Below are 143,706 nucleotides of genomic sequence, written 5' to 3' on the forward strand. Positions count from 1 at the left end.
TCAAGGTCACCGGTTCTCAGCCCCAGCTGCTTATTAGAATCACCAGGAGAGTTTTATAAACCACACACAGTGCCGGCCCCACCCTCAGAGTTCCTGAGGCCACTGGGCTGGGGTGGGGCCCAGGCATTGATATTTTTAAGACATTTCCCAGGGGATTCTACTGGCAGCTTTAGGTACTTTAACTCCCCAACCTCAGGGGGGCTGAGTAAAGGGGCTGACCCTGTGCACCGAGGCACAGGAGCTCCCTAGGGCCCCTCTAGGGGAGTGTGTCCTCTCCCCCACTTGCCCACAGAAGACCGAGCTCCTCAGCGTGACCCAGGTGCTCCTCTGTAATCAGCCTGACCACCGCTTCCCCTGCCTTGCTCTCCAGGCAATCAAAACTCTCCGTGGGTTTCCATGTCCTCCGCTGTCTCCCACGCCTGCCTCTGCACACGCCACTCACTGTCCTGGAGGAGCCCACCCCCAGCCCTCCTCACTGGGTCACTTGAGACCCCTCTGTACTGAAATCATGTCTACTGCTGCCCTTCTACCCAGCACATTCGGTGAGGCCCAGGGCCAGGGGTAGTCTGTCCCCTGGGGCCCAGCACCGCGGTCAGCCCCTCATAAATCTTGTTGGGTGAATGAAAAAATGACCAGAAAGGGGGCAGGCTTTGACGGCCAATGGACTCCAGGTCCAGTCCTGCCGTCATTTTCTAGCTATGTGATCTTGTACAAGTGACTTAACCTCTCAGCCTCATTTATAAAGAGGGGTAAATAATTATCTTGTTAAGGATCCTGGAAGAATGAACCAAAAGAGATAGCTTCAAGAAAATGCCCAGCACAGTGGCTGACATGAGTAGACACTCCAGTCCTGGTGGCATTTCTACAATGTAATCCGGTTTCCATCCATCAGGACCAAGATTCCCTGGTGGGTGCTAAGTGTGGACACAGTAGAACTTTGACTTATATTCAGCTCTGATGCACAGAGAGCAGGATGTTAAATGATACTGAAGTTGATATGTAGTGATCACCGACATGAGGCACACGATTGTGGTAAAATGTATAGAAGGCAGGGCTGCACAATGACACCATTTTAGGCACATTAGTCTTTACTAAAGGAGCCCCTTAAGTTCTCACAAGAGCCCAGAGCATCAAGGTACAAGGCTACCCCATCAGGGACAGAGCCAGGACTCTAAGTCTAGGGGCATCCACAGTTCTCCTGTACAACTGGGCCCAGTCTCCACTGCCCACTGCGCCCTACCCCTCCAGACTCGTCACTCAAGAGCGGCACAGCCTGTGGCAGGGGCCAGCTGTTGGGAACGAAGTTTCCACTGCTTGAAAGTAGGTGTGCTCTCACTGATCCTTAAGAAATTAGGTTGTAACTGAGTGTCGCCTGTGCTCAGCACTGCACTGGGAGCTGTGGAGTTTTCTAATAGAGATGCACCTGCCAGACAGCATTTTGAGGGTGTTCTCAGCACTTGGCCTGCACAGCAAAGGTCCAGACCCCATCAAGATCCTCCAGCATTCACCCACCATTCAGCCAGCTCACCTCCTGCCAGATGCTGGTGGGTGTGTGGAATCCCCTTCTGCATTAGTGCCACTGTTGGGGACCTGAAGGAAAGCAGCACTTACTGTGGGCCTACTGTGTGCAAAAACCTTTCAATTATGTTCTCTTACTTAGTCTTCTCAACAATCCTGAAAGGTGGGTGTTACTGCCCATTCCATTGTCCAGATTTGGAAACAGGCTTGGAGAGCTAGGTAGCTTTGTTCTGCCCCATTTTTGGCTTGGAGCTGGCCCCCAGCCTGCCCTCCCAGGACAGATGGTGTATGGTAGGGATGAAGGTGGGGGCAGGCACTGGACTCTTGAAAGTCCAGACTTCCCTCATCAGCACGTGGCCTTTGGAGACAACCATGGCAGTAGCAGATCCATTTATTCACTTACACATTCATCCATCCAAATACATTTTTTTGTTTGTTTTGGAGATAGAGTCTCACCACTCTGTCACTCTGGCTAGAGTGCAGTGGTGTCAATATAGCACACTGCAACCTTAAACTCCTCCAATTAAGTGATCTTCCTGCCTCAACCTCCCAAGTAGCTGGGACTATAGGTGCATGCCACCATGCCTGGCTAATTTTTTTTCTATTTTTTGTAGAGACGGGGTCTCGCTCTTCCTCAGGCTGGTCTTGAACTCCTAACCTCCAGCAATCCTCCTGCCTCGGTCTCCCAGAGTACTAGGATTATAGGCATGAGCCACCAAACCCAGCCTCCAAATATATCATTTTATTGTGGTAAAATACACCTAACATATAATTCACCATCTTAACCATCTTAAAGTATACAATTCAGTGGCATTTAGTATGTTTACAACATTGTACAATTATACTAGTTCCAGAATATCTTTTTTTTTTTTTTTTACAGATGTAACCATCCATTTCTTTTTTTTTTTAATTTTTTTATTTCAGCATATATGGGGGTACAAAAATTTAAGTTACGTATATTGCCCTTGCCCCTCCCCCACCCCAAATCAGAGCTTCAAGCATGTCCATCCCCTAGATGGTGCAGATTGCACTCATTATGTATGTATACACCCATCCCCTCCCCCCCACAACTGCCTGACACCCGATTAATGTTGCTACTATATGTGCTCTTAGGTGATGATCAGTGAAACCAATTCGATGATGAGTACATGTGGTGCTTGTTTGTCCATTCTTGGGATACTTCACTTAATAGAATGGGTTCCAGCTCTATCCAGGAAAATATAAGAGGTGCTATATCACCATTGTTTCTTATAGCTGAGTAGTACTCCATGGTATACATATACCACATTTTATTAATCCACTCATGGATTGATGGGCACTTGGGTTATTTCCACATCTTTGCAATTGTGAATTGTACTGCTATAAACATTCGAGTGCAGATGTCTTTTTTATAGAATGTCTTTTGTTCTTTTGGGTAGATGCCCAATAATGGGATTGCTGGATCGAATGGTAGGTCTACTTGTATCTGTTTAAGGTGTCTCCATATTGCTTTCCACAGAGGTTGCACTAGTTTGCAGTCCCACCAGCAGTGTATGAGTGTTCCTGTCTCTCTGCATCCACGCCAACATTTATTGTTTTGGGACTTTTTGATAAAGGCCATTCTCACTGGAGATAAGTGATATCTCATTGTGGTTTTGATTTGCATTTCCCTGATGATTAGAGATGTTGAGCATTTTTTCATATGTTTGTTGGCCATTCTTCTGTCTTCTTTTGAAAAGTTTCTATTCATGTCCTTTGTCCACTTTTTGATAGGGTTGTTTGATTTTTTCTTGCTGATTTTCCTGAGTTCTAAATAGATTCTAGTTATCAGCCCTTTGTCGGATGTATAGCATGTGAAAATTTTTTCCCATTCTGTAGGCTGTTTGCTCTCGTGACAGTTTCTTTGGCTGTGCAGAAGCTGTTTAATTTAATCAGGTCTCTTTTATTTATTTTTGTTGTTACTGTGATTGCCTTTGGGGTCTTCTTCATAAATTCTTTGCTTAGTCCAATGTCTATAAGAGTTTTCCCCACATTTTCTTCTAGAATTCTAATAATTTCACACCTTAGGTTTAAGTCTGTTATCTACCGTGATTTGATTTTTGTGAGAGGTGAAAGGTGTGGGTCCTGTTTCAGTCTTCTACATGTGGCTATCCAGTTTTCCCAGCACCATTTATAGTTCCAGAATATCTTAATCCCCAAAGGAAACTTTGTATGTGGGAAGAAGTCATTCCCCATCTCCCTCTCCTCTCAGGCCCTGGCAACCACTAATTCACTTTCTGTCTCTACGCAGCTCCTATTCTGGATATTTAGTGCAAATGGAATTATACAATGTGTAGCCTTCTGGGTCTGGCTTCTTTTGCTTAGCACAGTCCATGTCATGGTATGGATTAATGCCTCATTCCTTTATGTCTGAATAATATTTCATTGCATGGATGTACCCCATTTTGTCCATTCATCAGTTGATGGACATTTTGGGTTGTTTCCACCTTTTGGCTATTGTGAATAATGCAGCTACCAACTGTGTTGTACAAGTTCTTTTTTTTTTTTTTTTTTTTTGAACACCTGTCTTCATTTCTCTAGGGTCTATATCTAGGAGTGGAATTGCTGGGTCACATGGTAACTCTACATTTAACATTTTGAGTAACTGCCACACTGTTTTCCAAAGCAGCTGCACCATTTTATATTCTCACCTGCAATGGGGATTCCAATTTCTCCACATCCTTGCCAACATGTTACTTTTTGTTTTTGTTTTTCTTTCTTTCTTTCTTTCTTTCTTTCTTTCTTTCTTTCTTTCTTTCTTTCTTTCTTTCTTTCTTTCTTTCTTTCTTTCTTTCTTTCTTTCTTTCTTTCTTTCTTTCTTTCTTTCTTTTTTCTTTCTTTCTATTTATTTATTTTTTTGGAGACAGAGTCTCACTCTGTTGCCTGGGCTAGAGTGCCGTGGCATCAGCCTAGCTCACAGCAACCTCAAACTCCTGGGCTCAAGTGATCCTCCTGCCTCAGCCTCCCGAGTAGCTGGGACTACAGGCATGCGCCACCATGCCCGGCTAATTTTTTCTATATATATTTTCAGTTGTCCATATAATTTCTTCCTATTTTAGTAGAGATGGAGTCTCACTCTTGATCAGGCTGGTCTCAAACTCCTGAGCTCAAACGATTCACCTGGCTCCCAAAGGGCTAGGATTACAGGTGTGAGCCACCGCACCTGGCCATTTTTTTTTTTTTTAAAGATACAGAGCCTCCCTGTGTTGCACTGGAGTGCAGTGGCTATTCACAGGTGTGATCATAGCTCACTGCAGCCTCAAATTCCTGGGCTCAAGCCATCCTCCTGCCTCAGGCTCCCAAGTAGCTGGGACTACAGGTATATGTCACTATGTCCAGCTACTTTCTGCATGTGTGTGTAGTTTTTTTAATAGCCATCTTAGTAGGTGTGAAGTGGTATCATTGTGGTTGTTTGATACATATTTTTGACCTCCTACTTTGTGCCAGGCACCATGTTGGGCACTGGGAAAACTACAGAGAGAAAAGTAACAAAGCTCTGCTCCTGGGGAAGTTCCATTGTTGGAGGTGGGGGAGTGGGGAGGGGGGGGGGTTGGGGTTGGGGGTGTCGGGGGAGAATGGCACAGGAGAGTGGCATTAGGAAGCCAGGCAGCAGGGACGTTAATACCACTCGGTTGCACCTGGGGAAGCAGAAGAAAGAGCTCTTTGGGCTCTTCTCCTGGCAGGGTGGAAGAAAGGTTGAAAACTCAAAGGCTGTATGTATGGGGCATGGCCAGAAGGGTGAGTGTGTGTGTGCACCGTGTGTGTGGGGGGGGTGGGGGCGGAGCTACCAGCCCTGCCTCAAGGGGTGGATGGATGTTCGTTAACACTGGCTTCATGGAACTGCAGACTAGTACAACCTCTGTGGAAAGCAATATGGAGATACCTCAAAGAGCTACAAGTAGAACCACCATTTGATCCACCAATCCCATTACTGGGCATCTACCCAAAGGAAAAAAAGACATTCTGTAGGCCGGGCACGGTGGCTCACGCCTGTAATCCTAGCCCTCTGGGAGGCTGAGGCAGGTGGATTGCTCGAGGTCAGGAGTTCGAGACCAGCCTGAGCGAGACCTCATCTCTACTAAAAATAGAAATAAAAATTATCTGGACAACTAAAAATATATATAGAAAAAGTTAGCCGGGCATGGTGGCGCATGCCTGTAGTCCCAGCTACTCGGGAGGCTGAGGCAGTGGGATCACTTGAGCCCAGGAGTTTGAGGTTGCTGTGAGCTAGGCTGATGCCACGGCACTCACTCTAGCCCGGGCAACAAAGTGAGACTCTGTCTCAAAAAAAAAAAAAAAAAAAGACATTCTGTAAAAAAGACATCTGCCCTAGAATGTTTATAGCAGCACAACTCATAATTGCAAAGATGTGGAAACAACCCAAGTGCTCATCAATATGTGAGTGGATTAATAAAATGTGGTGTATGTATACAATGGAGTATTACTTAGCCACAAAAAACAATGGTGATATAGCACCTCTTGTATTTTCCTGGATAGACCTGGAGCCCATTCTATAAGTGAAGTATCACAAGAATGGAAAAACAAGCACCACATGTACTCACCATCAAATTGGTATTAACTGATCAACACCTCAGGGCACATATAGCAGTAACATTCACTGGGTGTCAGGCAGGTGAGGGGGGGAGGAGGGGATGGGTATACTCACACCTAATGGGTATGGTGTGCACCGTCTGGGGGATGGACTCGCTTGAAGCTCTGACTCGGGTGGGGCAAAGGCAATATATGTAACCTAAACATTTGTACCCCTGTAATACACTGAAATAAAAAAATAATAAATTCACAGAGAAAAAAGAAATTGATTTAAAATAAATAAATATTTCAAAAATAAATAAATAAATAAATAAAAATTAAAAACCAAAACCAAAAACAAACAAACAAAATACTGGCTTCATACTGCCGAGTGGTGCTCTGGATGGAAATAAGATTTTTAAATGAAATCTCACAATTTTTCAACAATGGCACGGACATTTTAAAAACACTGGGGACAATTTGGGCGAGCTGGCCACTAGCTTGTGATTCTGGCTGGGATGGTGTTTCTCAGAGGCAGAGTCTTACCCACAGGGTCAGAATTTCTAGGGGTGGGGCTGGGAATCTGCCTTCCTAACAAGCTTCCTCCCCCACCTCCCAGGTGTTCTGATGCACTCTGGAGTTTGAGAACCACCAAACCAGAGTTGTAAGGACAATGGCTTCCTGCCTAGTGGAGGGCTGAGCGCAGGATCATGTTTCCTGTATGTGCCTGAGCACCTCGTGGCCTGGCCCCGGTTTCTCTGGTGCTGTCCAGAGCACATACCTCTGTGTACAAGGAATGGGGGAGGAACGATGAACACCCCACCCCACCCCCAGCCTGAATGTGGCTCTCCAAAGCCCCACTCGGTTAGATGCCCACCCCGGTGACTTTTGCCCCAGTGGGCAGTGGGATTGCAAACCCTAATGCCTTTGCTTCCTGGTCACCTTTCTCTGGATGGAAACCCTTTGTGGGGGAAACGGTCCAAATAGAGATGTCAAGTTCTATAAGAAGGCTGCCAGGGGTCTAAGGACAGCTTGAGTGTTGACAGATGGGTGCTAAGCAGTATGTAGATCTCTTGCTTAATTGTCACAGCTGCAGTTAAAACTAGCAGTTCTCTGGCACAGGTGTTGGTTCTGAAAATCCACAGGCTCCTCATTAACCCCTGTGAGCCCCCAGCCTCCGTAGTTTATCCTGAAGCTGCCGCAGACACTTCATCTGGTTCACTTGGTAGCTCAGAATGCTCCATGGGATTAGCACTCCAACCCAGTATTTACAGAGTCCCGTAGTTCAAGGACTGAGGACGGGGTCCTTCCCCTGTGCGTCCTCTGCCAGCTCTCGTAGTGGTGATGGGTATAGAAGGAGCAAATATGCACGTTGGCAGAAGAGAGCCAGATGGAGGAAAATGGAAATGTGGGGTTCATCTTCACGGGAATACTCATCAGAACCATCCATCCCATTCACCCACCAGCCCCCAAACTCTCACTGAACGTGTTGCAGCTAAGGAAAACACTTTGGTTAATTTCCCCAATAGGAAATAACAAGGAACAAATTAATAAACTAAGTTTCTATGTACACTTCTGTGCCTAAAGGGTCTATTTAAGTAAAGTCTTCTGCCTAAATTACTCTGAGCAAATATTTCTAGTTGTTAAGAACCATAATCAACATAAAATACAACTGCCGTAAAGCTTATATAGTTGTCTTAATACCTGTAATAAAATACCAACTTTAGTAGAGATTATGGGCAATAATAACAAGAGCTAATGTTTATGGAGCACTTACTGGGGACCAGGCATAGTACTAAATGCTTTACTCAGATTATAATCTTTACAACACTATAAGATTTAATCCTCAAAACCTCTCAACCAGGGAAGTGATATCACCATTTTACAGATGGGGAGACGATCTTAGAGAAAGTGAAGGTGCTAGATGTTTTAGATGTTTTATATCATTCAATTCTTAGGCTGGCCCTATGAGAGTGCCCCTCCCAGCAGCCTCATGGAAAGGTATTGTCACCTTTTCATGGATGAGGAAACTGAAGGGGGTCGTGGCTAAATATACCCACAGTTCCACGGCCATTAAGTAGAGGAGATGGGATTTGAACCCTGGGAGAAGTGGCTCCAGAACCCACCCCTTGACCTTTAAGTTATAGCAGGCATGTTTACCCCCAAAGAGACACAGCATAGACAGACAGATACGTGCAAGTATGCTCATTGTGTCAGCACTTCGAAATGGGAAAAAGGTTGACGACAACCTGAATGTCCAGCAATAGCGGAAGGTCACACACGTTAGGAAACACGTACTCCAGGTGGTACGTGCAAATGTTAGAAGGAGCAAGGTGGATCTTCTCTGTGTTGATGTGGGAAGATAGACATGACATAAAGTGAAAAGGGCAAGTTGCTAAATAATACGCACAGCAGAATAGCATTTAAACTGTTATGTTCCTGTGAACACATGGGGCAAAAAATAAAAAAATAAATAAATAAACTGTTATAGCAGAATTGACCGAGAATAAACCGAGCGGCACAAGGAAAGCGCAGAGGACCATGCTTTATTACGCCGGTGGGCTCAGAGGGGACATGCCACCAAATTCTGAGTGCCAGATTCCGGATTTCTTTCTCTTTTATCTTATCACAGCAGGAAGTTGCTGCAAGCGGTTTACAGAAGAAGCAAGATCGGCAGCGGTTTAGCCCACTATGTCTTTCCCCCATGGGCACACAGGGTGGCTGTGCTATAGCAACTGCTTGACATATAGGGGTTAGCAACAAATCCACCGGCGCGAGGGAGCAGTACTTGATCCCGGATGGCAGTCGGAAGCAGGTTTTCCCTACTGTGCATTGGCATGGGGGGGGTGTCTGCCTTGGTAGATAAGCCTAAGAGGGTTAGAGTGATCGCCAAAGGTAGAAGGAACATCCTGTTGTGGCCCAATACAATACAGTAGAAGTCACTTTCCCACCGCTGTCCAGTCTTTAGGAGTTGTTGTGTAGAGTGCGATTCCCGGCAGTAAGGTTAAAAGTCCAGTGGCGATGTCTAGAGCCAGCTGGTTCATTGATCTAATGCACTCCTTGGTGTCTCGGCCTCGGCGGGTCTCGGACGCAGGTGGAGCTTCAGTGGACTTTCTCGGTCCTGCTGCACCGTCCAGGAATCCAGGCGGCTATCAGGTACAGCCTTTTCCACTCTCGAGTGATGGATCCAAGATGTGATACCTATAACTTTAATAGCAGTAGGGGTGACTAAAACAACAGTATAAAGGCCTGTCCAAGTAGGTTCTAAGGGAGTCTTTTCCAGTCCTTAATCCAGACTGAGTCTGCAGGCTGGCGGGGATGGACCTGGAGTCCTGAGGTTATGGGAGTTCTTTCTAAGACAGTGCGGCTGATTTGTTTTAAGGTTTTAGACAGGAGGGTAAGTTGTGTATGTAGACTTATTTCCCCTAGCTGTCTGATGTCTGCTTTGATAGTTTTAATTATGGGTAGGGATCTTCCAAATAGAATTTCAAAGTGTGAGTACCCTGTTGGCCCTGGGGTACATCTGACTCTGAGGAGTGCAAAACTAAGTAAATCTATCCAGGGTAGTTGTGTTTCCTGACACAACTTTGCTAGTGGTTTTGAGGGTTCAGTTCATGCGTTCTACTTTCCCTGAACTTTGTGGTCAATAAGCAGTATGGAGTTTCCATTTGATTCCTAACATTTTAGTCAGAGATTGTACAATTTCTGCCATGAAGCTGGGCCTATTGTCACTGCCGAATGAGAGTGGTAGTTCATACCAAGGAATGATTTCTTTTAGGAGGATTTTCACTACCTCCCTGGCTTTTTCAGTCCATGTGGGGATGGCCTCGACCCAACCCGAGAAAGTGCACACCATAACCAGCAGGTAGTTGTATCCCCTGCATGGTTTTACTTCAGTAAAGTCAATTTCTACGTCTTTGAAGGGGGAGGTTCCCGTGTATTGGATGCCTGGGGAGGGCCTGGGTCGTGTTGTCACGTTATTCTTGGCACAGACCCAGCAGCGAGTGCAGACGGTTACAGCAAGGGATGGGAGTCTGGCAATGTAGTAATACTTGTTGAGCAAATTGGTGAGGGCTGTTTTCCCATGTGGGACAAAATGTGATATTGGGAAGTAACAGGATATGCTAGTTTCCCAGGAATGAAAACTCAGTTGTCTGAACTCACCATCCCAGTTCATCCTTTATAGCACCTTCTTGTTCTGCCCACCGGTCTGCTTCCAGTGCATAATTTGGGTTTTCTGGCCACTCTGGTGCTAGCAGGATTTGACTTATGTCTTGGGGGTCACCTTTAGGGGGCTCTTGATTAGGTGCAATTTTAGCTGCCTGGTCCAAACAGTTACCGGTGACCACTGGGTCTGTCCCCTTCTGATGTCCCCGGCAGTGAATGACCGCAACCTCTTTTGGTTCCCATACACTTCCAGTAATTGGAAGATTTCTTCTGTTTTTGATTTCTTTGCCTCCTGTAGTGAGTAGTCCCCTTTCCTTGTAGAGTGCTCCATGGACATGTATGGTGGCAAAGGCATATTTTGAGTCAGTATAAATGTTTGTTCTTTTATCTTTTGTGTGTTTTAGAGCTTGGATCAGGGCCCATAGCTCTGCCCTTTGTGCAGACCATCCAGTTGGCATGGGCCTGCCATGACCACTCTTTCATGTGTAGTAACTATATAGCCTGCTCTCCATTTTCCATCCCTGACATAGCGGCTGCCGTCCATGAAAAGCTCCAGTTCTGGGGCCGGCAGGGGGTTATCTTTGAGGTCTGGCCTGCTGGCATAAACTTCCTCCTTTACCTCCATGCAGTCGTGGTCTGGGAGTCCTGGATGGATGGGCAGGAGGGTAGCCAGGTTGAAAGTCCACACGGCTTCAAGGGTTATCTGTGGATTCTCACATAACAGTCCCTGATATTGGGCCAGTCGGCTGCTGGAGAGCCACTGGTGCCCTGTGTTATTGAGAAGGGTTCTAACAGTGTGTGGGATTTGCACGGGCATCCACTGCCCCAGGGTAAGCTTGTCAGCTTCTTTAACTAAGGTCACTGTGGCTGCCAGTGCTCGGAGGCATGAAGGCCATCCCGATGCCACTGAGTCTAATTGCTTGGACAGATATGCCACAGGTCTTTGCCACGGGCCCACAGTTTGAGTCACGACCCCTGCCACCACATGTTCTTTCTCACACACAAATAGATTGAAGTCCTTAGTGGGATCTGGCAGTCCTAGTGCTGGAGCCTTTTGTAGGAAGGTTTTTATATCTTCAAAGGCGTCTTCTTGTTTTTTGGTCCATTTGAATTTTCCAGTCTTGGGTCCATGTAGAATTTCATAGAGTGGTTTTGCTAGTAATGAGAATCCTGGGATCAGATACGACAGAATCCTGCCTCTCCCAGAAATTCTCGGAGTTGTTTCCGATTTTTGGGTCTTGGGATGGCACAGATTGTGTGCCATGTCCTAATGCTCTCCGTCCCTGAGAGATGTGGAAGCCTAGGTACTTAACTTTTTCTCTGCAAATTTGGGCTTTTTTCCAGGAGACCTTATATCCCCTTTCGGCGAGTAGCTGGAGTAGGGCCCGAGTGGCTTGATGGCAACTTCCCTCGGTCCGGCTTGCCAGGAGAGGATCATCTACATATTGCAGGAGAGTGCAGTTGAACTTTTCCCTTGGATATGAGGCTAGGTCCGCTGCTAGTGTCTCTCTGAGTAGGCTTGGTGAGTTTTGAAGCCCTGTGGCAATCGCGTCCAGGTTAGCTGTCTCTTTCTCCCAGGGCCAGGGTCCTCCCACTCAAAGACAAAAAGGGGCTGACTTACTGGTGCCACACGTAAACAGAAGAAAGCATCCTTTAGGTCCAGGCAAGTGAACCACACAGCATCTGGTAGAATGAGTCCCAAAAGGGTGTAAGGGTTGGACACTATAGGATGGAGGATTACTGGGGCTTCATTAATCACCCGTAAGTCCTAGACAGGCCGGTAGCTCCCATCAGGCCTTTTCACCAGGAGCAGAGGAGTATTCCACGGAGATTGGTATTCCACTATGATGCCTTCCAGTTGGAGCCTGTTTATGTGTTTCTGGATTTCTTCCCTGGCTTCCTTTGGGATAGGATATCGTCATTTTCTCGTGGGTTGGGCTTCTGGCTTTATTTCCACTATTACAGGTGGCCAAAGGTGTGCCAAGCCCGGAGGCTTGTCTTCTGCCCAGACCGTTGGGAAGTCCCATCTGAAATCAGGAGGATTGTCTTCCTTTCTGGCTTCGCTATATAACTGCCATTCTGTCTCTCTTGGGACTGCTATGATGAGGGATCCCAGGGCCTGGAGCAAGAGGTTGGCTGAACCCTCCGAGTGGAAGGTGATCTGGGCTCCTAATTTGTGTAAGAGGTCTTGCCCTAGTAGAGGGATCGGACAGTTCAGGAGATATAAAAATTCATGTATCACTTTATGTCCCCCCATCTGGCAAATCTGGGCTTGACAGAAGCATCGGGCAACTCGGTCCCTGGTGGCCCCTACTATAGTTGTTTCCCATCTGGTGAGTGGGGCTTTTGGGGTTGTCACCACCAAGTGTTCTGCTCCAGTGTCCACCATGAAGGTCACTGGTTAGCCCCCCACATTCATGACGACCATAGGTTCCCAGGGGCCAAGGTTGAAGGAATCTGGTCGGCCCTATTCTGCGCTGACGCCGGCAAGTCCGATGAGGTCTTGAGTTTCTGGTTCCAGCTGGAAGCCTCAGGGAGGGTTATGTCTTGACGAGGGCTGGTCTTCTGGTGGGGGCATTCATTTTATCAGTGTCCGGTTTCCTTGCAATAAGCGCACTGGTCTGGTCTCAGCATCCCTCTCCTTCGAGGTCCTCTTTCTGTGTGTTGGCCAGGTTTCTGGAGGGCTGTGGGATTTCCAAGTGCTGCTGCTAGGAGTGAGACCTTTTGTCTCATGTTTTTTGTCACTTTCTCTTTGGGCAACCCAATCCCCATTCCTGTAGACCTTCTGGGCCACCTCCATCAGTTGAGTGATGTTCATTCCAGTGAAACCCTCCAATTTCTCTAATTTATATTGTATGTCCGGGTAGGCCTGTGCCACAAAAGCTGCATTTGCCATTCGCTGGTTTTCTGGTGCCTCAGGGTCAAAAGGAGTGTAGACCCTGTATGCTTCACAGAGGCGCTCGTAGAAGTCGCTAGGTGTCTTGTCTGCCTTCTGTGTAACCTGAACAACCTTATTCATGTTAGTGGGCTTCTTAGCCCCTTCCCGGACATGGTGTAGGAGGGCTTCTCGATACATGGCCAGTGAGTCTGGACCTCCCGGGGCATTGAAGTCCCATGTTGATCCAATGTCAGGCACAGCATGCTGGGCCCACCATTCCACATCAAGGACTTCTGCTGGTGCGTGGTCTTGAATCCATCTCGGGCACTCGAGGTGATTCAGCGTCGTTCTTCCGTGTTGAAGAGTGTCAGAAGTAGCTGGCGGCAGTCCTCCCAAGTTGATTGATGGGTCTGGAAGCTGCTCTCCAGGAGATCTATCATGGCCTGTGGCTTTTTGAAGTAGGAGAGAGTATGTTGTTTCCAATTCAGAAGGTCTGTGGTAGAGAAAGGTTGATAGTAGAGGACGGGCTGCCTGGGCTGGATGGTTCCATCATCTGCAACGCAACACGGGGCTGGCCTTGGACCTCACAAACTGGTAATTGGAGGGCTAGGGTTGGATTCTGGGCAGAACAGAGATGGTGTGCCACTGGGGTCCCTTCTATGGGTGGCTTCAGCAACGGAGGCAGTGAGACGGATGGCGGTGGGGTGTCCAGTGCCATAAGCGGTGGTGGCCTTGGGGTTGGGTCAGTGGGATTATATGGTGGAGGCAGAATTAAGTCATCTTCTGGGGATCCCTGGTAGACAGTTTTGGCATCTGAGTTCTTGGGACTTGATCTGCTCTAGTTCCTCCAGACCACTGGGTGAAGAGAACCTTACTCTGACCCTTTCCTGCACAGAACTGAACCCAGGGGGGCAGGATCTGGGCTATTTCCAGCCAGGAATCAATATATGGGAACTGGTCTGGGTGTCCTGGAGTATTCATAACTGCTCTCCAAACTGCCCGGACAGTCGGGACATCAAGTGTGCCAGTATCGGGCCACCAGACTCCAAAGGAGGGCCATTCGACCTCACAGAGTGCAAGAAGGTGATTAGGAGTCATCTTAACTCCATAGTCACCCAAGAACCCTTTCTTAAAATTCTTCAACATGCACCTCTGGACCGTGGGCTTGAACTCTGTCCCTTCCATGATGAATTCGTGAATGGCGTTGCACAAGGTGGGGGAGGTCTTTCAGTTGTCTGCCGAGCTGCTCCCCTCTTGGGGATTTAGGCACATCTTGGCTAAGGTGCACCTCGCTTTTGGGGAGTGAGTCACTGGTATGCCACAGGACTCTGCCACAGATATGCCTCGGTGAGGACCCAATCAAGTTCCATAGCCCAGGGGCTGTGGAACCCTATACATTCATGCAAGCAGTCATGCAAAAGAGGTTACAGCATTCCCTCCCGGGGAACCTCTACCTGAAGGAGGTGATCAAGCTCCTCTTCCATCTGTAGGACAGGCCTGACTGGGATGGGTCCTGGGACCTTACCATGTCCGAAGTCTTCTGGCTGATTGTCTGCACCCTCACATTCATCTGGGCGAGTTCAGGGCCCGGCAGTCAGTGGGGCCCCAGTGAGCAGGGAGCAGGGGATTTTCTGCAACAGGTGGATGGCCCTGGCTCCACCAAGGTTGCTAAGGCGGTTACATGGGGGATTGTCCATAGGGAGGGGTTTTGTCTAGTGGAATTTTCCATTTCTCTATCAAAACTATGGGGGCACATTATATTGTATTGCTCAGGGGCACATAAGGAGAGTTTCATAAAAGGGATATTTATAGAGTTGTGGGCAGGATATAGGGAAACCACTGGGCAGAGTGCAGTACCCTGGGGTGCCTAATACTGGAGGCACCATTATCACCTGCTGGAACCCACAGAGGGCCTATGCAGTGGGGCCTTCTCACAGGAGCTGAGACCTGCATAGAGGAACACAATCACCACCCTGAGACAGCCAGGGAGGGAGCGGGGAAATCAATACCCTCACCTCCCTCTCCTCCCTTCAGCTCATCTCCACCTGGGGCCCCATTTGTCAAACCCACTTGGAAGCCAGAAAGCAAAGGGGCCCATTGCTGCAGGTCAGCCTCCCCGAGCGCAGGGCAGGGTGGGGAAGTGCAGAGAGTGGACCTGGAGGGCCGGTGGAAAGTGTCCAGCATTTTCGTACTTAAAGATTTATTTATAAGTGCTTAGAAAAGGGATCTGAGAGGACGAACACCAAACTGTTAAGAGAGGTTTCCCCTGGGGAGCAGGATAAGAGAGGAACTTTCACTTTTTACTTTATGTTCTATATTTTCTGGATCATAGCAAAATAAAGGCATAGCTTGGGGTGAAACTATATCAGCCCGCGTGGACCTTTGAAATTGCCCCTATTAGTCTAGGGCTGTGGAAGTGATGGCCTGTGACTTCCAAGACTAGACCATAAAAGGTAACGTGGCTCCTGCTTGTCTCTCGGATCTTGTGCCTTCAGAGGCCTGAGCCAACACGGAAGTCTGGGTACCCTGAGGCCACCACGCTGGGGAGACCACGTGGAAGGGCCACATAGCAATGTTGAGAAACATTGCCCAGCAGTTCCCAGCCCGGGCAGCACACAAGTGGGCGTGGAGGCCTTCCAGATGACCTGGCCTTAGCCACTGTGGCGCTGCAGTCCCACGGAAGACCCTGCTGTGGTCTGAATGCTCCCCACAAAATTCCTGTTGAAACTTAATCCCCAACGTGGCAGTGTTGAGAGGTGGGGCCTTTAAAAGGTAATTGGATCGTGAAGGCTCTGCCCTCATGAATGGACTAATCCATCACGGATTAATGGATTCATGGATTAATGGATTAGTGGGTTATCATGGGAGTGGAACTGGTGGTTTTATAAGAAGAGGAAGAGAGACCTGAGCTGGCACGTGAGCACGCTCAGCCCCCCATTGCGTGATGCTCTGCACTGCCTCGGGACTCTGCAGAGAGTTCCCAGCAGCAAGTTCTCCCCAGATGGAGCCCCTTCAACTTGGACTTCTCCATAACTGTAAAAAAATTCTTTCTCTTATAAATGACCCAGTTTCAGGTATTATGTTGTAAGCAACAGAAAATAGACTAAGTAACAGACACCCAGCTAGAATCGACTAGTCAAGCAGCCCCCAGATCCTGACTCTCAGAAACGGTGAGAGATAAGAAATGGTAGCTGTAGTTTCCAGCTAAGCTTTGGGGTGATCTGTTGTCACGAATAAGTCCAGCACCAACTGGGAGGAAGCACGCAGGCTCATTTCCAGCAGGCATCCTGAGGTCCCGCTGAGACTGTCATTTGGAAAGAAAGAGCAGAGCGGCAACCCCCTTTGGCTCTTTTCCCTTGCTGGGAATCAGGGTCATCTTCTCCCCCATACTCACAAGTGCTCTCCCAGCCTGTCACAAGGACCCCTTTCGAGCCAGGGTCCATTTGTGACTTCCTGCCCTTCCCTGCTCACCTCATTCCCTTTCAGAGCAACCCCTCCACGTCCCGTTTTCTCCCCTCTGCCCCCACCCAGAGGACCCTGGCCCACAGTGTTGGGGGGGCCTGGACGTGGAGACCTTTCTCACTCCCCCAGCTGCACCGTGCATGTTAGGCACTGTGTGTCCAGAAAGGTCTCCCGACCCGCTTCCTCTTGGAACTGACACCTCCCACCAAGGCTCTGAATGGGAACTACCGTCTCCTTGTGGCTTTCTTCCTCTTTCCTTCTGGAGACTGGCCAGGAGCGAGCCCTGACCCAACAGGCCAGTCGGAGTCCCCTTCTGGAAAATTTGAACTTGGGAGAAGACAGAGAGGGTGGTGTGTTTTTTCTATGAGAGCTGAAAGTTGCTTTGGAGCTGTCGGAGCCAGGTTTCCCTTTTTGTGTAGAGGAAATCAGTCTGCAGTTGATGAGAATAAATCTAGCCTATAGCAAAATAGGACTAAAGACCGAAAAGGAGGCTCAGAGGTATACGCATTCCTGACACCTGTCTTCCGAGGCCCACCTGCGTCAGCCTTCCTACGACTTGTTACACAAGCCCCACACATCCCTCTCTTTGCCTGTTTGATCTCGAGGCAGGAGGCCGTCTGAGTCAGGAGGAGACGCATTGCTGGATGTTAATCCTCGTTTCCAAGTTGTGTAACCTTGGGCATGTTACTCAATGACTTCATCTGTAAAATGGGGTAATAATTCCTTCCTCATAGGTTGTGGAGTGCAGAAAGCAGTTAATGTATAGAGGGCTCAGATTGGGGGTGATGTGTAGGAAATACCGTCTGAGTACCTAGTCGTACTTTTACTTGAGTTGGATTTTCTGTTACTTCAACTAGAAGAGTCTCTATCAAGACAAAACCTTCCCTGATTGCCTCTGGGTTAAAATGTTCCTAAGCACCCGTATGTCCCAGGAACTGGAAATTACAAGCTACTCGGGTATGCTGGGGAGTGTCAATCAGACCCCATGCCCAGGTCTGGCATATGCCATCCATTGCGGGACTGTCCTGTTCCCACTCGGGGAAGGGTGCAGCCGGCATGGCTCGTGTCCCTGCCCTTTGGCTTACTCAAGCTGTTTATATACTTCTGCCCTCTGATTTGGAAATCAGACCCCCTCCTTCCTGGGTGTTGGCCCTGCCCAGGTCTCTATGCCCACAGGAAACCAGATGTGAGGCTGGTTTATGACGGAGGGAGCAGAGAATACTATCTCTCAGGGTGTTTATTCCACTTTCTTTCTAGCTCTGTCAGCTTATCTGGTCACTTGGCCTCTATTAAATGTCTGCACTCACCAACGGCCAGGTCACTGAATTAGAGGAAGGAAAGAACTTCTGGGATGAGAAAGAATGAAAGGAAATACAATTCCTTGGGGATCTGCAGGGAAGCTACTGTGTGTGTGTATCACGTGGAAAGAACAGGAACTGGCAGAGGCATGGACAGAGGGCTCCCCCCAGCACAACCCCTTTCCACTCCCATCCCGTCTCTGCTGCCCCTTCTAACGCCCAGGAGGGGCTTGGGGCTTGCTGGGAGGGAAGGAGAGTGAAGGCAAGGGGAGCGAGCAAAGATATGGGCGAGTGTGGAGGCTGCAGCGGCAACCCCAGGAGAAGGGCCAGACAATGGCACTGAGGTCCAAAAGGTAGCCTGGGAGCCCCAGGCCGGTTCCCAGCGTGGCTCTGATTGGAAGGAGCAGGATGGGTCTGAGCCTCCCACGTTCACAGTGGAGATGGTGTGGTGGCTCCCTGGGGAGCCAGCCTGGGAGCTGTGGAGCCCAAGAGCCCTCAGCAGAAGGCGCTGTGCAGGCAGCCTGCTGCTCCCAGAATACAGAGAGGCTCAGGACTCCAGGCACGACAGCCCTTGGCCCGAGAGTGTCAAAATCAATCTTTCCAAACCCCGCCGGCCAGTGGGAGAGAGTGACTCACGGTCTGCTTTGCCATTTCAGCAAGGCCCAGGGACAGTGGGGCAGTCTACAGGGTTCTGAACACTCGGGGCCAGGGCAGGGCTTGGTGTTTTCTTAGGAGATCCCCAAATTTGGCTTGTAGTGAAGGCCACTTAGCTTCTCTTGTCTTCGAATATTTGTGTTGAGCTAGTTGGTCTCCAAGGTCCCTTTCTTCTTCATGTGTTCATTCGTCATGGATCATGACTCATTATCATTCATTTGTTCATTCCTTCATTCAGTATCTCTTAAGCTCCTCTGTGCAAGGCACTGTGCTAGACAGAAAGTGGCCATTCCTAAGAACTTAACATATATCACAGATCGTCATGTTTAACTCTCAGTACAGTTCTAAGGCAGGTGCTCGGTTCTGCTCTGACAGCCTGCTCAACAGCCCTATGAGGGAGAGGCAGAACTATTAAATACTCATTTCTTCAAGAAGATTTTTGGTGTGCCCACTATGTGCCAGGCACTGTTCTAGGTTCCAGGCACAGGAGTAAGTTCCTGCTCTTGTGGCACTTGCTTATTGAGAGACAAGTGGACAGGAACAAGTACATAAATAGTGTATTTCAGGTAGTGTTAGGTGCTATGCAGAGGTAACATATGGAGGTGCTGGGGTGGGAGGGACCATGCTGATGACAACCACATCTCCTGGGCCTCTGACCCCCCCTCCTGGCATGCTGAGAAGCAGTGTAGAAAGCTGGGCCTCTGCTGAGTGGAGCTTTCAGACTTGTCAAAGTGTGGACTGGGCTAGGAGATGTGAGAACCCATTTGTCCCGCTCTGCCAAGGTGGTGACAAGTTATTATTTATCACAATAAATTCCCAAAGCACCAAGCTCTTGGCTGGTTCCAGAGGCTGGCAGGCCTCATAAGGGGGTTGCGATACAAAAAGCATGTATTAACCGTCAGTTTGAGCTCATCACCCTCTCTGAATACATCTGGGTAGCTTTGTTTTAAAAACATGTTTTATTTTTGAAAAGGCAAGAGATGCACTCAATACTAGATTTAAAAGCTATAAAATGGTAGATGTTGCCAAGTAAATCTCCCTGCTGCCCCTGGCCCCAGGGCCCCAGGCCTGCCTCCTCCCCAAGCCACCCCCCTGTCTGGGTTCCCGTAACCTGGAGGGACCTGCATGACTTCCATGTTGGTCCATGGGCTTCCTACACACTTGCATGCGGATTGATACATTGCCCATTTTCCAACCCTTGATGTTCTCCTTCTACCAAAAAATATGCCTTCTACCTGGAGAGAAGGCCCAGGGGAGGACTCCAGGAAGGGCAGAATAGAAGCAGGTCCTTTCCAACAGGAGCAGAATCCTGGCATGGCTAGGAGTGGGGGTCTGCAGTCAGCAGACCTGGACACAAATTCTGGCTCTCCTTCCTTCTGGCAGAATGACTTGGGCAAGCAAAGGAACCTCCCCAAGCCCAGTATGCCACTCTATAGACTGGGGCTGATCACTGCTCCCTGGAGACGCTGTGAGGACTGCATGAGCTAATGCAGGGAGGCCCCAGGCCCTGCACCTGGCGCAGGGCTGAGCTGCAAAGAGTGGAATGGTGCTGTAATTATCGTTGAGTGGGTGGCAGGCGTCCTTGAGACCTCACTTGTATGCAGATGCACATGTGCTCAGGTCATCCGGTACTCTTGATAGGGTGTTGAGTGTCACAGAAGGGTCACCTGCAACCTGTGAGTGTGTGTTTTGGGGCAGTGTTGGGAGCTGGAGGCCAGCTCTGCTGGTTTCTCTTAGGTGGGTCCCACATTCTAATCCTAGTCCTGCCCCCCACTCACTGTCTGATTTTTTTTTTTTTGAGACAGAGTCTCACTCTGTCACCCTGGCTAGAGTACACTGGCATCATCATAGCTCACTGCAACCTCAAACTTCTAGGCTCAAGTGATCCTCCTGCCTCAGCCTCCCGAGTAGCTGGCACTACAGGCATGTGCCACTACACCTGGCTAATTTTTCTATTTTTAGTAGAGACAGGGTCTCACTCCTGCTCAGGCTGGTCTTGAACTCCTGAGCTCAAGCAATCCTCCCTCCTCGGCCTCCCAGAGTGCTAGGATTACAGGTGTGAGCCACCATGCCTGGCCCACTGTCTGATTTTGAGCATGTCTTTTAGCATCTCTGGGCCTCAGTTTCCTCATCTATTAGACCACAGGGTTGGTCTTGATCACCTTTAGGTGCCCACTGCCCTCACATGCCCAGAGGGTAAGCTCTCCCTCAGGAAGGGGAGCTGGGTGTGTGCCCTCACAGCTCTGGCCTTCAGGGAAGGAAATTGAGTCAGAAGGAGCCTTGGGCTACCCTTGCTCACTGGTGTAGGAATGAGAGGCGCTAATTCTGCCTCTGCCACCCCCATTCTCAACGTTCCCTTCCCCTTCCCTGACTTAATTCCTGGGACAGGTCTGCATTCTGTAGGCCCTTGCCCAGCCTGGGGAAGGTTCCGGGGGCTGAAGCAAGGCCAGGTTCGAAAGGAAGTCGAGTCGGGGGCGTAGGGATTGTCCCGGCACAGGCTCATGAGGGATAGGAACAAACATGCCCAGATCACACTTCTGGGAGGGGGCTGGGACAAAAGCCACTGTGGAGAATCACTGATTGCACCTGTCACTTGCAGCATGGCTTCGGGCTGCTGTTGTCAAGAAAAGAAAGGGTTGCTAAGAAAATAAGCCCTCTGCACCTGCAGCCGCGTGACGCTGGCCCCAGCTGTGTTCACAGGCAACGTGCAGACCTGAACTCATGTTTGACGGAGTTGGTATCCATCAAGGTGGCGAAGAGGAATCTTCCCGGCAGGCAGGCAAGAAAAGCTCAGCAATGCCTCCAGGCAAAGGAGCCCCTTGGTGAGCTGCCATCAGCTGGCAGGAGGGGAAGCCATGTGTGAAGGAGCTTTATTGTGACAGTTCCTGCAGTAAGAAAGTCGCTGCGGGTCGGGGAAGTGCTCTGCGGAAAGCAACGAACTTCATTGTTCTTGTGTATTTTCCACACACAAATGAGAGTCCTGAAAGCAAAGCCAGCATTGGGTGGTGTGTCCTACCTTCTGTGGTCCTCACACGTTCACACCTGTTTCCCCAGATAGACGGTGAGCCACTGAGGCCAGGGAGCCCGAGCCCTCCCTCCTGGCAGCTCCATCACCCCCTCCCCGAGCCCACGGCCTTACTCGTGGTCCTCGAGCCTTGTGGGCAAGACGCCTGTTGCACGTTCTCTCTTGCGGACAGTGGGATGAGAACAGGCCAGAGCAAGACCGTGTGGAAGGCTCCGGCTGTCCCGACACACAGCCTCCCCAGTGGCCCCACCGCACACGTAGGACACGCGCGCTGCGGAAGCTGCTGGGGGCTGACCGTGCGTCCTGGCCGGGACCATCTCAGCCCAGGCCGCCGGCCCTGGAGGGTGACGCTCTGAAGCCAGCTGTCCTGAGAGCTTTCTGTGGCCCGCTGTGATGTGGGGGTTCCCTGGGGGAGGGACGCAAAGCCCATCTTGATGTCTTTGGAGCTTTCACTTAGTTCTTCTTTTGCGGTGGCTGTCCCTCTGTCAGTTTTCTTCTGGAGAAACACAGCCCTCCTGGAAAGGCTCCTCAGAGCCGGCCCCGCCCAGCCCAGAGCCGGCACCCTTGGGAGACTGGCTGCTTTGCCCTCAGGGCTGCCTCCCTCTGTCCTTGGAGCTGAGGTGCCCCACCAGCCCACCAGCCACAGCGTGGGGAGGGCTTAGGACAGGCCGGCCTGGGCCTTCGCACAATGACCCCTGCTCCCTTCTCTCCGAGTGGCAGGCTCCTTGTGTCAGTAGGGCCCTTTCTACCCTCCAGGGGTAGGGTCTCTTTACCACCTAATGGGGTCTGAAGAATGCCTCCCCCCCCAGCCCCGCCTCCAGCGGAAATGTTCCCATCTGTATCTTTGGAACCTTACATGATAAAAAGGACTTTGCAGATGTAATTCAGTTAAGGATCTTGAGATGGGAAGATTTTCCTGGACTACCTGTGGGGCCAATGTCATCACAAAAAGTTATTATAAAAGGGAGGCAGGAGGTCAGAAAAGAGAGAAGTTGCTACGTTTCTGGCTTTGAAGAGAAGGAAGGGGCCAGGAGCCAGGGAGTGCAGGCAGCCCCGGGAAGCTGGGAAGGGCAAGGAAATAGATTCTCCCCTGGAGCCTCCAGAAGGAACACAGCCCTGTTGATTTCAGACTTCCTACCTCCTGAACTATAAAAGAGTATGTTTGTAGTGTTTAAAGCCACCAAATTTGTGGTCATTTACCACAGAGTCCTATTATCCATTCTGCTCCAGGTGCCATTTTGAACTCTTTACATATTTTAATTCGTTTAATTTTTTTCAACAACTCTGAAGGTAGGTTCTATAATCATCACCATCTTCATTTGGATGAGGAAACTGAGGCACAGAGAAATTATATTAATACGACTTACCCAACGTCACCAACTAGCAAGTGATGAAGCCAAGATCTGAATCTAGGCAGGTTAGTACCAAAGCCTATGAATTGAACGATTTACTCTGTGCGAGAAGCTAAGGATAAGTGGCTGCCTTTGGGGAGGGGAGCACTGTCATGTTGGAACTTTACTTTTACTGCATAACTTTTTGTATTGTTTGACTTTTTAGTGTGTATTTCTAAAGATAAAGGCATTTCCAAGCAGGAGAAAGCTTAATTGGCAGATTCATATTTATCCTTTTAAACCCAGCTCTCCCAGGAAGCCTTTCTTGACCCTCCTCACAGATCACTCTCTGGGTCTCATCTCTGTCAATACCAAGCACCTGGTATATAATTGGTTCCCAGGAAGTGTTTGTCAAACATTCCCCACAAGCCATGTCTGGACCTTCCAATCTTGTCTCACGTTGTCTGCCAGAAAATTCTTCCCAAAATGCCACTTTCTTGGTGTTATTCCCTTGCTCAAAAACCTTCATGGATCTTTATTTACTGTCCCTACCGGGTCTGAATTCTGAGTTTCGAGGCTGTCCTCTCCTTACCTTACTAATCTTGCTCACAGGCCTTCAACTTCTACCCAGCTGTCAGGACTCAGCCTTGAGGAAGCGACACTTTATTACTCCCAGCCTCAGCCAGACTCTCTCCTCTGCTCCTACCCACTGGGTCTCTCCCACTGCAACTGAGCACATCATCTGAGCTGCCTCTTACAAGGAGCCAGCAGGCAACGTGGCTCTTTTCTCCTGCCCCATTCTCCTCAGGACAGTACACTAAACTCACCCAGCCTCCACAAGTGTGACAACAAAGCTTTACGACAAAGATTGGCAATCATATGGGTACTCACCATTTACAGGTTGTCACTGCAGGTCAGCTTACAAATTTCCTCGCTTTGCCTAAAAGTCTTTACTTCTTGGCACCAACGTTTTTGGGGGACTTTCGGTCTCCCTGCTGTATCCCCTGGCAATGAATGGTCCTTTCTCCATTTCTAATCAAATGGCTCCCCTGTCCCTCTTGGCCTACCCTTCTTTCACCAAGCCCCATGCCACTCCACCCCACCTTCCTCAGGAAATTGCTTAGGCTGACCTCCGGGTCTGTGCATCTGACTGCTTGCTGGGGGACTCAGCAAACACTTCCAGCCAACAGGCCCCAAAGCGAACTCTCCAGCCCACGCCCCCCAACCTGCTTCTCTTCTGACTCACCTTGTCGTGGTAGAAGCATACCAACTGTCCCCACGCTGCCTGAGCGAGAAACCTGGCAGTTGTCCTGGGCACCTCACGCTCTCTAATTCCCCGTGACTCCCCAACAGGACTCATGCTGCTGTCTCTGCTCCCAAACTCTGGTACTGGAAATTTCCACCCGGGTACTCCTCTACTTAGGTGCCAGATATCCCAAACCATACTCATCATCACATGAAGCATCTTTTATCTTAAAACTGACTTAAAAGATCAACTTTCCTAACTGGCAGTGGCATGATTGCCAGGTTCACTTCTGAGGCAACCTGTCCTTTTTCTTTCCAGCCGCTGGGTCCCGTTGACTTGACTTTGGCAGGTTGTGCTGAAACCAGCTTAGGCTTGGCCATACTGGGCTCAGTCCCTAGCTCACTGTGCAACCTCAAGCAAGCTATTTAATCACTTTGAGATTCTGTCCTTATCTGTGAAATGGGGATAAAACACGTAACATTTTAGCCTATGAAAAAGTTGGCATTTGAAACCAAATGAGAAAAATGGACGGTTCACTAGATGGCATTGGGAAAACTAGATAACCATTTGAATAAATAAACTTGTATCCCTACCACACTCCAAACGCCAAATAAATCAAATGCAAATGGATCAAAATTTAAATGTAAAATATGAAACTATTTAAGTACTAGAAGAAATATTATCTTGAAACTGGTAAAGCCTTTCTGAGCATGAAATCATATGAAACCCAGTTCTAATAAAGGAAATGATTGATAAATATGATTATGTGAAGAGTTAAAACACCTAATAAGAAGGAAAACAAACAAACAAAAAAAAGGGTAAGAGAGAGAAATACACATACAGACTGGGGGTGGGCCAGAGAATGTGCAAAGGTGTAAATTTCTGTAATATGTGAAGGGCTCTTAGAATTCAACAATAAAAAAGACTACTTTGTAGAAAAATGGATAAATTTCATTTTGTGGACTATTTGCGAAAGAAAAAACGCAAATGTCTGAAAAACAGATGAAAAGATGATCAACCTCACTAATAATCAAAGGAATACAAGTTAAAAGAACAACGAAGTATCATAGTGACAAAGATTATAGAAGATTGTCGCTATCCAGTGTTGGTAAGAAAATAGTCACTTTATGCACTTTGTTGGGGACTGTAGATTGGTAGGTACATCCTTTCTGGAGAGGAATTAGCAGTATCTACTACACTGGAAATGTGTATACCTTTTGATCATTATTAGAAATATATCTTGATCCTTTTGTAGTTCATAAGCATGATGATTGGGTTTTCACACACATGCATGAGATGTGCCTCCCTCAATCCTCATTATGACATCGGCACATTACCTGTCTGACATGAAAAAAATATATACGTGTCTCTTGCATATGGCATATCCAATTACCTTTGTTCCAGGATGCTTACTGAAGCAAAATTTGTAATAGGAAAAATGAGAAATAATCTACATATTCCTCTACTGAGGAATACTGAAATAAGTTGGGGGAAATCCATTGGAATATATATGTAGCTAGTAAAAAAAAGATGCAATAAATGTATATACAGTCATGTGCTACATGATGACGTCCCAGTCAGTGAGGGAACGCATATGTGACAGTGATCCCATAAGATTATCATGGAGCTGAAAAATTCCTATCACCTAGTGACATCGTAGCTTCATAACATGACTGCGCTCCTGTCCAGCTCAGGCCCCTTTAAGTGGATCTGGGGGGTCCTGCGAGCTCCCTCCCAGGTGACGCAAACAGCCAATGAGAGTCCACCTGAGCTCCAGGATCAGTTCTGCTCATGTCCTGCTTGCCAGCAACTTGCCACTTCTTGCTCTTGGCTTTCCCGTTTCCTTAGTACCTCCGCTCCCTTGGCCTCACCTCCCAGACAGCCTCCTGCCACCAGCAGTTTGGGAGCTGCTGGCCGTGACTCCCAGCACATCTTCAGACACAGCCCCTGGTGTCTGCCCTCTGTGCCTGCATTAGCTCTGGGGCTCCCCACGCTCACCTGACTGGCCCGATCACCTGACTGTTCACACCTCCGTTTCACCGCCCACTACTGTGTGCTGTTCATCAAACACAGCTCCCCAGTTCTCCCCATGCCTGAGAATGAAGTCCAAACTGTTTCACAACACGCCTGAGGCTCATCTCCAGCAGATTCTTGCCACTTCTCCAGCCACTCCCTGTCGTGTGTGCTACCCTCCCGTCAAGCTGGGGGAAACTATCTAAAATTGTCAAGGACTTTCCCAGATTCATTCTTTACTCAAGCTTTTCTCCCTCCTGGAATCCCCTTCTTCCTCTATGAAATCTCATCTGTGTTTCCAGCCTTCATACATAAATGCATAATATGACCTGCACTTGTGTCTAAGTATTTACCTGTGTACTCATGTACTCACTTATGGGGACAAATATAAATATGGGCTAAGTATACTCACACCGTATTCTACTCATGTTTGTAACTGGTGTCTCCTTGCTTTATTTTGAGCTCTGGGAGGGCAAGAACTGTGCATTAGATAGGACCCTAAATTTAGACAACTGCAATTCAAACTCATTTAGGGACCTACTAGGGAAGGGTTTTGCATGAAGAGCTGAGTACCACAGTTGGCCCAGGCTGGGTCCAGTGCCACCCTGGACTGATCCTCTAGGACAGGATGTCACAGCAGCTTCCAAGGTGATCTTAGAGATACAGGTTGGAGTGGGGAAGGAGAGAGGAAAATTTCCCAGAAGAAGGAAGGGGTGGAGGGTGTGACTTCCAGGCAGATGAATCAATGCAGTAGGAGTCCACTATTCCAACACCTGCCCTGGGCTCTGGCCAGGCCCATTTCCTCCCTGCCAGAGTCTCAACCATGACTCAGCTCTGTCCTTAATCAGTCACCTAATTTCAAGCCCTCACCCTCCTCTCCTCTCCTGCGCAGGACGTCTGTTGTTTTGCCTGCCCAGAATCCCCTGCTGCTGCACCCTGTTCTAGGGAATGACCACTATCCTTTGGGGAACTAGTCTTATTCCACCAGAATTGCCAATCAAAGAACCCCTGTCCCCGGGGCTGGACCCCTGGCCCCAGATAAGCCAATCAGTTCTCTGCCTGAGAATTCCACTCCTGGGGGAAGATCCTCCAAGGGCCCTAGGGCCACCACATTGCTGGTTACCTTCTAGAGACCTCCTGAGCTCCTGAGTCATTCTTTCCATTGCGTGAGTTTCCATTGGGAGATGGTTCTCCATCTCCAACTAGATATGACCACTTTCTGCTCAGTAGCACTTTGTTCTGACCTTTAATATTTGTCCCTTTCTGATTTGTGTATAGCTATTTGTCAACTTATATCTCTATTCATTCAACCTTTATTCACCATTATTCACACACTGATTATATGTGCCCAGTAAATTCCTCTTTTGCTCTAGTTAGAATTGCATTTTGGTCTACAGCCATACCACCCTGAACACGCTTGATCTCTGCTGATCTCAGAAGCTAAGCAGGGTTGGGCCTGGTTAGTACTTGGATCAGAGAATTGTATTTTGTATATTGTGGCTTAGATCCAAACCCCCTCCCCATCTGATAAGCCTACGCCCCAACAGAGCTTGCAGGACCGCCCTCACACTCCAGCTGTGCGTGCCCACTCCTGGCAGTGCTGGGTTGCCCAGAGGCCGTGACTGGGCCGTGCACCGCTCACTGCTGTCCCTGAGTTTGTCTTGCCTCCCAGCTCCACTGTGAGCAGCATCAAGGACCAACTGTGCCACGGCACCCTCTTCCAGAGTTCAGATGCCAGCTCCAGCTAGGTTAGCTGAGGATGGAGACCTGAGGGCTGCAGTGTCCCCCTGCACTTTCCCGGGGTGTTGGGGCCTCAGGAACTGCTTCTAATAGCCTGGGAATCTGCCTCCTGGTTTTCCAACTCTGTTCTCTTTCTCGGGCCTCTTAACAACCTCATTTGGCCAAGACAGGTGAGTCAAAAGTCCCCGAGGACCTGTGGCAAGCAGCAATTATCCTCTGAGTCATGTGCTCAACCCCCCTCTCACCGAGGTCTTACCCTGCAGAGCCGAAGCTGGTTCCCAGCCACACCCCTTCCAACAGGACAGGACTCGCCTACCAAGGTCACAGGACGAGCTGGAGGTCAGAGAGCACTTCACCAGTCGGAAGGCCTTGAGATCACACTGCTCGGGCCCTGGCCCGGATGGCCCACTGACATTTGCTTGGGAGGGTTACTTCAAAACTGAGATAAATCCAGACGGGTCTCCAATTTAATCCTGATTTTAAAAAAAAATTGTTCCCACTAAAATCTGAACTTGCCAGATAGTGTTTCCTGATTTTTGACTCACAGGGCGCACAACACTTTTGCACAACAGTAATAATGATAATAACTAACACTTACATCAACAATTGCATTTCAGCACTTTCCTAAGTGCCTTGTGCTATGGAAGGGTGGCTCCTCCCCAGCTGTGCTACGCTGCCTGCTGCCTGCGCTGTCACTAGTTGTGGCTGCCTCCAGCAATGCCAGATCATCCAAACCCTAATTCAGGAATGAGTTAGGAAAAAGTGCTGGTCTTAAAGACAGAAGAGCTGGATTCTAGTTTTCCCTGGGCCAGTTCATTAGCTCTGTGACCCTGGGCAAATCGCTTAGCTTCTCAGAGCTTCGGTTCCTTCCACTGTAAAGTGGACTTAATGATCATCCTGCCGCACTCACCGGGGGGTGCAGGAGTGAGGATCGAATGAGATGATGTGTGAGTAAGCTGTGGCAATGCTAAGGGTTGTATCGAGGAAGCTTTGTAAGGATCAGCTCAAACTTTCTCTCGCGGGCCTCCCTGGCTAAGGGGGGGAGGAGACTGTCACACCGGAGTGGGGACAGCAGACTAAGGACGCCAGAGCAAGCCCAGTTAGGGTCCATTCCAAATGGTGGGCCTTTGTGTGTTGGCTGGAGGAAGCTGGAGTTTTGAAGTCATATCTGAATTCCCCTCATGGCTCTGTACCTTAGTAGTGACAACTCTTGCAGACAATTTGTCACTTGCAGAATGGGCATGAGCAGAAGTCCCCAACTTTTTTGCCACCAGGGACCGGTTTCATGGAAGACAATTTTTCCACAGACCAAGGTGGGGAGGGTGGGGGGATGGTTTCAGGATGATTCAAGTGCATTATATTTATTGTGCACTTTATTTCTATTATTATTACATTGTAATATATAATGAAATAATTACAGAACTCGCGGTAATGGCAGAATCAGTGTGAGCCCTGAGCTTGTTTCCTGCAACTAGACGGTCCCATCTGGGGGTGTTGGGAGACAGTGATTTATCATGGTCTCTGTGCAGTCAAACCTCTCTGCTAATGATAATCTGTATTTGCAGCCGCTCCCCAGCACTAGCATCACAGCCTCAGCTCCACCTCAGAGCATCAGGCATTAGATTCTCATAAGGAACGTGCAACCTAGACCCCTCGCATGCGCAGTTTACAGTGGGGTTTGTGCTATGAGAACCTAACGTTACTGCTAATCTGACAGGAGGTGGAACTCAGGTGGTGATGCGAGCGATGGGGAGTGGCTATAAATACCGGTGAAGCTTCACTGCCTCCCTTGCCACTCATCTCTGGCTGTGTGGCCTGATTCCTAACAGGCCATGGAGTGGTACCAGTCTGTGGCCTGGGGGACTGCAGGGCATGAGGATATCTACCTTGTGGGGCAGTGGGCAGCACACAGTAAGGGCCTGATGAATGTTTTCTCCTCTTTCCCCCTTAAGTGGGAGGTTGGGCCTGCAGTGGTCTTCAACTCGAGCAGCACATTAGAGTTTCCTGGGGGACTTAATAAATTCTGCTGCCTCGGCCCCTTCCCAGACCAATTAATGCAGAAGTTCTGAGGGTGGAGCTGGAGCTGCAGTTGTTTTCAAAGCTCCCTGGGTGATCCCTGAGAGCAGCCAGCGGGAGAACAGTGGCTGGAGCATAGAATGCACCAGCTGCCACAGCCACGGCGGGTCTGGCACGGCCTGGCTGGCCCCTACCTTGACTGTGCCTCTTCCACTCCCGCTTTCCTCACCGGGCTTCACTGTAAGGCAGCCTGCAGGAGAGCCGGCAGTGCAAGCGCAGACCCACATCGGATGGCACGAGCCCAGCTTTGCCTGCCCAGTGGGTGCTGCAGAAGCACAGCTCCCTCAGGACCAGGTGCCTGGCTTGGCATCCTCAGCTTTTCTTTCCTTTCCTTCTGTCTCACTAGCAGTGCAGTAGCTCTCCCCAGCGCCCGTCCCAAATCTTCTCTCTCATTCGTTGCACATTTATTGAGGAAGGGCCTACTGTGTGCCAGGCATCACGGTAGGCATTAGGAATTTGGGACGCAGATAAGACACCAGGATCCCCTCCGTTCAGGCACTCACGGGCACACCAGCAAGGGACACGAGTGGAGGCTGGGGGAGGGTGGGGCTCAACCGTGGGATTTAGACTCTCAGCCTCAGGTATATCCTCTGCAAAGTGGGGCTAATTGTACTCCTCTTCCAAGTTTGTTGTGAAAGTCAAAATAAATGATGGAAGTAAAGAGCCTGCACATAGTAGGTGCTCAGTTATCATAGGAAGGGACAGTGCTTGTGGTGGTCAGTGCCCGTGGTGACTGAGGCTCAAGCAACACTGAGGGGCTTCCCCCCTTCAACTCATCTCATGTCACTGCCACCCCATCTCCCTCTGTCTGGCCTCTTTCCCCTCCTCTTTCCCTTCTCCCCTCTTGGATTCTCCCCTCCCTTTCCTTTAACTGGATGGGAAAGGCCCACTGCCTAAATTCTGCTAACATTTGTATCAAGCAACTGACAAACATTTACTGAACAGCTGTTATGTCACTGCTCTCAATTTTAAAATCATGTGACCAGAATTTATTACCCTTAACTTAAGTTGCATGTGCACATGCATGTATGTGTGTCCCATTTATGCGTCCACAGATCAGCGACCGAGGATCCAGACTGAGTTCTTATTTTGCAGCATGCGGAGTGATGTGTGCTGGGGCTTCCCCTCTCTCAGTGCTGCTGCCCGGTGGGACATCAGTGGTTTTCTTTCCTGGGGGCTGGGCAGCTCCTGGGCTGGCTGAGTTGAAGACTCTCTGAACCTCTTGACTGCTGGGCCCCAGGGGTGGTGTTGGCCTGGGAGGGAAGGAGGGAGGGCTGGTCAGCGAGAAAGCAGAGGCGTGGGGGTCTGGAGCACTGACTCAGCTCACCGCCTCCCCTCCAGGCCTCTCCCTCTCTGATCCTGGAGTGAGGGGTTCGGACAGGCCTGGGGCTGGCTCCCATCTGAGGACCCACCAGAACATCTCTGACCACAAGGGAGCCCATCCTTGGGCTCAAGGCTGGGGCACGCCTCCCAGGGGCTCTGCTGGAGTAGAGACTGTTACTTGGGGTGTTCCCAACGTGGGCCTCACTCCACGTCCCTCCCACAGCCACTGTCCCTCCCCAGCCACCTGCCTTCGCTCCCTCCTGGGCTCCCTGACACCACCTGCACCTGAAAGGAAGGCCTCAGTGCTGCTGCATCCTCCCCGGGCCCAGGCCAGGCCCAGAGTCCCGCAGAAGAGGAAACGGGCAGCACCTGCACACCGGGAAACTGGGTTCCAGTACTGTCCAGACCAGACAGAGCTGGTGCCTGTTCAGAGACTCAAACCCAAGGGCTGGGCTGACAATTGCTCCGCATCAGATGCCCCCAAAGCTGGCCACTCACTCCTGAACTGCTGGCAGGACAGATAGAACTTTGCTCGGTTAACATGTAAACTGCTAACCCTTCCATAAAATACTTCCCTGCCTTACTTACTCCCTAAGTTAAATTGGAGGGCCACAAAAGCAAATACAGGAACCCTGGGAAAGGAAGACATGCCAGGCCTTGGGAGTTAGATTATCAGTGGGAGACTCCCAGACAAATTCGTCCCTAAATGGTAAAGCAGACCCGTTTCCAGAAACTTCTCAGCCCCCTTGTGCTGGCTGCATGGACAAGCACAAATAGGAAGCAGCCCAGCCCATAGTTCAGGCTCTTTTAACCTTTCGGCAAGGGGACTCTGAGTTCTTCAATTACAAAAAGTTACCTTTTCGATAAGAACATATGGAGTTTTATTTTGTTAATAGCTGAAGCCACAGCTCCTTTTTAAAAAAATACATTTTGAAAATAATCATCTTCAGGTAAAACCATAGAAGTGTGAGGGAATCTATAGGTCTGATTTTTAGGACACAGGACACAGATTTTTAGGACAACTCTGGGCAAAGCTGCCATACTCGTAGGGTGTCATAAAAAACATGCAAGGCTGAGCGTGGTGGCTCATGCCTGTAATCCCAGCACTTTGGGAGGCCGAGGCAGGAGGATTCCTTGAGGCCAAGAGTTTGAGACCATCTTGGGCAACAAAGCGAGACCCCATCTCTACAAAAAATAGCTGGACGTGGTGATGCACACCTATAGTCCTAGCTTCTCAGGAGGCTGAGGCAGGAGGATCACTTGAGCCCAGGAGTTTGAGGTTGCAGTGAGCTATGATGACACCACTGCACTCTAGCCCAGGCAACAGAGTGAAATTCTGTCTCCAAAGAAAGAAAGAAACAAAAAACATGCATATGGCTTCCTTGTGTTGGCAAGATTCCTAAGCTACCATATTGGGGGAACCAACACCCTCTTGATTGTTCCAGACTCCCAGAAGTCCAGCCCCCATCCCAGTTACTGTGTCTTCCATACCTGACTCCATATCTACCCCCTACCTGAAACTTCTCAGTGACTTTGGTCCAATCCTCTTTTCCTTCCTAACTTTCTTCCCAACTTTAATTATCACTTGCATACTTTTCTGTTTAGCCTAGATTCCTCCCACCTAGGCGGCAAGCTTTAGGAGGGCAGGCACTAGTTAGCTTGCTTACCATCAAACATCCAGTGCTTAGCTCAGAGCCTGGCAAACAGTGGGTGCTCAATGTATTTAGCTGCTGAAGGAGTGAACTGAATGGCTTCAGCTCTGCGTCCCGACTCTAGTTTTCTGTGGCTGTTCTGCTTCCCCGGGCACCCTGATTTCAGTTCCTCCTGACTTTGTTCCCCATCAGAGACAGGGTAAACGTCGGGAGAAGCCCAGAGAATGGGTAGGCAACTCTCCTACCTATGTCCTGCTATACTGATACCTCCCTGTGTCAAGGGGCTATTGTGCAGATTAAAAGGGATCACATCTGGTATATTAGTACTCGAAAGACATTAGGCCGGGCGCAGTGGCTCACGCCTGTAATCCTAGCACTCTGGGAGGCCGAGGCGGGTGGATCGCTCGAGGTCAGGGGTTCGAGACCAGCCTGAGCAAGAGCGAGACCCCGTCTCTACTAAAAATAGAAATAAATTATCTGGACAACTAAAAGTATATATAGAAAAAACTAGCCGGGCATGGTGGCGCATGCCTGTAGTCCCAGCTGCTCGGGAGGCTGAGGCAGGAGGATCGCTTAAGCCCAGGAGTTTGAGGTTGCTGTGAGCTAGGCTGACGCCACGGCACTCACTCTAGCCAGGGCAACAAAGCGAGACTTTGTCTCAAAAAAAAAAAAAAAAAAAGAAAGACATTAGAGCAATGTGTTTGTTTATTATTTCTGCACATCTCTCAGACCTTAGATCTCAGCCGCAGACTTGCTCACTGAGAGTACAGGATCCTCCAGGCCTTCCTCAGATACTAAGGAAGGGTGCAGAATCCAGGTGAAATCACAGACCCACTGGTGTCTGTCACATCTGCTCATTTCAGTATTAGGATCCAGGCGAGGCTACTGTGGCAGAACAACCTCCGTGTAGAGTGGCTTGGACAAAGTAGGAGTTTATTTGCCTGTAGGTCAGTGATCCAAAGCTTTTAGGGTGACTCTACCATTCTCCTTACACAAATCCCATCTCTAGGTCTTTAGTTCTTGTGATCTCCCAGCTGATAGGAAGTGGGGAAAGGGAAACAGGGCAGCAGTCACCCAGCCAAGAGAATAGAAATCACATCCTCTGGCCGGGCGCGGTGGCTCACGCCTGTAATCCTAGCTCTGGGAGGCCGAGGCGGGTGGATTGCTCGAGGTCAGGAGTTTGAGACCAGCCTGAGCAAGAGTGAGACCCCGTCTCTACTAAAAACAGAAAGAAATTATCTGGCCAACTAAAAAAATATATACAAAAAATTAGCCGGGCATGGTGGCTCATGCCAGTAGTCCCAGCTACTCGGGAGGCTGAGGCAGTAGGATCGCTTAAGCCCAGGAGTCTGAGGTTGCTGTGAGCCAGGCTGATGCCACGGCACTCACTCTAGCCCGGGCAACAGAGCGAGACTCTGTCTCAAAAAAAAAAAAAAAGAAAAAAGAAATCACATCCTCTTACATCTCACTGGCCATTGAGTCACATGACTATCTAGCTGCAAGGGAGGCTGGGAAACGTAGTATTTAGCTGGGAAACCATGTTCCTACCTAAAACTCTTATTATGAAAGAAGGAAGGGTGGATATTGAGGAATGATCAGTAGGTTCTGCCACCGCGAGTTTATACAACCTGGTGAGATCAGAGTCTGTGCTGCTGCAGCTGCTCACGATATCCTGGGTGGGGGACGGTGCTGAAGCCCCCCTGGCCTCTCGCACCCTGTTTATGCCACCAGCCTCTCAACAGGCCTAGTCCACGCTCCAGTGAAACCTGGAATTGCAACAGGGGAAAGAGAAAAAGCCAGTTTTCAAGTAGTAATCACACAGGCAGAGTGGATTATGGAAAATCTGCAGCCATTTGTGAGGAGCTGGTCCTTGGGTCCGTGCTGGTCTAGGAAGTAACTGTTACCAGTTTGCCCATGAGAAAAGCACAGAGATTAAGAGTGAGCATTTAGACACTGCTATAGCTATTTGATGGAATAATTTTCTATTAGTTGAATATAATAGTAAAAAAATGGAGCTTGTATTTTACATATCTTTTAAAATTTAATTTTTCTAGTAATTTATTTGTATTGTATTTTACACAAGTGCTGGTCCATGACAGATTAAAAAAAGCAACCAAAACTGTTTCTTCATCATGGATAGTTTGAGAAGTGCTGTCTAAGCCCCAGGAATTCTGTTAACTTTCACATCATTTCATTTGGCCCTGAGAGAGGTATTACTAATCCCATTTTGTGGAAGAGAAAATGGAGGCTCAGAGAGCTTCAGGGATGAGTCCCACAGCTAGAGATGGCACAGCTGGTCTGTGCAGTCCTTCCAGCTCAAGGCCAGAGCCCTCACAGAGCTCACGATGGGCCCAAGGGACTGGGTTTTGGGCTCTTTGGGACCCAGGCCGCCCGTGCAGTTGCAGCCAGACCCAGTGCTTTCTGGAACACACCCTGAGGGCAGGGAGGCAGTGCCAGCACAGAAATAGGTGCACGTGTGATGGTTCCCATAAAAGGCTGCCCGTCATGCACAAGTATAGCCCCTTAGAGAACAGGAGCTGCAGCTGAAGACAGTGAGCAGGCGCGCGTGGCTCTGGGAAGGGGACACAGAACGCCGCTTGGCCTCTGGTCTTGGCTTCTCCAGCAGAGCAGAGGGAAGCATAGCTCGAGACCACCAGGGGAGTAATGAGAAGTAGGCCGCAGTGCACACCTGCAGGCGGCCACAGCCCTTCTGCCATCCCTACGATTTTGCTCTGGCGATCTTACCCCAGCCTGGGAGGGTGTGAGGCTGGTGCGGCCCCCTTGCCCCCCTCCCCCAACGGAGGAGCTGTCTGAGACTGGCATGAAGCCAGAGGAAGTGGAGCTAAGAGCTGGAAAAAGGGATACTGGGCCCTGACGCTGTCATTTCAGATCCTAGATCCAGGGTGAGGTGAAGCAAGTAAATGAGTGATGTGAGATGTGGCCAGCGAAGTCTTTTTGTACTTAACCCAGTGGAGCTGGGCTTTTTGTCATTTACAACCAGAGTGTTCAGACTGATACCCAATTCCCCTCATGTCCCTAGTCCCTTTCCTAGTCTGGCAGTCTGTCCAGCCTTGACAAGTAAAGGGACGTGTGGCCAGTCTGATAGCCTGCTGGGATTTGGGATTCCAAATCCTCTTCAGGCCTCACTTCCAAGATCCCCCCAAGCACTTCCCAGGGGCTCTGGCGCTGGAGGTGCTGTGGGCTCCGTTCATCACAGGACACCCCTTATACCAACACGGAGCCCCTTACGGAGCAGTTTTGACCCGCCCACCTTATCCTCCTCACGCCCCCAAGAAGGCAAGTGTTGAAACTCCTGTACCACAGATGGGGAAACTGAGGCTGAGGGAATCCAAGGTCCTGGCCCAGCTCACAAGGCAGGACAGTGCTCCTCTGACCATGGCCCTGCAGTCTCTGTGATGTTCCAGCAGCTCCTGCTACGAGCAGCCCCCCCTTCCCCACCAGTTCACACCCCACACAAGCCAATCTCACCAAGGAACCGCCCTGCTGACAGTCTTTCAGTGGCTTGCTGTTGCCCTTAAGGTGTAGCCCAGATTCTTTAACATGGCTTATAATCCCCCTGCTTAGGACTTTTCAGCTTTTCATCATTCTGGAAGCTTCTTATTTACCCCAGGCTCTGTGTCCCGGGTGCATGGAACCACTTTTAGTTTCCCAGGTGTGTCTGGCTTTATCCAGCCTGCAGCTGGACATGAACATGTTCCTTCCACCTGGGCCCCCAGCACCTCCCCTTTCTCTCGAGCCTCCCAGACTGGATCCACTGCCCCTCGCCTGTGCTCCCTTAAGCCCCTTCCCCAGAGGGTCTCCTGAGCTCCAGACTCTCGTTTATACCTGCCCCCATGGACTGTCTCCACCTCCACCTGGAGGCCCCACAGGCACCTTAAACCCAAGTCCACATGGGATCATCACTCCCCTCCTGCCTGAGTCTGCTGTCTCCTGGGATCCCCATGAGGGACCCCACCATTGTCCAGCCAGCAGCCCGAGCCCAAAATCCAGGAGTGGTTCCTCTCTTCCTGCTCCCCTGGCCCCCTACCCGCTCAACCACCCAGTCTCCTACAATCCCTGTCGCCATCACCTCAGTTCCCTCCACCACTACCTGGCCCCAGAATTAGCAGCCTCCTGAGCCACCCTCCTGCTGGTGCAGTCTCGTCCTCCCACCCAGTCTTCACAATGCAGCTAGGTCTTGGCTCTACAGTATCAATCCAATCAGGTTTCTTCCTCTGTAAAACCCTTCAGCGGCTCCCCACTGACCTGCTCCTGCCTGCTCCGCCCGCTTGCTCTCTTACTGGCTTGTGCACTGAATTCCTTGTGGGTCTTTAAGGCCATGCCAAGCTCCCTCTAGCACCTTCCTCGTTCATTCTGTGTTTTCCCCCTAAGCACTTCCCGCGCGAGCCTCAGAAGCTCTGGGATTTAGCTCTCCACGCTGTCTCCTTCAGGAAGCCTCGTCTGGACACCCAGGGGTGGGCAGATGCCCCTGCACTCTCCACTCGCCGCGACTGTGGGGTCACGTGAATTGCGTGTTTCCTTGTCTGTCTCTTACTTTCAACAGGGAGCTCCTTAAGGTCTGGGGCTGGATCTTACTGGTGTGTTTCCAGCTTCTGGCTCAGGGTCTCATTCATAGAAGTGCCCCACAAATGCCTTGTCGAATGAATGAATGGGTGGATGGATGACTCGCCCTAACACCTGGGTTCCCAAACTGTGCGGCCACCTGAGAGTGCTGTGGAAAGAGGTTGGGGACCTCCACCCTAGCCCTTCACTGCTCCTCTTCGCAGTCCTGGGCTGGCCTCACCTGAGCACTGGGCTTTGCCTCAGAGGCAGCGGGACCCTGAGCAGGCAGAGCGCTTGGTCAGAGGGTGAGGGGCAGGCCCAGGCGGCGGGAAGGTGAGCACTTGGCAGCACGAAGCCGTGGCTGCAGGAGGGGCCCACAGGTAAAGAGCAGCCTGGGAGCGCTGGGTACAGGGAAACTGAGGTACTGGGGGGCCCAGCCAGACACCCTCAGGGACCACAAAGCAGGGGCTTCCTCTCTCCAACATGAGCACAAGGCAGAGCTTTGGCAGCAAGGAAGAAAGTGGGCGCAAGTCCAGCACAGGCTCCTCTGTGAAGCTGATGTGGTCCTTGTAGTTCTCTGTCCAGGAGCCAGATGGGTCCCCACGCCCCTGCCCTGGAGGTGAGAGCCTCTGTCACCGGCACTGCAGGCCAGCGCGTCAGGGAGCTGGGCAGCCCATTCCGGGCGCATCGGCATCTGCTCCTCCACCTTCCCCTGAGCCCATTTCTCAGGACTTGCTCTGTCACAGCACGTCCCCAACTCCTTCACTCAGGGCTCTGGGACAGCGATTATGGAGGCCATGAAGCACACACATTGGCGTCCCTCTATAATGTCGAGTCTATATAATCTCATTTCTTTAAGCCGGCAGCCAATGCTGCAGGAACAACGACCCTTCTTTACAGGTGAGGAAACGTGCTTGTCTGTACCACACGTCTGGGGGCTGACCTACCGTGTGTGCTCATTCCACTGCCCATTGCTGCCTTCTCCCGCTCCAGCCTTCCCAGAAATTAGGGACTCGACAAAATCTGGGGCTGTCCCTTTCCCTTCACTGGGCTCTTAGAACTCCACAACCCACCGTCTGTGGCTTTTGCCAGAACAGAGGTCCTGTCCAGCCTGTCCCGTGTCTGTCTAGCATTTGGGACCTCAACCTGCTTTCCTCTTCTTGTAGCCCCAGAGAGAAGGATGAGGAAGGACAGCCAGCCAGGCCTGGTCGAAGCCGGGGCTGAGGCCACTGGCTCTGGCTCTATCATCATCCTACGGCTCATCATAGCTGTGGTCCCTCCCCTACTACCGCAGAAGAGAGAATAGTTTCCCTGGAGATTCCAGGCTGTCCTTTTCTTCAAAGGCCACACGTTTACTCAGAGCAGCAGGACCTGTGCTGTCAGGACTTCCTAAGTGAGAGCCGGACCTCCTCTTTCCCAGGAAGGAAGGACGCACCTCATGCTTAGCTCCAGACCTTGTTTTCAAGAGGAGGTTTCAACTCTTATTAGCTTACTGGCTGTGTGACCTTGGGCAGGTGACTCAACCTCTCTGAGCCTTGGTTTGCATAGTCGTAAAGTAAATATGGTAGAACTTAATTTATGAGGCCATGTGAGGTTCAAAGAAGTCATGTATGGAAAACTGCTACATCCTGGCACTTAGTAGGTGCTCACTTAATGTCAGTTCTCATCGTTGTAATTGTTTCTGGCTTTGTTCCCCCTGCCCACCTCTGGATGTTTCCATGCTCCTGGCACAGGCCGAGTTGGCTCTCCCCTTGGCATCTCTCTCCTTTCCCTTTTTAAGGGCATATTTCTGCCGCTCCTGGCTGCACATTCAACTCCAGTTCAGACCCTCTTGGAGTCCTGAGAGGCTGCCAGCAATCACAGCCCCAACCAACCCGAGTCCTCCAGTAACATTCCTGTTAACTATAGTCAGGGATCTGCCCAGTCCGGGTGTGTCTAGTCCTGGGCCAGGGAGGGAGGGGTAGAGGGAGGGGAGCTGCAGCTGCTCCTTTGTCAGCCAGTCACAGCAAGGGTGAGGCCAGGGCACAGGCCTGTCCAGACCAAGAACAGGAACCAGGTGGATTTTGCCAGGCCCAGACGGGGTGGGGCGTGGGGGAGGCCCATGTCTGGGCATTAGGAGGAACATGGTGGAATGAAAAGGGGGGCGGGGGAACCTACTTCTGATTTCCCAGGCTGCTGAGTCTGGAGGCCTTCAGCTGGGTTTTGGATTGCTTTGGGGCAAGGCAGTCAGCTAACTCAGTAATGATCTATTAACAATTGCTTAGTCACCACCTGTCTCTCTATTTGGGTACCAGATAAGCTGCTATAACAAAAAGACCCCACAGACAATAGTGTAAAAAAAGGCAGGACTTTGATTCTCTCCTACATAACAGTCTGGCTGCTCCAGATTGAATGGCTTTGCCTCGTGCTGTCATTCAATAGTGCAGTTTTCATCCATCCTGTGGTTCTGCCATCCCCAAAGACGGATGATCTAAACAGGGCTGGCCACAATTCAGGGGCTCTCAGAGCCGGCATGGGGAAAAATTACATCCTGATTTCCACCAATGCCTACCTGAAAATCAGCATTTTCTTTCATGATGCCAGCAGGCCACAGACACAGGAGTCTTGGTAGTACCTGCTATCTCGTCTCGGAGAGAAATCACTGATATTTTCTTATCATATTTATTGTTGCACATATTGTGAAATATCATTTGTGCTCACCATTATCTTGAAAGCAGGGTGGTTATTAGATCCTTTGCTAGATTGTTCTTTAATGTATTAGTGAGGCAGCATATATTTTTATTATTAGATCATAATTCTTCAATATTTTGATATATCAAGATAGTTGTTTTCCTTTGTAATCTTATTATTTCATTTAATGAATTTAAGAACAGTATTCTGAGAGGGGTCCGCAGGCTTCACCAGGCAGCCAAGGGGCACCAGGCACAAAAAAGCCCAGAAGCCCCGCCCCTGTGTGGCTCCTTGGTTGAAGCAGGGCCGCTGCATGCCAACGTTCTAGAAAAGGAGAAGGTAATTGGCTGGCCGCAGTGGCTCACGCCTGTAATCCTAGCACTCTGGGAGGCCGAGGAGGGTGGATTGTTTGAGCTCAGGAGTTTGAGACCAGCCTGAGCAAGAGCGAGACCCCGTCTCTACTAAAAATAGAAATAAATTATCTGGCCAACTAAAATATATATATATAGAAAAAAATTAGCCGGGCATGGTGGCGCATGCCTGTAGTCCCAACTACTCGGGAGGCTGAGGCAGGAGGATTGCTTGAGCCCAGGAGTTTGAGGTTGCTGTGAGCTAGGCTGACGCCACGGCACTCACTCTAGCCTGGGCAACAAAGCGAGACTCTTGTCTCAAAAAAAAAAAAAAAGAAAGAAAAGGAGAAGGTAACGGTGCAGGGCAAAAAAATTCCTTTCGTGCAAGGGATGTGGAACTTGCGTACTTCACTTTTGTCACCTTCCACCGCCAGAATGTAGTCACATGGCTACACCCAGTTGCAAGGGAGGCTGGGAAATACAGTCTTTGCCTGGTCAAGAATGTGCTCAGCAAGACTCTATTGTTAGGGAAGAAAGGGGAGAGGGTTTGGGGGCCCAACGCAGTGTGCCACAATCTCTAACAATCTCACCTGCCCACCAGGACCGGGAGCCTGTGAGCCCACCCTCTTTTTACTGTCCCTCCTCCACCTTAGGGCTTCGCTTCTCACCCAGCTCTGGTTCTCCGACCCAGCCCTTGGCAGTCTTCTTGCACCCTTAGCTCCCTGTCCTCTCTCACTTTGTGTGAGGGCCCAGGCCTCGTCCCCTTTCCTGCTGCTACTCCAGGACGCTCCGTCTCAGGCCGCGCCTCCACTGGGCCCGGGCTCCAGCCGTCTCAGCTGCTCAGCCCGCTGCCCCAGTGAGGCTCTTGTTTCTCTCCTGCGTCATCGATGCCCCGTCTGTTCAATCACTCCCATCAATGCGCCCACATGCTGCCACTTCCTCGCTGTCAGGAACCTTCTCCTGCCCTCATTTCCCCAGGCAGCTCTTGTCCCTTTTCTTTGTGCCCTTTGGCAGCAAGACTCCAGCACAGCATTGTCCCCCCTCGCTGTCTCAAGTGCCTCTCCTGTCCTCTCCCAGGCCCACACCGGTCAGCTTCTACCCACACGGCTCCACGGAAACGTCCACCGACAAGCTCAGCAAAGCTCTTCTTGTTGTCCATCCAAGGGTCACTTGTCCCTTCTCACCTGACCCACCAGGAACAGTGGACCCAGGGGAGCACTGCCACTTCCTTGAGAAGCGGGCGTTCCCTGGCTGCCAGCACAGCACGCTCCCCTGGCTTCCCTCTCACCATGACAGTTGCTCCTTCTCAGTGTCATCTCCCTGACCGCTCAACACAGGCAAGCCCCAGACCTTGGGCCTCAAGCTTAGCACGTCCAAACTCACAATCCCGATCATGCTGGTCTCATCCTCTCCCCGCACTCCCATCGTTCTAGCACTCGGGCCAGGAGCCTCCAAGCTGTCACTACTCCATTCTTTCCCTCACGTCCCACGTCCCGCCATCTTTGTCTTCAAGGTCACCCAGGAATGGACCACTTCTCCCCCTCCACAGCCACCAGCCTTGTCTACACTGCACTCATCTTGCATCTGGATTCTTGAAATGGTCTCTAACAGGTCTCCCCGGGCCCACTCTGGCCTTCTGCAGCTTATTCCCAACTTGGCAGCTGGAGGGATCCTTTCACAGTGGAGGTCTGTCGGGCTACTGTGCGCACCAGCCTCCCGTGGCTCGGTCCCCACCATCTCTGAGTCAAGTCCAGTCCTCCCCAGTGGCCTGCAAAGCCTACATCGTCTGGCACCCGTCACTTGGCTGACCTCCCTCATCCCTCACAGCGTTCCTTCTTGCGGCTCCTCCTGCTCACCAGGCGGCCCTGTCCTGGCACTTGCAGTTCCTGCCGCCTTCTCTTCTGCAGATGGCCACGGGGCTCCTCCCTCACCTCGTTCAGAGCATTGCTCAAATTGCCACTCTGCGTGTGGCTCCCACACACCCCACTCCACCCAGAAGACCCGAGCCTCCTTTCCTGCTTCGTTTTTCTCCTTAGCACTTACCACCATCTGTCAGGCTACTACTATCTTATTTATTTTGTTATGGTTTATTTCTCCTCAGTAGTGTCCAGGCTCCTTAGGAGCAGGGGTATTTGCTGTTCTGTTCGCCTCTGGCTCCTGGTACTTGGAATGGTACTCAGCAAACATTTGTTCAGTGTATGAATTGACCATTCTCTTCTGCAGCCCCATTTAGGTCCTAGGGGAAGGTTTCCTTGTTCTTTTTTTTCTTTCCCCTCTGCACCCTGGAAACTTTCCCCCAAAACATCAGGCTGAGGCTGGGAACCCATGAGCAGGGGCTGGTGGAGACCAAGGGCACAGAATGGGGAAGGTGCAGTGTGCACATTCACCGCGTGCATCTGTCCAGTGCCTTCTATGGGCCACCCAGACACAAAGCTGAATCTCAGAGCCTCAGAGAAGCTGACACTATGGTAGGGACACATAGGCACACCAGCGGTTATGCTGTCATGCTTTCACAGTCCTGAATGGAGGCAGGAGCCTGGTGGTGACAGTCTCCACCCATCAGAGTCAGCAGGGAACACCCAAGTAGAGCAGAGGTCAAGAGCATGATGTGGGGCAAGCTACTTCTTGTCTCCGAGTCCCACGCTCTACATCTGTAAAGTGGGACAACACTAACCAGCTTCACTGGGCTGCGGTGGGGACAGCTTGAGACCAGGGATGGATTCACCGTGAAGACGACCAAGCATCGAGGCCCCTCGCTTGCTCAGGCTCCTTCTTAGCTATGCACTCACAAGGTCATTTTTGTTTTAAAACTATAGAAATAAAATCAGACAGGCTTGTATTCTTCTTTAAAAAGAAGGCCTCCTAAACTGTATACGTTTCAGGCCCCACAAGACCTGAATGTGCCCTGCACGGACATGTGTCAAGTGCTCGGTACAGATCCCGGCATGCAGCAATTACTTGAGAATGAGTGGCCTGCAAAACAGGCTTCACAGAGAAGGTGCCATCGCAGCTGGGTCTCTTTGGACAAGTAAGGTTTTCCAGGTTCCAGATAGGGCACCAGGAACACAAGCACCCCCCAGATTTTGCAGGGTGTCTCCATGCTTTACTCGAGGCTGAAGAGGATGTTTCTGGTAGTATAAGACCTACCATTTGTTGAGCATTTGTGATGACATGCTGCTCTAAATGCTTTCCCTGCACTGATGAACCAGACCTAAGTGTGTGCTCAGGGTCTCAGCTACACAGGGCATAGCTGGGATCTGCCTCCTGTGTGTGACTCTTGGCAGTCCCTTTTGGGGACAATGTCTCCCGCTTTCCCTCAGTGCCTGCTGGATGGATCATTCCCCTGTGGTCCCACATCCCCAGGGCCCTAATTCATTCTCATGCTCCAGCCCAGGGGGCTGGGGCTCCACAGCGGCCCATGTCCCTGGCACCCGCCCCACGGATTGCACGCAAGGAGGGAGCAGGCTCCGCCTGCACTGCCACCCCCGCTGGCAGCGCCTGCCACAGCCGGCTCGTGGAAGGCGGGCGAGGCAATTACCCGGAAAACGCAGGCGAAACACCCACAGAGCCACAGGGCGTTCTTTTTTAAAATAAAGGCTCGGATGTGACAGCGTGGTGGCAGGATTTTTCTCCAGTCTCATTTCCCAGCTCCCATAACAACCCAGCCCCAGAGAACCTGTCCCTGGGCAGCTCAGAGCATCAGTTTGCACCATCTGAAAAGGAGAGAGCTGCCCAGGAGCTGGGGTGAGCACTGTGTGCAAAGTGAAAGCAGCTGGCATCCCCCAGGCCTGTGGCTTCTCCCTCTTAAATCTGCACAACACTCAGATCTCTCTCTGCTCCTGGAAAAACTGGAGGTAACCGCCCAATCCCTGGGCACTTCCAAAGTCATAATTGTTCGAATAACTCAGACAATTGCCTTACACGCTTGCTTTGGGCATTTTCAGATGTTATGCACCTGGCTATATTTTGGGAAAAACATGTTTTCCCTCATTTCCTGCACCCTAACCCCACAGGGACACAGCTGAGTGGAGCCGAGAACAAAAAGAAATGGGAAATAGCCAGAAGTCCTTGCATTTGGACAGCATCCTGCAACCTAGAATGTGCTATTGACCCATAAAACCTATTTTGTAGGTGAGACCTTGGAGGGGTTGAAAGAGATTCATGACTTCTCAAGCCCACTGGACCGATGAGTGAGTGGCAGAGCTAAGACTGAAACTCAGGGATCCTGGCCCGGATCCAGCCCCCTCCTACAGAGCAGTGTGCATGGAGACAGTCCCGGAGGGAAAGCAGAGCCCGTGAGGTGGCACAGCCAGACAATTGCTAGGTTTAATGTGGGGATTTGCTGTGGATTGGGGTTATTGCATAGTCCATTTTTAGAATGGAGCCATAGGTTCTGTATGATCCAATCGACGACTGTAGGCCTGGCAGGGGGCAGGGTGTCCAGACCCCAGAAAGGGTCCCATCCAGAGGGATCCAGACCTGATGTCTCACGGCTGCAGCTGTGTTATGTTTGGCCCCCAAAGTACCCTTTAGAAAATGAATATTTTTGCTAACATTTAAAAATTAGGAGAATTTACGTAAGAATTGGTATTTCTGGCATTTCTTAAAAATGTGAAGATTGGGTAGTTCCAGGCTTGCTGTCCCTGGTGCTGCTGCCCCTAGAATGAGCATTTGCTCTGCAGGGCACTAGCCTGTGGCCATTCCCCATTGTCTGGCCTCTGTGATGTCACCTGTCTGGCGCCTGTAGGCATTGAGGCTCTCGCCTGTTGCCAAAGAATAGGAGTTCTTAACATTTTGAAGGTCTTGGATAAAATTCAGGGGGGTCCAAGAACTTGGATGGGTAAAAAAATGACATCTTTATTTTCACTGACCTCTACCTAAAACTGAGCATTTCTTCCATTATGAGTGTAGGCAGCAACCACGGTAGTAATACGATCTGTCACTGTCACCAGAAGAAATCCCAGACATTTTCATATCACATTCGAGGTTTGCAGACACGTCCACATGTTGTCTATGCTCATCACCATTCTGCGATCATGGCCCACTGCTGGAGCTTGTTCTTTATGCATTTGATAAGAAGCACGTGTATTAGAAATCTGGGTTTTAAAATATTTCTTGAGAACTGTTTTTCAGTATATTAATAATTGTTTCCTTTGGTAATCCTAGGTATTTTATTTTATGCCTTTATTCTGATGAATGGTTCATAGGCTTCAAGAGCCTGCCAAAGAGGTCCAAAAATTGGACTCATATCTTCAAAATATAGTTGTCAGAGCCCTTGGGAAGGGGAGGCAGTTCTAGAACCTTTTGGAGAAGGGAGGCAGGAGAGGAGCTGCACTCCCCCACCCAGCCCTCCCCATGGCGTGAGGCTGGGCGCCAGGCCCAGGGCATGGGGCCCTCTGAGGTCTCCTAGAGCCCAGAGAGCACTCAGCCCTTTGAAAAGGCGCCTCTGGCAGAGGCTGTGCTGTACTTCTGCCTTCAGTGGTCTGAGCTCCCAGCCTCCCTGGCCTGTCCCTCCTCTCCAAAGCAACCGGAGTGTGACCGTGGAGGGAGAAATCTTGGCTCCCAGGCCCTAGCCACGGTGCTGGTGGTGCTGGCGCAGTCCCCATCGCTCACTGACGGAGGCCCACGGAGCGCTGACTCATCACCGGACTCTCCTGCCCAGCCTGGTGCACGCCCACGGCATGCCCTCCTTCTTGCTTCTCCACTGCTTCCTTCCAGGCAGTTCCCAGGCGCCTGCAAACCCACGCGCGTCTCCCCATGTCCTCGCTGCCCCCCTCCCAGCAACCATCCTCTTCTTTCCCTGCCAAATCCGGAAATGTGTGGTCTCTTTGCGTTTCCTCCTGAATCCTTGAAGCACCCACTCAGCCTCTACCTCATCCTCTGCCTCCCTTGCAGTTTGCTGAAATCGCCCTGCTGAGGGTCACCAGAGCTGGCCTGCCCAGCAGGACAAGCGGCCCTGGGCCTCCTACCTCCTGCAGCCCCGAGGTGGCCGGAGGCCAGGAGGCCATCCTGGGCCGCCTCCCCCTGTAGATGCATGGACGGCCCCTCCCCTGGTTTCCATGACACTGCACTTTCCCAGGTTTCTGACAGCTCATTTCCTCCTTGCCAGCATGCCTTCTCCCAGCTTCTCACCGTGGGTGTGCCCAAGGCACTGCCCTTGGCTTTCCCTCCACTCCGTGTGTGCCCACCAGCTTCCCTGGGGGGCTCAGCCCCTGGTGGCCTCCTACCACCTCCCACCGCCCCTCTGTCTCTCTAGCCTGGGCCACCCACTGTCCCAGGCCCACATTGCCACGGTTTCCAGAGCCCCGCCCCGCCCCCAGCCTGAGCTCCTCCAGGTCTGTGAGGCAATCTAGAGTACGGCTGAGAGGAAAGGAATCTGCAAACTCACTGGCCCTGCTGCTGCGACCTGGGCAAGTTCATTGATTTGTTCATCCATTTATTTAGCAAATGTTAACTGAGCCCAGACTCTGTGCCAGACTCTGCCCTGCACTGAAAATACAAATGGAAATACAAAGTGGCTGCCCACACGTGGGAAGTTTAGTTAGAGGCATCCATCAACTAGCTATCCAAACAAATGTTAAATTGTGACTGTGAAAGCCAGGCGAGGGACAGGGACAAGATGCCCTGAGAACCCATCCCCAGACGGTCTTATCAGGGCGGTCAGGGACAGCTTCCTGGAGGACATGAACTTTGAGCTCAGATCCAAAGAATGAGCAGAGTCACAAGATGTGACTCGCTGAATCAGATCCCCGAAATGTGTCTGCACCCTGATCCCCAGAATCTGTGACTGTGCTACTGGGGTGACAAGAAGACGTGATTAAGTTGAGGATCTGGAGATGGGAGATTGTCCTGGGTTGTCTGGGGGAGCCCAGTGGAGTCACAGGGCCCTCACGAGGAGGAGGCGGGAGGTCGGAGTCAGAGGAGGAGGTGTGGAGAGGGCAGCTGAGGGCAGATGGTGTCATTGCTGGGAGGGGCCACAAACCAAGGACGCCTCTAGACTGGAACAGGCAAGGAAATGGATTCTGCCCTAGAGCCTCCCGAAGCAACGCCGCCATGCCAACCCATTTTGGACTTCTGACATGTTAGATAATAAATCTGTGTTGCTTTAAGCCACTAAGTTTATGGTCACTTGTTACAACAGCTATAGGGAACTAATGCACTAGGAGAAGAATGGAAAAGCATGTGCCAAGCCGGACTGAGAGATGTGTACCTGTGATCTAAAGGAAGATGGTACAGCTGGAGTGCAGGCACTCGAGTGTGTGAGTGAGTGTGTGTGAGTGTGTGTGTGTGTGTGTGTGTGTGTGTGTGTGTGTGTCGGGGCAGGAGTGATGAGGCTGGACAGATGGGGGGCAGGGCCCAGACCATGGGAATAACTTTATTTTTATGCCATGACCAATGGGAAACCATCAGCCAGTTTCAAGCAGCTATTCATTTATTTACACTATTAATCCCTCTAAGCTTCAGATGCCTCACTGGTAAAATGATGACTTCACAGGGTTATTGAGAAAATTGAATGAGATAACATAACGAGCATAGATTTTTTAATAGGTGCTCATTTAATGGTAAGTCCTATCATGATCCTGTGGTTTTCCAACTGGGCTCTACCGAATGCTGGGGGTTCTGTGAGGCTCCTCTGCAGCTGCGGAGGAGGGGAGGGAAGGGAGAGCAAGGGGTGCAGCTCTGCCCTAAGTCAGAGCAGCTGCACATGGATTTGTTAGCACATTGGACTTGGCATTTGCTTAAGATTGTGTTTGCATAAAAGGTTCCTCAACTATGATGGAGTTTGAAAACCACTTCTCTTGCCTGCCTCTGCTTCTTCCAGTAAAGAATCCCTGGCCTGGAGGCGCCACCATGACGCTGGAATGGGCTGGGGAGCCACCTGCACCTCCCTCCTTTGTGGCCCGGTGGCCTGGGTCTGGGGTCATGGGGGGGTTTCTTAGCATGGAGTCCACCTTCCTTCTTGTCACTCTGTGTGATTGACCTTATATTTTTCCTTGCACTTTCTCTGTTGCGTGTCAGTCTCCCTTACGGGATGCTAAGGTCTGTGGGGGCAGGAGTCGCATATGTTTTGTTATCCACTGTGTCCTCAGGGCTGCCCCTGTGTCTGGTAAACAGCAATAACAGGAAACACTTGGCAAACGCTCGCTCCGTCCCAGGCCCTGTTCCACATTCTTTACACACATTCACATATTTAATACTGAATCCTGACTCACAGCATCGGCTCTCAGGATGTGTTGAATTAAAGGCTTCACGTCACTTGTGCACCTGGGTGAGTTTCTTAACCTCTTTGAACCCCACCCCAGTATCCTCATCTGTGAGATGGGCACTAGCAACACCTCTGACGGTGAAGGTGAGGGTGAAGTGGTGTGGTGACATCCACAGTGTCCCCGTCCCAGGGCTGGCTGTAGCAGGCGTTCAGGAAGGGAGAGCCACCATTATTGCCTCATTGTGCTGGCGTCACTCCGGTTCCAGCGCCCTGTCTTGACAGGGTCACTGCAGACCCCTGGGGGCTGTGATGGATTCCTTCCCTCATCAGCCAAGTTGCTTCCTGCATAGTCTCTTTCTCCCACTCTCTCCTCCTCCCCTTTGCCCCTTGGGCCCAGACCAGCACATCTGCCCTTCAGCACTCTGGCTCCCTCCGTCCCGGTCAGCCCTGCAGGCTGCTGCCTGTGCTCCCGCCTGCAGCCCTCTCAGGGCCAGGAAGGCTCCTGCAGCCTATGGCATCGGTGCTCCTTGGGATCAGACTGCGGGATCTCAAGGACCGGTGTAAACCTGCACCTGCCCAACCACTCCCACGCTGCCACTGACACCCCCAGCAGGCCTCCCCGCCTCCTGCTCACAGCCGATCTCGGCTGAGATGCAGTTGCCTGCGTGGGCTTCTCTGACTACCAGTAGCCTGGTGACCTCTGTGAGCCTACAGTCCCCCCATATGCCTGCTTTGTTGTAATCACCTATTTACTTGTTATGTTGCCTGTTGGCTCCTTGGGGGCGTGGCCTGTGTCTCCACCACCAGGGGACCAAGCACCATGCCTGGCACACGGGAGGCATTTCATGAGCACGTGTTCAGTGGAGCTGAACTACTGCAGAGGCTCAGCTGGTCTTCCCAGCCTCTCCACTCTCCACGCCCCGCCTGCGCTTCCTGATAACAAAGCGGTGGCTGACATTTGTTGCATGCTCATTACGTGCCTGGCACTATGTTGAGTGTGTTACGTGTATTATCTGCGTTCACGCCTCATGATGCACACGCTGTGCCGTGTCAGCTCCTGGCGGGCTGCCTCCCCATGTCCCTGCACCAGCTGGACGTGCCCCAGCTTTGCCACAAACACACTTGCTAGTCCCACCTGCTCCTCTCACACACACACTATTTATGCTCAGATTTAGAAAAAAGACAAGAAGGAAATACTCCAAGAGACATTGATTCTGAGAGGTCTTAATTTTCTTTTTTATGCTCTGCGATCTTTTCCGAAATTTAAAAAATAAGCAATTATCACTTTTTCAGTTTAAAAAAAAGCTGATGATAACAATGTTGTTAAAATGCAAAATTGACAACACAAGCTGTAAAAACTAAGAGGAAGAAAGGATGAACTTGAGGTACCTAGGGCAAAGGAGAAAAGCTTCCAAAAAGAATAACACTATAATTTATGGTTCCTGAACAAATTAATCATAGATATAGCCAAACATATATCCTAGAACCAACACCATAGTAACTGGAAATCACAATTATTCAAAAGAGTAAAATTATTTCTATAAAATATGTCTATCACATTGATTATATAAGGGACTACAATGAACTTTTAAGTATATGTATCACACATTAAAACACACACACAGGCCAGGCGCGGTGGCTCACGCCTGTAATCCTAGCACTCTGGGAGGTTGAGGCAGGTGGATCGTTTGAGCTCAGGAGTTTGAAACCAGCCTGAGCAAGAGTGAGAGCCCGTCTCTACTGAAAAAAATAAAAAATAAATAAATAAATAAAAAATAAATAAATAAATTAGCTAGACAACTAAAAATATATATAAAAAAATTAGCTGGGCATGGTGCCACATGGCCTGTAGTCCCAGCTACTCGGGAGGCTGAGGCAGGAGGATTGCTCGAGCCCAGGAGTTTGAGGTTGCTGTGAGCTAGGCTGATGCCACGGCACTCTAGCCTGGGCAACAGAGTGAGACTCTGTCTCAAAACCCACACACAAACACACATAACTTTTACAACATACCATAGCATAGTTGATTGACTACAATAAACATTTAATTGACAAGTTTCATTCATCTTCCACTTTGGAAGTGGTGTCATGCTTGATCTATCACCTTCCTTTTCTCTGAGCAAGAGGGATGTTCAAAATCACTCACTGGAGCTCAGTGCCGAGCTAATTGAGGATGAAGGGTGCAATTTAGGTGTCTGGTCGTTGATGATAACAATGCTGTTTCTTTGACTGAAATTGTTTTAAATATCCGGAAGGGCTGACCTAGCATTCTTCTCCTTCCTCTGCGTCTGTGCATTGAAAGCTACAAGGCAGGGCTTGGGGTCAGGGTTAACACATGTTCCAGGAAGGCAGCCGCAGGCTGTGAAGACAGCCTTCCCCATCCTTCCCTCCCCGTGGACCACTGGGCCGCCGTAACTGACAGCTGTCAGAGCTCAGAAACACGCCGCGGCCGCAGCTGCTGCTGTTTAGCTCTTTCCATCTGGGCCGTGGCAGGAAAGGAGGGCGATGGCAGCTGAGGCGCAGGAGCCCATCAAGCCCCACCTGTGGAGGCACAGGATTAAAGTATGTCCGGGAAGGCAGGGACCTTTGCCATGCGCTGCTCCAACCTGTAACAGCCACCACCACCGCTGACGAGACAGAGCACGAGCTCTGTGCCTGGAACTATCAGAGATGGTTTATTTCATGTAATTGTCACAACTGTGCGAGGTAAGTAAAGTCACCCCTATGTCACACATGAGAAAGTGGAGGCTCGTGAGCCTAAGAACTCACCAAGTGCATTAGTAGTTTGCTATGCTGCCTTAATGAAGTGCCACAAACTAGGTGGCTTAGAGCATCAGGGATTTATTGTCTCACAGTTCTGGAGGCTGGAAGCCTGAGATCAGAGTGTTAGCAGGGTTGGTTTTGGGGGCCACAAGGGAGAACCTGTCCCACGCCTCTCTCCTGGCTTCCGGCAGCTTGCAGCCACCTGTAGCATTCCTTGGCTTGGAGAGGCATCACCCCATCCTCCCCCATTTCCTATGGCCTTCTCCCGGAATGTGTGTCTCCACGTGTAAATTTCCCCTTTTATAAGGACACTAGTCATATTGGTTTGGGCCCACTCAACCTTATTTTAACTTGGATGCCTCTATGAAGGCCCTATTTCCAAATCAGGTCATATTCACAGGCACTGGAGATTAGGACTTCAACAATTTCTTTTAGGGAGGGACACAATTTAACCCATAACATGAAGATCCTACCTCTGGTAAGTGATGGCACCAACATCCAAAACACAGACATTGTGACACCCAAGCCTAAGCTCTGAACCAAAGCCCTCCTACCTGGCCCTTCCTGGCCACCTGCCTCTCCCCTTCAGGACACATCTGCCATGTGGAGATCGGTGGCAGGGGAGGGTGGAGCCCACCTACCTCTCTGGAGGAGTGCCTATGTATAATCTCTTATTTTCTGTGCCTTCCTCCGGAGGGACATGCTAATAGCACAACTCAGCACAGATGTTGATGGACATTTGCTCTAGCAAAGGAATGTTCCCATGTCTACGGACCACTTTTGCAGGAACTTCACGTTCCCACGCCAGGGCACCACTGACCCAGACAACCGTCCCACCACCAGAGAAGAAAAAGGGTGCCGCTGTTTTTATGCTAATGAGCACGACACACCTAGTTTTCTTGGTTTTCACAGTGACATCCTATACCTGTCACTCTGTGTGTGGAGGGTGGAGACTGCAGATGCCACAGAGACGTGGGGCAGAGGTGCAGGAGGAAGGGGGGCAGGCAAAGTGCTCAGCTCTCACTACAACTCCAGGAGCTGCACCTTTATTCTTTGTTATTATTATTATTATTTTATTTAAAAAGCACTGTGGGTACTTCTCTAAATTAGTCAGACTTTGGTTCTCTACTAGGAGATGGCCAACTCTGATCTTGACTGTGTCTGCCCAGCTTCTGTAGCACTGGGATCCAGTCCATCCTCTCTCGGGGTCTTGACACCACAGCGGGTGAGGACGCCACTGCGTGAGGGTCTTGTGGTAGGTATGGCCGCGTGTGCCCAGTCCCCCCTTCAAGGAAGGATTTGCTGCCCCAGCTACGGGGAGCGCCTCACCTGCAGAGAGCACCTCGCCACACCTGGGGTCAGGCCACCTGCAGTGACTGACTGAGGCTAGCATAGAAAGGCCTGGGATTTCAACCTCTGTGCGACCATTCTGAGGAACCATTTCAGCTGAGGTTGGGGTCAGCTGAGGTTGTCCTTGAGCCTAAATCTTGACTTCTCCATCCACCCCTGCTTCCTTCCATCCCTTCCTCGGGTGTTGCTCCTGAGAGCACTCCCTCAAAAGCCTGCTGCACCCTGAACCCCATCTCACAGTCTGTTCTTGGGAACTCTCCCCGGAACTGGCCTCTCCAGAGACTCAAGTCAGCACTTGGTCCTAGAGCTGCAAAGAGGAGGCACTAAGAGCCCAGAGGCCACTTGTACCTGGAGTGTGGGCCCCAAACGCCGGCTTTCCCACGGCCTGGCTGAGAGGCTGTGCCTCAGAGGCCTGTCCACACTCCCTCTGCGCAGCGCCACCTGCAATCACCTGACCAGCGTCCTTCTCCCTCCTGCCCTGCCACAAATACCTACTGAACATCCTCTATGTGCCAGGTGTTGTTCTATGTGATACAACAGTGAAGTAAAACAGAAAAATCCCTGTCCTCATGCGCTTACATTCTAGCAGGGGAGCAGACAATAACCTAAGAGATAAGCAAAATAACGTCACTTGTTGGTAATAACTGTGGGGAGGAAAAAGCAGGGAGCAGGGAAGGCTTGGGAGCAGGATGGAGGAGAGAAAGTAAACAGGAAGATTTGTTGAAAAGGTGACATAGGAGCCAAACCTAAAGGAGGTTAGGGATCTAGTCATGAAGCTACCTGGGGAAGCACCCTCTAGGCAGCAGGAGCAGCAAGTGCAAAGGCCCTGGGGCACGCGCTTGCTGTGTGTGCTCAAGGAATAGCAAGGAGGTTGGTGCATCTGGAGCAGAGGGAGAGCAGTAAGAAGCCATACCAGGGATTCTGGGAAGGGGGATGATGGGGTTGCAGGTTGTGGAGGGGCTCCTAGGCCACTGCAGGGACTTTGGCTTGGACTGTGCTTGAGACGGGCCGCTGGAGGGCTCTGAGCACAGGAGAGACGAACACTTGAAAGGATTGCTGTGGCTGCCATGGGAGAATGCCCAGGAGGGGAGAGGCAGAGGAGACCCCTTAGGCAGCTGCAGTGAATCCAGTGGGAGCTGGTGGGGCTCAGCCGAGGGGCTGCGGGAGAAGGGGTCAGAGTCTGGGGGTATTTTGAAGGTAGAGCCAATGGCATCTGTTGTTGCTCCTCCCAGGGGAGCCAGCTGTGCTGCTGGCAGGATTGCGCACGTGGGTGCAGCCGGCAGCGTTTCTCAGTGTGACAAACCGCGTCACATGGACTTTGGAGGCAGACACACCTGGGTCTGGTCTACATGCACGCAAGTGGCTCATCTTGGGCGGGTTATGTCAGCTCCCCCAGTCTCCATGTCTTCACTTGTAAACTGGGCTAACAATCCTCGTATCATGGGATTACTGAGAAGATTAAATGAGCTCATGTAACAGAAGGGCTAGCACAAAGGTAATTAGATTATTTTAAATAACGCAGTTTGCGTTGAGTCCTGGATGCAGGGCAGAGGTCAGTGCGGCAGGGGCAGAATGACCAGGAACTCTCTGTGCAGGGGGGACTTGCCAGTGCCGGGGCAGCCGAGTCAGCCCAGAAGTGTGGGTGTAGGGACAGAACGAGAGTCCCCAGCACACACTTGCCTTCCCAAATGAGGACAGGGAATCCCAGAGCTCAGGAAGACCAGGGCGGGGCGGCCTGCAGAGGAAGGGTGGCCAGAGGGAACTCCTTAGATGGAGGTGGAGTGCGGAAAATGGGAACACCCCCAAATTCTGGAGAGGGCGAGGTCATCATGGCTGAAGCCAATCAAAACTCTCCCCTGGGCAGCAAAAAGGGTTTTACTAGGCCAGAAACCTTGGAGATTTCTAGCAGCTGCCAAGAAAGGAGGCGCGCCCTGGGCCGAGGCTGTGAGCCCTGGGAGGCTCCACCCTGGCTAGAAACAGAGACTGGGAGGGGTGTGGGGGGCAGCCCAGGAGCCAAGAGCGGAGGGGGCCTGTCTGAGCCGTCTGGGGGTGGTGATGGGGACGCTCCCGGAAAAGCCATCAGAGCCTTGGCAGAGGTGGCCAGCAGAGTTCTGTGTCCCAGGGCTTGGCGATTTTTTTTTTTGTAAGAGAGACAAAAAGCAGGATTAGCATTCCTTCAATCAGAGATGTCCTACTATTAATAATTTGTACAGATGATATTTCCCCCAATAAACCAGGACCTAGCCAGAAGTTTAAAATGGGGATCTGCACTTCCTTCCTAATTAGAGAGAACTTTGGTGCTGAACAAAGGTATGTTCAAATTCTGCCTGGTGCTGGGCAGGAGGCTTGACCTCTGAGTGTTGTAACTCACATGTGCGTGTGCGTGTGTGTGTGTGCGCGTGTGTGCGTGTGTGCGTGTGCATGTGTGCGTGTGTGTACATGTGTGCGTGCGTGTGTGTGTGTGCGTGTGTGTACATGTGTGCGTGCGCGTGTGTGTGTGCGTGTGTGTGCGTGTGTGTACATGTGTGCGTGTGTGTGTGTGCGTGTGTGTGCGTGTGTGTACATGTGTGCGTGTGTGTACATGTGTGCGTGCGTGTGTGTGTGTGTGCGTGTGTACGCGGGCGCGCGCTGGGGCATCTTCTCCCTCCCACCCCACCCCAGGTTGCTGTTGACAGCGGCTTAAAGGAGACATAATAGCTGTGAAGGTGGACACCATCGGGCACACGGGCAGTCCTTCCCCGTGTCAGGAGAGGCGTGGGGGCTGGTTTCCAGGGGTCAGAGGGGAGAGGTGCGGTCTGAAACAGCACCCCCAGTCCCAGGGTGGTGGCGTGGCCCTTATTCAATGTCCCCCATTTCAGACCCCCTACCCTTGTGGCACCACCATGTGTTTTCGCTTCTCCAAGGCCCCAAAGAAATGATGCAAAGCACTTGGGAGAGGAGGCAGCCTCTTCCCAAATCCCCTAAAGCCCACGTGGTCCAGAGGTGCTGACGTCAGCCAGAAGCAGCCTCGGCGGAGCTTTTCTGGTAACCTCTTCCTAGAAGTGCCCACCTCCTGGAAGGACAGCACCAGGACCTGTGCCAAGTCCAGCAGCTGCTCCTCGCCCACCTGCCTGGGGGGGTTTCCTGTGTGCCCACGCCAGGACTGCGGTGACCCAGGGGCCCATGGGGTTGGGGGCTGGCTGGCTCGCCACTCCCCTCCCTGGCCCCACCTTCTCCGAGAAGCCAACCCCCCTCCCCACCCCCTGTTCCTGAAGCCTGCGTCGTCTCCGTGCAGGAATGGAATGGAAAGGCAAGTGTGCCCCCCCTGCCCTGGACTCTTCCACCCCTTGTCCTGTCACGGCTTTGAAGCCCGTTTGAGCCTTGTTTCTAACTAATGCAGTAGAGGGCAGATGCTCCCACCCCTTCCCCTCTCAGAGTTTTTCAGGCCAACGTGTCATAGGATTTTAGAGCAGACACGGGAACCCTAAGCCAGGCTAGGGCCTTTAATGAGCAGTTTTTGGGGGCCAGGAACGGCGCTCAGTGCTTCAAGGCATTATTTAATCCTGACAGTGCCTGCGTAGGGGAGACACTGTGATTTAGCTCTGTTTTACAGATGTGACACAGACATAAGCAACGAGGCTTAAGTCCCGCAGCTACTAGGTGCAGAGCCTGTGCCGGAAGTCAGGTGTGGTGACTTCAAAACTGACCTCTTGGCCACTGTGTTACACTTCTCAAAGTACGTTTCATGGGTTATTCGTTCCTCAAGGTCTGTCAGGATTGAAAGAGATCTATGGTCACGCACACTTGGGAAGTACTCTATATTCAACCTTACCTCTTGGAAAGTCTTGTACCATATTGACAAATTAAAGGCTCTGAGAAGTCCTGCAGTGAGTAGATCTGTTTAACTCTCTCAATCCAATGTTTCTAAACCTATTTTCACTTGGGATCCCTGCCCCCCTGCCCTTTTAGTGATACACTGTTAATATCCCAGAGAATGTACTTTGGGAAATGTCACAAAGATCACATTATTGTCTTGTTCACATATTGCTTGCCACATATTAGGAGCTCAATAAACATTAGTTGCCTTAAACTAAGAACATTTCCCCCATTTTATGTCACCTTAGCCCATTCCCCAATATTCCTTTCCCTGTGGAGTTACTCAGCTCTGGAAGATAGCCCAAACCTGAAGTCAGCCCTAGGGTGGGTCTACTGGGCTGTGGGAAGAAAATTCCTGCCAGGCAGCTCCTGAGGACTCTCCTATTTCAGCCTCGCAGAGGTTTCTCTGCCAAGCATGAAAGTTCTGAGACAATTCATCTGGTTTTGGCAGCAGGAGCATGGGTGTGGAAGAGGGTATGAAAACTCCCCACCCGGTCACTCTCTCTCAGCCCTCCAAGGCCTCTCAGCAGGACAGTGGGGACCCCTCAGGCAGCCCCCACGTCTGCCAGTGTTCACACCTCCACTTTTACTTTTCTTGGAGTCCTGCCCTGGAATCCCCTCCACGTCCACCTCTGATTTTGTGCAGCCAGTCCATCAGTCCCTCCTACTCGACTTGCCCTTCATACTGGATTGGATCCAGAGCTCCTCGGCCCTGGCTACCTCTTAGGGTCATCACTGGGGACTGTGAGCACAGAGCAGAGCCAGGCCAGGTTTTGTTGTCGTGCAGTGGGGCTCAGTCCTCCTGCGCTGTCAAACGCAGCGGGGTCGAGACCACTGCTGCTCACTGACACCCTTCTCCCTGGCTCCCCACTTCTGCGGCTCCCGCTGCACAGCACCTACCCTGCTGCAGGCTCCAGCGTGTCTCTCTCCCCTCTCCCAGCTCTTGAGCACCGCCGGAGAGCTGCCCCTGCCGCACAGGACTGGCGCCGTTGTGAACGCAGTCTCCCATCTCAGCAGCACCTGCCAGCGCCCGCACTGTCCTTGGTCTCCACCACTCACTGTCCTGGGCCTTCGTCACTCTCCCCGTGCTCCCCTCCAAGCCCAGGCCTACTGTTCCGGAGGCCACTGGGATCACACGGTCTCCATCCAACTTTTGCTCCCAGCCAATTCTGCTACTGCCTGACCCTACTGCTTTCCCATTAATTTAATTTATTTATTCATTTTTTTTTTCTTTTTTGAGACAGAGTCTCATTCTGTTGTCCTGGCTAGAGTGCCGTGGCGTCAGCCTAGCTCACAGCAACCTCAAACTACTGGGCTCAAGCGATCCTTCTGCCTCAGCCTCCCAAGTAGCTGGGACTACAGGTGCTAGCCATCACACCCGGCTAATTTTTTCTATTTTTAGTTGCCCAGCTAATGTTTTTTCTACTTTTTAGTAGAGACGGGGTCTCGCTCTTGCTGAGGCTGGTCTCAAACTCCTGACCTCAAGCAATCTTCCCACCTCGGCCTCCCAGAGTGCTAGGATTACAGGTGTGAGCCACCATGCCCAGCCCCTGTTAATTTTAGAAGCAGGCCAAAATGCAGGTCAAAGTCCCCCAGCCTACAGAGTCAGGCTGTCAGAGTTCATTTTTAAAAAAAATTTTTTTGCTTGCCCCACCCCCCACCCATGAAGCTGACACTCAAGTTGCTAGAGTTCAAAGCCTGCTTCTATCACTTCCTGTGGCTGTGTGATCATAGGCAGATTTCTTCATCTCTCAGTGCCTCAGTTTCCTTATCACTGAAATGAAGTAAGACTTGCCTTTATCACAAGGAGTTGATGGAAGGATTGAGATAAGCCACGCAGAGGGTTTGGCACAGGCCTGGCACATAGCAAATGCTAACGATGGCTAGTTAGTGTTGCTGCCACTCTGCCCCTCCAAGCCTGGCTCCATCATTCTGAAACCTCTCCCTTGCTTTTGGCTCCTTCCTCTTAGTCGTTAAAGATGCACAAGTCCCTCCCAATCTGAGAACCTCTTCTTGATTCTTTGTTCCTGATTTCTCTTGTCCTTTCTCATGCACACTTCTCCAGAGCATTCTGTATTAGCTGGTTCCTTCCCTTCTCCCCCATCACTCTTTGGTCCACTGTGATCTGGCTCTGGCCTTACCGTACTTCTGCTACAGCCAGGGCCACCAAGGTCCTTGCTGAGATCAAGAAGTGAACGGTAGGCACGTCTCAGGCTCTGACCTTCTATTGCTGCATTTGGCTTCGTTGATCATTTCCTCCTTTTTACACAGTGGATGGCTTGGCATCAGTGCCTCTGATCATTTGCCTCGCTCTCCTTGTACTTCCCCACCCTTCCTTCTCTGTCTCCTTATCCTCTGCTGGCCCCAGAGTGCTGCTGTTACCCTGAGTTGTCCTCTACTGGCCTCACACTCCTTTCAAGTGATCTCAGCAACTCTCATGACTTCTACTTCCACTCAAGGACTGATACCTGTTATGGACTGAATTGTGTCCTCCCCGAATTCTTAAGTTGAAGGCCTAACCCCCAATGTGACTGTATCTAGAGACAGGGTCTTTACGGAGGTAATTACGGTAAAATGAAGTCATGGTTGGAGCTCTAATCCAGTAAGACTGGTATCCTTATAAGAAGAGGAAGAGACATCAGAGATTGGTTTCTTTCTCCATGTGAGCACAGAGAAAAAGCCACATGAGGATATAGAGAGAAGTTGGCTGTCTGCAAGCCAGGAAGAGAGGCCTTACCAGAAACCAACCCTGTTGGCACCTTGATCTTGGATTTCTAGTCTCTGGAACTGTGAGAAAATAAAATTCTGTTGTTTAAGACACTCAGTGTGTGGTATCTTGTTACAGCAGCCCAAGGTAACTAATACTATATTTACATATATCCATTAGCTTTTGCTGCATAATAAAACATGCCAAAATTTAGTGGCTAAAAATAACCACCATTTCTTTAGCTCATTTTTGTGCATATCAGTACTTTGGGCTGGGCTCAGCTGGTGGTTCTTCTGGTCTTGGCCAGGCTCTCTCATGTGTCAGTGGTCAGCTGCTAGGTGGTCTGCACACTAGTTGGTCATGATTACCTCAGCTGGGGTGGCTCAACTCTGCCCCAGGCAGGCTGGGGCTTGTATTTATGGCAGTAGAGCAGATCCCAAGAAAGCAAGCAGAGTGGAGGTTTAAAAACAAGAGCCTCAAACTAGAGGCAGAGATCTGGGCCTTTCCATTCACATCGGGCACTGTGGTAGTTGGCTCCTCAATATCAAGACACCATGGACAATGAACTAAGAATATATAATAATAATTAAATAAGTACACTCTGGCAAAGCACCTATTAAGCTAAGGTATATTTGATAGGACTTGATGGATATAGAATGAGGAAGAATGAGGGAAATAGGCCAATCCTCCTGGGTACCTGGTTTGATGAACTGAAGGCTGGAAATAATTTTCTGAGCACTTATTGCATGCTGGATAGTGTTCTAAGAACTTTGCACATACAGAACACTGAGGTGCTTGACAGGATGTCTCTGGAGCCAGACTTCCTGAATTTGAACCTTAATTCTGCTACTAAGGCAGAGAAAGTTACTCAGCCTCCCTGTGCGTCAGGTTGCTTATCTGTAAAAGAGGCATAATAACAGCACCTACCTTGGTGGGTTGTTGTGAGGAATACACGAAATATAACTCAAGACAGCCACATACCAGTGCTTGGCTCATAAAGTGCCCTATAAATATCTGCTAGTGTCATTATTGTCTCATTTAATCCTTACAACCAAACCATGAGGTAGGCACTTTTATCTCCACTTTACAGGTAAGGAAACTGAGGCTTGGAGGGGTTAATAATGACTCCGCTATGCATGGCTAGTATATGGATAAGCTGGGCCTGGGACCCCGGCAGTCAGAACCCACAGAACCCACTCTCTTAACCACCACTTCCTCCACATCTCCCATTTACCTTTCTCCAAGAGCAGAGCGCACATTTGGGGTTGAAGAGAATGCGTTTGGTTTTAGATGTAGATTTGGAGGGGCCTCTAGGGCATCCAGGTAGAGACTTCTGGTCAGGAGATGGATTTGTACATGGAGTAAAGCAATCTAGACACTGTCCATACAACACAGGTGGGGGGTCGTCCGCGGACAGAGGGAGATTGAAGCCAGGGATGGATGAGAGCACGTGGGGCGATGGTGCAGCCAGGAGCAGAGGCCCCAGGGCCCATTTAAGGAGTGGATGGAGGCAAAGGATCCACACAGTGTGAGCACAAGCAGCCGGAGAAGGGAAAGGGGGTTTTGCAGGGAGGGTGACCATACGTCTGAGCCTGGGATAGTCTTGGTTTATGACAGTGAGCCTGGCTTAAGCACCAATTGGTTCCCCTTTCACTTTAAACAGTGACCAGTCTGGATGATGAATTAATTATATAGTCACCATACTTAGGGGGTCAAGGAGGAGAAAGCCTCAGGGAGGAGGAAATATGGCATAAAATCCCATAGAAAGGACTAACAAGTATAGTAAGGGCAGAAACTGGTCCAATGGAATTAGATGTGGCAAATGGATGAGCTTGGAGAGAGAAGTTTCTGGGGGAAAAGGTGGAAAGCAGATTGGATCAAGCTGAAGTCTGAGTAAGAGATAAGTAGAGATAACAAACATGTACAGGTCTTTCCAGAAGCCTGCCCTGGAAGACACAGTGGGCAGCTACAGGGAGCAGGAAGGAAGGAAGCCCCTCCCGGCCTCCACTGGGTATGGAAGGGATTTGAGCATGTCCAGACCTGACAGGGAGGAAACCACTGGAGAGAGAAATCGACAGGCAATAAAGAGATTACCGATGAGTCAAACTCCCCAGGGCCAGGAAGAAATAAGGTTGGAGATTTAAGAAATGTTGGTAAAGATTGTCCTGAGAGGGTTGGTTTCGGGTCATGGAACTAAGAAAGGAGGTGGCATCATCTTGCAAAGAGATTCATGCAGGCTGCAGCAGAACTGGGTCAGCAATGCCTGGTCTTTCCTTGGGCACCCCAGGGTGAGACTCTTCACCCCAGAAAAATGCACATACCCATATATGCGTGGTTTCCACACACTTGTTAGGACAGTCACAACTCCCCGATGCCCACGGCACACTGGCAAAGCCCTGCTCCTTGGAGCACTTTTCTGGTACCTAAGTGTCCTCACCCCAAAATCTGTTCTTTCCAGCTCCCCAAGCTGATCAGTAATCTTACAGCAGCCATTAAAGCACCCCTTCTTCATTTGAAAAGATTTTGATAACATGTGACAACTTCCAGATTTGCAGATTACTTTTTACCAATTGCATTCAGAATCAGCTGCTTCCAGATACCGCAGCGGGAAAGGTTCCTTAATCCCGTTCACCAGTGTGGCTTCTCGAAGGCTCTTCCTCCCGACCCACAGCTCACGCCTGGAGTCTGGGCTCCCCAAGCGTGACCACATAAGGACAAGCTTCCAGCCACGCCCCTGATTCGGGCCTTATAGGCCTCTGGGCACCGAGCCTTCCCTTGTGGGCCTATTTTTAGGATGTTCCCTTCACCTCCCACCCATGGAGAGATTATCTGGTAAGAATTCTCTTCACTTCTTACACTTTGTCACTTAATGCATGTTAATGAGGTAGAACATGGTCTTCATTCATTTACTCAACACATGTTTGCTAAGCACCACAGCATTCCAGGTACAGGGCTAGATACCGGATGCGGAGGGCTGACGCCTGCTCCCTGCGCCACAGGTGTGCTTCAGAGACAAAATCCCCACCTGAGTGACCCTGGGGAGTTGACAGCATTTAGAAGCATTATTGTAGGAATCTCCACAGAATGCTGGATTAAGATGGTGAACAGTCTTTACTGCCATTAAATAGTTGTTTTATGTCTATAAAAATAGAGGCCCGTGTAAGAGCGGGAGACCAGGGGATGGGAGGTCTGATTACCATTCTACAGACGGGAACCAGAGACAGAGGCTAAAGCTGCCTCTAAACCCCAGGGGCGATGGGGGAGGCTCTGCCATCTACACGCAAGGATAAAGACCTGAGAGGAAATAGGGGGATACAGAGAGAGAAAAAACCTGGAGAAGAGTTGGTGCAGCAAGGGGGGAACAGGTGATGAAGCGATGTGGGTAGAGTAAGCACCAGCCAGAGATGGAGCTGAATCTTTAAATGAACGAAGACAATCAGAATGCCACTGACAAAATGAGAGAAAATTGGCCAGGAGCGATGGCTCATGCCTGTAATCCTAGCACTCTGGGAGGCCAAGGTGGGAGAATCACTTGAGGCCAGGAGTTCAAGACCAGCCTGGGCAGCATAGTGAGACCTTGTTTCTACAAAAAAAAAAAAAAAACAACAAGAAAAATTAACCAGGCATGGTGGTGTGTGCCTGCAGTCCCAGCTACTTGGGGAGCTTAAGTGGATGGATTGCTCGAGCCCAGGAGTTTAAGGTTGCAGGAGCTATAATGACGCCACGGCACTCTAGCCTGGGCAACAGGGTGAGACTCTGTCTCAAAAAACAAAAAAAAAAAAAACAGAGCATTCCTTGTGCATGGGTGCCGTGGCCAGAGGCAGTCACAAGATCCTTGCATGAAGGGTAGCCCCCCACTGCCCGGCCGTGATCCCATCCTGACCCCTTTCTCTCGTCATTCCCCACATGTTCAGCCCATGTTTTAATGAACCCTCTCCCTCACCCAGGACTCACAGCCCTGACTTCTCTCTGACCTGTATTCCCTCTGGTCATCTCCACCCCAGGCTCCCAGACACCTTAATGACAACATTTCATTCATCTATTAAAAAAATGTTCTTTCAGCTCCTGTTGTGTGCTGGGAACTGCTGTGCCAGGCCCAGAGGGGACAACCGACAGCAAGCAGAAGTGGCCCCTGCCCTGTCGGGAGGGAGATAGCTAAAATAAGCAGCAACTTTATCACAGTGAAGTGTGAGGACCTTTTCCACTCCAAGCCTTGGATGACAGCATCATCATTAACCAGCATTGAGCCAGCCAGAGTCCGGGGTCCCCTGCCCTCTCCTTCTCCTGCACGCCCATGTGCTCACGAGCTAAATGTGTCTTTTGGGTGTGTCCCCTCCTTTTCTTTCTCCACAACCTCTGCCTGGACTTCCAGGCTGCCGCCTCCAGTCTCCAGCTCCACACCTCCTTTGTATTTCTTCCAGAGCTTTTTTTAGAGACAGGTCTCACTCTGTCACCTGGGCTAGCATGCACTGGCAATCCTAGCTCACCGCAACCTCAAACTCCTGGGCTCAAGTGATCTTCCTGCCTCAGCCTCCTGAGTAGTCAGGACTACAGGTATGCAGCACCACGCCTGGATAATTTTTTTATTTCTATTTTTATAGAGACAGGGTCTCGCTATTGCCCAGGATGGTCTCAAACTCCTGGCCTCAAACGATCCTCCCGCCTTGGCCTCCCAAAGTGTTAGGATTACAGGCGTGAGCCACCACGCCTGAGCTTTCTTTCTAAAATGCAGCATGAGCATGGTATTCTCAAGATTGAGAACTTCGCCAAAAAAAGCTACAAGAGATACGAGGACAAATAGTAAAAAATTCCTCAGTGATAGAAGAATTTAATTCAGGACTCTTGGTCCATGAGAGAAGGAGTAGATGTGGACACATACCCACATATACACGAGCGAGAAGAATATGATAGAACTAGTAACATAAATAACAAGGTAGGACTAGTTTATGTATAGATATTCTTCTCTAAAGATAGATAATACAAGTGCCTGTGGAATATTCACCAAAATTGACCATATTTTAGACCATATAAAAAACCTTAATGGATTCCAAAAAGTAGGCAGAACACAATCTTCTCTAACTTCAATGGAATAAAACTAGAATTTAATAACCATCAGAAGAGTAAAAGTCACTACCACCTGGAAATGTTTTTGAAAAATTTATCCAAAACAACTTGAGTTAAAGAGTAAATACAAACCAAAACTGAAGATTATCTAGAAAATAATAATAGATGTCTGAAACATCAAGAATGACGACATAGAACCTTTCTCAAGGCTCCCTTTCCCTTACCACGGCTGAAAACGCCCTGTCTGGTTTGACCCGTCCAATGCCCTCTCTGCTTCTCTGGTCCCTGTGCTTCGTTCGCTCCAGCTACTGAATTTCTCAACAGCACTTGAAGCTGCTGCATTCCTTTACCTCTCCACACCTTTGCACATTTATTTCACTTGCCTGGAATGCCTGGCAAACTCTTGTTTATTCTTTAAGAAGCGTCTCGACTGTCCCCTCCTCAGGGGCACCTCACATGGGATTGTCCACTCCCTCAGCACCTTCCTCTGGAGCCTCTGGAGATGAGTGAGAAGAGACCCTGAGCCAGGAAGGCCTCAGCCATGTCCCCCAGCCCAGCGAACTCAACACTGCTGTCACGTACACCCAACTCCCCTGTCCCTTTCACCTTCCACCCTCCTGGCAGCTGGGAGCATTCCTATTGCCTGTTTTCCTCCAGGTCAGTTAATATTTCTGGATAAAACAAAAACAGGAAATTATGTTAATTCTGCACCCTAATAAATCCATCTACCCTTAGCAGAGCCCCCCAGGCTGTCTCATGATTATTCTCTTCTTGAGCTCCTCACATGGTGGTTCCCAGAATATGTCCCCCAAATTTCAGGTGTCCTTTGAGATGTGAATGGTTTGGTTTTTGACGTTTTGTTTTTGTTTTTGTTTTTTTTTGGTGTGTGTTTTCATTTTGTTTTGTTTTGGAGGAGAGTGGGGAAGGAAAGGATTCCCAAATAAATTTGGGAAATGCCAGGTTATAAACAGTTAAACTGGTCTTTTGTGGAATAGGTTATCAGAACTTTTCGCTCAGTGACAAATACCATGACACACCTAGTAGCCTGCACATCTCCTGCATGTACTTGAACATGGGATCCCTTTGTCGACCGTGCCCTATTACATCTTGAAGAATAGTTACTTACTTTGAAACACAGAGTGGGATTGCTACCCTGCCTTTCCTCTCCTACGGCAGTTGACTCCATCTCCTATTACGGAAGAAGTTGAAGCCGGGCAATACTCGCCGCCTGACCCAGCTTCCTCCCCAGCACAAATTCTCCCCGCTCTTTGTGTTTCTCCCTGTCTGTGTGGACTCTGGTGCTGCGAGTTTCCCTGCGCCATTCACGTCCTCATTCGTCTCTCTTTCCGCATCTCCCTCCTCTGCTTTCAGTTCTACTCGTCGTAGTTTGGATTCCCCTCGCAGCAGAGGCGGGAGGTGTAGGGAACATGGGTGCTGTGAAGGGGGCAGAGTGGGGAGGGAGCCATCCAGGGAAGGAAGAGTCACCAAGGACGGGCGCAGTCCTATGCCAGGCACCGCAGCGAGCAAGTGGAGCTGACCGCGGGGCAAACTGGAGACCATCAGCAGACACATTCCTCAGAGGTGTTCCAGGGAAGGGGCGAGGGAGCTCAGTGTTTGTCTGTATTAATCAGGGTTATCCAGACAAACGGACGAAGAGGAGATGAGAAAGAGAGAGAACTGCCACAGGAATTGGCTCACGTGATCATGGAGGCTGAGAAGTCCCACCGTCTGCCATTTGCAAGCTGGAGACCCAGAGTCGGTAATTCTGTCTGAGTTCAAAGGCCTGAGAACCAGGAGCACCGACGTCTGAAAGCAGGAGAAGACGGATGTCCCGGCTCCAGAAGAGAGAGCTCTTTCACCCTTCCTCTGCCTTTTGTTCTATTGGGGTGCTCAATGCATCGGATGATGCCTGCCCACATGGGTGAGGGCAGATCTTCTTTACCCAGTCTACCCATTCAAATGCTAATCAATTCCAGAAACGCCCTCACAGACACACCCAGAAATCATGCTTTACCAGCTACCTGGGCATCCCTCAGCCCAGTCAAGTTGACACATAAAATCAACCATCACATCCTGCCCATGCGTGTCAGGCGTTGGTCAAGGGCTGCAGAGGATTGGGGGGGGATGTTAATTCCCAGGCACTCTTGTCCTCCCTGTGCTGGCCAAAGGGGCTTCCAGCCCCTCCAACCAGTGGTTCTCAACTAGCGGTGATTTTGCTCTCCAGGGGACACTTGGCAATGTCTGGAGACAGTCTGGTTTGTCACAACTGGACGTGTGTACAGGGGGTGCTACTAGCATTTAGTGGGTAGAAGCCAGGGATGCTGCTAAGCATCTTACAATGCACAGGACAGACTTCACCCCCAACCCCCTCCCCAAAATTATCTGGTCCAAGATGTCAAGAAAGCCAAGGTTGAGAAACCCCACCTTTAACAGCAATGCAGGCACTGGTGGCTGGAGCATCTTCGAGGGTCTCAAGACTCTAGTCTAAAACCAACAACAAAATTCTCTCAACCTGGCTATACCCCTCAAGCTCCACTGCAGCTTCTCTCTCCTTCTACTCTCGCACAGCTGAAGCGCTGCCATCCCCCGCCTACACGTGTTTGGTACCCAGTCCCCCAGCCACGTAGCATCTGGCCTCCCTCATTGTGCCTCTGAACTGCCCCACCCTTGCCGAGATCACCCATGAAGTCATCACTGCTAAACTGAATAAATATTTCTCAGAACCTGTTTTGCCTCCGCTCTCTGCAGGCTTGGAAACTCGCATCCTTGGCTTTGGGACACTCCATGGCCCTGGTTCAGTGTCTACCGCTCTGGCTAAGTGAAGACCAGCCACTGCAGGCAGGTGCTGGGGAGTTGGCAAGGATTTGGAAACCGTGGAACCTGAGCCCACATAAATGCAGGGGATTAAGGCGGCCTCAGTGAGTCAGAAGCCAATTCAGACAACCAATTCTAGAAGACATGCCCTGAGGGCAAAGCCAGGAGGCATTCCAGAGGCAAACGGCAGCCTGGTGAAGCTCCCAGGAGCACACAACGCAACATGCTGTACCAGAGCTGAACCTGCCCTGAACAGCGAGTGTCTGGGACCAGGCCAACAGGAGTGTCACCGGACTGAGGGAGCAGGGTGGGTGCTGGTTCCAGAGTGGTTGTGATGTGCTAGACGCTGGCGATGCAGAGATTATCCTCGGGTGCAGCAATGTAATTATCTTATTTTGAGAAAAAAAGAAAAAAAAAGGAAAGATAAAATATTTTAGGAAAAAAAAAAAAGAGAGAGAGATTATCCTCAGGGAGTCATAGCCAAATAGAGAAAGCAGTGAAGAAGGCAAGCGATGCCACCAAATGGGGCAACAATAAAAAGAAGCAGTGTCAGGGTGGCAGAGAGGAGTCAAAGACAGACCCCAAGCTGAAAGGCGAGGAGGCCATCAGAAGAGAGGACACCAGGGGCAAAGGCTGAGACCTGAGTCAGAGCCAGTCCTGAGGCTTGAGCAGAGGGAGAGGTGCAGGGAGCGTGCGGGGCGGCTGGGAGCAGGCAGGCAGTTCACCCAGGCCTTCACGCCACGCCAAGGAGCCAGGATGATCCTGTGGAAACTTGTGAATGACTTTTAAGCCCAGGAGAGGTGTGATCAGATTTGACCTGAGACAGTTAAAAGACTGTGTAGCTTTTTCGGAACAGGCAAAGAAAACGAAGGCGCTCTTACAAGAGAAAGGCGAGGGGAGATGCGGGACACAGAGACACACCGAGGAGGAGGCCACGTGGAGATGGAGGTAGAGAGGCTGGAGTTCTGCTGCCACAAGCCAAGGAGGGCCTGGGGATGCCCCACTCTCCCCTAGAGCCTTCCCCAGGAGCGCAGCCCTGCTGATGTCTTGATTTCAGCCTTGTGACGATAAATGTCTGCTGTTTTAAGCCACCAGGTTTGTGGCGATTTGTGACGGCACCCGCAGGACTAACACAGACCACACCACGAAGAGTGCAAGGAGCCGCATGGAGGTGTCGCTCAGGCAGGTGTTGGTGAGGAGCTCCCCGGAAGCCCTTCGAGCTTACAGGTGGCCACCTAAACCAGTGTCATTCTTGAGGGGGAACAACGCCAGTCAGAAAACCCCTCTAAAAAAAAAGAAAGAAAACACCTCCAGAAGCTCTTTTTCAGAAACACAAAACAAAAAGCCTTCCAGATTCTTCTTTTAACAGATTTCACTCACTGATAGAACCAAACACCCACACTATCTAATCAATGAAATGCAATGTTCATATCAGGGAGTATGTGTATATGCGTTTTAACAGCTCCCAATAAATTATATTTTGTCAGATTATTTTCCTAAATCAGTAGTGATTTTGCCTCCTTGCACTCCCTCTGGCCTGCCGTGAGGCCGGCCCATTTGACATCCGACACAACTGAGAACTGGTAAGGAAAGGCTGGCAGAGGCGAGCGCAGGAACCGTATTTATCAGTATCGGCATTGTGTTTCATAAATTCCTCCCTGTGCCCCCGAGTGGGCCGAGGAAGCGCTTCTGTTGCACAAGCTGCCTTTGCACCTCCTCTTTGTCACTGCCTTCAAACTGTGTCCATCCATAAATATTGCAAAAGCGTCATCCCCCCTTCACACCTGGCCTGCCTCTAACACTTGCCGGGCCCAGGGCAAGAATATAACTGGAGGCTCATATTCCACATGTGTAAGTATCTACAGAGCATTAAACTGCAAAATGTTAAACAGACTAGATCCTGTCTGCCTGCCTTGACCAGTAACTTCCCAATGCCCGGGAAGTGAGGATCAAACAGGGCTCTCAGGTTGCTTGGAGTTCCGGAATGTGGAGTGTGGGAAACCGGGGTGGAGGGAAGAGAGGATGATTTACTTCTCCTCTTGTCCCGCTGAGTTATGTGATATTTAAAAAAATCAATAGTGTGGTGGTGGGCAGTGTTGGTTTCCCGTCCATCACCCATTCATTCTCTGTCTCCCCTTCCTTCCTTCAGGTATCTGTCAGCCTTCACACAGCCCTGGACACATTCAGAGGAAGCTGATTCTAATTCCGCAACGTAGCTGTCAGAGAGAGGGTGGGTCCTGATTAAAGATATTCTCTGCACGTATATTGTCATTACTCCCCTAGACCGGGGGCATAGGACCCCAGCTGATCCAATCAAGCACCTTCTCTTTCTGCACAGATGTGCTGTAATGCCACCTGTCTCTCCCAGCCATCTTGCAACCACAAAGAGAACTAGCTGGGGACAAAGCTCTCACTGAGGATGGCAGAGCTGAGAGATAAACAGAGTTTGGGTCCTCGATGCCATCTCTGTGCTGCTGGTTACAGGGTCCATTCAGAAGCCTACCCTACGTCTGCATGGCTGGTTCATTCATTCCTTCATTCCACAAGTATTTATTGAGTGCCTACTATGTGCCAGGCACTGTTTTACATGCTGGGGATATTGCAGTAGGTACAAACGGATGAAAATCTCTACCTTGTGAAACTTACATTACTGTGTGGGAAAGAGAGAAGTGACAGACCATAAAAACAACTAAAATATCCTAGCACTCTGGGAGGCCGAGGTGGGTGGATCACTCAAGTTCAGGAGTTCGAGACCAGCCTGAGCAAGAGCGAGACCCCGTCTCTACTAAAAATAGAAAGAAATTATCTGGCCAACTAAAAATATGTATAGAAAAAAAATTAGCCGGGCATGGTGGCGCATGCCTGTAGTCCCAGCTACTCGGGAGGCTGAGGCAGTAGGATCGTTTAAGCCCAGGAGTTTGAGGTTGCTGTGAGCTAGGCTAATGCCACGGCACTCACTCTAGCCGGGGCAACAAAGCGAGACTCTGTCTCAAAAAAAAAAAAAAAAAAAACAACTAAAATAAACAAGAAATAATATGTCAGAAAGTTTTAAGTGCTATGGAAAAAATAAAGCAGTTTGCCAGAACAGATTCTCAAATACCGAATTCCTATATGTATTGAGCATTCTTTTCAATAATAAATTAAAACATTCCTTTTAGAAGTTGACAATCTTTTTGTTTGCAATGTATAAAAATGCATAATTGTGCACTGGAGTTAGGCTTCTGTTTGATTTTTTTTTTTAATTCAATTGAAGCCACTGTGGATAAGTGGCTGAAAACAGTGACACTTGTGATGGAGATGGGGGCATTGTCTTTGGACAAGTGTGATAAGCAAATTAATGAATCTTATGAACTATTAGTGTTTCAAAGGTATCAGATGCAAACAAAACAAATGACAACAAAGCAGAATAGCACACACACACACACACACACACACACACAGTGGTAATTATTTGAAATCTGGATTTTCGATGCACTGGCAATGAAAATGAACCTATGCCATCATCAATTACACATTTTTAGAGATGCTCCTAAATTCTGGGATAAATTTATTGAATTTCAAGCATCATTTTGAAATTTACATAGAATACCATATAAAAACTATCAAAATAATTTAATGTTAGGACAAGAACACAGCGTATTAGGAGATAAAAATGCAAACTCTGTGAAAGACAAATTTATACGATCATATTTAATTGTGAAGCCTGGACCTGCTAAGTTTATTAAGTTGTCAGTCCTGACGCCAAATAAATGGGTTGAGTGATGATCAGAGCCAAGTGAAGCCAAATGATTGACAAGATACCTCTGTCCAGTAACTGCCTCATCACTGAATTACAGAGAGGTAACTTATTTACTTTGATGCTGATATAAGGCACTTTGAAGTGAAATCAGTCACTGCAAACTGACAAATCCTGTGATACTCTGAATGCTTGTGTTCTGTTAGGGGCGTCAGCCACGAGCTGAGTAAAGAAGTCCATGAAGATGTTTTATGCTGCCAGCCTTTGCAACTTGAACAGACAGCCCACTGATCACTCACGGCACAGACTAGCAATGAGCATTTGGGATAGGCATGGATGGATGGGCTGAGGCTCTGGTTGGTAACATGAGATCTGTCTCTGTAGTCGAGCTGTTCCAGAGCTGTATCTCCTCAGTGTCATTTCGTGCATTGAAACCGACACCCTCCACAACAGGAATGTTGATTTAAGACAAGTACTTAATGAAGCCCATGAAATTGTCAATCATGTCATGAGCCGGCAGTTAAATAAATACCTGATCTTTTTTTCTAGGCTTTGTGAAGAGATAGGCCATGGCTACGAGGAACCACTGTTTCAAGTGGAAGTTCATTGTCTTGTTAGAAAAGATTTTGTTCATTCATTTAAGTCATAAGAAGAACTTCATTTTTTCTTAGAAAACTTTCCCTTTGTGAGATATTATGACCGAAAGGGTCTGGCTTTACAAATTAATCTACTTGCTCATTTAAACCTCTGTGTATATTGTTACAAGGCAAGTGTAGGAGTATTCCATATTTAGGACCAAGGGATTGAAGTTGGGGCAAGTCTGGCATCCTGGGGCAAAGACTTTGATTTGGGGAGTTGAGATTCTTTCCATTCCCTGAAAGATTGGTTATTAACTCATCTGAAGATGTGTTAGGAAGAGATATAAGATACTTAATGAAAAAGGGTTCATAAGTATTTTCCCTGAACTGGTGGTGGTTTAGTGTGCAAGGAAACCTTTATTCCCTTATATTAGGACATCGCCAAATAACTCCAGACCTTATTCAGAACACATTCTGGAGACACCTTCAGATGGTTTCTTGAAACACTTTTTTGGTTTGTTTCTTTTTCTTTCTTTCCTTCCTTCCTTCCTTCCTTCCTTCCTTCCTTCTTTCCTTTCCTTTCCTTTCCTTTCCTTTCCTTTCCTTTCCTTTCCTTTCCTTTCCTTTCTTCCTTCCTTCCTTCCTTCCTTCCTTCCTTCCTTCTTTCTTTCTTTCTTTCTTTCTTTCTTTTGAATATAGTCATTTACATCATTTTATTCCACTTACATCATTTTAAATGGGAATCACTTCTCAGCAACTGAACCTGTTAGAGAAGAGGGTTAAACACAGTAGTAGTCAACATTTACTAGCACTTTCTTTGCATACAGCCCTGTTGGAAGTGCATGTATGAACTCATTTAATCCTCAACAATCCTGTGAGGTAGGTATTACCTACTTACTAAATAAATGTTATTGTGTCCATTTTATAAAAGATGAAACTTAGACACAAAAGGTTAAGCAACTTGCCCAAGATTGCACAGCTAGGAAACCCAAGATTAAAACCTAGACAATTCTGGCATCCAAGGCCAAGCTTTTAACTATTACACTGTATATTTTAAATATATAAATGTGCATGTGCATTTAAAATGATACCTTATTGCTGCTGCAACAAATTACTACAAGCTTAGTGGCTTAAAACAATACCAATTTATTATCTTAGATTTCTGGAGGTCAGAAGTCTGAAATGAGTTTCACTGGGCTAAAATCAAGGTATAGCCAAAGCTGCATTTCTTCTGGAGGCTCTAGGAGAGAATCGTTTCCTTGCCTTTTCCAGCTTCTAGAGGCTGCCTGCATTCCTTGGCTCCTGGCACCTTCCTTCATCTTCAGAGTCGGCAGCGCAGCATCCTCAGTTCTCTCTCTGTGACACTGACACTGACTGTCCTGCCTCCCTCCTTCATTCACAAGGACCCTGCGATCACACCGGCCCCGCCCAGCGTAATCTCCTTATTTCAAGGTCAGCTGGTGAGCAACCCTAATTCCATCTGCAACCTTAATTCCTTCTTGCCCTGCAACATAACATATTCACACGTTTTGGGGATTAGGAAGTAGACATCACTGAAAGGTCATTATTCTGCCTTTCACAATTTACCTAGTTCAAAATTCAAAAATTACAAAAAAAAAAAAAAGGACATAGAGCAAAAAAAAGTCCCTTATGTGTCTTCCTCCTACTCACACAATTCCTTTCCCCAGAAGCAAGTGATGTCATCTCGTGTGTCCTTCTAGATTTATTTTATACATAAAAGAGCAAATATGCATATTCACTTTATTTTATTTCTGTTTTCACCTTCACTAAACACACAGTTCTACATCTTGCTTTTTTCACTTAAAAAATAGGTCCCAGAGATCATTTGGGGTGACATATAAAGATCTGCATCTCAGTGGCACATGCCTGTAGTCCCAGCTACTGGGGAGGCTGAGGCAGGAGGATTGCCTGAGCCCAGAAGTTTGAGGCCAGCCTGGGAAACAGCAAGACCTCATTTCTTAAAAAAAGAAAAACAACAAAACTGCATCATCGTAGACCATATTCCTTGTCTGCATCGTATTCCACTGTGTGGGTGTATATTATAATGTATTGAACCTCACTCGTCACACAGGACAGTTAGGGGGTCTCCGATGTTTTAGTTGTTTTCCATCTTTTGCAATACGAACAATGTTGTAACAAACAGCCTTGAACCCTCGTTATTTGGCAAGGGTGTACTTCTGTAGGATCACCCCCTAGCAGCAGAATGTCAGGGTCAAGGGGTATGTGCCTTTGTCATTTTGACAGCCAGTGCTAAATTGCCCTCTTTTACTCTTTCCAACTAGAAATCTTTTAAAAATATAGAACCTTATGTTTAGCTAACATATTTAATAAATATTTCTTTATTTCTAGATATGCATGTTTGAAAAATAATTAGCTGTGTTATTCTTTTTCATTGTTTTCTTTTAATATTTTTTATTTTTTTAATTTAACAAATTATTTTTATTATAATTTTTAAATTTCTTTCTTTTTGGTGAATAATACTGGCTTTCCACTCATAATGTACTATAAAATTCCACTTAAGTGCATTTCTTTACATTAAAAAAGGTGAGACGATTTAAAGAAAAATAATATGTAAGTAATAATATAGATTATACTGATACAACAAAAATTACGAGGGAGCTATCCCCGGGCTGCTCCCTCACACCAAATAAGCAAGCATCATTTGTGTAGTTTTTGTGGGTGTTTTTCTCTATAACAGAAAATCACTGTCAACAACAAGATCCTCAATCAAGGGAGGAAAAAGTGTCAAAGTGGCAATTCTGCAGAAGCTGCTTGCTTCGGGAGCAGATCGCCGTTTTCTCTTGTGATATTCTCTAATGTTTTTAGCTCATATCTCATGGACAGAAGCCAGAAATTTAGGCAACCAATTGAGAAAAGTCAATGCGAAACAGATAAATTGAAATAATTGAAATCACACAGTCCTAGAACATTAGGCTTCCTGCTCCTGGGAAGGTGACAGCTTTTAGGAAGATCTAGCCTTGAGTCCTGCGCTGGAAATGTGCTCATCTTTTTTCACCCTTTGTTATGTTTCTATAAACACAAACTGTCTATAAACTGTCTTTCTTACCCATGTTTTACATTGTGGGTGGCAAACTTCAATGAGGTCTTGCAGGGTGGGGAACCTGCAGCCTCAAGGCCACATGTGGCCCTCCAGATCCCCAAGTGGAGACCAAATCCAAATTTCATGGAACAAATCCCTTCATTAAAAGGATTTGTTCTGTAAAATTTGGATTCAGTCAAAAGGCCACACTTCAGGATCCAGAAGGCCACATGTAGCCCCAAGGCCGCAGGTTCCCCACCCAGGCTCAGAAGGGACATAAACTATTCACATTTGCCTAAACCAGCATTCCCTTAGGGCGGTCTACACAAAATAGTTTGGTAGGACTTCAATGAGTATTACTTTAAAAAGGTGGTTCCATAATTAAGTGTTTGGGACACTTTCAATTAAATAGGTTTCTTTATTGCCTGCCTTCTCAAAGTATTTATTACATTCTTTGCAGATCATCTCAAGAATTTCATGGACTAGGCTTTCAGTGGTACTAGCCTAGGGTAAACATAATTAGGAAAGTGAAACTTTGCCTAAATCAGAAATGCATGTCTTAGTCCATTTTGGCTGCTATAACAAAATACTACAGCATGGGCAGTTTATAATATAAACAATAGAAACATACTAAATACAGTGCCTCAACACCTGTAATCTCAGCATGTTGGGAGGCTGAGACAAGAAGGATCGCTTGAGGCCAGGAGTTTGAGGCCAACCTGGGCAACATAGCAAGACCCTACTCCTAGCTACTCAGAAGGCTGAGGCAGGAGGATCACATGAGCCAAGGAGTTCCAGGTTACAGTGAGCTATGATTGCACCACTGCACTCTACCCTGGGTGTCAGAGCAAGACCATGTCTCTAAAACAAAACAAAAACATAAACAAAACCCCAAAACAAAACAGATACTATTTCTCATAGTTCTAGAGGCTGGGAAGTCCAAGATCAAGGCTCTGGAAGATTTGGTATCTGGGGAGAGCCCAGTTCTAGGTAGCTACCTTTCCACTGTAACTTCACAGGATGGAAGGAGCTAGCCAGATCTCTGGAGTCTCTTTTATAATGGGCATAATCCCAATCACTGATCACTGTGACACAGTCACCTCCCAAAGGCCCCACCTCCTAATACCATTACTTTGGGGGTTAGGATTTCAACATATGAATTTGGATACATTCAGACCATAGCAATGCATTCCCAAAGCTGAATATAGGGATAACTGAGATTATCTGTATTTTTGGTTTATTCACAATGATAACTTCCAGTTATCAAGCTCCTACTTTGTGTCAATTTCTGTGTTAGCATCTCATTGAATCTTATAACAATCCCGAAAAGGTCTTTTTTTAATCTCCATTTTAAAAAATAAATTCAGGATCAGAACAACTAAGTAACTGGGTTCATTCATTCAACACATTTTTATTATCAAGAGCCTAAGTGCTAGGTGCTCTGCCTGACTCCACACTGGCTCTGCAGCCTGGATGACCTCCAGATTAGGTACCTATACCCAAGAGTAGACATTCCTGGAAAACAGGCAAACACAACTTGACAGAGCTCCCAGTACAGCCTGGGAGACAGAGACATGGTAGCTAAGAGCATGGGCTCTAGAGTCTGAATCTCTCAAAATCTCAGCTTTTCCATTTGAAAAATGGGGCTAGCAAGCATGTCCTACATCATAAGGATGTTGTGGGGACTGAGTGAAATCATTCACAGAACATGCTTTGCCCAGAGCCAGGCACATGGATGTGATCAACAAATTTTAACTTGAACTGTGAGTCAAGCCATGAGAAACCTGAGTATTCAGACTTTCTGTGAAAATACTCTTTGTCTCATCAATTTAAAATCACCAGAGGGAGGAAGGGAAGGAAATCACACAATCAAAAAGTTTGATTTTCTAATGGAATCGATTTGGGATTGGTGGTGGGCCGTGGAGTTAGCTTCGATATAATGCAAGATGCCCCAAATGGAGATCCCAGCTCACCCGCCCCAGAGAAGGTGAGAGGTCAGAGTTGCTCCCCTAAAGGAGATCATTTCTGGACAGAAGCACAGAGCACTCACAATGGCACATAGAAGCAATGGCATCATAAAGCAAAAGAAATCTGATGCTAGGAATGAAAAATCACAACATACGAGAACTTCAGTTTCCTCTTCTTTAAAGGTTCTGATAAGTCTGGCTGACTGGGCAGTCCCGAATTAAAGAACGGACCTAAGCAATGATGGCAACTTCAGCGTGGACGGATCATGCCATGTCACCTGAAGCCCCTCATCAATCTGAATTTCACTAAGGCTGAATCCATCAGAAAACATGTGCCTCCTGGGGTGACTCAATTCGAACAGCTCGGAACTGCCTAAGAAGAATTCTTGCAAATAAATAAATAACTGAACCAGATTCCAATCAAGTCTCTTGATTTTATGGGAAACACAGGGGAAACAGAACATGTTAAATGACACCATAAAGATGCAATCAGCCAAACCCAGCGTGAGGGAAACTCTATAAGACAAATGACTTCATTTTTCAGCAAATAAATGACAAAGGGGGTAGGTTGGGAAGGGAACCTGTCAGAGATTTAACGTGACTTATGAAATGCAATGTGTGGAGCTTGTTTGGATTCTATTCAAATAAACCAACTGTTAACAGGCATTTTTTGAGACAATTGGGGAAAACTGAACCCAGACAGGATAGATGTTCAGGAATTCTTGGTAACGGTAGGTGTGATAACAGCATTGTGTTATGTTTTTATTAAACTACTTATTGATTAGAGATAGATCCCGAAGTATTTACAGGTGAAATGACATGTCTTCAGGAATTCATTTTAAAATACTTCAGCGAAAACAAACAATGAAACAGAATTGTTTGGGGAGGACAGGGAGGGCTCAGGGAAACAAATGACCGGGAGAAACCCGGGCCATGCTGGGTGAAGGAGGGTGTGAGCACCTGGGGCCGCACTGCCCTTCTGTCTACCTTTGTGTAGAGACAGTTGCATACAATCGTCCAAAAAAGAGTAAAATGAATAAAATCAATTTAAAAAATCTTGAGAGCCGAACTGAAGAGTTTTCTGAGTTCAAATCAGATGGAAGAGAGGTAGCTGGTGAGATTCTAAGGTTTCCGGCGGCAGCCCTGGGGAGCGCCACACAGAGATTCCAGACGTCTGCTCCCGCGAGCACGCATCGGAAGGCGCATACACGGTGATCATAAAACTGTCTATTTACTTGACATGCTGCACTGGCTTTGATAACGTCTAACTATCTATGGAGCTAATTAAATTATTAGACTCAAAGCTGCGAGATGGCCCAGTTTACATGCTAAGAATCCCTCTTCCAAAGCTGCAGCGACTCCACCAATTCCCCTTGAAGTCATAATTACTCATCCGGAGTTGTTCCCAATCAAGCTGTGTTTCTGATGAAGAATTCCCAGTGTACTCCTCACCCTGCCCTGGCGGTGAAGTTGTTTATTTGACTTCAGCACAAGCAGGTGGGGGTGGGGCAGATCAGCACAGCCCCTCGGGTCTGGCCTGGAAGGGCCTGTGTCTTGAGTTCAGGTGTCCACTTAGAGGAGCTCCTATTGGACTAATGGGACTGAGTTTATTCCTCTCAACAGGCTCCAATGAGTTCCAGAAACCCCCAGTCCCTGTGTTGAGGAAGCTGTGCCTCCTGGTTCTCAGCCAGCATCTGGTTAGGTCAGAGAAGAGGTGTCAGTGCCCGCAAGGGGCACAGATCCGGCCCCCTTGAATAGCAGTGAGGGGGATGAACAACTGGTGGGTGAAAAGCTACTGCACTGAGAACCGAAGACCTGGGCTCTGGCAAGGCCCTAAACGCACCCAGGTTTCAATATGCTTATTTTAGGATGGGGGCTGGACAAAGTGGTTTCAAAGACTCCTTTCTAGCTAGAAAATAAGGTGAAGTGGCTTGAGTTCTTCTGGGAAAAGGTGCAAAAACGCAAAGTGAAATGTGTGCAGTTTCCATTCTCACCAAAGAAGCAGCACAGTTAGTGGTCAAGAAAGGACACTGGCCGGGCGCGATGGCTCACGCCTGTAATCCCAGCACTTTGGGAGGCCGAGATGGGAGGATCGCTTGAAGCCAGGAATTTGAGACCAGCCTGAGCCAGAGTGAGATCCCATCTCTACAAAAAACAGAAAAATTAGCTGGGCATGCTGGGGTGGGCCTGTGGTCCCAGCTACTCAGGAGGCTGAGGCAGGAGGATCACTGGAGCCCAGAGTTCGAGGCTGCAATGAGCTGTGATGATGCCACTGCACTCTAGCCCAGGGCGACAGAGTGAGACCGTATCTCAAAAAAAAAAAAAAAAAAGAAGAAGAGGAAGAAGAAGAAAGAAAGGAAAGGACTCTGTGGCCACATGGCTTGTGTCCAAGTGCTGCTCCAGCACTCACGAGCCTGTGGCCTTGGACATGTCTCCTAACCTCTTGAACCTCGGTTCCCCTTCTGTAAGAGGACAATAGTAGTACCTTCTTCACAAGTTGCATGAGAACTAGGGAAACTAATACATGTGAAACACGAAGAACCTAAGGCTAAAGGATAAGTACTGTATCAGTGTTGCTATTATTTTTATCAAGAAAAGTAACGCTTTATATACCTTTATAGCCCTAGGAATCAAGCACACTCCTGTCGAGGCTTTGTAAATTAATGAGATCCCTCTCATTAATTTTAGAATTTAGAAGAAAGGTGGTGCTATTAAAACCCTGGCACTGACAGTGATACTTTTATGATATTGAGTAGCACATTTTATTTGCTGACCTTGTTTTTGAAGTCGGGGGGTTGGAAGGACATAGAGTTAGTTGGAAAGAACCCCTAGGATTTCCAGACCAAGCCTCAGTCAGAAGTTCAAGTCCTCTACATCATTGCCCAGTGACCCTCCACATTCTGCTTGAATTCCTCCAGGGACGTGGGACTTACTACCCCCTGACAGAGTTGCTGCTTGAAACCTGCCCTAGCAGAAAATGTTAAAAGAACTGAAGACATTTAAACTGTAAAAAAGAATTTCATGGCAACTTAGCTGACTTCAAATATTTGAAGAACTATGATTACAATTACTGTTAACCTTAATAAGATTAACATTAGACATTGTCACTGATATTTTGTTATGGCGATCATTTATTGATCTCATGCTATAGGCCAGACACCATGCAAAATGCTTTCCATGCCTTCTCCTTTAATCCTTCAACACCTTCATAAGACAGTGTTATTACTCTGATTTTACAGTTGAGGAAACTGAGGTAGAGAACAGTTAGGTCAAACTCCGCCCAAGGATCTATCTACCCCCTATACTGAGGGGTAGAAATAGCATTCAAACCTAGATTAGTCTGATTTTGGAAGGTAGAATTATAATAGTTTTGTGGAAGATTTTAGGACCCCAAAACATATACTGTCGCAGAAGAGAGTTTTGGGTCAACATGATGAGAACTTTCAAATGAGACTGGACTCACTCATTTCAGGCAATGGAGTAATGAAAGGGCTTTTATCTCTCTCACACACACACACACACACACACACACACACACACACACACCCCTGATGTTCAGCCCAGTACAGTTTCCTGAAGGGGCAATGGTGCGGAGGTAAGGGCTGGGCCCTGGGAGGCTGGGAAGGAGAACAGGGTGTCCACGGCCTGACAGGGCATGCACTGCTGCAGAGAGGACCCAAGTGAGGAATCGGTGGTGCCGCTGCACACGTGTGGTCTCCAGTAGCAGCCGGGCCCCCCTGCTGCTCGCACAGTCCTGTCGGTGCTGCCCCACTCCTTCCAGCAAGTCCCCCTTTCCCTGGCCCAATCTCTTGAGCCAGTGACCACACTTCCTCCTTCAGGGGGAAGGAGCTTACTGGGCATGAATGACCTCCACGGCCAGCCTCTGTGCTGAAGAACACAGCTGCACCTTTCTGCACTCCTGCGTCCTCCCGACCAAGACAAACCCAACCACCTCCACTGTGGGCCCTGCATTCATCCCATCCCGTGTGGCCCACCTGGGGTCTTCACTCCATCACTGTCCACTCTCTTTCCTGAACCCTTCTCACCTGGCCGGGCCTGACTCCTTTGCATGGGCCTATAAGCCACACTCAAGAATCAGGCACCTTAATATAAACGACCCAAGGAAAAATAACTCTTTGATTCTGCATCCAGCTCCCAGTCAGTGTTGTAGGTTTGCTTTTCAAAGCTAAACTTCTCCAAGAACAGTTGGCACTTGCTCTCTCCACTCCTTCTCCTGGCATTTGCTCTCGTGGCATTACCTGGTTTCCAGCCACCCCACTCTAGGGAAACAGTTCCCACCTACGACACCATTGATCTCACAGTTACTAACATCCAATGGACACTTTTAGGCCTTTATCTTACCTGATCGGATCCATTATTCACTCTCTATTAATGAAACTCCCATTTCTTCTGGTTGCTATAAAACACTCTTTCCAAGGCCCCTCCCCCTACCTTTCTAGCTCTTTCTGGATCCTCTTTCACTTTGGGATGTGTTTACCAGAGGCCATGTGAGGCCCTGTTCCAGGACCATCCACCCAGAGGGAGCCTCCCCCACCATGTCCACGCTGACCATTCTCTCAGTCTAGTTCCTCCCATGGTCCACATACAACTGCAGGCTAAGGTGGTGCTATGGCTTGAATATGTCCCCTCTGAAATTCAGATACTGAAACTTAGTGGTCAAGGTGATGGTATTAAGAGGTGGGGCCTTTAAGAGTTGATTAGGTCAGGAGGGCTCCTCCCCTCATGAATGGGGGATTAAGGCCCTTATAAAAGACGCTTCAGGCAGCATTCAGCCCTCTTCCCTTGCCCTTCCACCTGCAGCCCTGTGAGGACACAGCATCCCTCCCTGCAGGAGGGTTCAGCAACAAGGCGCCATCTTGAATGAGGAGAGCAGCTCTCACCAAACAACCAAACCTTCCGGCACCTTGATCTTGGCACTCCCAGCCTCCAGAACTGTGAGAAATAAATTTCTGTTCTTTATAAATTACCCAGTCTTGGGTATTTTGTTATAGCAACACAGACTAAGACAGGTGGCTCTGTACCCTCCTCCCAGAAAAATCACAAATTGCAGCACACACAAGTCTTCCACCAACTGTAAGAAATTCCTGAAAGACTCTAGAACATTTCTCAGCCACCCTACATGATTTGAAGTTTCACAGCTTAGGTGGCTCCAGGCTAAGCAAAACCTAGTAGGCTCCTCCAGCCCAGGTCCCTCAACGCCCCCTCCACATCTCAGGATCAAGTTCTAAGGCCCCCAGTTTTGACCTAGCCTCGTTCCTCCAAGGCTGCATTGCAAAACATTGTCTTTCTTCCACTGCTTGCTTCACTTTGGTCCCTTTTCTCACTTTTCCAATATCTACATTCCCACACAGTGTTCTTTATTGTCACTCTCTCCCTTTTCTTCTTCTGTACTATTTATAGAAGCCAAACAAATTATTACATATCACTTCTTTCCAGCTCACTTAAAGTTTTGGGGAGAATAGAAATGGCTCACAAAGAGACAATGGAATGTGATAGATCAAAGTCACCAGTGAAGATCACACATTGGTGCTTCCCAGCCCTCAGCACAGACTGGGAGCTGCTCCAGGGGCCGCATAGGGTGGGCGCCAATGCGCAGACTGTCCAGAGAAGAAAACAGTGGCCTTTCCTGAAGAGGAGTCCCAGGGGAGCCAAAGCACCCAAGATCTCATAAAACCAGTGTGAGCCTCGTGACAATGCTGAGGGCCGGGGAGAGGAGGGGCATGAAGGAGGGACTTGTGGCTCAGGAGGGCTGCTTTGGGCCAGCTTTCCCTGTTCCCCAAGCCTCCCTCTGTGCCCCTGTGCTCTGTGGCCTTGTCTTCGGTGTCCGTCCTGTGTCAGGAGCAGTTCTCACACTGTGGATCACCTGTCTCCTTTTCCTTCTTCACAGGCCGGCATCCCTGCATGCCCCACCCCACCTGTTCCACCCCTGCCCGTTCAATGGGCCCTTTCAGCCCTGGGCAGTGCCCCTGCACTAGGCTGTCCCAGGCCTGCCCTCTCCCTCTCCTGAGTCCCAGAAATATACTTATAAAGTATATTTTTAGATGTTGTCCCTGGACACTGCTCCTCTGTCCCTAAGCCCCAGGGAGTACCACCAGAACAGTAACCTCATGCCAGACAATTACTGCCTGGACTCCCCGAATTATCACCTAGCTGGACCCTTGACAATGCCATCTGGACAGTCTGTGTTATATATAAATGGCACTTAATAAGTTTATATAATGAACTTTATTAAAACTAAAAATATTACTAAATTTATTTTTAATAAAAAATTTAAGATTTAATCTCCCATTGCCAGATCCCATTCTTGAATCTTGCTGAAACCCACTGTACCTTGGACGGCTTCTGGGGGCAGCTGCGTTGGTCCTGTAGGCCCCGCCCCTTGACGCAGCCCGGTGTGGATCTCAAACCGAGCTGGGCCCATCAGGTTCTCTCCAGCATTTCGGTTCCTTCTGAAATTTGCAGGTTCATTCTTCCTGAGATCCTCCCCCAAATAATAGTGATATTATTATTATTTTTTTTTGAGACAGAGTCTTGCTCTGTTGACCTGACTAGAGTGCAGTGGTGTCAGCCTAGCTCACAGCAACCTCAAACTCAAGCGATTCTCCTGCCTCAGCCTCCCGAGTAGCTGGGACTACAGGTGTGCACCACCAGGCCTGGCTAATTTTTCTATTTTTAGTAGAGACAGGGTCTCGCTCTTGCTCAGCCTGGTCTTAAACTTCTGAGCTCAAGCAATCTTCCCGCCTCGGCCACCTGGCCTGGCCAAGCCAGGAGATATTCATTCTTCTTTAGTAACTCATTGTTCAATAAACCACATCTTATGTTGCAAAAAAGTCTACATTTCTCTCAGAGTACCCCTCACATTTCCTCTCTCCCCTCATCCCAACACTTGACTTGAAGCCTGTCCTCAAAGCCTGCAGTGTCCTATCCATGACTCCCTGGGCCTTGGAGATGATTGTCACATTTCTTCTGGCATAGGATTTGTGTCCTCACACAAGTCCCTGAAAATAAGTAGTTGTTAATGGGCTCAAAACATCTTTGGAGATGCTTTGTCAACATCCGTATATTTGATCCAGGAAGAATAATTACTGAGTGCTTACCACGTACTCTGCTTGAGTTATCTCATTTAATCCTTCTGCAACTCCATACGGTAGGTAATACCATTACCCTCATTTCACAGAAGCAGAAACTAAGGCTCAGAGTGGTTAAGTAGCCTGCCTCGTGTCACAGAACTAGGAACTGATAGAGCTGCGCCCAGAGCCTGTGTGCCCAACGGCTAACGATGCTCATTTACCACCCAATTTACCACGTGAGAATAACTTCCTGGCCTGCCCTCAGTGCACGATGTGCCAGGCACCATGAGGCAGCTCTTCATCCTGGACCCTGCACCTAAGGGGCCCACGGGTCCTTCCTTACAGCGCCCGGGAGCAGCTCTTCCTCCAGAAAGCCCCAGTTTGTGCTGCCTACCCCTTCATTTAGAGTCACTGCTCTTTCTTCACTGTGTCTTATTTGTCTACATACCATCTATATCCTCAGCCTCTTTGACTTCTGGTTATTAAGCACCTGCGCTGTGCTGCATAAATGACCAGAGTGTCATTCACAATAAATATTAGCTCCTGTTTCCATCATTGAGCTACACACACACACACACACACACACACACGCACACGCGCACACACACACACACACACACACACACACACACACGGGTACGCCCTCACAATGGCCCACATGGCCCTGTGTGATCCAGCTCTGAGCCCCTCCCTTCCCTCTCCCTCACAGGCTCCAGCCACAGCGGTCTCCTTGCTGTCCCGAACACCATCCAGCATGCTCCTGCCTCAGAGACTTGGCCCTCACCATTCCTTCCACCAGCCTTGCTCACCTCCTTTGTTTGGTTCTCTGCTCAAATACTTCTAAAAAATTGAGCTGTGCCCTTTTCACAATGATCGAGTTTCATCCTCAGCAACCCTATGACGTAGGTGCCATTATTAGGTTGTGCTCACATGAAATTGACAATATCTGGCAATAATTTGACCATTACATGAAAGCAATTTCATATGGTTCAAACTAATCGTATTCCTAGTTTCAGATGAAGGAATAGAGGCTTATATAATTTGGCAAAGGTCACACAGTTATAAAGTGGCAGAGTCAGGATTCCATCTTAGACCTCTCATCCTCAAGTCCATGCTCTTAATGTCTAAACTGCACCATTTTGCCTCCCAGACCTTCACTGTTTTCTTCTTGAAATTTTTTGTCCATCTGTTTTGTCCAGGAATATGTCACATATTCTTTTAAGCCGGGGTACAGAGATGCTGAAACACTGATACTCTCTGATTTAAAAACCTGGAGCCCTCCGGTCAACGCAGGTGCTGGCTACCTGGACAGCCCGCATCTCTGCCACTACCCCACTTCAAAGCCCCTGGTAAGTGAGCTCTGCCAGCCAGAGGATGTGCCTTGCAGACTAGATTTGTACTTCCTGAAAAGTGAAGAGGAATTATGAGCTCTTAGGTGTTGGGCGCCTTGCCTAAAAACAGAGAAATGACTCAGAAACCATGAAGGGAAAAGAAAGCCAGAGAATTAAAAACCGCTTAGAAGACAAAAGCTCTGTAACTCTGTCTGATGTAACCCTCTCACCTGTTTAGGAGAAACCTCCTGAAGTAGTAGGCACAGAGCCAGGGGTTTGCGGAAGTCTCTGAGAGTCATTATCAAAAGAGTACAGTGGTAATAAACATAAACTTAAGGCCTTTAGGGAACACCAACCACCATCCACATCTTCCCCCACAATCTACTTGTAGTCTGGAGGCCAGATCTGGCCTTGGCTTGATTTTGTTGATGTCATTTTGAATATCACTCCTAGATAATAACGTGCATGACAGAATTTACAAGTTATAGCAAATCTCCTCAGGAAAAAAAGTGGCTCCCACCCTCTGTTTACCTTCCTGAGTTCCCAATTTTATCAGATGATTCTTTATCGTTCTGCCAGGTCTTTGCTACCTTTAAGATTTGGAGTCTATGTTGTACCATGGAAAGTCAGTCCGAAGCCTGTCTCACCGTATTACACGAATGGAAGTCCATGAAATGTTTTTGAGCAGAGGAGTCACATAGCATCAGACCTTTCATTTTGTGTTTTAAAAACGATAACTCTGTAATTCTAGTACTTTGGGAGGCTAAGGAGGGAGGATCGCTTAAGGCAGGAGTTCAAGACCATCCTGAGCAACATAGCGAGACCCTGTCTCTACAAAAAATAGAAAAATCAGCCAGGCATGGTGGCACGTGCCTGTAGTTCCCACTGCTTGGGAGGCTGAGGTGGAAGGATCACTTGAGCCCACAAATTTGAGGCTGCAGTGAGTTATGATCTTGCTGCCACACTCTAGCCTGTGCAACAGAGTGAGACCCTGTCTCAAAAAAAAAAAAAAAAAGATAACTCTGGCAGTTATGTGGAGAATGAACTAATTAGGGGGTGAAATCTGAGGACAAGGACCATTTAAGAGTCCACTGCAGTACTCCTAATGTAGACTGGTATTTGCTTGGCCTGGCCTGGAGAGATGGCAGTGGAGGGAAACAGAAAAGAATGAATCCAACATATATTCCCTAGTTACCCACTGACGGCTGCTGGCCACCTGCCTGTGTGGGTGAGCTGAGCAGGTGCTCCGAGAAATCCATCCTGTTGTCTCAGCCATATAACTAGTTGGACCAAATGACCTCTAAAATCCTTCCCAACTCAATGATTCTCAGATTTTATATAGAATAGCAATTTAATAGTTATGACACATTTCCACCTACGTGGTCTTGTTAGAGCCTCATCGCAACTCTGGGAGGTACATATTATTTTTCCTATTTATAAATTAGGAAATTCAGGGGAATTTTCATTCTATTTGCAGAATGGAGGCTCCCCTGATTGAAAAAGAAGAAGAAGAAGAAAGAAATTCAGGCTCAGAGAGTTTGAAGTTTGAATGATTGATTCATATTAGAACCTCTTCAAATCCAGGTCTTCTGACTCTAGAACCCATCTGTTTCCTCTATGATGAGAACTGATAACTTCTGAGCAAAAGTGCCAAGGAGACCATACAATTAAGATGAATGAAATCAATGCTTTTATTTTTAAATAGATAAGCATTCCATATTATTAAATTGATACACGTGTAATTACAACAACGGCCCATATCTGAGTGCTTACTATGGGCCAGGAACTGATCAAAGCAACAAGTGTATTTGGTCTTCATAACAATGCAGAAAGGTAGGTACTATCATTATCTCCATGTTATATATGGAGAACTATAGCACAGAGGCTAAGCATATTGCCCAAGTTCACCTGTGGAACTGGGATTAAAACCCAGGCCATTCTGACACCTAAATCCACACTGAAACCATTGGAGCTACATGGCCTCTCAAGAGAGAACATACGCATATGTGTTATTATATGCACAGAAAACTTCTGAAATTCCCTTTAGGTAGTAAGACTAGAAGCCAGAGTGGGAGGGACGGAGGGATGCCAACTGTTACTGTCTGCTCTTTTGTATCACTTGAATTTTTTACGCTGTAGTGACCACGACTGTCAGCTAGCCACCAATGTCCATTCTTCCTTTCCTCCTTTAATCATAGAAATCCTGAGTTTTAGCTGGGCATGTGGGAGACTGACTAGATATCATACTTCCCAACCTCCCTTGTACTAGGTATGGTCAAGTAACTATTAATAGGTTCTAGACAGTGGAATGAGAATAGAAAGGATATGTGTAACTTCTGGGCCATGGCCTTAAAAGGAATGGATAAAGCTTGCCTTGCCTTTTATCCCTTCTGCATCCCTGGGATGCAGGCATGATGGTGGGAGCTGGAGCAGCTACTATAACCTGCAGACAGAAGCCACAGATTGAGGATAATAGAGCTGTCTTATCAACTCTGGGCAGCCTCCCTCCAGACCCCTACCTGAGAGAAAAATAAACTTCTATTTTATTTAAGCCACTCTATTTTTAAGTCCATTTTTAACCAAAGTTTCTACTGAAGTCTATCTAACACACACATATGTATGTATGGCTTTTTCAGTTAAAAAACTAGTTAATTAAAAAAAATGTCATGATATAGGAACATAACCTACAATTATATGATATTTAAGATAATTGTTTGGTGGGTTGGTAGTAAATGTTTAAAAACCAGCTCTCCAGGAAAAAAAGTCCTGATTTGTAGCATTTGCCAATTTCCCTGGTGTAAATACTCCACCAGGGCTGGTATCAAACAACCAATATGAAATCACTGAGCACAGAGCTAGGAAGACAGGCACATAGCTGGCTCCTGAGAGCTAGTATGGGCCACCTCCAGCAAACTGCCACAATTATCCCTGTGACCTTTAAAAGGTTTAAATACTAATTGCAACAAACTGTGGGCATGATCACACAGGAGTCTCAGGAACCTCCAGTATGGATGAAGTAGAATGATTTTTTTTAAGTGTTTCTTTACCCGTGAGACATGCTCAGGCTAGAAAACTTTACAAATCATCAAGGATATTTAATTTCAATTATCAAACTATGAGTTTATTTACTGAGGGGCTTTGTGTGTAAAAATGAAAAAAAAAAAACAAACTATGGGTTTGGACTCTTTATAACTTTCATACTTATTGTCATAATAGTAGCACAATAATATGAAGGCTAGAAATGATCCTTAGAACACTTGGTCATTCAACAAACATTTATCATGCTCTTAGCATGGCAGGGAAAGAGATAAATCAGATATGGCCCTTGCCCTTGAAACATTGTTGGCTTTAACATTCAGTGCCTAGAAATGAAGCTACATTTATGAGTTGTTGAGATTTATTATAGCCATACCAAAGAATATTTCTCTCCCTCCAAAAATAAATTTTTTTTTTCCTGAGACAGGGTCTCTCTCTGTCACTGGGGCTAGAGTGCCATGGCGTCACTATAGCTCACTACAACCTCAAACTGCTGGGCTCAAGTGATCCTCCTGCCTCAGCCTCCTGAGTAGCTGGGACTGCAGGCACATGCCACCACTTCCAGCTATTTTTTTCTATTTTTAGTAGAGATGAGTCTCACTCTTGCTCAGGGTGGTCTTGAACTCCCGTCCTCAAGAGATTCTCCCAGCTTGGCCCCCCAGAGTGGTAGGATTACAGGTGTGAGCCACTGTGCCGGCCTGAAAATACAAATTAAAACAAAGTCTTCCTTATGGATGATTTAAGTCAATTTTACATAAGTCAAATCCTCCTGATCACAAACAAACAGTGCCAAACTCTGCCAAGGGCATACTCTACAGGACAAACTGGACAGTGGGTACCTTTGGGAGGGGATGACTGCACAGAGCAATTGCCACAGTTTCAGCATTTTAAAATCTGAAGGACTGCAAGTTTACAATAACACATGGTGGAAAGCCATGTGGCTTCAAAATTGAGTAACCTTTTCCCTGGGGATATGGAGGAAGCCCTGTTGCCTCACCAAGTCTTGAAGATAAATTCCAAAGAATCTGAGTGCACAATCATCAGCTGCTCAAATTTCCGCAAACCTTTTCCCAATGGACCAGCATGAAAACAAAAAAACACATATCTATACGAAACAGCTAAAGAAGATACTATATCCATCGTCTGAATTCTTCTTTTACTATAACAGTCCTCAACAGCTACAGCTTGCTTTATCTAGGCCACAATCAAGTATTTTAGTCCATGGCTCTGACAACAATATCCAGTTAGGACAACATTCAAACATCAACTGCAATCTATGTGAACAAATGTCCTTAATGTCACTGCTGCATTCGGGAGGATAGGAGATACCTCTGCTCTCTGGGAGTCCCAAAGAGAGGGGAGAAGCATATTGGATTCCAGGCCTTCTTGCTACTGGTGTCTGGTGTCATTGCAGGGGTCACCAGTGGCCCGGAATAGATCCAACTGGCAGATGGTTGGATAGCCTGCGGGGCTGTCCCAGGCTTATCTTCTTCTTGTCCGCAAGCCTCCCGCTCCTGCCCGCCCGGGCTTGCATCGGGGCCGTGGGGTGGTGTCCCAGCTGCCTGATTCCACCCACAAGCAGAGGCTACCCACCACTGGTAACATCCGGCCAGTCAGCAATGAGCTTCCAGGAAATTCTTTGAAGAGACTAGATCGGCACCTGGAGCCAGACTTTATCAGACTTACCGAAGTTTGACCCTTCTGAACAGTTCAGTTTTCCAGAGTTTTCTGGCTGCACATGGTTGAAAGCAGGACTCTGCCAAGTTCTGAGTCCAGCTTTGAAATGTTTATCTGCTACCACTTGCTCCAGAACACGAGGTGAGTAAGTGGCCAAGGCTTGTGGCCAGGTGTGGGGCTGCCTGACACCCTGGGGCATGTGACCACACAGATGGCCACCAGCTGTGCTTCTGGGCTTTTAGCCCCTGTCAGTTACCATGATGGCTCCTCTGACAGGCTGTGGCTTTGGAGAGTCTGGGGGGACTGTGTTTTCTTGTACCTGTTGCCACCAGGAAAGCATTCTATATTTTGTGCGTATATAACACAGTTCACCAGAGTTCCTGGGGGTTAAAGTGCAGTCACAGTGATAAAAACTTGCAGTACAAATAATTACCTGAACCCTGGTCAACAAAAAATTACTAAAGCCTTATAAATGTGAGGCACTCTTCCAGGAACTGTGATGTGGGGGAAGAAAATACAAAGAAATTATTTTTAAAAATGGTCCTTATTTTTAGGGAGGGACCATGCAGAGGAGACCTGAAACACATTTCCTGTGCCTCTCCTCTGTGAAGTCTGAACGTCACCCCATCCTGGTCCAAGTATGTAGTTTAAACCACATTTTGGGGTGAATCATACAAAACTGCTGTTTTTCCAGTCAAAAAGGTAGAATGTCAACAAGTTCATTTGGTTCAACCTAACAATCAGGCTCCCAAGGCACTCTGCCTATCCTCCATGGTGGCCCCGCTTCAACCTGTCTTGTGAATAATCAGGTATTTATTAATACATGACCTTTTCCTCCATTCAATTACAAAGCTCCTTGACAGCAGGGACTTTAGCTTTGTGCATCTCTAGCTAAGTATGGCACTTGACACACACCATAGGTGAATAAATGAATAAAAAAAAATAGATGTAGATACATAGTTTATGCATACATACATGCACGTGCGGGTGTGTGTGTGTGTGTGTGTGTGGTTCTGTGCTGGGTGCTGGGGATGAAAGGCTGAATCAACAAGGTCCCTGCCCAGGACGAGCTTGGGCCTCAGTGAGACACGAGCAGAGACTTTCACTCCATGGAGCAGGGTTTCTCAACAGTGGCACTACTGACATTTTGGAACAGATAATTCTTTATTGTGAGGGGCGGCTGTGCTGTGCACTGTAGGATGTTCAACAGCATCTCTGGCCTCTACCCACTAGATGCCAGTGGGCACATCCTCTGCCCACCCTACCCCCCGTCATGACCATCAGAATGTCTCCAGACATTGCCAAATGTCGCCAGGGAAACAAAATCACCCCCAATTGAGAACCACTGCCATACATGTGCTAAGGTAGCAAGACGCTGCTTAATCCATAGTGGTGGTTCAGAGAAACTTCCCAGAAAGGATGACACTTAGAGTAGGTGTTGAAAGATGAGTAAGAATTAGCAAGGTGAAGAAAGGCTCTGCACAAGCAAAGACATGACAGCTTACCTGAACTTCACGTTGGTGAGGCACAGGAGTGACCCACACACAAGTGAAAGGCAGTGCATTCAAACCACAGAATCACCGTACATACCTTCTCCTAGAAAAGTGGACCCTACCAAGCCTCAGTCCCTGATAGAACCTTCTTTCCATGAATTCCTCCAGCTTCCAGCCATGCTTGCCCCAAACAGAACCTGCATGAATTAAGTGAGATAACTTAGCAGAGTTTCAGTGCTAGTGCAGAAGCAACATCAAGAGTTACAGTAACACTATCTTCCTTTGGCAAGGCACTTCACAAGGGTTTTCTCTCTCCACTTTTTTCTTTTTGCATTAATTTTTAAAAAGTACATTCATTAGATGTTGAATATGTACAAAAGAACATTCAACACACAAACAAAAAGGTAGAATGCCAACTCCACCTCTGAAGCCTCCCATGTGCCCCTTCCTGATCTCATGCCCCTCCCCACTCCCGGGGGAGTAAGATTTTTGTGTTCACTTTTATTCATTCAACAAAGATTTTACAAAACACTCCACTATACTTATGGGTCAGCCTATAATGTAGTGCTATAAAGTAGTGAACAATACAAAAACTTTCCCCTCCCTTACTTAAAGCACTTTCACATTCGACATTTCAATTTTCATATGTTCTCAATATCCCAGTGAGATACATGCAAGCAATTAATACTAGTAATACTACCCTCCACTTCCTTTAACAGATGAGGAAGTGGAGGCTCAAAAATGCTGACTTGTCCCTGGTCACATGGTTTGTAGGTGGCAGAACAGAGGCAAGAAGCCAAGCGTTTACCTCTTGTCACCTCCTTCCATTGTACCACGGTGCCTCACCCCTCCTCACCTCACCTGACAGCATGCCAGGGGTTCAACTCACTGCTTCCCAATGCCAAGCTCTACAGGTGAAGCCAGGAAACTGCAGGGCAGGGGGATGGGCAGGCTCTGGAGACCGTGACAGCCGTGCATGTGTATGTGTGTGTGTGTGGGGGGGTAGATTTCTCTACAACAAAACAGTCCCCAGTGGGAACAGCCCTGGCCCCAGGCACTTGGATCCACACTAAACCCCCATATTGAAGTTGCACCACATCATACAAACCAAGGCATCTTTTTGCCTTTTCCACTTGATTGGGAAAAAATGTTTGGTTTTGTTTTCCTTTTTCATGGTTGGTTTATTGGTTGCTTAAGCTGGATAAAGTTGGTCCCATTTATTTACAACTCAATTTCTGCTTCCCTTGTTGGTATTCTTTGGTAAAGACCTCCCCATAAACAAAAATATGGAAGCCTCAGATGGTGTAGATGACAGTAAGACAGAAATGAGAGGCTGCCCGAGGGTGAAAAATGGCTTCCATTTAGAGTGGCAACTCTGATCAGATAGCAGTAGCTGTCTGGGGTGTTATCTTGAGAAAGTCCAAGGGCTACAATAAATTAGCAACCATGGGCTCTGGAGGACGAGGCAGGGGCTCTTGTGTTACATATTTATCAACCCTGATGTAGCCTGTCATCAGCTAAGATTGACCAAGCCCCCTGGGGGCCTCAGATCAGTCAGGTCCACGGTGGCCAGCGGTGGGCCTGTCTACAGCGCTGTCTCTCAGTGTGTGTGCCGCACGCTCTAAGGGAAGCAAAGATCTGGTGCCTGGTTCCAGATACAGCCGGATAAGAAAGTCCTAGCTCCAAACCAAGTGTGCCCTTTGCATGGTACCTTCACTCATTCCACAAATATTTACTGCATGCTCCTCTGTGCCAGGTGCTATGCTGGACACTGCGATCCAAAGGTGACTAAATCAGAGACACTGTCCTAAGGGTGCTCACAGAGCTTGCTCACGTGGGTGGTCAGAAAAGGATGGCTGCCCACAGCCCTGGGGCAGGGAAAAATCTTACAATGAGCCAAAGAATTCCTATCCCTCCTGGAAACATTTTGATGGGGCCATCGTGTGACCTGTCTATGCTTGATGATAGTAGGAAGAAGTTACCGACTGGACTCAGGTCCTCCTTGCGAAAAGTGGCAGGATGGGTACCTAAGACTGCCACATACTGTTGTGCAGGTTGTGGCCTGAACAAGTGCACCTGGCTTAAAGGGAAAGGGAGGAGGAAAGGAGTGGGTGACTTTTACTACTGTTGCCCAAGTACTGTACTTGCCAGCAGAGAACTTGGGGGAATCACATTTTTCAACTACCCTATAACCATGGAAGGTAAGACTGATGGGTTACCTTTTAGCTGCCTTCATCGTGTCTACACATCTTAACATCCCATGGACTTTCCTTTGCATCTAAATGGAAGGCTAATTCCCAAGTCTTGCTTTAGTTCAGATGCGGGAAGTGTTTCTTGACTCATCAGTCAGGGTTCAATCAGAGAAGCAGAACCCCTTTGAGTTATGGGACAAGGGACTTAGTATAGCAATTAGACCTTACGAAACTGTGGGAGGACCCGGGGAGGCGAACGCCCAGGAGGAATCAGAGGATCAGAAGGAGCCACCAAGAAGTCAACTGCACAAGCTAAACACATCCTGCCACTGGGTAGGGACTGTAAAGAGAAGCCCATGGGCAGGTCTTTGGGGAGCTGTGCCCTGTGCAGGTCCCTCTTCTGTGCAAATGCCACCAAGCGTCTGAGGGTGGGGCTGGGCTGCTGCTGGTCTTAGCATCATTGGTCAGGAAGGGGAGCTGGATGAGGAGCAGGGGAGAGCGAGGACAAGCTGGAACCTGCTGGCACCTCTGTGTCTGTCTGTCACCACATCTGACCCTGGAGACCTTCAGAGAGTAATGGCCACCGCCTCACATCTTCCAAATCCTGTACAAATTCCTCTTCTGGCCAACTCTAATTCAAAACCACACAGGAAAGGGGATCTGGAGAAGCTAGCTCCATCTTAGCCAAGTTGACAGGGTGCAAACCACCACACTTGAAGAAAAGGCCGTGGGTGGCAGCAGAATACCCTGCTTTAATTAAGAAACAAACACTGCAGAAGTTCCTAGTTCAAGGAAGCAGAGGTTCTCATCCCTCTCTCTCTCTCTCTCTCTCTCTCTCTCTCTCTCTCTCTGTGTGTGTGTGTGTGTGTGTGTGTGTGTGTGTGTGTGAATTGCATGACGGGTTGTTGAAAACATAAATTCCCAGGTCTTATCTCTTAAGAGTCCAGGGTGGGGCACCTGTTTTAACAAGCTTAATAGGTGACACTGATATACACAAAAGCTTGAAAACCACTGTCCTCAACCTTATGAGCAAATAAATAGGTTATCAATTAATTCAAGTCTAATTGCTGGCTGTCAGAAGCCCTCTATCAATAACCTGCTATTTAAAGACACTGGGATGGCGACCCAGATGCCTACATTAACCCAAATTGCCTCCTCAGCTGGACTTTGGGTCCTCCATCTCCCTGCCTGGATACTTTTAAGAACAAGGTAAAATGCAGACACAAGACCCATTCCTAACTCTGCTATGAGGGAGCTGGGTGTGGCTGCACAGCGAGAGGAATCTCACGCTGACACAGCCAGGGGCTGATGGATTGGGAAAGCCAAAGGTATGCTCCACCCTGCAAACTGGGTTTACTGGTAACTCACACAAGTGATTTATCTCATTCAGATGATCACCATTAAATAGTGCACATCTGACACCCCAAGGTGTGTGGGTAGCCCCTCGGGGTACTCTGTGAAGCAAGTGAGAATAATAGGCACCTACCTTAGAGGTCAGAGATGGTGCACTTACAGAGCACCCGTGTGCCTTGTCTGTCTGCCCTGCCACTCTCAGAGCCACTCCCAGCCACCCACCTACCCACACTGCCTCCTACCCAGCACCATAGAAACTTTTTTTTTTTTTTTGAGACAGAGTGTCGCTCTGTTGCCCAGGCTAGAGTGAGTGCCATGGCATCAGCCTAGCTCACAGCAACCTCAAACTCCTGGGCGTAAGCGATCCTACTGCCTCAGCCTCCGAATAACTGGGACTACAGACATGCGCCACCATGCCCGGCTAATTTTTTTTTCTATGTATATTTTTAGCTGTCCAATCATTTCTTTCTATTTTTGGTAGAGATGGGGTCTCGCTCATTGCTCAGGCTGGTCTCAAACTTCTGACCTTGAGCGATCCTCCCACCTCGGCCTCCCAGAGTGCTAGGATTACAGGTATGAGCCACCGTGCCCGGCCCATAGAAATTTTGACCCAGCTGCCCAAGCAAGTGACAGCGCCAGCCTCTAGCTCCTTGGGCAGGCAGTGTGGGCAACTCAAGAAGAGTCAGAGGAGGATGGGGTAGGGCCCAGAGGAGCCAGGCTAAGGTGTAAGGCCAAGCTGAGCAAGAGCTTCCTGCAGCGTGCACAGGGCCAGAGTCCAGGCCAGCATGCTCATCTGTTAGACTGCCTTCTTCCCCTGCCTTCCTTTTCTGCCTTTGCAAACAGAACCACAAAGCTGCTGATGCCCATTAAAATGCCTGTCGTCCTCCCCCATCCTCTTCTCCTAGGACTGGTCAGGTTAGCACCACTGACTGACTGCACAACCAGTGGCCCAGGGGTCCTCTATGCCTCGCCCACCCAGGGAGGTTGTCGATGATGCAGATTCCTGAGTTCCACCCTCAAAGAACCTGACTCAATACATAGGTGGGACTCAGGAAACTGCATTTTAAACAAGTGCTACCAGGGATTTCCAGGCAGATGGTCAGGGACAAGATTCCAGAAAACACTGCATGAGGCAGAATGCTTGTGGAGGTGGGGAAGGAAGAGGAGGAAGAGACAGACCAGAATAAGACTTCAGAGTCTGGCTGAAAAGCAGATCACACACAAATGAAACCTCTACCAAAGTCAGATGTGGCATCACAGGATGGGATGCCTATGGTGGAAGCCTCCCTGACGCTCAGGAGACCCTGGGGGAGTGATGACGCCCGGAGGGGAAGCTTCCCCCTGGGACCCAACAGTGGGGCTCAGAACCCTGGTCATAGGGTAGCACCAGTCTTACTGCTGTTTTGTCTCAAACACAGCCTTATCCACCACTCCCTGTCTCTTCCCTGAATCCTTTCCAAATCCTCTTCCAGAACCCCTGCTTTTCCTGCCCTCACCCGCAGCTGGGGTGCCTGCTCCATTTAGATGGGCACCCCAGAGAGACAGCCACCACAGGGGTGCCCTCAGCAGGCCTCTATTCCTTGCACAAGGAGAGGAGGTGCCATCCTTCATGTTGCTCTTTTAGGCAGATTCCTTCCGCAGGTAAAAGGCGAGGAAACAGCTGGACAAAGGGAAGCCCCTAAACTCCCAAATTCAGAAACACCGTCATCATAGAAAGGGAGACAGCTAAAAGATTGCCTCCTCCCTTCTGTGCACCGTCTACCGCCTTCCTCCTCTGTGCCCAGGTAAAGAAAGTTCCTGAGAGGCTCCTTCTTCCTCGTACCAAGCTTCTTGTACTCCTAAAAGGAAGGAGTCAGCTGGATGGTGGCTACTGACACTCAAAGGCTGTCTCTTAGAGGACCTGTGCTTTCAACAGAGGTCGGCTGTCAAAACAAACTGATTCAGAAGCACTAGCCTTGGTGGGTCTCAAAGCGTGAGCAGTCAGATCCTGGAAGTGGATTATCAACCTTGTGACCTTTCTATACCACATTCTTGTTAGTAGGTTGAGGCACCTTTTACACAGGTGTCTGGGGGGGAAAAAAACTACCTTTGTTTTAGAAGATTATGCAAACACTTTTACAAGTGATTTATTGGCCTGTGTTTAACCTTGTTCAATTGGTCCTAATTTACTAATTGACTGCTCAATTCCAGTAAAATCTCTGGTTCTAGGTTTACAGCCTGCTGAAGAAGTGATTAAGATGTGTAAATCCACAGCAGGGAGCTTCTCACCCCAGTTCAGGTGATAGGGCCTTCCACTGTATGAAGGGCGTTGACCCAGAAAAGAAATGCTATTTGTTTGGGGTAGTAACTCTCTGATCACAGAACTGGGGATGGTGGGATAGAAGCTATAGGGAGGATGATATTCTCTTGGCACAAGGAAAAACTTTTAACAATTAAAATTATTTAAAAATAAAAAGTTTCAGCCGGGCTCAGTGGCTCACACCAGGCTCTGTGGCTCTCCTAACACTCTGAGAGGCTGAGGCAGAAGGACTGCCCGAGGCTAGGACTTCAAGACCAGTCTGAGCAAGAGGGAGACCCCATCTCTACAAAATATAGAAAAATTAGTCAGGTGTGGTGGTGCACAGCTATAGTCCCAGCTACTCAAGAAGCTGAGGCAGGAGGATCACCTGAGCCCAGGAGTTTGAGGTTGCAGTGAGCTACGACGATGCCACTGTACTAGCTTGGGCAACAGAGGGATAACCTGTCTCAAAAAATAAAATTAACTTAAAAAAATTAAAAAAATAAAAAGCTTCTAGCAAGTGTAAAAAGAAAAAAGAAAGAAAGAAAAAAGAAAATAAAAAGAATAAAAAAAGCAAGTCGCCTGGTGAGTTGGTAGGCATCTGAGCACTAGGAATGTCACAGCAGGGGGCTGAGGGGCCATGCTGATCCGGTTTGAGCTGATGCCAGAGGAGTCCAACACAGCTCCAGGACTCTGTGATGAATGTTTGGGTTAGAAGGCTATATACACAGAATTAGCTTCCTGTCCAGGGCCAAGCAAATGCTTTTTTTCAGACTGGACTAAGGAGAAGGGCTTTCTACATGTGAAGAACTGTTACAGAACACTTCCAGTTATTAATATCTCAATGGGGAGTTAAGAACATAGAGCATGCACGTGAACTTATTGTGCATGTCAATCACAGAGCTGCTGTAAATATGGTAATGGGCTTAGAGTGTTGACTTGGCTAAGTGATAGAGATTATGATTACTATACATAAAAATTAGTGGTCATTTTCTAAGGACACAGTCACTAGGATTTGGTTAATGTACCCACTTCCCAGGCACAGGAAATAGTAACATTGTCTGTAATGGCACATTCAAGTACAAGGCACAATAATTCGTGTTAACTAGTACACTTAACAGTGTACATTTACCTCTTTTGTGTATATATGGGGACAACAATATGGCATAAGTATATGTATATTTATAATTATTCAAGCATTCATTCTCCAATTCATGAAGTTGGGAAGTTGAGTAGTGAAAATATTCATTAATAAATCAACCATTTCTAAAATTGATCCCTACTAAAACATCACTTCTCAGCTAACATTAGTACCCCACCGATGAGGTCTCTGTGGCTTAGTCTCCGGCCATCATAAAAATTCAGCAAATATAACATAAATATTTTGCACAATACCTGCAGAGTGAAGCTGCAAAACTTACAAAAGTTAAAAGATTTCATGAAGTTGCCAAAACTGATGTTGGAGAATTGCTTGAATCTCAAGCAAAGATATTGACAAATAACGATTTGAGATGTTTAGACTGGTTAACAATGGAAGAACACAGTACTGAGAACACTGGTGCCACACAGGCCCTTCAAAAGAAAATGATTTAGATATCAAAGGATAAAGAAGGCTTTAGGGAAAACTAATATACTCTTAAATATTTTTGCAAAACAAACAAAAACAAAAAAACCCTACCTCTATTTTGTGATAAGGCTTTAGAAGTCCAAGTAAAGTGAGCAACGTTATGATATAAACGTTACAAAATTTACTGAGAAAAGTAACTAACACATAATTCATTTTTTAACAATAAGTGCATAATTGGAATTATAACCTAGATTTGTTAAACCTAAGAAAATACATTTTAATATCTTTTAATTTCACTGTCAGTAGGAAGATCCAAACTTTTTTCGCACTGATTACAAAGCCGTGATTCTCTTTGTAAGTGGATTTATTTTAAATATCTTTGCCTGGTAGCAATTATCCTCAGATGCAGGAAGAGAGAGAGAGAGAGAGAGAGAGCATGAGCTAGTACCAGACATCTTTCTTGACAGTTGCCTAATTCTTTAGCTAACTAGCAATAAGAGAGAGGGACAAATTGACCCACTGTTCTTTCCTATTATTAGAGAAAGCCCTAGAAGTTACCCAGTTCTTCTATCAGACTTGTTAGAAGGGTTTGTGAATGAGGTTGAAGTAGAGAGGAACTCTCAAATCGAATACTTCAAAAAACTTCAGAATTTAAGTCTCAGCTTGACTTTCAATTGCCATTTGAATGGACTCAGAGTTTCAGAGCTAGAAAACGATTTTTAGAAAATGGTCCCTGGGGGTTGAAATTGTGTTTTTGGCTGAATACATTTGCAAGGTAATCCCCTCATTTTATAGGTAAGAAAATTAAAGAGAAAGTGGATAAATAACTTTGACTATGCCACACTGACTATTAATAGCTTAACTAGAACCAAGACATAAGTCTCCTGAATCTAGAGCCGTGGTTCTCAACCTTGGCTACACCTTGGAATCACCTGGGGAGCTTTAAAAACTGATGTCTGGGTCTCAGCACCAGAGATGCTGACTAAATTAGTCTTGGGTGCGGCTGAACTGGGGACGTTTAAGAGCCGCCCAGGTGATTCTAATACACAGCTGGGGTTGAGATACGATCTTTCCTAGCTTTTGCTCTTGCAAAAGGACCTATATCATTCTCCACTACAGCCCATCTCCCTACCCTTCCATTTTTTCCCTCCTAATTAATTCTATTCCTTCTTTAGTGTTGCCACATCCCAACAATTATTAAAGTCCAATGCCCCAAAGGCAGAGCTGGGTGAATTCGCAGGCAGTGGGCCCAGGAGGCCGGGAGGGCTGGAGGCCGGGAGTGGGAGAAGAGGAAGGGTAGAGAGCACGGGAGCAGCAGGCTCCGAGTCCTCGCAGTCTGCTTATGACGAGACAGACGGGACAGACGGCGGACTTCACAGCTCACTGCACCAGGGAACCGGCGCTGCTCCCACAGCAGCCATATACTCAAGCTTCAATTTAAACATTCTGCATATGCCTGAGGTTTGGATTCCATCCTGGAGCAGCCGCAGCAGCGCTAACCACCCGGAAGCCCCGCAGACCGCAGATGACTTTCGCAGCCGAAAACCGCCCACTGCCGCGCGGACGGGACCTGCGGGCCAGGCCCAAGAGCAACCCCTTTCACCGCCTAACTGCTCTTCCCTTAGCTGTGAGAGGGTCTTTTCATTCCACTTGGTTGCGTGTGTAAAAATGAGTGTTGGACCCCTGAGAAGGGCAGTGGTGAAAGAGCAAATTTAAAAATTAACCTTTCCTTTTGAGAAAAGTGATCAGTACAACGAGAAAAGCCAGTTCCAAAAACCAAAGGCTTTGTGTCCACAGTGGTCATAAAAGGGAGTGACCCTCCCCTCCATCAGGCCACACCCCTCCCAGATGTCGCGAGAGGCTCTGGCCCCGCTTCATGGGGCCTGTGCCAATGAGGACGGGCCCACTGGCAGTCCGAGCTAGGTGGGGGTTCCCGTGACGTTCTGCGACGTGAGGGACGGTGTCTCCAGCGGTGGGTGCAGCGCTGCTGCCTGCATCCGTCACCCGCAAAGCGAAGAAATGCAGACTTCCCCGTGAGCTGCTAACCTAGCACGTGTCCGACCCTGCTGGTAAGGTGCATGCCAGATCTGACTGCACAGAAGGTAGCTTCGATTTCTCTTAAAGATGCGAGTTCTCAGTGACGTATACACACTGTTTTCCTGCACAGTTATTCACCTGCAAAGTTTCACCCCATTCTGCTTTCAATCCCAAACTGTGGGAATCCAAGAGTTGCACACTTTAAGGGTATCCAGATTCTCTTTAACACATTAACTGCAGTGTGAGTTGTATTTAACTCACACTAGTTTTGAGCCAGGGTCTCATGAAGTATATGTAACTCACACATCTCTTCATCTTGGGAGCCGGGAGAACTATTTTTCAAGTTGCATATAACTCATGCACAGAAAACAATAAAAAATAACAAATTTTTCATTAAATTAGAAAGGGTCGTTTTGTTTTAGAAGTTTTTATTCTATTTGTGTAATAAAACACCGTGGCCCCAAGGAAAAAAATTTTTTTCTAGTGTGGCAATGTGTTAATTTCATTCACTCATTTCTGAAGTACACATTCTGCAATGTCTTGAAGGAAAGGGAAACAGACATGCTACTTGATGCGTCAGAACACAAGAACTTGGACAACACTTCTTATTATTATATATTAATTTTGTGGCATAGTCTAGGTCCATAACACAATGTACTACCCCTGTGTTGAAACTTCTACCCATGAAAATTTTTGGGAATTAGATTGTGTAAGTTAGTTAGAGGCCAGATTGTTCCACCATTTGGTTTAGGAAACCAGGGAATCCATTCATTTGTCAAACATTATTAGAGACAGGCCACTTATGTGATTAGTTCTGGGCAGTGGACACAGGCAAATAACGTTCTGACCCTTCCAGTGAACTTACAGTCTAATGGAGAACAGAAATACCTGAATTATAGATGACCATGCTGTGTGGCATGTGCTACAGGAGAAAGAAACACAATTAAGTGACTTCCTAAGGTTCTCAAATCAATGGTGTCACCAAAGCTGGAGAAAGCAAACTCCCTGATCTAACATAGCCTGACACATCTTTGTCAGAAGTGTCCACATCACATTGGTTGTCAGCACCTGTCTGCTAGGGACATACTGAAAGTGAATGTAGCAAGGAGCCAAGATGAAAAGATGTTGACTGCAGCTAAAAAAAAAAAGTCAAGAGAGGAAGTCCAAGACCTGTTTGTTGTGAAGTAACACTGAGGAAGATGGCACCTGAAATGGGGAGTTAGCTTTGGGCTAGGTCATGCTGGGCTGGACTGTAAAGGCCCTTGTATGTCTGACAGAGGAAGGTTTTGGGGCTGGGAGTGGGTTTTGCCCTTATATATTTGTTTTTACTTCAGGTGAAGAAATGTGAATTAAAAGTTCAGTTTTTAAGCATTTCATTAATTCATGCAAATTTCTTTTCTTATTTTGTTAAATTCCCCACCCCATAGCACATACTCTGATATGTTTACTATATCTTTAGCTATGCATGCATACTTTCTTACAAAAGGTATTTTATGTGTGTCTTTACAGACATGGTGTAATGTTCTATATGTCTTTTTCTGTTTCCTGTATTTTTCCCCTTACCACTAGGTTTCTAAGACTTGTCAGTGTTGCTATATACTTCTGCTTGGTTGTTTCTTACTGCTATTTAGTATTCAACAGTGCACATCAGCCATATTTTACTAACACCTTTCTCTAGTAATAAGCACCTAGGCTGCCTTCAACATCCAGCTACCCCAAGCAATCCCATGATGAATGTCCTTACGGGCTTGTGGGAGAATTTCCTTGGAATAAATACATATTCCTGAGTTTTTCACAGGTCATAGGACATGTACATGCTTAATCTCAACAAAGCCAGAATGCTTTCCTAAATGGTGGTACCAACTCCAGTTGACTCTCCCTCCAACAGTGCCCAAGAGTTCCACCTTCCACATTCTCAGCTGCAATGACTATTATCTCCTTTATCATACTGGTCACTCTTAGACAGAAGCTTAAATTAGATGCAATCAATAGGAGCTCTCTAAGGCTCTTCACCTCATGACAGCCATGAGAAAGGGGATGCTTTAGAAGAATTACATGGAAATGAATAATCTGACTCAAAACCAAAAGATGAAGCATACGTGTATTCTCTGGGAATTCTGTGAGATATTCAGCATTACAAATGCAAAATATTTTCTGCATATACTTTTGTTATGCACAAATATCCCATTTAATCTTTGCTCCCACTCCCCATGTTTGTTTACTTCCCACTGACTTGGCCTGAAGCATTATTGACTTGGCCATGGCCAGTTTTCACCATGGCCTGGTATTGGTAGGCAGGGAAAGGGAGGTGAAGCTGCAAGACCAGAGTGTCCTGCTGCGCAGAAGCCTGGCCTCACTAGATGAGCTGTGTCTCCCTGCCCATCTCCAGCTGCCATTCTGAGGGTTGGGTAGAATATTAAAGTGACAGTAAGTAATAACAATGAATATTTGTAGAGTACGATGGACCCTTGTTACTCAAAGTGTGGTGCTCAGAGTAGCAGCTTAGGTCTGACCTGGGATGTCACTTGGTAGAAGTGCAGAATCTTGGGGCCCAGCCCAGAACTACTAAATCAGAATCTGCTTTGAGTAAGATCCCTAAGGGATTCCGTGCACATTAGAGGTTAAGAAGCCCTGCTTCAGTCTCTGCCAAGCATTTTAACATGGATTATTTTGTTTAAAACCTTCTCAACACCCCTGATTTCCTTGGGTATAGTTATGTAAATTCCATGTTATAGCCGAGGAAACTGAGGCTGAGCAATTTAAAATAACTAGCCTAAGAGTACCCAGAAGAGCCCCATGAAAACAGGTTTTCAAACTCTCAAGGTCATATTTTATTTATACCCCTTCTCCCCAAGCCTCATTTTTCCTCACTTCAAAGTCCAATTGGAGGTTGGGCCTCTAAGTCTTGTGGTCCTCATGCATGCAAATTGCCTGCTTGAGACCAAGAAACACTCACTGCTATTCAGCCTATTTTACTAGCCTCTAACCAAACCTTAGCATTTTCTTCACCATAACTATAGAAAACAAACCACAGTAGGATCGGCAGGGCCTGTGACTTTGTCACTAATAAAGGAAATTACATTACAACTGTTACATACCTCGAAGTCTCCTTTATGCTCATTATAACTTCGATATTACTTCAGTTATTTGACCCACACTAGATCTTGTTATTAAATATGTTAATAAAGGAGCACTATAGCGGCAAATTACCATTGTATGTTTTGACATTTTGATAACTATATTATCAATATAATAATTTCCTTTGTGATCTTATGAATTTCTTTTTTTTTTTTGAGACAAGGTCTCACTCTGTCACTCTGGCTGGAGTGCAGTGGCACAATCATAGCTCATTGCAGCCTTAAACTCCTGAGCTCAAGCAATATTGCCTCTTGCCTCAGTCTCCCATGTAACTGGGACTACAGGTGCACACCACCACACCTGACTAATTTTTCTTATTTTTTTATAGAGATGGGGTCTTGCTATGTTGCCTAGGCTAGTCTCAGACTCCTGGCCTGACAAAGCAAGACCCTCTTAAAGACAAAAACAAAAAGCAAGCTGTAAGAACTCTACCATTATAATTATTGATGTGCAGAGAGATGCTCATGATAGATTAAGTGAAAAAAAAAGGCAGGTTACAAAATAGCATATTTTATAATACAGAGAGAAAGAGAAATGAGAAGGCACAAAAAGAGTCTGAAAATATGCACATCAAAATGTTAACAGAGGTTAATTCTGGGTAATGGGACTACAGGGGATTTTCATCTTTTTTATTCCTTTTTTGTATTTTTTAGAATCAGCGTGTTTTACTTTTGTTAAAAAAATAAAGCAATACAACTATTTTCATTTTGCAAAAATCAAAATGTTAACTATATTTACTGCTATTTGGGACCTTGCAGAGCCACTGAGCCATTTAACTGGCTTCTCACCTCTTGGGGAGATAACAAGAGCAAACAGAGAGTGGAGGAATTTAATTTTTTTACCAAAAAAAAAAAAAAAAAATCCCTAGTGAAAACTGTTATACCATGGACTTTATATAATGGATCCAATTAGGGCCTCCATATTCTTAGTGAACCAAGCAACAACTGGTGCACAGCAGGCACCCGATCAAGATGAACTCCCTTTCTTCCTAATACACATTTATTTCCATCTCAGAGCACTCAGGAGAGTGCTTGTTGGTGGTATGGATATTTTTCTTACTCTCTCCAATTTTTCTTCCTTTTTTACTTTATCAATTTTTTTATTCCTCCTTCCTAGGGCTTTCTCCCAGGTGTTTAAGATTCTTGGAAAAAAAAAAAAACACTTACAAAATGAATATTTTGAAAACTGTGGCTGTCAGTCCAGAGCTGAAACAAGCACACACCCAATGTTTCAGTAATCTCTTGCAGTGTAGCAAACCACCCCCAAACCCAGAGACACGCCTACAGACGGAAGCAGGGGTAGGGGAGCGGGTGGGGGGGGGGAGGCAGGAACTGCAGCCTGGGGCTGCTCTTCTATTTATTATTGTTCATGATTCTGTGGGTCAGGGCTCGGCAGGATGGCTCATCTCTGCTCCATGTGGTATCAGCTGAGTGTGTGTGATGGGCTAGAGAGGGTCCCAGGTAGCCCTGCTGTGTCTGGAGTGTTGGTCCTGGCTGTTGGTTGGGGTGCCTCAGTCTTTTCCATATGGCCATTCTCCTTCCAAAATGTTCTCTCATTATTCAGTAGCTTAGCCTGAGTCCCTCTGCCTAGTGGCTGGCTGGTTTCCAAGAGGATGAAGACGTTAATTTCAAAATCTTCTTAAGACCTAGCACGGAAGTCCCACAGCACCACCTCCGATTCTACTGGTCAAAGGAAGTCACAGGTGGGCCCAGCCCAGAATCAAGGGGTAGGGAAACAGACTTTATCTTTAGAAACAATTTACCCAACATACAGAGTTCAAGATTTAAATTTTTTTTTTTTTTTTTTTTTGAGACACGGTCTTGCTCGGTTGTCCCAGCTGGAGTGTAGTGGTGTGATCATAGCTCACTGCAACCTCAAACTCCTGGGCTCAAGCTATCCTCCTGCCTCAGCCTCCCAAGTAGCTGGGACTACAGGCACATGCCACCATGTCTGGCTAATTTTTTTATTTTTACTTTTTATAGGGATGGGGGTCTCGCTATGTTGCTCAGATTGGTCTTGAACTCCTGGGCTCAAGCAATCCTCCTGCCTTAGCCTCCCAAAGTGCTAGGATTATAGGCATAAGGCACTGTGTGTGGTCAAGATTTTAAAATTTTTTAATGGTTTAAAAACCATAATAGTATAATGAAATAGTTAATAATTAATATTTTCCAGTCGGAGGGGATATTCTTTTTTCTACTTTGACAACTTTCACTTTCTGAATCAGACCTCGTGTGCCTCTCATCTCCACTTTATTTTGCACTAGGACACAAACTCTTGTGTATGGCGTATAAGATGCAAGTCCTTGCTGTGTCACCCTTTGTTATTATTTCACCATGTTCCCATTTCCTTCAGTCTCTTTCCTTCTCTGCCTGTCGTTCCCCAGAGGTCCACCCATAGGTCTTTTCTTTTCTCTGGTTCTTTACTTTTCTTAGGGGATTTCACCCACTCCCCTGGCTTCAACTACAACCAATACCCTGATGACTCCCAAATTTTAGTCTCCAGCCCAGATCTTTCTCTCCTGAGCTGCAGGCCTGAAATTTAGCATTTTCTTCCCCTCCATCATAGCCTACTACCTCTCAATGGCCTCTTCCTTAGGCAATGGTGTCCTACTTTTGCCCTGTTTCATCCAATGAATGAAGCCAGAAACCTGGCAGTCCTCCTAGATACCTCCCTCTACCTCACGCCCACATCTGATCAATGACCAAATCCTGCTTGCTCTTGGACTCTCTAGTCCCTCCTCTCCAGGCCTGCCACCACGTCTTGGTTTAGGCCAGCATCATCTTTGCCATCCCCATTATTACAAAAACCTTCTCACTGGTGATAGACCCCTTCCCCTCTGGTCTACCCTCTACACTGGGCCACAATGAGTGTCCTATACCATCGTCCCTTGCTAAAACCTGTCAGTAGGTCCCCATTGTCCTAAGGATAAAAGTTCCACTGCTACTTTCTTTAGCATGGCACACAAACCCCATTTAGGTTCTGGGCTGCCTTTCTTCACAGCCTAAGCTCCTCATCCTGCCTCTCAAACCTGTGATCCAGACAGTTGACAGCATCCTGAATCTCCAGTGCTCACTCTACTCTCTACTCCCCAGCTTAGAGATCAACTGGGGGAAGGCTTCTCTGGCCCTTCCCAGGCTCCCAGAACTCTCTGTGCACACCCGTATCTTAGCACTTACCAGATTCTATGGTAATGGCTGGCTCACTTATTTACTTCTCCACTACACTGGAAGCTCCTTCAACACAGGAACTGTGTCCTTTTTGATAGTTGTACCACAGTGTTCAGCTAATGCCTGGCATATGGTGGGGCAATGAATGAATGAATGGTGACGAGACCCACTGACTAAGGAGCAAAGAGAAGATGACTGCGGGGTACAAAGTGTTTGAACATTTGTAATTGAACTGAGGGATCTTTATGTGACAGCCCCCTCCCACTTCCTTCACTATTCCAATCTAATGAGAAACCAGCACCATCAGCAGGAAGGATCAGCATCTACCTGAGGTACTGCTTATGAATACTGCCCAAAGACTTTCTTTTATTCATGCCCAAGATGACAATTTCCATGTCTCACCCTGCAATGACGAAAGCTAAGGAAAAGGTACAGAAGGACCCACACTTCTGTCTAGGCGTTTGCCCACATTCTGTCTGTAACCCCACTGGGTCTTCAGAGACAACCTACAATTTTACTTCCACCATTAAAAAAAAAGATCTTGAGTGTCTAATATAGAATTGATACCGGACTGAAATGATAATTATGCCAAGGCCACCATCTTGAAGGAGCTCAGATCTGGGTGGAACATGGGCAAGATTCAGTATTGTAACCTCTGTCTTGCAATAGATGTGATAAGTGCTATACTCCCAGCATGATGATATGGACAAAGGGCTACGGGGGGCAGAGAACTATGAATTCATCCTGAGTTGTTAAGGAAGGTTTCAACAAGGTGGCAGTGGAGCAAAGACCTTGAAGGCCAAGAAGGAAAAGAGGCCCTTCAAAGATAAAACTGTACATTTCTCCCAAGATAACATGGCCTCCTCTTGCACTTTAAAGAAAATCCCCATTTCATACCATGGCCTCTAAATTCCTCAGCAGTCTGGCTCCTCCTGCCTCACTCTCCAGCCTCATCCTTTCCCACTTTCCCCAGCACCTCTACACCAGCCACACCGTACCACACAGGGCAAGCTCTTCCTGCTGTGGGACTCTGCCTTCACTGTTTGCTCCACTAGGGTGCACTTTCCCTGAACCTTCCTATCCTCTCATGAGGTTTTCAGCTTCAAAGTCTCCTCCTCAGAGCAAGTTTCTCCTATCTCCCACACCAAACCAGCTACTCAGGTGCAATCATACCACCCTGTTACAATTCTGTGCAATGCAATGAACTTGCCTTCCTAATTCATACTTGTGTGCGTGTGTGTGTGTGTGTGTGTGTATATATACACATATATATATATATATATATGTTGTCTCCTCATCCAAGCTTTTTGCAAGCAGGGATCTGAACTGTCTTCCTCACTGCTATTGTCCCAGTGCCTAATACAGTGCCTCAAGCACAGAGTAGATGCTCAACAAATAGTTGTTGAATGGAGTGGATAAACGAACAAAGGCATGAGCAACACAGTGTTTTCTGAATGAGGATGTGGCATGGAGACATGGAAATGTACCATATGTTTGAGGAATAGCAAGCTGTGGCTGCCGGCAAGAGTAAGTCTGGGAGGGAGATGAGGTCAGCAGTGCTGGGAGCATACTGTCACTGTGGTCAGAGACAGACTTTATAGCTCAGAATGGAATGCCCTTTTATCTCCTGGCTACAGGAGCCAAGGATCATTGTTAAGTAGGGAGCATTGTGATTGGATCATGACTTTAAAAAAGCCATTTTGGTCAAGGTGTGGAGTCTGGGCACTGGAAAACCAGCTGGGGTGTGGGTGGAGGTTGGGTGGCGGGGGGGGGGGGGAGAACTGCAGATTGTTTAATCCAAGCAAGAGTTGATGACAGATTGACCTTAGAGCAACATTTGACTGGCAGAAATAGAAAGTGAAGAAAGAGATGTTTCGGAGGCAAAATTGCTGGGACCCGGGGACTAACTGGCAACAGGGCTTTGAGGAAGACACCGTGCACACAGGGGAAGCAATAGAAACGCAATTTTAGTTTTGGGTACCTTGAGTCTGAGGTGCCTGGGGAACACCTTTCTCTGAATCTCTAGGAATTGTGCCACCACCACAGTGTTCCTCCTACCCCTTTTCTCTTTTCTTTCCTGTTTTGAATCACTTCCACAAGTCATGAATGCTCCTTGCTTCTCAGCATGCTGCAGGCACTGTGCCAGCAGGCCCCACATTCCTGAGGAAGGGACAGGGTTCAAGCCTGGACAGTTTGGCAGTGGCCACCCCAGGGGGCGGCTCCCTGACAGGAAGGAAGGCAGGCACGCCTGCTGGCGGGGCACACACAGGAGCTTCCTCTGCTGCCACAGGTGCCTAGGGCCAGCTGCTCCCGCCCTCGGGCTCAGGTCAACAGGATGGGACAGCCCAGGCGGAAGGAAGCCTACAGGGAGGGACACCCTGCAGACAGAGGCAGGGGCAAGGGATGGAGGGGGCAGGAAGAGCTGCAGGGCAGCTGAGCTGGCGCCCCTCCAACTAATGCAGCACAGCAGTGACAGGAGGCCATTCAGTTTTCATCTCCATCCCGGGTCTCTCTGGCCCAGGCCAATGGTATTATCATTACTATTGTTGTTGGTTAGCCTGGGCCTAAGATATATCAGAAGGAACCACTGGAAGATGGTCATAGATTTGGCAGTTTCTAAAACAATTAACTCCCTTTCTAGGCTTATTCTGTGGTTTTGGGACAGAAAGGATACTTGCATTATTAGCCTTTCAGTTACAGAGAAGTGAGATTGCTTGCAGGAGGGACAGTGATTTCTGCCTCCTGTTCAGCCTGTCTGAAGGAGATAAAATCTCCGCTTTGCTTTAAGACCCATTATCACTGTCCCCCTCTCCAACAACAGCTGCCGTGAACGGGCACGAACGGCCAAAAGGGGGCAAACAGGGAGCCAAGACAGAGCCATGGGCTTTCCTGAGCAGGAGGCCCCATCCCCAGTCCCTGGCGCAGCACACAGGCGGGTTTCCTTTCAGAAACCCAGCCTGCCTCCGACTGGCTGGAGGAGTGGGTGGGGTGGTAGTGGTGGGGGCGGTTTCAGGGGACAGAGTGTCTTTGACCCGGCCAGTAACCCCACCTCCAGGCGTGTCCAGCAGGAGCCTCCAGACCCCGGGAGGCCCCTCCCCACCCCATCCCCACAAGCGGTTTCCAGGCTGGGCGTCTCCAGAGGCCTCGGGTAGGGGTGGTGTGGGGTGGGTTAGAGAAGGTGGGGTCTACCTTTGAAACAGCTTGTAGACTGCAATTTAAACTTCAACTACACCGAGCTCAAACTCGATTCCGCAGCGCCCGGGAAGGATAAAAACGCGAGTCTACGGATCCCTACCACGCCACATTGGTCCAGTTCTCGGGGCTTCCTGCAGTCCTCACACCATCCTCTCGGTTGCCCAGGAGGAAGGCTGGGCGGGGCGGACCGGGGCGGGCGCTGCTGCCTGCGCAGCGGATGGGGAGGGAGAGCCTGCGCCGACGGTCGGGGCGTGGGCGGAGGGCGCACGGGCCGGTGTCGGCTCAGTGACAGGGTTCCCCCCACCCCCACCCCCCCGCCCTGGTGCTCCCCATGGCTCAGCGAGGCAAAACCCAGCAAATGTTTCAGAAATGCAGCTCAGTCGGCCACCGGGCTCCTCATTCTCGCCAGACGCGCAAGAGGACGGCGCTTCCAATGCAAATCTCTTGGCTCGAGCCTCTCGGCTTGCAGCCACCGCCTCCACCGCCCGCCCGGCGTCCCGCCCACTCCGTGGCGGGCAGAGCAGAGGCCGGGCTCGGAGGGGACTGGGCGGAGCGGGCAACCATCCCCACCCCCCACGTGGGGCCGGCCCTCCGTAGTGCCTGGGCGCGCCGCCGTCGCTGCGCCTCTGGGTTAGGACCCCGCCTGCGGCACCGCCCCCTAGGCCGAGGCTGGGGACTAGCGGCGAGGGGTGGGCGAGGGGCGAGGGGCGTCTCTGAATCAGGTGGCCGCGGGAGTTCCCCCGGGCAGGGCCAAGGGAACACGCTGCCGGGGATTGTGTACACGCTCTACTGACACAAGCTTCACGCTGCCGGGCAGCCGCTGATCACGCGTGGCCCCGCGAACCCATTGGCCGGCGCCTCACACACCTTTGCCGCTGATTGGCCGGTCTCAGGCTCCGCCCCCGCCCCCGCCCGCGGCGCGGGGCTGGCTGAGCGGCTACCTGAATGGGGAGGGGGCAGACGGCGCGGAGCGCAGCGGCGGCGGGAGCGGCGTCGAGTGTCTCCGGGAGCCCGTCTGTGGCCAGGCATCCGACAGCCTCGCAGCCAGTCAGCTCGCCGCCGGCAGCCACGCAGCCAACCATGCTCAACTTCGGCGCTTCTCTCCAGCACACTGCGGTAAGTCACTTGGGGATGCCCCTGTCCTTCCTTGCCTTGTCGTAGGAAGGGGTCAGCCAGGGCGCGAACCCTGAGCACCTGACATCAGCAGCGCCCGAGCAGCGGGGCTGCAGCCGAGTCGCGGAGAGGGAAGGGGCTTCCTGCCTGCAGACTAGGCATTAGTGAGGGCGTGTATGGTGGGCAGGGGGTCAGAAGAGGTGCACAGGGATTTGGAGACGGGGGGAGAGCTCTTACTCTGGGGGTACTGACGAGGGGAAGGGGCAGCTCTGCAGGGAGACCTCAGGAGACAGGTGAGGGAGAGGATGATTGTGGAGGGGCGGGAGCAGTGGGGAGGGGGCTGCTGTCCTGGCAGCGAGGTTAGGGGAAGGTGTGGAAGGGAGGGATATGGGGGTTACCCTGCACCTGGCACGGGGGAGAGATGCCCTCGTCCTGATCAGGAATGCGACCTAGAGTGGGAGGGGGCTGCTTGCAAGCATTTGAGGGGCGAGGTGTCCACAGGAGAGAAGAGTGGGCTACCCATCTTGGGGGTCTGAACAGAGGCTTGCAAGATGGGGGCTGTCAGCTGAGGACCACGGGGAGGGGGCTGCTCAGCAGATAGCCCGGGGCTGGGGTAAGGGGCGCGTGGCGTCGGTGTGGGGGATGACATGCGGGCCCGGCAACCCCCAAGAGGGGGACGAGTTGTCCCCCACCCCGGCGTCAGGAGGGGACTCTCACGGCAGGGGCAGGTGGCCGCCATCTGACGACCCCTTGGAAAGGACCAGAGAGTGGGAAGCGGGACCCAGGAGCTAGGGCGGGAAGGTGGGCGGGGGGAGCCGGGCCGCGAGACGCGGGGGAGCGCGTCTGGAGCCGGGGCTTGTGGGGGCTGCACGTCTGGGAACCCGTGGAGACGCGCGGCGGGCGGGGGCCGGAGCTGCCGGAAGCCGCGGGGAGGAGGCGCACTTCTGCTGGGAGAGACGGGGTGGTCTGAGGTCCCGTGGGCAGCGTGGGCGGGAAGCGCCGAGGGCTTGGCTGGGTCCCCAGGGGCTGCAGGCAGGAGGAGGGCGGCGGCCGGGTTTCCGCGGGGACCCGGCTCCTCCTCCCGCAGTTGAGCAGAAGGCCGGGGGTGGGCCGCGAGCGGGTGCGCCCGGGGAGCTCTCGTCCCCAAGTGACCCAGCCCCGGCCTCCGCCAGGGGCGGGAGCGAGGCCCGGCCCCGCTGTCGGTTCCTAAGGGAACGGCGGCTCACGGGGAGCTGGAAGGGGCGGGCGTCTCCGGGAGCCAGGCCCGCGGCCCCGCCCCTCCCCACGGGCCCGGCGCGAACTGCCGGGCGGTTGGCGGCGGCTCCCGCGGCCCCTCCCCGGGGCCGGCGCGCGGGCGGGGGCCCGCGGCTCAGGAAGTAGGGGAAAGGTGACGGCGCGGCAATTCCCAGTTCACGTTTCCTGCGCCGCCCGGAGCAGCCGCTGATCACGCTTTGTTCACATGCCTCGCCCCCTCCTCCCCGCGCCCCCGCCCCGCCCCGCGCAGCCAATCCGGGCCCGGGCCGCCGCGCCGGCTGGCCAATAGCGGGGGCAGGGGCGCGGGGACGTGCGAGCGGCGAGGAATGTTCCCGGTGACTCACCCGCTAGCCTCGTTGAGGTTAGGGCGGCCCCATCCGTCTGTCCTCGCCAGCGAGGATCTCCCCCGCCGTCCGCCCCCGCCTCTCGTCTGCCTCCCCCGCCCGCGCCTCCGCCCGCTCTTCCCTTTCCTGCCTCGAGACCCACTCCCTTTCCTCCCTCCCCGCTTCCCTTTCCTGTGCTCCCCAGCTCCCGGTCTCCTTGCCTGCTGCCCGCCTGCCTCTTTTCCTTTCTGCGCTTTGGCGTCTGGAGGCTTTTACACACACGCGCGCTGTCCCTTGCCGCTTACATAAAGGCGGGCGCGATTATGCAATTGCATTGTTAGCGACATTTCAAGAGCAGTGGCTTGTTTTCTTAGGATTTCAACGCGAAGAGATCATGCATTTTTAAAACAATCCTTGAGAATAATACCTTGCAACATAAAGAACGTTTTTCAGTATTTTTACACAATCTCTACTTTGACCAAACGAATCTGGGCAGGTTTTTTTCTTTTAATGGAAAATGAAAGAGATGCACCGTTTTTTAAAAGTGTAGTTCAAAGAAGTTTAATATAAAACATTAGGTAGAAGGAGTTGTACAAATAAGTAGAAAACATGTGGTTATTTTCTTTTGTCATCAAGCAGTTCTTTAAGAAATGAAAATAGATTGTTTTGACTATTGTAGACTATAGTCAGGGTTTTTGCAAATTCCGAGTAGGATATTAAATTTTCTGATTATCCAGTTTTTTTAATTATTGTATTAGCCAGTCATAGTTAGGCATAGCAAGCCATTGTGTCAGATGGATACAATAAAAGGGAACGAAAATGAAGAGGTTGAAACTTGACTAAAATAAAGCTTTGGGATTTTTTCCTACATATTTCACTTGATCTCTCTTTACCATAGATAATCAAATTATCAAATAATTTTAGATTTCAAATAACCTGATATAATTTTAACTTGAAAGAGACCCTGAGGATCCCTTTTCCTTTGATTTTTATCCCAGAATGCAAAGTGGACTTTCCAAAGGTCAGACCCATATCAGCAGGCCAGAGCTCTGTCTACTACACTTTGTCTTTATAAGAAAATACTGGCTTGCTTTTCACATCAAAAGATCTCATACTATACCTATAGTATTGAAAAAAGATAACTTTTTCCACAGCCCTCCCTTAGTTATTTTGTCTGACCCCAGTTGCAGGTGGCTACTCTGGAAAGACTATAAAACACTATTTTTTCTTCTAAGCCAAATGTTTCCCTTTTTCTGGATCACAAGTGCATTGATAACTCTGGTCTTGGTCCTCTTACTGCTGGTAATAAGGTGTTCTTCTCTAGCTTGCAAGGATATCAAATGTTCAAGCTAAGTGTGAGCTGAAGAAAGGAAGATTTATTACCACTAACACTAAGTCTGGGTCACCTGCCTGACCAGTGTAGCTGAGCTTTCTAAGTATCAGAGTACGGGCCAGAGAAAAAATGTCAAATTTTAACTTGGAAGGTTGTGCAAGTTGTAGAAAAAACAAAATATTTGTACATTCCTCTGTGTGTCATTTGGATGACAAAAAATATGCTTATAAGCTTTAATCTTTTGTTTTTATAGGAGGAAAGAATGGAAATGATTTCTGAAAGGTCAAAAGAGAGTATGTATTCCTGGAACAAAACTGCAGAAAAAAGTGATTTTGAAGCTGTTGAAGCACTTATGTCAATGAGCTGCAGTTGGAAATCTGATTTTAGGAAATACATTGAAAACAGGCCTGTTACACCAGTATCTGATATGTCAGAGGAAGAGAATCTGTTTCCAGGGACGCCTGATTTTCATACAATCCCAGCATTTGTAAGTATTATTACTTTTTAAGATGGATGGAAATTATTCAATTTCATATAACTTACATAATGAACTCTAAATTTCTCATGCTGTTGCTTGTATATTTCCCTTCTCTGTAGTGTTTGACGCCACCTTACAGCCCCTCTGACTTTGAACCCTCTCAAGTGTCGAATCTGATGGCACCGGCGCCATCTACTGGACATTTCAAAGCACTGTCAGATACTGCCAAGCCTCACATTGCTGCACCTTTCAAAGAGGAAGAAAAGAGCCCAGTATCTGACCCTAAACTTCCCAAGGCTCAGGCAACAAGTGTGATTCGTCATACAGCTGACGCCCAGCTATGTAACCATCAGTCCTGCCCAGTGAAGGCAGCCAGTATCCTCAACTATCAGGACAATTCTTTTAGAAGAAGAACCTACCTTAATGTTGAGGCTCCAAGAAAAAACATACCATGTGCTGCTGTGTCACCAAACAGATCCAAATGTGAGAGAAACACAGTGGCGGATGTTGATGAGAAAACAAGCGCTGCACTTTATGACTTTTCCGTGCCTTCCTCAGAGACAGTCATCTGTAGGTCTCAGCCAGCCCCCTCGTCCCCACAACAGAAGTCAGTGTTGGTCTCTCCACCTGCAGTATCCCCAGGGGGAGTGCCACCTATGCCGGTCATCTGCCAGATGGTTCCCCTTCCTGCAAACAACCCTGTTGTGACAACAGTCGTTCCCAGCACTCCACCCAGCCAGCCGCCAGCTGTCTGCCCACCTGTCGTGTTCATGGGCACTCAGGTACCCAAAGGTGCCGTCATGTTTGTGGTGCCCCAGCCTGTGGTGCAGAGCCCAAAGCCTCCAGTCGTGAGCCCAAATGGCACCAGACTCTCTCCCATTGCCCCTGCTCCTGGGTTTTCCCCTTCAGCAGCAAAAGTCACTCCTCAGATTGACTCATCAAGGATAAGAAGTCACATCTGTAGCCACCCAGGATGTGGCAAGACATACTTTAAAAGTTCCCATCTGAAGGCCCACACAAGAACGCATACAGGTACCAACCGTTTCATGTTTGTGTCTTTAATGTTTAAATGTGTAAGTGAAAATTGTTTAAATGAAGAGTCTTGGGCTGTAATCACAGGTACACATCCTAGTTCAGTGGGTGATACCAGTGCAAGGTCCTCTAAAAGACTTGCATCAAGGTGCTCTTGTTTTAATCTGTCAAATGATTCTGTAGATGGCTGAGTACTTTAATAGAGTATCTTTAAAGCCTTTGAAACACAGTTGTTGAGGACAGAAAATCTTTTTACTTTTGGCTTTTTTTTTTTTTTTTAAAGAGACAAGGTCTTTCCATGTTCCCCAGGCTGATGTCGAACTCTTGGGTTCAAGCCATCCTCCCACCTCAGCCTCCTGAGTAGCTGGGACTGTAGGCATGAGCCACCACGCCTGTCTGGCTTCTGTAAGGGGAAGACTTTTATAAACGTGATAGAGTGACAAGTTGAAATTGGAACAATACACATCCAATACTCATTTGACAGTTTATTAATTTATTAGTTTGTATTATTTTAAAATGTATCTTCTCATATACCTTTAGATCTAATTCAACATATCATATTCAGGAATTTAATAAATGTATAACAACGATCTGACTTTCTTCCTTTCAGGAGAAAAGCCTTTCAGCTGTAGCTGGAAAGGTTGTGAAAGGAGGTTTGCCCGTTCTGATGAACTGTCCAGACACCGGCGAACCCACACAGGTGAGAAGAAATTTGCCTGTCCCATGTGTGACCGGCGGTTCATGAGGAGTGACCATTTGACCAAGCATGCCCGGCGCCATCTGTCAGCCAAGAAGCTACCAAACTGGCAAATGGAAGTGAGCAAGTTAAATGACATTGCTCTACCTCCAACTCCTGCTCCCACACAGTGACAGCTCGGAAAGAGAAGAATCAGAACTCACTTTGGTCACAGCTGGGAGCCAGTGGTGATGTAAAAATGCTTCCACTGCAAGTCTGTGGCCCTCCAGTGCGGGCTTAGAGCAGAAGCCCGACAGCCTGGTGTGAAGGCCCAGCCTGGGTTAGATGACAAGAAGGGCTTTGGCCACAGGCAGGTCACAGAATGGCAGGTTTCATTTCTTATCACATAAGAGAGATGAGAAAGCTTTTATTCCTTTGAATATTTTTGAAGGTTTCAGATGAGGTTGACACAGGTAGCACAGATTTTGAATTTGTGTGCACATTTGTTACTTTACTTTTGCTGTTTATACTTGAGACCAACTTTTCAATGTGATTCTTCTAAAGCACTGGTTTCAAGAATATAGAGACTGGAAATAAACATTACGGTACAGAGATGGAGATGTAAAATCAGTTTGTATTATTACAGATATTGTCATCTTTTTCTAGAGTTATCTTGTTTACTATTCCTAGTCTTTCCGGTCAACTTTGTGGGTGTAGTTATTAAATATATCTAGAACTATCATTTTTACACTATTGTTAATATTTGGAATTGAAAGGCTGTATATTGCTAAGAGGGCCCAAAGAATTGGAATCCTCCTTAATTTAATTGCTTTGAAGTATAGCTACAATTTTTTTTTGCATTTTTGTTTTGAAAGTTTAAGAAGTGACTATATCTAGGCATTTTATTATGCTTTGGACTTTAGTTTGCCTGCAATTTCTTGTGTAGATTTGAAAATTGTATACAAATGTGTTTTCTGTAGACTCTAAGATACACTGCACTTTGTTTAGGAAAAAAATCTGAGGATGAAAATATGTATTGTAAAGAAGGGATATCAAGAATTTTAGATAACTCCTTGAAAAGATGGCTTATGTCATCGGTAAAGTACCCTTATGTTATGAGGATATAATGTGTGCTTTATTGAATTAGAAAGTTAGTGACCATTATTCAAAGATTGGGCAAATGTCCTGTTAATTTATAGGAGTTTTGGGGGATTTGGAGGTAGGTAGGTAGAAAAATTATTATTAGAACATTCACTTTTGTTAACAGTATTTCTCATATTCTGTTATATAGTGGATGATACACACAATGGTAAAACAAAAGTAAATTGTTCAAAATATATAGTGAAAAGTGTCACTATATCTTCCCATTTAACATTTTTCTGTATATTGAGTGTAGGTTTCTGACATCAAAACTTGGACCCTTGGAAAACAAAAAAGAGTTTTCTCTTTAAAAAAAGAGATCCTTGTGACTTAAAATTTGCACAATACTTCTTTTGTTGTACTTTATATCTTGTTTACAATAAAGAATTTCCTTTGGTATATATAATTGGTTCATTGTGTTTGTTAAAAACCATTCTCATTCTCACCTTGACCTTGGTTATTTATACTATCCGAGGACTTAGTATCTGAATTTCTCTAAGAGTCTCATTCAGATTTTGAACTGTAGGAGTATGTTTAAAATGAATCAATTTAGAGACTATACAATGTGAAGCCAGATATCTATATATTTGGTGAGGTAATGTGTGAGCCAGCCAGTTTTAAGAAACCACATTTTAATTTTTAAACATTCTTATACATTTTGATGATTTGGGGTTGAAATATAGCTCTGGCTCTCAGCAAAATCATATTAAGTAGCATTCAAGTTAAAGGGAACACCGCAGTGAATAATTAGAAGCAATGAAACTGCTGTGGCAAATGAAAAGAATGCCAACTTATTAAATAAAGAGTAAATTGCTCACCTCTAGAAGTTAAATTAACTCAGACCATTAAGTGATGCCTTAAATACAATAAACATTGGTACTTGAGCTGCATGAAAGGCAATCCATCTCTGAAGAGAAACGCTCGTTAGTCACTCATCAGTAGAAAGAACTAGGGGCTGTAGATCCTACTTGTTGGAGTATAACTTTGTAGATTACTATTTTAGTTTGCACTGAAATCTGTGATCATGAGAACATCTTCCACAATGCCCAGCGTAACCGTTGACCTAGTGTCTGGCCCACTGTTGAACACCATGGTAAAGGGCAGTGTACTCACTTGGCACCAGTTGTAGGACAAGTGTCTCAAGTCATCTGTGTACCTATTGCTACTTCTTTTCTTGGAAACTTAATACCACCTAAATACAACACAGCTGCTAGAGAGAGGACTTTCCATTCTGCAGCTCTGGTGTAGCTTCGGTTTTGGGAACCTGGACCATCCTAATTCCCCTGGAGTTCCTTATGGGTACAAGTCTCCAAAAGAGGAATGGAAGAAGATGACTGATGTATTGTCTGCCTACCTCAATGCACAGTCCTTTGTGATTTTGTGGCCAAACAGTGTCACCTGGTTGTTGGCTCTTCCCAGTCCTAGTTGGCATCTGAGACTTCTCCTTAGGGATCTTATAAATAAATCATTCGAAGAAAGTTATATTTGAGTTGAATGTGGTTGCAGGCTCTGATCTTGAAAAAGTTGCCCAGAAACAAGTATATTTGTAGCATGTTAAGATAATGTCATTAGTGTAGCCTTAGCATTTCAATTCTGAATGTTTCCTGTTTTGACATATATTAAGATGAACTGCCCGGTACGGTGGCTCACGCCTGTAATCCTAGCACTCAGGGAGGCCGAGGCAGGTAGATTGTTTGAGCTCAGGAGTTCGAGACCAGCCTGAGCAAGAGTGAGACCTCGTCTCTACTAAAAATAGAAAGAAATGATCTGGACAGCTAAAAATATATATAGAAAAATTAGCTGGGCATGGTGGTGCATGCCTGTAGTCCAAGCTACTCGGGAGGCTGAGGCAGGAGGATTGCTTGAGCCCAGGAGTTTGAGGTTGCTGTGAGCTAGGCTGACGCCACGGCACTGTAGCCCAGGCAACAGAGCAAGACTCTGTCTCAAAAAAAAAAAAAAAAGATGAACTATAAGAAATTCCTGGTATTCAGCTGTCCTCTTTTAATAGTTAATTGCTTTTTAGATAATTTTAGACTTAGAGAAATGTGCAGAGTTCTAATACACCCTTCATCCAGCTTCCGATAACATCTTACATAGCTGTAGAACATTTATCAAAACTAAGAAATTAACCTTGGAATAATACTATTAACTAAAGTATGGAACTTATTTGGATTTCACTACTGTCTTTTTTCTATTATAGGACCTAACCCAGGATCTCAAATTGCATTTAGCTGTCAAATCTATGCAACCCCCTTCGATCTGTAGTAGTTCTCAGTCTTGTCTTGTGAATGGTACTTGTCACTTATTTTGTAGAATGACCCTCAATTTGGGTTTGTCTGATGTTTATTCATGATTATATTAAGACTACGCATCAACTAGTCACCCAGAGTGATAATGCCCTTCTTAGTGCACCGTACCAATGAACACATGATGTCCGTCTGCACTGCTGGCGAGGCTAACCTCACTCACTTGGCTAAGGGGATGACTGCTGGAATTTTCCACTGTAAACTTACTACTTTTCTCCTTATAATTATTATAATTATTAAAAATTTGTGGGTTTTTTTCTTTTTAATTTTTTTTTTCTTTTTGGTAGAGATGAGGTCTCACTCTTGCTCAGGCTGGTCTCGAACTGAGCTCAAGTGATCCTCCTGCCTTGGCCTCCCAGAGTGCTAGGATTACAGGTGTGAGCCACCGCAATGGGCCTATAATTATTAAAAATTTGGAGGGAGATACTTTAAGACTATGCAAATAACCTGTTTCTGCTCAAACTTTTCCCTATTCATCTTAGTATCCTTACATCTTGCCTGAGGCAATTATTACTGTGATATGCTAATTCTCTCATTGTTTATTAATTGGAATTCTGTAAGAAAGAGTTGTTGCTTCTCCATTTATTATTCAGTTATTTATGTCAGCATTGACTTGAATATTTATGTCATTCTCTGAGTTATAACACTGTACTTATTTTGTGACTCAATTGTTCCAACTTTGGCCCTTGTTAGCTCCTTCAGTATTCAAGCATTTTTTATATCAGAGATGGAAATTGAACCTGTCATTTCTCACCAGAGTGAGAGCTGTTTGGTATTAGTGATTCCCCTTTTTAAAAGTACCTGCATCGCTACCACCCTGTCTAAGCCAGCATTTCTCACTCAAGCGGTGCAGCTGCCCCAGACCGGTCTCCAGGCTTCTGGTCTCGTCATCTTCTTACCGGTCAGTCCCCTCACCACAGAGTCTTGAAAATGCAAATCCGACCATGTCACTTCCCCTGTTTAAAACACTTTAGAAACTTCCCAGTGCTCTCAGGATAAAACCCAGTTTCCATAACAAGATCTGGAACAGTGCTGTCTAATAGAAACATAATGTGAACCACACGTATAATTTGAACTTTTCTGGTAGCCACGTTAAAAAAAAGAAAACAATTAATTTTAACATTTTTGTATAATCCGATATATCTAAAATATTATCATTTCAACATATAATCAATATAAAATTGCTAATGAGACAGATTATACCTTGTTTGGTACTAATCTTTGAAATCCAGTCTGCGTTGTATGCTCACAGCGCAGCCCCACTGGGACTGGCCTCATTTCAAGAGCTCAGCAGCCACAGGTGGCTATTGGCTGCTGCCGCGTGCTGAGCAGGTCTACCTGCACCACCAGGTTTCCCCCAGCTGCCGTAGCACCTCCACCTTATTCTCTATGCTGTGTCCAAGCCCCGAGCTTTCACATATGCCATTTCTTCTGCTGGGAATGTTTCCCCTGCCATTCACCTTGACATTTCCACTATCATAACAATCATTACCCTTTAATGAAATTGCTGAATATCTTTTACCCTTGACTGTAAAACTCCTCGAGGACAAGGACCTGGGGTCTTGCTCGCTGCTATATCACCAGCATCTAGAACAGTGCCTAACACATACCAGGGGCTTAATACATTTTGTCAAACTGAAAATTGAGCCAAGAGGAGGCCTATGTGATTTTAGGGAGGGAGAACAATCAGGAAGTTGTTAAATGACATACAGACAGACAAATGTCACTCAAAGGTGATAAGAAGCTGAAAACTGCCTTTTTCTTATTCCCGTAATTCCACAACAGTGCTGGAAGGACCATTTATGTACTCCACCTTCCAAATTCTTAAACAGTCTCCTGGCATTTAGGTTGTCTTCGTTGCATTTTTAAGAAAGCAGGGAAGAAATCTGATCAAGACAGACATACACAAGGTCACCAAGGCCCGTCATGTGAGTCTAATACCTCAACCTGGAATGGCTTAGAAATGTTGCCTCAGTTCACCCTTTCTCTCTGGAAGACGTTCAGAATGAGGCAGGGACGGACATGGAGACTTTCTTTACTGGGCAGTCAGTGAAGCCTTGGAGCTAGTAGAGATCTTTTGGGAGATGACATCAGGGGACACCTTGAGGAAATCTTTCTTCCGGAAATGTCCCACTGATTTTGTTCTGGTGCCTTAATTCAGTCCTGGCATTTTTCTAACCAACTTAAGACCAACTTGAGAAATGACAGAGTTGGTTCTCTGTCATTAGCACTGCCTCTAATTTTCCACACCGGTAGCTGTGTCCTGGAGAAAGTGTCAGTGTCAGGGAAAGAGCACTGATTGAATTAAAAGACCTGGTGTATTAGTCAGGGTTCTCTAGAGAAACAGAACCAATAAAAAAAAAAGAATGTGTGTATATATAATATATAATACATATATGAGAGAGATTTTATTATAAGGAAATGGCTCATGTGATTTTGGAGACTGACAAGTCCCAAGATCTGTAGTTGGCAAGTTGGAGACCCAGGATATTGTAGTTCTAGTCCAAATGACAGCAGGCTCAAGACCCAGGAAGAGTCAATGTTAAGGCAGGAACACAATAATATCCCAGCCCAAAGGCAGCCAGATAGCCTTCCTGAGTATGGAGTTCCCCTTCCTCAGCCTGTTGTTCTAACCAGGCCTTCATCCAATCTGATGGGGCCCACCCTCATTAGGGAGGCAATCTGCTATGTTCAGTCTACCCACTCAAATGTCACTCTCATTCAGAAACACCTTCACAGACACACCTAAAATGTTTAACCAAATATATGGGCATCCTGTGGCCCAATCAAGTTGACACATAAAATTCACCATTACTCCTGGGTTCTAGTCCTGGTTACACTGATAACTGGTTTATTTCTTGGGAAAGTTGCTTTATCATTGTGGGTTTCAATGTCCACCTTTAAAAATGGGGCTAACCACATCTGCCTTTATTCAGCTCATAGAGCTACTGGCAAGCTCAAAGAAAGTTACGTACACAAAAACCCTTGGAAAGTGTAATACATCTGTTTTTTTGTTTGTTTTTTAGAGCCTCCTAAGTAGCTAGGACTACAGGTGTATTATCACTTGGCTAATTTTTTTTTTAATTTTTTGTAGGGACAGGGTCTCACTATGTTACTCAGGCTGGTCTTGATCTCCTGGCCTCAAGTGATCCTCCTGCCTCAGCCTCCCAAAGTGTTAGGATTACAGGCATGAGCCACCGTGCCCAGCCAAATTCTACATTTGTTGGCATTGTTACAGCACCCATGTCTGGGAACAATTCATGGCAGTGAATGCTCTAGAATGCCCACCTGGGGTGGCTGCCTATTCTGAAAAAGGGAAGCCACCCAGAATTGGGTGATTAGAGAATTTCAATACCCAAGGTTCCCATTTACAAAAATCTCACTGCAACGAGGCCAGTCTGCTGGGAAGAGAAGCACAAAGCATAAAACCATGGCCATGGCCATTTGCTGGGCAGAGCTAAAGTATACGTACTTGACATTGGATCAAAAGCACAAGTTTCGGGAGGCCGAGGCAGGAAGATTGCTTGAGCCCAGGAGTTCAAGGCTGCACTGAGCTATGATCACACCATTGATTGTACTCCAGCCTGGGTGACAGAGAAAAACATTATCTCTTAAAAAAAAAAGAGAGAGAGAGAGAGAGAGAGAGACAGAGACAGAGACAGAGAAAGCACAAGTTTGGGCAGAGTTACCATAGAAGCATCTGATATATGAACTGTTTGTCAGTTTACTGAGTTCTCTTTGTTCTCCTTGTAATGACTCCAGCTTGAGTGAATTCTCCAAATCTGAATTTAGCTAATTCATGACAAAGTGCCCAATCTCAGATGCTCCATCAAGCATGGGACTAAAAATGGTATAAAGTTATGCCCAGAGCTTTAGGAGTCAAAATCCCAGGGGAATGAGGATCAGCATGAGTGACAAAAACATCTTTGCCCCCAGGAAATTATCAGACCGTACCTGTGCCAGGTCTGCCCAAATAGTGTGGCTTCACATTGACAGACACAGAACTCCAAAGAAGCACAACTCTCTCTCATCTTTGGCTTGTTCTAATGAAGGAATAAAATTAAATGGGGTCATCCGCTGTCATGAGCTTCCCCTGCCAATTGGCATCCTGATCTTCACAGAGATTAGAAATTCACAGCCCTCTACTCAATGGATGCCAGCAATCCCAGTTTGACCTTGATCAACCTGCTTGCAGTGGGATGCTGAAAGGGAAAAAAGACCCCGAAATATAAAAAGGTGATACGTTCTCTTTCTTTGAATTTCTTGGAAAAGTTTAATTTTTAATTCTAAGCTCACCCACTAGTTAATAAAGGCACAGCCTGGGATTGGAAAAAATCCGTATGAAATTCTGAGAAGAAAATAAAAAGTTAAGAAATAACATGAAGTGAAGAAAAGATGACCCAGTGGTAAGCTTTGATAGAAGCAGTTTCCTATTTCTCTGATTAGATTATCTGAACCTTGAATATCGGTTTCAAAAAGGCACCCTTTTAGTTTGCACAGTCTCATTGAAAAGATAAAAGCAAGTACTGAGTGTTTATTACCACTAGACAAAGTAAACAGTGTGGCCTTGTGAAAGGAACCTTCTCCTGGGGTCATGGGCCTGTGTGCTGGTATCAGCTCTGTGCTGGCCATCATGGTGAGCCAAGTAAGCAATTTAACTATTTCATGGCTCTGTTTCCTTATCTAAAAATGGGGATCATACTGCTCATTTAACCTGGTTTCCAAGATAGAATTAAATTTGAAAACTGGGGGTGGGTAGACATTAAGAAGGCAATCCAAATGCCAGTGGTAGGTATTGCATTGTCACAACTCAGATGAAATATTAAGACAGAAAAGGCCCCTGTAGGTGGGCCAGCAATCTGATGTCAGTATAGAAATTGTCGTGGTGTGGTTCCTGTTAGGAAGAAAGGCCAAATTTCAAATGTTGACAAAATTGGGATGGAGCAATATAGTAGCCACTTCCAAGACGGCACCCAGTGAATTTTGCTCTCCAGTATTCATCCCTTTGTTTAGTCTCCTCCCATGCTAACCAGGGCTGGTCTATGTAACCAATAGGATGCTGCAAAAATGATGGTGCAAAATTTCCAAGATGACTCATAGAAGACACTGTGGTCTCCAGCATGTTCCCTCTTGGATTGCTTACTCTAAGGGAAGCCGGCTGCCATGTTGTGAGGACACTCTAGCAGCTCTATGGGGAAGTCTACAGGGGAGAAGCTAGACGTTTTGTCAACAGCTTGCACTATCATGCCAACCATGTGAAAAAGCCACCTCCAGCCTCAGTCAAGCCTTCAGATGACTGCAGCTCTGACTGACATCTTGACTACAACCTCTGATAACCATAGCCAAACTATCCAGCTAAGCCACCCCCAGATTCTTTACCTATAGAAACTGTGAGGGATAATAAATATACATAATTATTTTAAGCTACTACATTTCAGGATAATTTGCTAATACAAATTTACAACAGATAATACAAACAGGAAGTATCCCTACGGAGTAGGCAGTAAAACCCCAAGTCCTGAAATAAAGACCATGTTCAGTTTTGTCCAGTTTCCAGGCTGCCTTTAGCTCTCTAATTGGACAATATATTTTGGGGAGAAGCAAGATAGAGAAACAGTGGGCATATAGGTTTTAGGGATTTCTACTAATTGAGACAATAGTATCAAAACTTGTAAGATTCGATTACTTTTTTTAAAATAGAAAAGTGTCTGAAACACTGGTTGTGTTATTAATAGTTTGCTAGGCTGCCATAACAAAGAACCACAGTCTGGGCAAGTTAAACAACAATTTTCTTGCTCAAAGTACCAGATGCTAGAAGTCCAAGATCAAGGTGTCAGTAGGATGTCTTCTGAGGCCTCTCCCCCTGGCTTGTATAGAGCCATCTTCCCCCTGTGTCTTCATATGGTCTTCCTTCTCTGTCTGAATGTGCCCTAATCTCTTCCTTAACAATGCCAGTCATATTGAATTAGAACCTGTCCCAATGACCTCATTTAACCTTAATTAACTCTTTGAAGACCCTATTTCCAAATATAGTCACATTCTGAGGCACTGGGGGTTAGGACCTTACACATATGAATGTGAGGGGGTGGGTACACAATTCAGCCGATAACAGTAGCCAACATATGTCAGTCTATATCGTTCCATCTTAATACTCCAATAGCAGTATTGTCTAAACTGGTCCAAAGTGCCTATCTCTAGTATCTGGTAAATTCCCTATGGGAGCTAAGTGCCTCTTCCACCCCTTTATCCTGTGTCACGAAGTGACATGGTACGCAGCAGTTTGTAATGTCCAGCCAACAGGGAGACATAATTTCCAATTGTGCACTCAGGTGTTTCTTAAAGAATAGAGGAATATTCTTTATTCTCAGCAAAGTTTTCCTTCATTACATACTTACAAGCATTATTTGTGACAATCCCTTTTTTGTCTAATTATCCCAAAAGATAAGCTTGTCCTGCCTTGGACATAAATCAGATTCAGGATCCTCTCTCTGATCACAATATCATTAATGGAATAGGCATCACGATGGTCTTTTTTATCCATGTTTAGGTCTGTTCAGTTTGATTTTTCTAAGGGATTATATATTCTTGTCCCAAATTTTAATTTAGTTCAACCAGGAAAATTCAATCAAGGCTCTAGTCAGCCTTGCTGGTTGGAGTTATACCTGGCCATGATGACTTCTGATACTATTCATCATGTCCATGCTATGCTTAGTCAGTGTGGTTGTAATAATGATTTTCAAGCAGAAAGGGGGCCTGGGTCCCCACCCCTATAGAGATCATATGGCTGAGTCCCTCAGATATTTCAGACTCTGCTTTTCAGACACATGGCAGTGTTGACTTCTCCCTTGTGGCTGGGCAGGGGCATGCATTAGGTCTGGCCAATGGGCTACGAGTGGAAATAACACGTCCACTCCTGGGCCACAATGTGTAACTGCCAGTGACAGGCGCTCCAGAGCTCTCTGTCCCTCTACTGTGGTGACCTGCAATATTCTGGCTAGCCAGCCTTTGTTCTGGAGCAAGTATGACAAGGAATCATGAGAGAACTAAACCTTTGTGGTTTTAAGACATTTTGATTGGAGGGATTGTTTGTTACCGCAGCATAACCTTGACTTACATGATGTTGTCTGACTAATACAATTCCTTTTGTCCAATGAGGCTGCTCTGTTCCAAGTGAATTTATTCCCTTCTACCAGGGACCACTTCTGCATGTCAAGAGGTATTGAAAGGGGTGAATTTAAAGGCCAAAAAAACCTGTAAAACTCTTCCCCCACCATAATGGGTACCTTATATTTGCGCAGTTAAGAGGGAGCAGCTTTGCGCAGTGGCAGTATCGTAGCCAATGAGGTTTACCCGAGGTGCGATTAGTGCTAATTGGGAAAAAAAAGAGGGAGCAGGTCCCAGTTCACTGGATCTTGGACAAAGAAGCTCTGCTGCAGGGTGTTTGGGAGTGTCTACCTGGTCTACCCAGACACAGAAGCAAGCTGCCTCAGCCTCCCCCTCGCACTTTACCAGAGCCACGGGTGAGCTGGTGGAGACCAAAGTAAAGCTCATGAACCATTGTTTTAATAGTTGCAATGACACTGTCTAAATAACTCATGAAGCCTTCCGGAATTAATGGCTTAATTTGGGGACTCGCAGGTATTTCATGATGATAATCTACTCCTCTCCCCTGAAGCATCTTATGTGTAGAACGGACAACTGGAAGGTGAAGCCCTCCGGGAGGTGCTGAAGAAAGCAGGGAAGGGCAAGCAGGTAACCTAGAGTTTTGCACTTAGCAGCTCTACAGAGCAGGGAAGAAAGAACAAAGGGCTGACAATTGCTACCTGATGCCTGGTTTTGATGGTGAAGATATTATTAATACAAATGCTAAACAGGTAAAGTGCTGATCTTCTTCCCCAAATATTTTAAGAAAGGCAGAATAATATGGCGGTTAAAAGCACAAGCTCTGGACTGTTGGGTTTCAAACCCAAATCCCACTGCTTCCTGGCTATGTGACTTTGGGCAAGTTAGGAGGAAATATGAGGATGGAACGAATTAGCACATACAAAGCACTAGGAACCCTGGCACACAGTGAGCACCACGCTGAAGTGTTTATGAGAATGACCATGTCTGCATTTCAGTAGCCACAAGGATCTGTCTGGGTTTAAGGGTGACCTATTTGGGATCTATGCCTCCAGGGGCAAAAAAGAGATTCCTATTGGAAGATTTTATAGGCACAGTTCTTGGAGTGACGCATGTGCTGTTTGATCATAAAAACTCCAGAGGTAGGCAAGACAGCTGAGTCCCTGACTGTCTGAACTAGGGAAAAAAAGCTGGAGCCACAAGCTGGCTCCTTCTCCCCAGGCCTGTTGCTTGGGTGAAGGTTTCAACCTTTTTCCCTGAATCTGAACATTTTGGGAGATTGTTTGCTTTTGTTTTGAGGCTTTCTTAAGCAGCTGTGTAGCAAATCCTTTTTAATAGGAGTAAGTGTGGCTGTGCCCAAACCTCCCTGCATCTCTTGGCAGGTGTGCAGGCACCCTGGGTGGTCTGCAGTGGCCAGCAGCCACTGTGGACAGAACTGGAGCAAGAACTTGGCTCTGGCCCTGACTCCTCTGCTCCAGTTTGGCTGGGTTAGCACTGGGCCTGCCCAGTGGCCACGTCTGGAATGGAGGTTAATAGGCAAGAACTGCTTTAGGTCAGGCTACTCCTAGGAAACCAACTCAGCCCCAGGCGAAACACCCCCAAGGGAAGACCAGCGTGAGCCTTAAAGCACCAACTCCATTTTCTGCTTGGAAAGTTGAAAAGAAACCGTTATGATCCTGGGTTCAAATTATGGCTTCCCCACTTACCTAATCTTGGACATTGTGTTTAACTTCTCTGAGCCACGTTTTTCCAGGAGGTGCTCGATAAATGTTGGTTAGCACTGCTATCCTAACCCCTACCTTTCTCCCCACTGCAGCAGCATCCCATCTGTGCCTGTTCTGCTCCTGTTAATTCTCTTGTCTAGAATGTCTCTTTCCTCTCCACTGCACACATACCAATCTTGTTCCTAATTAATGCCCATTGCACGGCAGGGAAAGGGAAGGGCCCATCCTAGAACCACCTAGAAAGAGTCTGTGTCAGTTAAGTGCTTGGGTTGCCTTAACAAAGAACCACAAACTGGCTCCTCAGGCCCGACAAGAGAAAGGAGAGAAGGAAATAAGAGATGGAAAGAAAAAACAAAACTGCATTCCAGGGAAAGCTCCGTGGCCTGAAATCTCCACATCAGCGGACAGGCAGAGCTGCCTGCCTGGTGACTGAGCCACCTTTGCTCAAAAGCCTGGGCTTGCCCTCCTGGAGCACAAATTGAGCATGCTGGGACATTATTCGGGGGGGTGGGGGGGATGGCTATGTTTGTGACATCAGGCATGGCACTTCCAACCCTCATCCTCAGGGACCTCTGTCTTCTTTGACAGGTCCTCGTGCTGCAGAACGCTGCACCCAGACTGCTGTCTGGGGAGGCCACAGGGAGCCAGCTGTTCCAGATATGTTTTTTACAATTCTGTGTATATAAAAAATGGAACTATAGACAGCAGAATGTTAATAGGACTCTAGGTGGTGGGATCATTAGTGATATTTTTCTGTTTTATACTTTATTTTATATTTTTCTGGGATTTCCAAATTTTCTAAATGAACATGCATTTTTATAATTAGAAAGCAAGTATTCGAAGATTTGCAAGAGGACTAGAAGTGAGCAAAACAGAAATGTTGAGAGAAACGTCTTAATAACAAGCTTTTCAAGAGTGAACCTGCACTACATTTGAAAGAAGAAATTGATGGCAGATCACTTTATTGAAACCTAAGGCTGGGCACAGTGGTTCATGCCTATAATCCCAGCACATTGGGAGGCCAAGGTGGGAGGATCCCTTGAGGCCAGGAGTTCGACACCAGCCTGAACACATAGTGAGGTCCTGTGTCTACAAAATATTTTTTTAAAAAAATTAGCCAGGCATGGTGGCACGTGTCTGTAGTCCTACGTACTTGGGAGGCTGAGGCAGGAAGACCACTTGAGCCCAGGAGTTTGAAGCTGCAGCAAGATATGATTGCACTACTACACTCCAGCCTGGACAACAGAGTGAGACCCTGTCTCTAAAAAAAAAAATAAAAAAATCTCAGATGCACCAGCAGCATCTTTCTAGATCTGTGAGAGCTTAGGAGACACAGTTAGAGCCAATTTATATTTTCCTTCATTTTCCATAACTATCATCTTGTCACACTCACTTGAGGAGCATCTTATGTAGGAATAGACCTGAGGGGCAGTACAGGCTTGGAGACACCATTCTGCACCTTCCCCACCTTAGGAAGCATTCAAGGCAGGGGACACAGTGAATAAAAATACACCGCATGGCCTTGGTGGGGTGGGTGGCAGAGCTGGCTTGGGCCCCAAGGTTTGGCTGTGGAACGACAGCACCATTCAAGTGGGCTGCAGGTGGAAATAAACTGGTCCAATTCGAGCTCCAAGACATTTTTCAGTGTGAGAAAGAAAAGGTCAAGGAATTTAAAAGACAGGAAAAAAAAATGTGGCAACTAAAAGTGTTTTTAAAAAACAGCTAAAAGCAAAAATGTAGCGAAACTCAAAATTAGTGTAAGCATATACAACCAGAGGTTGCTGGCATTGAAGAGAAGGAAGAAGAAACCAAAACTTGTTGAGTATCACCAATCTGCCAGGCAGTAGGCTAAAGGTTTTAGGGCATATTTATCTCCTTTTAGCACGTTAATCAGTCTGAAGGGGGTCCTAGTGCAGCTCAGGCCAAGGATCTGATGGATTCAGGCACAATTTTCCTTTCTAAGGGCTTTCAAATTCTCACCAATAAGATTATTCTTTTTTGTAGACCACATAAATAGGTGAGGTCTCCAGGAGTGTGTTAAAATGCTCTGTCCACACTAGTGGGAAGTGTTTACTAAAAGGCAGATTCCTAGGCACACTGAACCCACAGAATGCTCTGGGGAGGGTCTGGGGATCCCCGGTGAGTGTCAAGCACAATCACAGTTGAGAACCATGTGGCCCGCTGCCTTCTCCCAGGTCTGTCCAAGGTCTGAGCAAAGGTGCCAGCCCTGACTTTGGTCCTGGCGCTGGCTCTGCCACTCAGGTGTGCAACCTTGAGCCCTGGCTCTGTCTCTCTGTACTGTTAGGAAGGGTAATAATAATTTCCACGCAAGGCTGTCAGGAGAACGAAATGAGGTGATAGAGATAACAGAAATGAAGGCGTGTTGACAGTGAGCTGCTCCCCGCAAATGTGAGGCCGTGGGGCTGCATCCAATAACTTCATTAGCCTGGAAGGTTCAGGACTTCTTGTTCTAGGGGGTTAGGTGAGGTTGTGGGAGGAGTAGGAAGGGCCTGCAGGTCTGCAAGCCAGAGGTAGCGAGGGGGTGGCCAGAGGCTTTGGCAAACTAGAGCGAGCCCAGGAAGGGCAGACGTTACTGCTGGGAAGTCTGGATGGCAGCTTTGTGTGGTTTAATCAGGGTTAAACTGCCAAGAGTTCCTGTGGCCTCTCTTGGGGCTGGCCCCCAGCACCACGCTCCCGGCAAGAGGCGGTGTGGCTGTCTGCGAGTCTGAGGCTGGTTCCTAGTCTGGCAAATTCCAATCCTCAGAGCCAAGCTTGGTTGGTCTGGCAGTTTGTCAGAGAGGGAAGTGTCTGACTGCAGGGTGGCCTCGCTGGGCTTTGGGCCAGAGCTGGGCTGCCCAGCTGGTTGAGCCCTAGTGCAGGGCAAAGGGAGGTGAAAGGGACAGACCCAGAGATGCCAGAGCCCAAGCAAGAGTCCCTGAGGCCTTGCCCTGGCCTAGGCAGACCCGAGCCCTCCTGGAGACCCTTCCTCTTCGAGCTAAGCCCATACCCCCACCCCAATGGTGGTGAAGCAGCCTCTGGTACTCATTCATCCATTCATCACCGATCCCTTACCAGTCGTAGACCCTGTGCCAGCCGCTAGGAAGACTGCAGTGGACAACACACCATTCTTCTTTTTAAGTTGCTTATGGTCTAGTGGTTTTGACTCTTGAATGTGTATGGAAATCCCTGGAGAGCTTGTTTAAAAAGCTGATGCCTGAGCCCTAGCCTCTGAGATTCTGATTCAGCAGGTCTGGGAGGGGAAGAAGGAACCACATGTCAAAGAGCATCTCAGACGATGGTGCTGTGGGAGGTCCTCCCCCTTCCCCAGTCTTGCAGAAATGCGGCTCTGGCCTCAAATCCTTTGGAGGAGAACCTGGTGAGATTCAGCCCTTGAGAATGTCCCTGGTTTACAGGGACCACCCAGGGAGTCAGGTTTAGAGGGGGAAGAAGAGGGTGCCTACCGGTGAACTGGTTGTTGGGAGTTGGAGAAGCACTTTCTCTGGGTGGGGAACCCGCTTTCCACCAGGAGGGCTCCTTTGCCCGAAGCCTGCCCTCTTCCTGAACAGCTGATTTCCAGCACTCAGAGAGGGGAGATGTCCTGCCTGGCAGGATGTTTCACACGGGTGAGGCCCCACGCTTTCTAATTGTCCCAGCCAGCTCTGACTGGTGACTTTTGGTTTTTTTCCTGGACATCTTGCCTCTTATTTTCCAATCTGGTTTTCCAGCAAACTGTGAGTCTAGGCAATTTTGTAATTGCCACCACTCCAGAATCTCAATATTTCTTTTCAGACTTGGGAAGCTATTGTGATCCACCCTCAAAACCATTTTAATTCAGAATATAGATTAGGAAGCCTATTAAGTGCACACAATGAAATCAGAACTCAGCAAGCTTTAAAATTCTGCATCAAAACTGGAACAATTATTTAAGGCCAGGCACGGTGGCTCACGCCTGTAATCCTAGCACTCTGGGAGCCCGAGGGGGGAGGATTGCTCGAGGTCAGGAGTTCGAGACCAGCCTGAGCAAGAGCAAGACCCCATCTCTACTAAAAATAGAAATAAATTATCTGGCCAACTAAAAATATATATAGAAAAAATTAGCTGGGCATAGTGGCGCATGCCTGTAGTCCCAGCTACTCAGGAGGCTGAGGCAGTAGGATCACTTAAGCCCAGGAGTTTGAGGTTGCTGTGAGCTAGGCTGATGCCACGGCACTCTAGCCTGGGCAACAAGGCGAGACTCTGTCTCAAAATAAATAAATAAATAAAAATTAAAAAAAAATCAAAACTGGAACAATTATTTAAAAGGTAAATAATCAGGTTTTTTAAATTTTAGTCTGGAGGAAAATTGATTAATTCTTGTGTCCCGATACATTTGGATAAGATTTTTGCTGTGTTTGGGACAAAGGTCTTAATGGATCTCAATTCCAATTATTTTTTTTTCAATTCCAATTATTTTAAAGAGTTTTTCTAATACTTTTTTTTCTTTAAAAATTGGCAATTTGTGAAAAGAAGAAAAAGAAAGAAAAGAGTTGAAAAAACCAAAAGCAAAACTTTCCACATTCTAGAAAGGTTCAGATGGTTTGTTGAGTTCTTGGAAAAATAGCTCTGAAATTGATTGCGCTGGTTTAGAAAGGACTAGAAAACTACCCAGGGTGGTTGGTGCTGTGCTGGGCTCTGCCATCAGACCGCCTGGGCGCCCTCAGGCTCCACCACTTACCGTGTGGCCTCAGGCAAGCTTCCTCGTGTCTGGAACGCTAGGTTTCCTGATTTGTAAAATGGGGACATGAGCACCGCCTTGTAGGCTTATCAATGAAGATGAACCTAGATGCTCTGTATAAAGAGTTTAGCACAGTGCTTGACACAGAGATGTACCAAACAAGTGCCTACTGTCACCGTCACCACCACCACCACCACTACCACCACCACCATCATCTCTCAATGTTATGAAAGAAGAGGAGAGCATATATGAGGAACCATCAGAGGTCTCTACCACCTCCTTCACTGTTCCCCTGCCTCCACCCACTCTTCCCCAAAGCAGCCCTCGGAGGGGTTGTCTAAATCACAGCTCTAGCCATCTGGGCCCCTCCTTTGCTGAATACCACTGGGCTTGGCTGCTTGCATGCCTTTGCTTAGGCAATATGTTCTCCCTGGAATGCCTTCCTTCCACATCTCTGCCTTTCGGGGCTCTCTACATCTTCAGGGTCCTGTTTGCATGCTGTGTCCCTGATAAAATCTTGCAAATCCCCCCTTTAGGTGTTGTTTATTCACTCATTCACTCTTGAATTCAATCCACAGGCATTGCTGATTGCCCACCTGAGGGATCACACCAGGTGCTGTGCGAGATGCCGGGACCCAAGATAATGAGCACAGTCCCCGTCCTCTGGTTGCTCACGGTCTGGCAGTGGGATCTCTGTGCCCTCTGCTTCCTCACGGTACTTTCTCGATTCCACTCAGATGCCTGTGCCACACTTTGCTGTGTGAGGCTGGTGTTTGCGTGCTGGCTTCATCTCCTCTTGTAACGTGGTGTGCAAGGTCTGAGGATGAGCATACACCACAAATAGTCTGTGAAGGTAACTTTCATAACTGAAAAAGTAAACCTGATTCACTTCTGGATATTCACCCAAAAGAAATGAAAGCAGGGACTCAAACTGTAATTTGTACACCCATGTTTGTAGCAGCATTTTTCACAGCGGCTGAAAGGTAGGAGCAACTGATGAATAGATACACAAAGTTCCAGACCAGGCTGGGTGACATAGTGAGACCCCATCTCTACAGATAATGAAAAAAAAATTAGCTGGGCATGGTGGCACGTGCCTGTAGTCCCAGCTACTTGGGAGCTTGAGCCCAAGAGTTCGAGGCTGCAGTGAGCTATGATGGTGCCACTGCACTCCAGCCTGGGTGACAGAGGGAAAAACTGTCTCTAAATTGAAAAAAAAAATTAATAATAAAAATTATCAAATAAATAATAAGGAAATTTTGATACATGCTACAACATGGATGAACCATGAAAGCATGTTAAGTGAAATATGCCAGTCACAAAAGGACCAATACTGTATGATTCCATTTATATGAGGTACTTAGTCAAATTCATAGAGATAGGAAGTAGAATGGTGCTTGCCTGGGGCTGTGGGGAGGAGGAAATGAGGAGTTATTGTTTAATGGGTACAGAGTTTCAGTTTGGAAGCTGAAAAAATTCTGAAAGTAGATAGTGGTTGTGGTTGCACAACAATGTGAATGTACTTAATGCCACTGAATTATACAATTAAAAGTGATTAAAATGAGCAATTCTGTGTTATGTAAATTTTATTCCAAAAAAAAAAAAAGAAAGAAAAACAAAAAAATAAATAAATAACTTAACCACCTTTAAAAGCGTCTTTCTCCTACATTCAGCCCAAGCCAGCATCTTGTCGGAGTAATGTGTGAGGTTTAAACGTGGAGACCCCGGACACACAGGGATTATTATGGAGCAGAGGAGAACGGGGAGAGGTAGGACTCACTTCAGGTACTCCCTGGAGACAGGGATGACAGGCTACAACGTCCATTCACAGAAAACAAAAAAAAGACGTCAGCTTAAATGATGCTGAAAGACTTATATATGTTGTTCCAGGAGTATATTTTTTTCCTTTAATTGTGGAAAAATTGGTAATTACCAAAGACTCAGGGTGTCTACTGGCAGTAAGACCAGAGCAGCAGCCCTGTCCTTGGGCCTCCTGGTCCTGCGGTAGCTGGAGTCCTGGGGCCCTGTGGTTGTCAGTCACCTTGTGGCTCAGCCCACCCCTGCTTCCGGAGAGAGCAGTGAGCTGGAAAGATCCTCCCCCACTCTTCCACCCACTGGGTACACAGGAAAGTCCAAGCTTTTGAACCCAACGTGGTAGGCGTGGAGGGCACTTGATGAAATATGTTTTAAAGAAACACGAGCACCGTTTCTAGACTCCTTGCTGACCTCTCAGGGAGGGCTTTGGCTGCCAGTGCATTGTTTGAATTTCGATAAGCCTTTGATGCAGCGTTGACTTCCAGAGTAGCCCAGCTATTTTCAGAAGGAGAACCCTGATCTAGAACAGAAGGGAAATTAATGCTCCTGTTACCATCCTATCCTCTGTCACTTTGCCTGGGATTCTGAGTGTCAGAAACGTAGGACCCAGCTTGCACCATGAGAAGCTTCTGGGCCCGCAGAGCACACTCCCACCCCAGTGCGGGGTGGCTGGGCTGACAGTTCTGTTCATCTGGATCCCTCATTATCCCCAGTCTTCCCAGGTCCTGGAACCTGAAGTATGTGGGAACTAAGGATTTCCTGTAGTTATTGGAAATAATCATTAAAGAAGGCATCACATGTAGAGCAATGTGTTATTAATGAAAGATAATATACCGTGTGTGGTCCTGTGTGGCTAGAATCAGATACAATATAATCAGTGTAGGGGGGGATTGCACAGAACGTCTGGGGAGGAGGTGTCCCAGCCTGGCCCCTGTGACCCCCTAGGGATCTGCGGATCACCTTTTGAGGTCTGTTAATTCCTTGAAATTGTGAGCAAAATTGTGTGTTCTGTTTTAAGGAGGGGGAAGAAATAGACATATAAGAAAGGAAGATCTACAATTTTATTAGGTTCTCAATGTGACCCCAAGAAGGGTTAAGAACTGATCCTCCTTGCTTTACTGATGGGGACACTGTGGCCCACAGACAGGGAGTGTCCTCACCGAGGTAACTGAGCTTCTTGATGGCAACCCTTGGCCCAAAGCTCTTTGCACTAAGCCAGTATCCCCAGATGTGCCTGGCCACAGCAGTCACATGGGACAGTTATCAAAAACTCAGATGCCATGGGGGGGTCCCCAGGGCCCCTCTGCCCTATGAGTTCTGTAGTGGGATGGCGCGCTGTGGACCTCAGGTTGGAGTGAGGTGGCCTGGGGACCTCTCGGGCCCAGGGCAAGGCAAGAGCCGGGGCAGAGAGCAACTCCACGGGGACGTCCCTGGAGCCCTGCAGTGCCTCTCTGTGCCATGAAGCTGGACAAGAAAAAACTGGAGCAAAACCTGAGGAGTCCCAGGACATCAAAGCTCTGCCAAAAGCCCTGCAGCAAGCTGCCAAGCTCCTGAAAGGGAAGGGGATCGCCCTGGGATATCCCCAGGCCAGCGCGGGGCTCACCCCGGGGTTCTCTTTGGGAGGGTGTTCAGCCAAACCACCTCGCTGTTCTAGACTCTGCAGCTCAGTTTCAAGAACAAGTGTACTTGCGGCCTCTCTTGCAGAAGCGGCTGGAAGAAGCTGACCACAACACAATCTTTAGGAGATGTGCAAAGCAGAGACCCTCATACAGGCCGAGAATAGAAAGCAAATGGGTATTGAGAACTCAGCGAGAAGCAACCTGGGAACGTGTTTCCGTGGTGCCCAAAGCCCACACTGCAGCAGATCAGCCGCATCGCCCAGCAGCCGGGGCTGGGGAGGATGTGGTCCGTGTGGTGCTGTAACCAGCGTCAGAGGGCAAACGATCAAGCAGTGACTATTTGCAACACGAGGATTTTGAGGCTGCTGGGTCTCCTTTCCCTGGGAAACCAATATCCTTTCCCGGGGCCCCAGTGCCCCGTTTTGGTACCCAGGCTACGGGGGCCCTGACTTCACTACACTGTACCCCTCCGTCCCTTTCCCTTGTCTCTGTCACCATGCTGGGTGCTCCACGCACTCAGACTGAGGTGCTGGCCCTTCTCAGGAATGGGGGCAGAAAAGAGGAGAACCTGGGGAGAGAGAGCGCTGGAGTTTATGCAGGGCTCTGGGGATTATGTTCTTCGTTACTGAGAAAGGATTTGGGAACACAAAGAGTGGGGGCATGGAGTGTGGGAGGAACTGGCTGGAGGGAAGGTGAAGTTCAATGATGCTCTTGATTTTAGTCTTCATATCACTCATCACGCTTTTCTTACAGAAGCCTGGGTCAGGGACACACATACACACACATGCACACACATACACACTCAGATGCCCTTCCCCTACATATTATGATTCCATAGCCCTGGGGTAAGGCCTAGGAATTTGGATATTTAACAAGCTCCCCACCTGGTTGTTTTGATCAGCAAATTTAGGAAACATTATGCAGTCATTCCTCGCTGAACCATGTCGATATGTTCTGATAAATTCATCATTAGGTGATTTCATTGTTGTGCCAACATTGTAGAGTGAACTTACACAAACCCGGATGGTACAACCTACTACACACTCAGGCTACATGGCATAGCCTACCGCTCCCAGGCTACAAACCTGGACAGCATGTTACTGTACTGAATACTGTAGGCAATTGTAACACAGTGGTAAGTATTTGTGTATCTAAACACATATAAGCATAGAAAAGGTACGGGAAAAATATGGCATAAAAGATTAAAAATTGTACACCTGTATAGGGCACTTACCATGCACAGAGCTTGCAGGACTGGAAGTTGCTCTGGGTGAGTCAGCGAGTGAGTGGTGAGTGACAGTGAAGGCCTGGGACATCACTGTACACTTCTGCAGACTTTATAAACCCTGGACACTTGGGCTACACTAAATTTATTTTAAAATATTTTTATTTCTTCGATAATAAATTAACCTTGGTTTACTGTCACTTTTTGACTTTATAAACTTTTTCAATATTTTTTTTGACTTTTTGACTTGTAATAACACTTAGCTTAAAACACAAACACATCGTATGGATGTACAAAAATATTTTCTTTCTTTATATCCTTGTTCTTTAAGTTTTTTTTTTCTTCTGCTTTTAAAAATGTTTTATTTCTGGAGTTCTTCAAAAAACAAAAAAATGTTTTATTTTTCTTTATGTTTTAAACTTTTTTTGTTAAAAACTAAGACATAAACAAACACGTTAGCCTAGGCCTACACAGGTCAGGATCATCATCACTGCCTTCTACCTCCACATCTTGTCCCACTGGAAGGTCTTTAGGTGCAGTAACAGGCACAGAGCTGTCATCTCCTAAGACAACAATGTCTTCTTCTGGAACACCTCCTGAAGGACCTGCCTGAGGCTGTTTTACAGTTCACTTTTTTAAAAAAGATATGAATAGACTGCAAGATCAAGGCAGATTCTAAAAAATAAAGAAAGAAATAAAGTACGAGTAGGAGTATACTCTAAAATAATAATAAAAATATAATAAATACACAAACCAGTAAGTAACCTAGTTATCCTTTATCACTATTAAGTATTATGTGGGTACATAATTGTGTCGTGCTGTTATATGACTGGCAGCACAGGAGGTTTGTTCACACCAGCATTACCACAAACGTGAGCAACGACATTATGACAGCTACGATGTCACTAGGTGATAGGAGTTTTTCAGCTCCGTGACAATCTTATGGGATGACCCTCTGTCATTGGTCCATCACTGACCGGAACGTCATTACGCAGTGCATGACTACTAAGCTAATGGGTTCACTGCTTAAACCATCAGGCCAAACCTCAGGAGGCAGGGGCCCCCCCCTTCCATCCAGTTCTCTGCATGAGGATGTGGGGGCATCAGGGTATGTCATTATCAACATTGTGTGAATGCCTTTTCCATGTGCTATGGAAGCCCCAAAGCCTGCCCAAGAGAAGGGATTTAAAAATCACATAGGTACACATAGACGGCAGATTGGGATCGAGAGAGGGAGGTGAAGAGGAAAGGAGGGAAGAGAGGAGGGAAGGAAATACACAACCATTGAGTGTTGAGCATCTAATTTGTGTCAGACACTGTGCTGGGCACTTTACAAATATTATTTCATTTAAGGACAGTCAAATCCAGTGATTTTCCAGAGATGACAGACCCCTCACTGCTCTTTCTCTCTCTCTTATATTTCCCAGAAAAGCACAGAAGAGTGGAGGCTACCCCATAGACCACACCAGACAGGCATGTGATTGTCTTCTGGAGGTGTGTATTTGTGACACAGGATGCCACATGCTACAAGAGCAGCCACCCAATTACCAGGAGCTGAGTTCTTGGGACAAAATCCTTCACAGTGAGAAGCAGCTTATCCCCGATGTGAGGCAAGGTGGAGAGATGGGCTGAGTGGCTGTGACTCTAGCCATGCTTAGACTGGAACACTTATTCAGAGTCCTGGTGAGGACACAGCATGTTGCTTTCCTCCTTCTTCAACCGCACCTGAGGTAAAATGGCCAAACATTCTTAAATTCCTGGGTGCTATGATCTGTTGTCTCTGCTATTTATGATACATGTTCAGGAGGCTTGCTGCCCACAACGTGACCCAGCAAAGCCTTTAAGAGAGTGGTTCTGAAGCCCAGCTGAACACCAGCGTCATGTATGTGCAGAGCTTTTAGCAAGTTCTGCTGCCTGGCCTGCATCCCAGACTGACTGAAACAGACTCTCCGGGGAGGGTGGGAGAGGCTGGTATCTCTGTTTTCTAAAAGCCCCCTCAGGAGTTTTCAATGTGCAGCAGGGTTGAGAACCACTGTGGTGGTGACAGCTCCAAGACGGCGGCCAGTGATCCTTGTTACTGGTATTTATGCTCTTGTGCGTACTCTCTTCCCACGACAAATAGGGCTGACCTGTGTGACCACTAGGATACTCAGGAGCGATGGTTTGTGAGTTTGAGGCTAAGTCATCAAAACATTGCAACTTCCACCTTGACCACCTGCTCTGGAGGAAACCAGGTGCCATGCCATGAAGACACCCAAGTACCCTGTGGAAAGAAACTAAGTTCTCTCACCATCAGCCAGCACTGTCTTACTGACCAAGTAAGTCACCTTGGAAACAGATCCTTCAGCCCGCAAAAAATAGATCCTGCAACTCTGGCTGACATCTGACTGCAATTCGTGAGAGATCTTGACCCAGAACAACCCAGCAGGGCACTCCCAAATTCCTGATCCGCAGAAACTGGAAGAGATTTTTTTTAAAAGTATATTGTTTTAAGGTTACCGTGAGCAAACTACCACCTGCAGGCGAATTCTGGCCCAACGCCTGTTTTTGTAAATACGGTTTTACCGGAACACAGCCATACTTACTTGTTTACATATTGTCTATGGTTGCTTTCAATGTCAACTTCAAAGGTGAGCCTAAAATATTTACTAGCTGGCCCTTTACAGAAAAAGTTTGCCAACCCCTGTTCTAAGTCATTAAGTGTTGGGGGTTGTTTATAACAATAGCTAACACAACTTTAGGAAGAACATAAAGGAAGACCAGAAAATGGTGTGGATAAGGCCATTTGGGGAACGGATCTTATGAGGATTTCTATTAATAAAACCAATGGAGGTTCCATAGCAGTAACTCTATACATGTCATCTTTGAAAGAAGGAAGGCTCTCTTTGCAGAAAAAAAATGCTAGGAAGATTCTGGTTTTGTGCTTAGCAGCCTTAAATTTAGAGCTCTGTGCCTACCCAGTAACAGGAAAAGAAATGATAAGAATCTTTTATAGGCTATTTTGATAAGTAAAAACAGCTAATCCTTACTGGTCACTTCTGAAAAGTGTCTTAATTGTGAACATTTAGCACATTAGCTGGAGAGTTTCTATATCTCCTCTTCCCTGGGTGCTTTGTGATCAAGGTTTATATCAGTTAGGATACTTTTCGTTGTGGGTAAGAGAAAATCCAATTCAAATTTGTACAAACATCAAGGGCATTTATAGGGTTACATAAGTAATCCAAAGGAAGATCAGGTTTCAGGCACAGTATGATCCAGGACTCCAGTTAGGTGCTTCTGTAATTCTATTAGTTCTGCCTTCTCTGTGATGGATTTGTCCTCAGCCTGGTTTTCCATATCATAGCAAAATTGTTGCACAAGATGCAGGCATTTCATTTGAACACCACATCGTCTAAAGCAAAAGAAAACACCTGTGTCCCAGGTGTCAACTTTTGTCAACAAAAGTCCTAACAGCAATTCTGACTAGTCCTACTTAGGACATATGATTACTTCTGACAGGAATTTATCTATGGCCAGGGTATGCAATCCTGATTGGGCTTAGGCTATGTCACATTATGGATTCTGCAACTCCTAAAATCATATGAATCCCTGAATTAGTTGAGTAGGTTATGCTTCAGTAACAACCCCAAAACCTTAGTAGCTTAGTACAACAAAACTTTATTTCTTCCTTACATAAAGTCCACTGTGATTCAGGATGACTTTGCAGGGCAGCTGTTCTCCATGAGTTGGCTCAGTGATCTAGGCTGAATGTGTGGCACCTCCAAATCAACACAAGTTTCATCATGGCAGGCGAGGAGAGAGCTTGGAGATCCATGCACCAGCCCTATAAACTTCCACCTGGAAGTGACACGTTACTTCTGTGCAGATGTTATTAGCTAAAGCAAGTCATATGTCTGTGCCTAACGTCCAGAAGGCAATAAAGCACAATCCTTCCATGTGCCCTGCAGAAATATTGATGAAAAGCACTAACATCTACCACAATCCAAATAGGATATTAGGACGGAAGAAGGAAAAAGCGATAGTGGGAGGCAATAGACAGGTATCCTATTCAAGCCTCATTTGAAAAATAAAGTGTTTTTGTTTGGCCAGCATTGCTGCCCTGCTTTCACACGGGGAACGACTTTTTGGTTGTTTAAGTGGGGCCCAGCCTCCTCCTGCACCACAGCTACAGAAGTGGTCACAAGATCCAGGCCCAGCCAATCAGAGTGTCCTATTTCCCTGGCCATTGTGATTGGTTCAGGAATGGGCATGTGACCCAGGGTGGGCCAATCAAAACAGTTATTATCATTTTTTCCCCCTTTAATTATTGGGAAAAAAAGATCTATTCTCACTGAGATTTGCAAACTGGTAAAGTAGGGCCTGTCTTAAATTTGCGATTCTGTCTCAAATATTATTGAGATATTTTATATTCCTTTTTTTCTTTTTGCCCAGACTTCACCACTATACAATACATTCCTTTTTTTTTTTTTGACACTAAGCCTTTGAAACCATGTGCCTATTATAAACTTACAGATATCTCAAGTCAAACTAGGCACATTTCAAGTACTCAGTGAGTGCCCCGTGAGGCTAGTGGTTACCGTATTGGGCCGTGCAGATGTAGAAACTCAATGATGCCACTGTGTCTCCATCTGTCTATAGACTCTCCATTTGTTGGGCAAGATGGCCACCAGCAGTCCCAGATTTGTACTTTAGCAGTTTGGTTTCCATTTCAACTCTACTCTTCTCTCTCTCTTTTTTTTTTTTTGACAGTTTCGCTCTGTCAGCCGAGCTGGGGTGCAGTGGCGTCATCATAGCTTAATGCAGCCTCAAACTCCTGGGTGCAAGTGATTCTCCTGCCTCAGCCTCCGAAGTAGCTGGGACTACAGGACTACCTTTCACCCTTCCTTCCCACCTTCTCTCCTTTCTTTTCCTTTCTTTTGTAGAGACGGGGTCTCGCTCTTGGTCAGGCTGGTCTTGAACTCCTGACCTCAAGCAATCCTCCCACCTTGGCCTCCCAAAGTGCTAGGGTTATAGGCATGAGCCACCACGCCTGGCCTGTTTATGTTGATTATATACTGAAATGATAATATCTCAGTTATATTAGGTTAAAGAAAATATATTATTAAAATTAACTTCATCTGCTTCTTTTCACTTTTTTAAATGTGACTACTAGAAAATCTCAAATTACATATTAGGCTTGCCTGACATTTCTATTAGCCAGCATTGCCCTGGACTAAGTCATGCCTGAAGTCAGCTGTGCCCTGCACTTTCAAGCTGCATGAGCTAATACGGTCTCTCTTTTCTCCCTCTTAAGTTAATTGAGTCTCTGTCCTTTTCACCCTAGAGTCCTGAAAAACAGTTGCCTCCTGAGAGTTGCAAGGAGCTAAAATTGCCCATGTACCTTTATTATGGAAAAATGGCAATGAGAGCTCAAAACAGAGAAGATAATACTTGAGTTTTTTGTTTTCTTGGTAATTATTTTTTAGTCTTTATTTATTTTTTTTTAATTCTTATTTCAGCATATTGTGGGGGTACAATATATTGCCCTTGCCCCCACACCACCCTTCTTGGTAATTTTTAAAAACAAATTCTGAGTTGTAGTCTATGGAAAGTTTTTTGAAAATTTTGGCTTAATAAAACGTCACACCCTGGATGAGCTCAATCTCAAGGTCACATGTGAACTCAG

The 143,706-nt window shown here is 47.7% G+C and overlaps 1 protein-coding gene, 1 long non-coding RNA gene, 1 other non-coding gene and 2 pseudogenes across 4 annotated transcripts; 4 read left to right on the forward strand and 1 right to left on the reverse strand.

Annotated features, from left to right (window-relative positions):
• Positions 1-25,370: 25,370 nt before the first annotated feature.
• LOC123645490 lies at positions 25,371-25,474 on the forward strand. The gene has a single exon (XR_006737603.1). It is a non-coding gene; the product is annotated as a small nucleolar RNA U13 (small nucleolar RNA).
• A 4,009-nt stretch (positions 25,475-29,483) lies between these two features.
• LOC123645233 lies at positions 29,484-110,385 on the reverse strand. 2 transcript variants are annotated; one of them, XR_006737454.1, is made up of 4 exons: positions 110,268-110,385; positions 91,338-91,437; positions 34,560-34,697; positions 29,484-31,209 (listed from the first exon to the last, which is right to left on the reverse strand). It is a non-coding gene; the product is annotated as an uncharacterized LOC123645233 (long non-coding RNA). The 2 variants fall into 2 exon arrangements; XR_006737455.1 differs by lacking the exon at positions 110,268-110,385 and adding an exon at positions 110,162-110,252.
• Positions 110,386-110,946: 561 nt separating this feature from the next.
• Positions 110,947-117,917, forward strand: KLF10 (Kruppel like factor 10). Its single transcript, XM_045561917.1, has 4 exons — positions 110,947-111,283; positions 114,444-114,677; positions 114,788-115,700; positions 116,311-117,917. Exons 1-4 carry the CDS (start codon positions 111,113-111,115, stop codon positions 116,568-116,570), a joined length of 1,578 nt encoding a protein of 525 aa, XP_045417873.1. The 5' UTR covers positions 110,947-111,112; the 3' UTR covers positions 116,571-117,917.
• A 9,215-nt stretch (positions 117,918-127,132) lies between these two features.
• Positions 127,133-127,292, forward strand: LOC123645287 (annotated as a pseudogene).
• Positions 127,293-136,377: 9,085 nt separating this feature from the next.
• On the forward strand, positions 136,378-137,341 carry LOC123644400 (annotated as a pseudogene).
• The last annotated feature ends 6,365 nt before the right edge of the window (positions 137,342-143,706 follow it).

This window comes from Lemur catta, chromosome 9 (assembly GCF_020740605.2).
Source record: "Lemur catta isolate mLemCat1 chromosome 9, mLemCat1.pri, whole genome shotgun sequence".
Classification (NCBI taxonomy): domain Eukaryota; kingdom Metazoa; phylum Chordata; class Mammalia; order Primates; family Lemuridae; genus Lemur; species Lemur catta.

Bases quoted from the DNA above. Each gene is read 5' to 3' on its own strand.
- KLF10 (XM_045561917.1), top strand. From the start codon at position 111,113: ATGGGGAGGGGGCAGACGGCGCGGAGCGCAGCGGCGGCGGGAGCGGCG. The intron at 114,678-114,787 runs GTAAGTATTATT...CCTTCTCTGTAG, and splicing joins TTCATACAATCCCAGCATTT to TGTTTGACGCCACCTTACAG. The intron at 115,701-116,310 runs GTACCAACCGTT...TCTTCCTTTCAG, and splicing joins CCACACAAGAACGCATACAG to GAGAAAAGCCTTTCAGCTGT.